General features: G+C 46.1%; 2 protein-coding genes across 2 annotated transcripts; both read right to left on the minus strand.

The window, feature by feature from the left end:
- Positions 1-877: 877 nt before the first annotated feature.
- Positions 878-61,232, minus strand: PFDN1 (prefoldin subunit 1). Its single transcript, XM_073356052.1, has 4 exons — positions 61,153-61,232; positions 60,173-60,339; positions 32,154-32,238; positions 878-1,162 (listed from the first exon to the last, which is right to left on the minus strand). The coding sequence occupies exons 1-4, from the start codon at positions 61,228-61,230 to the stop codon at positions 1,079-1,081; spliced, it is 414 nt and encodes a 137-aa protein (XP_073212153.1). The 5' UTR covers positions 61,231-61,232; the 3' UTR covers positions 878-1,078.
- A 21,367-nt stretch (positions 61,233-82,599) lies between these two features.
- HBEGF (heparin binding EGF like growth factor) lies at positions 82,600-96,563 on the minus strand. Its single transcript, XM_073356053.1, has 6 exons — positions 96,272-96,563; positions 95,603-95,776; positions 90,601-90,778; positions 85,997-86,152; positions 85,285-85,378; positions 82,600-83,874 (listed from the first exon to the last, which is right to left on the minus strand). Exons 1-5 carry the CDS (start codon positions 96,312-96,314, stop codon positions 85,306-85,308), a joined length of 624 nt encoding a protein of 207 aa, XP_073212154.1. The 5' UTR covers positions 96,315-96,563; the 3' UTR covers positions 82,600-83,874; positions 85,285-85,305.
- Between the last annotated feature and the right edge of the window lie 31,313 nt (positions 96,564-127,876).

Below are 127,876 nucleotides of genomic sequence, written 5' to 3' on the forward strand. Positions count from 1 at the left end.
CTTTTACTCCATTGATAAAGTGAAATGGGGCCCTGACTGGGGCTCTTAGACACGACTGGAATCCAAACAACTATCCCGGCAAAGATTCTTACTGACATCCCAGGCAGTGACCATTTTCCTAACAGCTACATACACAACAGAAGAGGGCAAGTGACATTACAAGCAGTGAGGTTTAGAGAGATATTAAAGTTCAAACCATGCTCCCAAATCTTTTCCTCCTCCTCCAGTTTAGGAACGGAAAAGCCACGCTGCACGTGTCTATGTATTTTTCTGCACATACTCTTGTCTCGAGCCAGCCACTTCTTCCTGCCATTTGCTTCTGTTTTAGTTTTGCCAAAGGAAACTCCAAGAGCTCTTTCAAAGCAGCATTAAAAAGAAAAACAGAAAGTCCTTTGTTGCCCTGCTCCTCCTTAGGAGACAGTGTGATGCTTTTATCACAGCAACCCACCAGCGTTCGACATAAGACATGCCTTCCCCTTGAGCACTCTGACTGTGTGCCATGTCCCACTGATGTCAGTCGCCCTATTCATGGGAGTAAGCAGTAGGCTTGGGAGTAACCATTTGCTACACTGGGCCTTAAATCAGGTCTATGGGCCAGATTTTCCAGTGAGCTCAGCATGCTGGGTGCACACTCGGTGGTGCTGAACTCTCGAACATCCAGCCCGAAGTATCAGAACAGGAACGGCTGGGTGCTAAGTGCTTTGGAAAATCGGGGCCCGATAGGGTTCTGCACTATTAAAATCTGGCCCACTCTGAGCAAAAAGGACGATACCTGAAGCAGCACATGGTTTCCTCCACTGAAAAGCCAACAGTATGAATGCAACTGGTATAAAATCCAAGCTAGTCTGCTAGACACAGGAGCTGGTTAACACAGCAGTCTTTGCAAGAAGAGTTTATTACAACATCCAGATACAGAAAGGGTGAGACACAACATCCAACGCATTCAAAACAAACTCCTCCCACCAACAGGTGGCAGCAAACAGAGCACAAGGTCATCTCGTCTAGAAAACATCTCCGTTCTAGCTAATCAGCGTGGGCACCAGTGAAATGGACCAACTTGGCTGAGGGAGCCACGCCCCTACTGTGCTCTTCGGGCCATCAACATTTCTCGGATGTTATCTTCAGCATCCTTTACACTCCGCTCCAGGTACGACTTCCTCTGCTGCAAGGTACAAAATCAGAACAGACTCAACAGCCATATCACCCCACACGATGCTCTGTTTCAGATCAGTAGCAGAATCTCTGCTTTCCTGTGGTAAGTTATAGTGCTGGGAGTGAATCCTACAGAATGGAATCAACATTCATATCACCATAGACAATGTGTGGGGGAGGGGGGAGGAGAGGAGGAGGAAGGAGGAGTCATTTGGGCTCCATGCAAATCACTAGTGAGTCATTTTTAGTGAATAAAGGTCCCAGCATATACTGGTTCATACACCAGGGCTGTTGAGGGTTATTTTTGAATAGTTTAAATCTTTACTAGATATATTTTAGGCACTGTCATATTTATAGGGAAAACGTGTATTTCATTTCTTTACAGACATCGTATTCACAATTGTCATTACATCAGTAACAAAGCATTAAGAAGAGTGACAAGCTAACTGCAATAAAGTTAAAAAGATACATAAACTTAACATTCTGAGCCTGAAACAAAGGGAAAAAAACAAGGAAAAGAAAAAGTACCTCTGTACTGTTATAAAGTAGCTCTGTATTCTATGTACTCACATCTAAAGAATCAACTGACAAAAACCCACAAGGCCCATAGAATAATCTATTCACACTCAGGTAATACTGGAACATCTATAAAATCCTCTTCCAGCCCAGTCAAGTTTTCACAAATTGGATAATAGAATCATAGATTTTAAGGTCAGAAGGGACCATTATGATCGTCTAGTCTGACCTCCTGCACAACACAGGCCACAGAATCTTACCCACACATTCCTGCGATAAACCTCTCACCTATGTCTGAGCTACTGAAGTCCTCAAATCATGGTTTAAAGACTTCAAGGAGCAGAGAATCGTCCAGCAAGTGACCCGTGCCCCACGCTGCAGAGGAAGGCAAAAAAAACCCATGGCCTCTGCCAATCTGCCCTGGAGGAAGTTTCCTTCCTGACCCCAAAAATGGCGATCAGCCGAACCCTGAGCATGTGGGCAAGACTCACCAGTCAGACACCCAGGAAAGAATTCTCTGTAGTAACTCAGATCCCACCCCATCACAGGCCATTGGGCATATCTACCGCTAATAGTCTAAGATCAATTAATTGCCAAAATTAGGCAATCCCATTATATCATCTCCTCCATAAACTTATCAAGCTTAGTCTTGAAGCCAGATATGTCTTTTTCCCCCACTGCTTCCCTTGGAAGGCTGTTCCAGAACTTCACTCCTCTGATGGTTAGAAACCTTCGTCTAATTTCAAGTCTAAACTTCCTTATGGGCAGTTTATATCCATTTGTTCTTGTGTCCACATTGGTACTGAGCTTAAATAATTCCTCTCCCACCCCTGGTATTTATCCCTCCGATATATTTATAGAGAGCAATCATATCTCCTCTCAAAAAGAAAAGGAGTACTTGTGGCTCAAATAAATTGGTTAGTCTCTAAAGTGCCACAAGTACTCCTTTTCTTTTTGCGAATACAGACTAACACGGCTGTTACTCTGAAACATATCTCCTCTCAGCGTTCTTTGGGTTAGGCTAAACAAGCCAAGCTCCTTGAGTCTGCTTTCATAAGACAGGTTTTCCATTCCTCGGATCATCCTAGTAGCCCTTCTCTGTACCTGTTCTAGTTTGAATTCATCCTTCTTAAACATGGGAGACGAGAACTGCACACAATATTCCAGATGAGATGTCACCAGTGGCTTGTATAACGGTACTAATACCTCCTTATCTCTACTGGAAATACCTCACCTGATGCATCCCAAGACCGCATTAGCTTTTTTCATGGCCATATCACATTGGCGGCTCATAGTCATCCTGTGATCAACCAATACTCCGAGGTCCTTCTCCTCCTCTGTTACTTCCAAGTGATGTGTCCCCAGTTTATAACAGAAATTCTTGTTATTAATCCCTAAATGCATGACCTTGCACTTTTCACTATTAAATTTCATCCTATTACTATTACTCCAGTTTACAAGGTCTTCCAGATCTTCCTGTATGATATCCCGGTCCTTCTCTGTATTGGCAATACCTCTCAGCTTTGTATCATCCACAACCATCTCCCCCAAATTCCTAGTTTAAAATCTCTCTTAATCAGTTGTGCCATCCTCCATCCTAGAAGTCTATTTCCCTCCTTACTCAGGTGAAGTCCATCCTGAGAGAACAGTCCGCTGTCCATGAATGCTTCCCAGTGGCCATACATCCCAAAGCTCTCCTTATAGCACCACTGCCTGAGCCATCTGTTAATGGTCATAATCTTGTCATATCTTTGTTGCCCTTCTCTAGGAAGAGACAGAATCCCACTGAAGATCACCTGAGCCTCTATTTCCTTAAGCATCTTCCCCAGCCTGGCATAGTCTCCCTTGATATGCTCCAGTGAGAATCTAGCCATATCATTTGTTCCCTCATGAAGGATAATCAATGGATTCTTTCCCGCTCCCGTTACAATCCTCTTCAACCTCAGGGCCACATCCCGTATCTTAGCACCTGGTAGACAGCACACCCTTCTGTTGTCTGGATCAGCTCTTGTTACAGGCCTGTCTGTTCTTCTCAGGAATGAGTCCCCAATCACATAGACCTGCCTTTTCCTGGCAATGGTGCGATTCTCCAGTCTATCCCCTGTTCCATCTGGCCGCAAGTCCTCTCGATTCCTATTGTCCTTTGCAATCCTCTGCAACCCATCCCGTATCCTCCTGGGGCTCATATTTGGTGTTATCTCCACTGACTCTTACCCCCTTCCTACAGGACTATCTGCTCTTCTCTTCCTTCTTGCCCTCTCACCTTCAGTGACCACCTGCTGTGCCCCTTCTTCATTTTCCAACTCCGCAAACCTGTTCCTGAGCTCTATTTCTCCTTCACTGGCCCATCTTTTCCTCTGCCTGGTTCTCTTAGTCACATGCTTCCAATGTCTACTTTTCTCACCCAGCAGTATCCCCTCAGAGTTCTTTGGTCCTGCTTCCATCTGCAAGTCTGAGCTTTTCCCTTCAGCCTCCTCATGTCTTTGCTCCATCATCCGCTCAAACCCCCTTCTAAGCTCAACCAGAGTTTCCATCTGCATCTCCAATCCTCAGATCTTCAGATCCATCAGCTCTATCAGGCGGCACTTCATGCAGACGAAATTCTTTTCAGGTACCCCCTACAGGATCATGTACATGACGCAGCTTCTACATCCAGTCCTCTTCATTGTGTCTTCCACTACTTGGGTCACTACCACTGCTGCCTCTGTGTCTGTCATAGCCTTCTCGCCTAAGTCCGGTTAGTCTGGGAAACACAAACCAAACCGAGCACCAAAACACTGCCAGACCACCACACACTCCCTTCACTAGCCTCTCTGTTCCTTTGCCTGGCTCTTATTCTTTCCCCCCAAGCCCCCTTACAAACTCCCCTGTTTACAGCTCTGTTTGCTGGCTCCTGTGCTGCTGCAGCTGTCTCTGCCACTGCCTGGCTACCCGTATAGGACACCCTAGTCAGAGAAGCCCCACCCGCAATCAGGGCTCAGATTCTCTCCCAGCACACTGCCCCTACAAGGCTCTGTACATACCACCTTTTATCCCCTTTCTTGGAGATGCGTGTTCTAGAACTCCTTAGCAATCAGAAAAGAGACTTTTTTAAAAAATCATCGTGAATTAGGCTAAACTTGGCAGGGAAATGGACAGAAACTGTAACCCAGAAATAGGAATTCAGCCAGTAGCATTTTTTCCTCCTCATCTGGGTAACCCTAGAGGACTGGAGTCACTTCTTTTGACTATTCTCTCTGAGTTTCCAAACAGCAGACACCACTGGCATATCTCCAGGGGACTCCAAAGCCACAGAAAGCATTCTTGTCGGAGTGGACTGAGATCTAAGTACTAGAGGCAGAACTCTAGATTCAAATTCTCTTCATTAACCGGTGCAAGGAAACTTCAGGGAGGCTCCCAAGGACCTTGACTTCCAGAGGAATGTAACACTTTGGTAATTGTAAATTCGGTTTTAAAACCCAAAAGTGACAGGTGTCAATAGCGGTCTTGGTCCTTGTTCAGAGCTGCCTCCCATGCTCTACCCATTCAGAATTAGGGGTTCACCTAGGTGACAGGCAAAAAAAATATTGCCTGTGAGCACCCTTCAGTTCACTATATTGCCTCCAAAACAGATTGTAAGCTCTGCAGGGCACAGGCTGCACCTACCTTTGTGTCTGTACAGAACCTAGCACACCAGGGCCCTGAGCCTGATTACGGCCTCTCAGGACTACATTAAGAACACCTATATTACAGGGGTAGCCCATGGACAGAGCTTGACTGACAAGCCAGAGACTCCGCCAAAATGGCCTGGGAAAGCTCCAATTCTAGTCAGTTTCCAAGGAAGACCTCGATACCAGCACTTCTGTGCTATATGCATTTGCATTTATTATTACATGTAAATTATAACATCCTGGACCTCACCTCAGAAATCTTTACTCAGGCAAGGAGCCTGATGAGGCCACCTGAGTAAGGGCTTGCAGGGTCAGGTCCACTAAATGCAAGTTAGGGGCCCAGTTCTGTAAGATGCCAAATCCCACTGAAGCCAATGGGAGTTGGAGCTCAGCACCTCATAGAATCAAACCCAAGGGACAACCCACAGCATTGCAAAGTTTGGGACTCCCAGCTAAAAGGAAAAGAAAACCCACTAAGCAGCAAGTCAATGGAGTGTAGTTATCCAACGTTCATCTACACTGCAATGTAAACCTGTGCATGAGCTGGAGCTCAAGCCTAGGTCCCTTTGCATCTACACTGTAATTGCGCTACCCCAGGGTTCCAGGGCTCTGCAGGGCTGGAGAGTCTGAACTCAAGTTAAGCTATGACCTTGGGTCCAAGCCCTATTGCTTTGCAGACAAGTCAAGCGGGACTGCGTCTAAGGTCCTAGGAGTCAGCCGATTGTCCCGTGGAACTGTGGGATACTACTTCCTCAGTCCTCTCTAGCCCATCAATCTGAAATCCACTCTATTGAAAACGAAAGCCGGGGCTACCCCCCTTCCCTTTTGCAAACAGCAACAGCTCATGTCAGTATTAACCCAGTCTCTTCTGATCACCAATCTGCAAGCACACTATCAGAAAGCCTCCTGGGTTTGCAACGGAAAGCCCTTCTGCAACACAAGCTGCTTCCTGGTAACTTGCAGGCAGGCAGTAAAGTTATCCCACAGTGCACCACAGTCCTAGGGCTAGAGTGGCCATATTTGGGGTGGGGGGGCGGCACCACTAGGGACTCTAGGATAAGGTTATTCTGACACAGCTCTGGACTCTGCAGTGTGGACACCAGAGCTGTAGGTTCATGCACAGATTAGAAAAGTCTTAACACAGGGTTAAAATAAAATATAGGACACTCAAGTCCAGGGTTCCCTAACACAGGTCAGCTGACTCAAATCCTACTCACCCTGGGCTTACATTGCAGTGGAGACATACCCTAAGTCCTTTCTGGAACAGGTTTAGAGGTGAACTCCCCCCAAAGGAAACACAGAGGACTCACACACACAAAGGCTGGGACAAGCCTACAAAAGGCAGGAAATTCCAGGTTAAAGCTCCAGACCGAACAGTCTCCTGTCAGGCTTTGCCAAGACACGGGGGGGGGGGGGGGGGGGAGGGAGACGCGACTGGGAGCTCTAATGCAGCAGGAAAAGTCATTAGAACATGGTACTATGATACAATCCTGCCAACATCACCTTGTGTCTGCACTCTTCCAGACAGACTCCATCCAAGGTATGTTCGACTGAAAAGCCTACCACTAACTACAGCTGGAGCTTTAGTTCAGCTAAACTGTTTAGTACAGTTACAAGTCTGTAAATTACTCAGAACAGTTAACAGTAGTCAGATGATCTGGATGGAGAAAAAGTGCCCAGTCCTCTCTCCCAAGTCAACCCCAGCAATGACATCAGGAGCATCTGGCTTTCCCTCTGCCCACAGCAGCAGCTTTTCAGTAAAATGTTTAACGAGAGAGCCCAATAAATAGCTATACTAATACTTCACACATGTGTAACATTGAGGTCTGTAGAGCACAGCACTCCATTCTCACAACCCTTCGAGGTATTTGTACGAATGTGGAAACTGAAGTGGAAGGGTTGTGTGACCAGCCCACGGTCACAGCAGCAGTGTGTGTCAGAGCTGCGATTAGAACTCCGGCATCCCCTGTCGTCATGCTGCCAAACAAAGGTGGACGTGACTGGCTTTAACACTAACACTATCCACCCATAGGAAGTTACTTTCTAATCAAATGTTTTGATAGCTGGTAGCTTATGAAATCCCTATCTGTTTGTCCTCAAGGCAAATTTCATATGACAAAATTTTGTTTTAAAAACCTGCCCTCGACAGATGCAAAGCGAGGAAACAGAGGGGTTGTATCATTTCTATTGCTGTCATTAAAGAACTCATTTAATTACAATGATACATAACTGATAGTTACCACCATCAGTCTGTCTTTATACACTCCATGGGATTCCAAACTTCCACTGGGAGGAAACCTAGCTAAAAACCCTTTAGGCCTTGCTTCCGATGAGTAAAAGTACTAGGCACACTAATCCTGCCTGACACATCACTGAAGCATTCATACTCTGGGCGTTGATGGTAAGGAACGTTTCTTCAAATAATCCTCTACGCTCCCCCCTTGGGGCCTCTTCTCCACTGGCAGAGTGTGGTCTCCTGCTAGTGTATGGCAGAGCACTGGAGGTGGAGCTGAATGCCAAAGGGGACATTGCTTGAAGAGCCACCCCTTGCTCAGATCAGATCAACTCTAAGGTCCTGGGAGCTCAGGATACAGGCGAGAGCTGCTGGGGGGATTGAACACCCTTTAGCTGTGTTCCCACCCCATTATGTGGCTCGCAGGATCCAGTCTCATAGCTTAGAGGGTCTGCCACCCATCCCTACTCAGTCCCAAGGTGCCTTGGTTCCTCCCCACCACAAGGATGTCCTAGCACAGGTCAGTCCCCTGCATGAGGTCTGTGCTCTCAGAGAGAGGGCGACACTGGGCACCCAATGGGCTCCAAGAAGCCTTCAAGTTGGCAATGCCAGCAATGGAGCAGCAGAGGCAGCCTAGGACTCAGCAAAGAAGGATCCAGGCCACATGAAGGCCTCTGCTGCAGGTAAAGGGAGAGGGAGAAGGCTGGGGGAAAAAGGAAGCCAAATATGTCCCGAAACAGCTCAACAATGTGCTATCAAGGATCTAGGTCACCCCCCCAAAGAATGGGTTCACCAGCAGAGGAAGAAGTGAAGCACTAAAAGCTCAACCCAAAGAAGGTAACCTTACAGATACCTCCACTGGTGAGCAGCCCGAAGAGCCAGGGCTACGGCTGGCTCATTACATTCTGACTAAGGGCCAAGCTCTAAGGAAGGGTGTGAAATAGACTATTGCTACATTTTCATTGCAAAGGGAAATCGAGGTGTTGTTTCCCCTCAGAACTGCAGGCTGGTTTCTGTTTAGGTAATCACTGGAGCAATATCAGGAACTTTTGTGTAAACCCCTCCTCATTCCCTAATTACTGGGGCCTAGACGGAAACTCGATGTGACTCTCTCGTCTTGTCTTCACTGGGGACAGCCACAGATGTGTTACACAAGCTGATCTGAAAAACAGTTTGCCTGGTCAGATCAGTTTTAAAAACCCACCTGATGAGTTCTGAATATAGTTTTAAGTCATGTTTAAGGCCTACTCTGCTGACATGGCCACATTTGATTGGACCTAGTTGGTAGCAATAAGTGAATCATTAACGGTTAGCGTTATCAGAAAGTCTACCGACCCCTTGCGACAATACACCCATTATTATTACGTGCTCTGCAGTGGTCCAATCGTATTTCATTTGCATGCTGATGCGCGTTTCATTGCCCTTGTTAACTGAACACCAACTGATCTTTCTGTAGGACGTACCAGAATGTGGTTGCAAGGTTTTAAAATTCATAGTAGGATTCTTCACTTGCGTTTCCTGCTATCTGCTGCCACCAGGTAAAGTGATACATTACATTTGTAAATGTTTTTCTTCACTGCTCTTTAAAAGGCAAATACAGTTAAAGAAACCTCTAATATAGAGAGTTACAGCCGTATTCCACCCTGACATGCACACACACGTACATGGAAGTCACAGTCAATTTATGTATTTGTGTCCACAAGAAAAATCAGACACTTTGCCAAAGTCTCCTCCCCAACTGAGCATGTTACTTTAGTTCTATGGTGTTTTTAAACCTCAACACACCTCTCTGGCCCTGATCCTGGAACTGACAGCATGCTCACGCAGCACCCCATTGACTTCAGAGCAATCTGGGGAAGTGCAGCAGGGCACTTATGTGGTACCAACTGCAAGACGAGGGCCTACACTTGGTAATCAAGTTCTCCGTACTGGAAATACGGCTTCTGTGTTCTACCTCAGAGATGGCTGCACAACATGGCTCAGTAACATTATCTAGCAGAGCAGCAAATGGAAAATACCCTATCCAATTGAAACTGCCAGAGCCCTTAGCATCAGCAGAATAGAATTTCTCAAACTGGAAGGACAGTAACATTGTCCCTTTTCTAAAGAGCCAAGAGGCCATGGGCTGGGATTTTCACAGAAGGCTGAGGGGGGGTGGACCCCATTCCTGCTGAATTTTGATGGCCTAACCACCTTATACTCTTTTGAAAATCCCAACCCTGATTATCAAAATTTATCAAGGCCTCAGTTTTACACTGTATGCAGAAGACAACGCATTACCAGCACCAGTTACATCAGAATCCAGGTACAAACAGTTATGGACATGTCTACACTACAGTGGCACAGTTGCAGCTATGCCACCGTAGCACCATAGCATAGATGCTTCCTACATCAATGGAAGGGGTTTTTCCATCCATCCACCTCCCTGACTAGCAGTAGCTAGGTCGACAGAAGAATTATCCTATGTACCTAGCTGCCTCTATACTGGGGGCAAGTTCAGCTTAACTAAGTTGATCTAAATTTTAAGTGTAGACCAGGGCTCAGTTGCTGCTGTGGCAAGTAGGAGGAGGGGAGAATAAGGGATTAAGTAGCATGAAAAGGTTGGGTTGCCAGCTGATATCTCGGTCTGAAACAGAGGGATGGTCCCTTTCAGAAAGGCTGCCCCCGGCCCCAGTGCAAATGACTCCTCATTTAGCATTCTATGTATATATAGATTTACCAGTCAGGACTCTGCTACCAACATAGATCTTTGTAGTTTTACTGAAGCTTATTCAGTGCAGGCTACTTCAGGTAGTTTCTTAACTACTCACTGCCAAACTGCAACACTTAGCAATACCAGTAAATAAGCTTAAATCGTTTGTCAAGTAAGTGAATCATCCAGCACTCAAAATGACCAGGGATTCCAGTGCATCTCAGTTACCAGCACTTACTGGGCTGAGTTTGCAAGGAAAGGGTTTTCAGTGGTTTCAGAAATAAGTTTGTTTTTATGGCACTGCTATTTACAGGACTTCCAAATATGGAGGAGTGACCTGATGTTACACTCCTCCGGCATGTGGTGTAGCCTGTTAATTATTGCCCAGCTGAGGAGCTAAAAGCACAAGGCTGCCTTGAAGGCAGCTGAATGCACATGTGAATAATTTAATGAGACCTGTAGTTCTAACTCTTTGGGGAAAGGCCATATTTAATGTTTGATTTAAAAAAAAATCCTTGCTGATTCAGAGAGCGGGGCCAGAAGAGATGCCTATGAGGAGCCAACCTAAATGCCGGCATTTTCAAGTATTGCTCACTATGCCACTCACACAGATCTGACCTAATCTGCTCCAAGTTTACAGAGCACGAACTTTGATAACCACCCTAGTAATCTACTCTCCTGCTCCCACTTCATCAATCCATTTCCCCTTCACTAGCATTTGGGGGGGAATCTCCCACCATGGCACTATCACCAGTGCTATTTAGGGCAGGTCTAGACCAAATGGTGGGAGAAACATCTGGTCTACACTAGAGCTCTCACCATGGCTACCACCAGTGGGAGATTCCCCAAGATGCCAATGTTCATTATTTTACCTTCAGAGACTGAATAACTACAGCACCTTCCTTCATTTATAGTGCTACCTGGAAGGTATTTATGGACCAATCACGTCAACCCGTTTGCAGACTCTCTTATTTCCCTACTACATATTGTTACAGATGGAGTTAAAACCTCTTACACTGATTAATTAGCAGACACCTTTCTTTCAGTTTAAATGTAATAAACAACTGCAGTCTCTAAGCCAAACCAAGTTCACTCAGGAATTCTAACCACTCAGAAGAGGAAGTTTTCATTGGGTATTGTCTTGGGGGTAAGGGTGTGTGGGCATGGGACAGACACAGCACAACAAGGAGAGAGACATGAAAGAGACACCCTGACAGAGCAGGAAAGAAAGCCAAGTGGACTCTATCTGGAAGCAAGGTGTGTAGCCCTGGGAGAAGCCTAGTGAGAAGTTTTTGGGACAGAGTGCTGGCTGAAAGAGTTTTGGGCTGTGAACAAGGAAGCTGTCTCCTGTTTTGGGGTCCTCCTATGTTTGGAGAAGCACAACTTTGTACATTCCTTGTAAATTAACAAGACTGCATCAAAGAAAATACCTGACTCCAATGTCAATTTCTCCTCCCCATAGCGACAGTAGGGAAATAAGGGAGTCTGCCACAGGGCCCTGAACTCTGACTTGCTGCTCCGGGTCAAAAGGGGTAACACTCCATTTTGCCCTTTAGTTGCTCCTCCAGTGCCATACCCTTCAGCCTTTGTTCTAAGTTACCTTTCTTTGCCTTTTCCCCCCCTAATTCTTATACGGTTGGTCATAACCTGAGTGGGATTTCACTAAGGCTCTGTCGAGTAGAACTGGTACCTCCCATGTGATCAGAGATGCAGCCAAAAATAGCACTGGCTGTTTACGCATCCTTGTCATACAGAGAGCTCACATTAACTTCTCTGGCATCAAGATCTGGCCCTTCTAAAGTAGACAGACCATAAACTGAATTCACACTGGACACTGAGCAGCCATCAGATGAGAAAAGCTACAATTTACCTAGGCCACATTTAAACCAGTGACATGGGGAAGAAAAGGAATTAGTCAGTCTTCCTCCATACCTTTACTTGATAGGAGGCTGTAACAGTCCTTAGTTTCAGTTACTGGGAACATGAACTTGACTCTTCCTCCTCCTTTTGAGGTTATGCAAGTCAGGCTGTGTCGCACAAACACTAACTCTCTCCTGGTACTTACTATTACAGTCCATTTAAGAGGCTGCTTTGGTGCTCTGGTTTGTGTCTTGTCAGCAGTACAATAATAAGGATGTTTTAAATACCTACGATCACACTCTAACCTGATGTGTCTACTCCTAAGAGGTGACCTTGTGTTTCAAATCCCTATTCGGGTAGCATGCTGCCACCTTGTTTTCTGATCTAACCAATCCTATTTGGTTTCATCAGCAGCTGCAGAACTGTATTCTATTTAATGCAGAAGTTGCTACAGCTGATACTGCCTCGAGAGGGAAAGAGCTGTGATTAGCACAGACTCTCTCTTTGGCAATCCAGGAAGGAGTTTCCTGCATGGTTCAGGTAAATTGGAGTTCAGTGCATTGGACATTCCTACCTTAAGTTTTTATGACATCATCTCCTAATAAGAATCATTGAACTGGTTCCATTCCGAAACAGATATGCAGCATGACACATCAAAGCCATACATTCTTAATAGGTTAAAGAGGTAGTAGCATGCAGGCATTCCACAGGGAGGAGAAAAAAAACTATGACTCAGATCCCTCACTGACTAGTTTTAGAAGACTAAAGAAATATATTTCCTACAGCCTTGTGGCTTAGATACTGGCCCTACATTGAGAGAAACTAGGATGGTTTTTGGTTGTCTTCGCATATCTATGGAGAATCCCAAATTCCGTTCTCAGGAGAGGATGTGCTACTGACGTGTCTGCTGGGCACCCAACCATTGTGGCACATATTCTTTCTTCTATTAAAAAGCCAGTATTACAAAAAAGCAGTATTATCTGCTCTCCACGATGAACCAGGCTGTGAAAGGCAGAACTCTAGATTACGCATAGGATTTAAAGACACAGTCTTATCAAATAATTGTTTATAATTTATTTTTCATCATTTTTGATGTTTGCATTGTGCTTCTTGCTCTGCTTGGACAATGAAAACCTAGAGTAGCCAGTTTCAATTTCCAGTTCTCATGCCTTAGCCCAATGCTTCAATCTGTGGGCAGCAAATACTGAAAGGGAACGTTTAAATCCAAACAAAAAGCTCTTCATAGAAATTTAAAAGACAGTCATGGAAACTTTCTGCCTAATGTTAGGCTTTGTAAACCCTTGTTCCTACAAACCCTAAATGATGGGTCTGAAGCAAGCTGGCAGCTTCCTTTCCTGAGGATGCTCTTCCCCCAGTGCCTTTTCCCAAGGATTATATCACATTCTGGAGCATCAGCCTGCCAGTTGCCAGTATTTTATTCGCACAATCAGAAGCCTTTCCTTGAGGAAGTCTCTGAAGTCTTTGGACATGACACAATGCCTCAAATAGCACCCCTGATGTAACTCATCTTGTGACATGGGCTCTATAAACTTTTTGGCCAAGAGTTTCTGTATCTCTAAAGTTAACATGTGTCATTTTTGACATTCCTCAGGGTCTGTGTGGGAACACTCTTTGAGAAAGTGATCAGATCCCAAGATATAGTTGGGTATACACACTCGTCTGGAGAAACATTTCCCCCAACCCTACAGGGCTTCAGCCAACATCAGGATGGTTAAAATTCTCCACATAGCCCAGGCTGGAGGGAAGGAGATTTTGCTGTCTTCAAAAAGATCGGTAACGAAGTCTAAAATTTTTTGTCTACGCGTGGTCTTTGAAAAGGACATAAGAATGGCCCTACTGGGTCAGACCAAAGGTCCATCTAGCTCAGTATCCTATCTTCTGACAGTGATCAATGCCAGATGCTTCAGAGGCAATGAACAGAACTGGAAATCATCAAGTGATCCATCCCCTGTCGCCCATTCCCAGCTTCTGGCAAACAGGGGCTAGGGACACCATCCCTGCACATCCTGGCTAAAAGCCATTAATGGACCTATCCTCCATGAATTTATCTAGTTCTTTTCTGAACCCTGTTGTAGTCTTGGCCTTCACAACATCCTCTGACAAGGAGTTCCACAGGCTGACTGTGCGTTGTGTGAAGAAATACTTACTTCCTTTTATTTGTTTTAAACCTGCTACCTATTAATTTTATTTGGTGACTCCTAGTTCTTGTGTTATGAGAAGTAGTAAACAACACTTCCTTATCTATTTTCTCTATACCAGTCATGATTTTATAGACCTCAATCATATCTCCCCTTAGCCATCTCTTTTCCAGATCTGAAGTGCTCTGTCATTTTGTCACTTACTTGGCCAGAGTGAAATCTAATTAGCCAAACAGATTAGCCCATCTAATGCTAGACTGGGCATTTGCTGCTACAGTTATGTCTTGGGGAAATTCAGAACATAGCAATCAGTGGGCTTTTTTCTGAGCAGCTGCATGGGCATACACCAGTTCCGGAAGTCTAATGAGCCCTGGGCCATCTCATGTTGACTAGAACCCCCATCATACAGGGATACTCTAAGATTTATACCTTATTGCAACTGATGAATAGTCTGACTTGTTTGCAATTTGTCTTCCAAAGCAGGATATTAATTTCAGGAAATTCCACTAGAGTCTGCTCAAGGCAGAACACCAGATGGAGGAGAATCCAACTGGATTTGCCCACTTTGCAGGAAAGTATCACACCCCATCCATGGCTACAGACACCAATGGAGCACTAAGCCTAGAGGGCGACTAAAGGATTCAGGTTTATGTACACCCCCAGAGCTACCACTTCTAGAAGGGAATGGCATGTACAGAACAGGGGAGCCCCAATCATTTCAAAAGGAGTCTGCTTCTTTAGAAGAGTACACACTGCCCTAGTTATAAGGATTCATTCCTATGATGCTCATCACCAGAACTTCTGAACTAGTAAGTTTGCTCCTCACCTTTGAGGTTTTTAGGTTTCTGGAATTAGTCCCTGCAATATTTCTTGCTATACCACCACTAGCTGAACACTAACACACTGGCTTGGTTCGTTAGGGCAGGAGAAGTTTGCCAGCTGCAGGAAGAAATGTTGGAGCTGTTCTACCTAAAACGTGTACTGATCCCAGTGTCCCACTTCCTCATCATGGACACAAGTAAACAATGTGTATTTTAAAATGGCTAAAGGTAAATGCATACATCAAGGAACAAAGAATGTAGGCCATACTTACAGGAGGGGGAACTCTATCCTGGGAAGCAGTGACTCTGAAAAAGACTTGGGGACCATGGTGGATAATCAGCTGAACATGTGCTCCCATTGTGACGCTGTGGCCAAAAGACCTAATGAGATCTTGGGATGCATAAACAAGGGAACCTTGAGTCAGAGTAGAGAGTTTTTTTACCTCTATTCTTGACACCGGTGTGACCGTTGCAGGAATACTGTGTCCAGTTCTGGTACCCACAATTTGGGAAGGATGTTAATAATTGGAGAGGATTCAGAGAAAAGCCACAAGAATGATTAAAGGATTGGAAAACATGGCTTATAGTGATAGACTCAAAGAGCTCAATTTATTTAGCTTTACAAAAAGAAGGTTAAGGAATTAATTGATTACAGTCTACAAGTGCCTACAAGGGGAATAAATATTTAATGATAGTCTCTTCAATCTAGCAGAGAAAGGTATAATGAGATCCAATGTCTGGAAGATAAAGCTAGATAACTTCAGACTGGAAATAAGGTGTAAATTTTTAACAGTGAGTAATTAACCACTGGAACAGAACCTTTTACCAAGGGTTCTGGTGGATTCTCCATCACTGACAATTTTTGAATCAAGATTTGATGTTTTTCTAAAAGATCTGGTCTAGGAATTATTTTGGGGAATTTCTGTAGCCTGTGTTATACAAAAGGTCAGATAAGATTATCACAATGGCCCCTTCTGGCCTTGGAATCTATGAATCTACCCAGCATTCACAGACCAGCTGACATGGTCCAGAGAGAATAAAATCAGGAGAAAGATTCTGCAGTATATGAAAACATCGGCTCTTGTTCTCTTTTTGCCCTGGATGGTATGTTTTCACAGTGCTGGCAACACAAAATACCAGTACCATAAGAGGAATTATTGTGAAACATAAATCATGCCTGTCGACAGGCACTGCCCCCATATTTGGAAACCTATTGCACACAACTGTCATTTCATTTGAACTACAAAATTTAATTAGAGGTGTTTGAGGGTGTAGATGAAGCCTTCCTCAGCTGTACGACAACTATTCCATGAACTTCTGCACCAAAACCTGATATGAACTACAACCTGAGAAAATTGACCTGTGCAGCGTCAGTGTGTGGCTGCAGAAATGTACTCTTTCTGGACTCAGCAGATCGATTACTGGTTAAACTAAACCTCTTGGCAAAACTCAACCTTTAGGCTGGGATTTTCAGAAGCTCAGCATTGACCTAGATGTGCTCCTGTTAACTACTGAGCAGAGTTAGGCCAAATGTTGAGTGCTTCTGAAAATCCCACCATGTCATCTGAATTTTTGCTTGAATATTTTCTGTGCAAAAGTCCTTTACAAAACAGAATCCTGCAAAATGTAATAAGTTCCTCAGTTCCATGCTTTGGCTCCTAATATATTACTACTGCTAAACCCAGTAATGCGGTCAGAACACTTCCTGTCAGAATGACCTTTTTAGAGAAAAACATTTTTTGCAAAGATTTGTATTACACTTTTCCTGCTTTTCAACTCTGCCCTCACATTCAGTGTCAAATGAAACCTTTTTTTATTCATTTTTTCCTAAGATTTCAAAGCCCAAATGTTTTTAAAAAAATCAGAGGCCAATAAGAAATATCCATTCTTCCTAACTCAGACCCTGCTGAACTTCTGGTTGCCTTACAGATATATGCAGAGAAGTGGCCAGACATTCACACAGTTACTTAGGGCTGATCTACCATAAAAAGTTACTTCAGCATAACTACGTCTCTCAGGGCTGTGATAAATCCATACCCCCGAAAGATGCAGTTATGCTGACCTAACCCCGGTACAGACAGTGCTAGGTCGATGGCCAGACTTCTTCCACTTAGTTACCACCTCTTGGGGAGGTGAATTAACTACAGTGACAGGAGAACCCTTCCTCTCACTGAAGTGAGTGTCTACAGTGAAGCACTGCAGCAGAACTGCTGCCGCATTTTAAGTGTAGGCTAACAATTAATTCGTAACTCCAGGCATAGTAAAGAGTGAGAGAGGGAAGACATGTGCCAAGAGGCAGTTATGGCAACCCCCTCGAATTCCTGAGAACCAAGGTGTGGTTTAACAATGCTGACTCAAGGCTCGGTCAGTTCTGGGCACAGGTAAGCGTTCTAGACAATATAAACAATTATTTCCTGTTCCCACCTGGGGCGGGGGTGGTGGGGGAGGAAACACAGATTAGCCCTGCAATAAACTGCATAGAGTAAGGGGCAATGAGGAGTGGCTGAATGGGCCACAGTGACTAAGAGGTGAGTACAGAGATAGTAGTCCCATGAGTAAGGATTTCCTATGTGAGTAATGCTATGCCAGGGAAAAAGCCCTGAGGAAGTTCTGGGCATTGCCTTGGATAGCATTTCACTATAAATTCCAAGCTGTCCTTTTAATGTGTTAATACTCTGTTTCCAAATTACAAGAACGATTCTGTAACGTAGCAACTTTGTGTAAAAGACATTTTCAATTTATTCATAAAAACAGATCCAGTCCTATCAGAGGAAATGGTAGTTGCTCCTCAGATACTACCATTTCCTCTAAGGAGATCCTGCAAAGCTAAACATCATATTTAAAAAAATGTGGCCAAAATTTTCAAACCTGGGTATCTAAATTTAGGCTCCTAACTCCGTACATAGATACCTAATTAGAAGCAGACTTTTTTGTTTCTACCTATTTCACATTCTAGTTCTCCTTCACTAGAACTGAAGACTGGTGTGCAAACAATGCAGAGATAGGTGATTCTTTTTAAAGGCTCTTTCCATTGGAATTTTTAAAAAACGATAGAAACATTTCAATTATAAAGTATATTTTTCACAAAAATCTAAATTCTGGGACAAATTTGACCAGAGACCATCCCTTCAAAAAGCTATCAGAATAATTTTAGATTAATTTATCAACACCTATGTCAATCATTTTCCTAGTTTCAAATCTACTACATGTTTATACACCTAAAAAAATAAAGACAGGAAAACCATCAAAGGTCCGAAAGACAAAAGATAACAGTGAAAATAAAAAACGGGGTGGAATTTCAAACTTCTGACTGCATGAAACTTTAGCCCCTTCTGGCCAACCTACATGTTTATACCATTTACAGCTCAACTGAAGGCTGGTTGAGTGAATTATTAAAATGATAATAATCAAGTAGCTATCTGCACAACTTGCAGGCCTTACAAAAATCACTATTATGAAGGTTTATTCCAAATGAAAGGCCTAACCCTGCAAAGACATACACACAAGTAAATGTATACATATTGGTTGTCCCACTGAATTCACAACGGCCAAAAACATGTAAATGTATAAAATAGCTGAAATTTTAGTCTAGATCTCATGACCTCCCAGGGGTAAGCCAGTGCCAGATCCTATTCGAAAGCTGGAAGTCACCTCTTTTAAATGATCTAATTCTCCTTTTTCTATCCCTGTTAGGTTTAAGGTCTAATTCCTGCCAGCCTGTTACTTGCATACCACTTACTATAAGCCATACTTCGCTGACAATTTTAAAAGCCCCCAGATACACTTTTCACCTGTGATCTGTGTTGGAGGCCAGAAGTGATCTAATGCATCAACCCCATCATAGCAGGGCATAGAAACTGACCTCCTGGCTGCATCATAATTACTATAGAGCAACTGATTCCCTTTCAGTTGCAAGGCTGTGATCATGCAGTAAGACTGCTCATCATTACATAGATCACAGGTAAAGCCACCTCTACCTCACTTGTCCTGCTCCTGCCATTACCTGGACAGAGTCAAAAACTGGAGTACATAAGCAGTAAAGAAATTAGTGCAGTATTAACTTTGTCCCATCTCTCACAGCACTAACTGGCATTAATCCAAATTTGTAAAGCAGCAACCAAATGACATAAATGCTCTTTGAGTAAAAAAAAGAATGTTTTTGCTCTTTGATTATTCTAGTTTCAGGGTACTCCATATCCTCCAGCTGGCTACAAAACTTTTTTTTTTTTTAAGCCAAGAAGGCAGCGAGGGGTAGGGGGTCTGGGGTTGTTGTGGCTGTGTTTTTTTGTTGGGCTTGGAGGTTTTTTTGGAGATGCTCCGAGTATTTTTCATTTTTAAATGGGAGACGAGAATGTGGGTTCCCTCTCCCCACTTTAAAAATCCTGATCTATGTGCTAAAATAAACTTCAGCTACTTTCTTCCTAAAAACCGGCAACTATATACAGGGTAGGTTCACACCAGCAGCTCTCCCTACATGTCCAGTGCGCTGCCCTTCCATAGAAGAACCTGCAGCAGTGGAGGCTTAGCAGGTGGCACCAGAGAGTAGTGGGTGAACAGCTGCAGGTTGTTATCACTGGGGAAAAGCTTCTTTATATAACTCCACCTATCCCCAAAGGAAGCACAGAAATGAGAGAGCAGGTTGTGGGGCTTCCACTCCCCATATGCATAGAACTGCGAATAAAGTAGGGCTGTCGATTAATCGCAGTTAACTAATGCGATTAACTCAAAAAAATTAAGTGCAATTAAACGCACTGTTAAACAACAGAATGAATACCAATTGAAATGTATTAAATATTTTGGATTTTTTCTACATTTTCAAATATATTGATTTCAATTACAACACAGAATGAAGTGTACAGTGCTCACTTTTTATTATTTTTTTTTACAAATATTTGCACTGTAAAAATGATAAAATAAATTATATTTTTCAATTTCTCATACAAGTACTGTAGTACAATCTCTATCCTGAAAGTGCAACTTACAAATGCAGGTTTTTTGTTACATAACTACACTCAAAAACAAAACAATGTAAAACAGCATGGATGCTTGTCCTCTGGAATGGTGGTTGAAGCATCAAGGGACATATGAATCTTTAGCACATCTGGCATGTAAATATCTTGCAACACCGGCTACAACAGTGCCATGCAAATGCCTGTTCGCACTTTCAGGTGACATCGTTAACAAGAAGCAAGCAGCATTAACTTCTGTAAATGTAAACAAACTTGTTTGTCTGAGCGATTGGCTGAACAAGAAGTAGTACTGATTAGACTTGAAGGCTCTAGAGTTTTATATTGTTTTGTTTTTGAATGCAGGTTTTTTTGGTACCTAATTCTACGTTTGTAAGTTCAACTTTCATGATAAAGAGATTGCACTGCAGTACTTGTATTAGGTAAACTGAAAAATACTATTACGTTTGGTTTTTACAGTGCAAATATTTGTGATCAAAAAAATAAATATAAATTGAGCACTGTACTCTTTGTATTCTGTGTTGTAACTGAAATCAATATATTTGAAAATGTAGAAAACATCCAAAAATATTTAAATAAATGGTATTCTATTATTATTTAACATTGCGATTAATTTTTTTAATCGCTTTACAGCGCTAGAATAAAGCAATTAAAGGGAAGGAGCCAGTGTAGTGCAATTCCCTTCCCATCCATGCAGCAGATGAGTGATGGGTTTTGGCTCTTCCCTCCAGTAGCTGCCACGCACAGTGTGAACAGATGTAGAGAGTAAACCCTAAAAGGGGCTGGCAGAGATTAGATAAAGACAGGGAGATCATATCTGTGCATTCGGCAATCTTTCTGTCAATGCCCAGCAGTGCCTCAGATGCACTTCAGGACACTTTCCTATGGAAGAATTTTAACAGGTCTCATGGGTGGACAGAATTCTGTTACCAATTTTTCTAATAACTTGAAAATGGAGCATCCACAGGATAGAAGCCTGCATCCATATTGGTAACAACAGCTGGGAGTTAGCAACGTGCATTGATGTAAAGAGCTCAGAGCAAGCCCAATTGCCAAAGACCAACACCAAGTTGGCTGGATGAACTCTGCAGGCACATGGAACAAGTTACACAGAGCTTTCACCAACTTCCTGAACCCTCCATGTGTTTGGCCATTCAGATACAATACAGATAACTCCAAAAGTCACATGAGGCCATTAAAGCCAAAGTAACACAGCCTTGACTGCCAAGCCTAGTACAGTTAGGAGAGGGTAGCTCCACTAAGGGCCAAACAAGTCCAGGCTTCATCAAGCCATGGAGAGGCTCAGCTGAGAATCTTAACAGCTTGGGAGGCCAGAAATTCTGTCCTGGAGCCTTCCACACCACCATCATAAATAGCAGACTTTGGGAAAGTCTGAAAACATTACAAGATTTTCCCAGAGTTCAAACAGCCAAAACTTGTATGCAGCCACTACACCAAGGCCCCCAGTGTTGCTCAAACTACAACTGAACTGGTGTTAGCAATGGTGGGAAACATTTGCAAGATGTCCATAATGCATCTCATGCCATAAGGTCAAGAGAGCGCTCAAGCAGACCAGCACTTACGGGCATACTTGGAGTAGTTTTTAAAAATGACAGCCTGCTTCTATGCTAAAAGGGAAAAACCACACAATCAAAATAAAATACATCTAGAGTAAAATACAGAGAGGCCAATTCTTGAGAGAATTCCCCTGACAGAAGAACAAACACGGACACTCATTCTCTCCCATTTATTTGAAAAAGACCACACACTCCAGACCACTGGCCTGCTCCATGAATCCACAATGGGATAAACAGCTTGTCAGTGGTAATTCATGGGATTAAGTGTGGTCCAGCTCAACACCAACATAACATTGTTACCTTCTGGTGGCTGTTTAGTGGCCTGTGAAATGAACTGAGGGTTCACAATAGTTTCTAGGCTTTCACATAATTAAACTACACTCACAATTGGCACACATGTTGACAGTCTCAGTATGGAAATCCAGGGACTGCCTAAAGCATGGAGAATGGGCTCCCTTCTCACTTCTGGAGGTGGTCCCTCAAGAGCAAAGTGGAGGCATAAATGCCTCCATTACTGCCTGGACTGTACTATTCTGGTAACAAAGAACTTCAGTCTCCAAGCCAATTTGGCACTTTTCACCAGCACTAAATTTACTATTTAATTAAAATAGCCTTATTCTCATGGAGTAGCCCTGGCAAATTGCAGAGTCTCCTTATCTGATTGATCAGTAGAAAGAAGATGCTGCTAGTATCTTACACCTGCAGTAAGGCCATCCTTTCATCCAAAGATCCTCTAACATAACGAACTCATACACCGTTTCTGTGAGGGATATATGATGCTTATTTTACAGAGGAGGAAGGTGAGGCATTGAGATATTGCTAGATTTCCAAGATCACAGACCATGTCCATGGCAAAGGCAGGAACAAAACTTCTGAGTCCTGACAGCCAGCCTCCCTAACTATTAGATCCCATTGCCACAGAACGACCCTTTCCTTTTTTTCTACCATAAAGGAGCCTTGCAAAGTTCAACTCACCCTCTTACTCAAGGAGACTATTTGATGGACAAGTAAAATATTTGTTTCTACATCATCATGGTAAAGGGTGAGCGAACAGATCTTTAGTCTGGGTTGGGACAATTTTACATGGCTTCTCAGAAGCCACATGACAAAGGTTCTGAATTAGAATGCAACCACTTGTTTATTTTCCTGTGGTTTTCCAGGATCTTAGTTTTTGCTGTTGACAGATACTGAAGATTTAGCCCTACAGGAGCAGTCAGCTTTCATCCTCTTGTACATGTGCATAGAGTATTAATGTTTGGGAAATGTGAGACACACAACAATGTTCTTGTCAGCACTTTAAAAAAAGAAATCCCATTCAACAAGAATGGAAGCGGGTTGCTTTTGCCCTTTCTATGAAGGAACTAAATTCAACAAGTGGCACAGAGTGGAGAAAGCTGCCACAGAGCAGCCTCCCCCTTATTTGTTATTTTTAGCAATTTAGTCTGACAACGCCTGACAACTAAACATGCCGAGAATAGCGGGAGGGAGGGGATTATCAGATACTACCAGTGAAAAAAACACAGCAATAATCACTTCCTCCACGCTGAAGGAAGAATCATTTTCCATGTCTTTATAACATAACAGAGTTTGGTCTTTTTAAAATGCCACATTTAAAAACAGAATCCATCTAGCCCTACAATGGAAACGGATAACATTTCCCGAAACAAAGCATTGTTCCACCCCAGCATATCATGTTTCCTTAAAAACAAGGGAAGAAAAACATTACTAGGTTTTTCTCCTAATACTGCACAAACGTTGCTGAGCTAAAAAGGGCCTGTGCTCATCCTTTTAGAATGCTTTCAAAATAGATTTCACACACACACCTAATATAGTTAAACATAACAAGAGAATTGATATCATCAAGGCTGGAAAAATCCAATTGCTACTGGTGAGTGGGAAGCTCCTCTTGCAAGTATGTGAGCACAGGGTATCAATCTCTGCAGAATTTAAGAGGTTGTGGGTTTTTTTATTGCCTTATGGTCCCTACCTTGCAAGCATATAAACACAAGCAGTCCCACTGACTTCAGTGGGACTATGTACAAGTGTAAAGTTAAGCACCTTAACTGTTTACAGGATTGGCCCCTGCAATGGCAAAGATCATTTTCAAATGTCCATTGAATGTAAAGTGCCATCTTTGAGGTTTTGCACATAGAGGTCTAGTTCCTCTGCAACTGCTCACAACTTTGCCATGCAATAGAGACACCTGAAACTCAATAGTTAAAAAGAATCACAGCAATTATATGATACTGCTACAGAGACAGCTAGGAGCAACATCAGACGAAGGCACTGGAACTATTCACGGGAAAGCAGGACCTACCATAATGAGGAGAGAGAGAAGTAGAATAGCAGAGACCTTTCTTTCTCCCACTCAATCCTCGCAGCAGTATGGAGGCTTTAGAGAGGCAAAAAAAAAAAAATCTCTTCTTTCTTTCCTGCAGGTCAAGGGGTTGGAGCGACCTTCAAGTTTAATCAGATATCTACTACCCAGGGGCAAATACTGGAGATGGATCTAGAAAACACAGTTCAAGAACAGCACCTTGGTACAAATCCCAGCTCACCCCAATTCTTGTTGTTTGTATCTAACCCTGTCTAATGGGTGTTTATGAATTTTTTGACAGCTGGGTATTATTCCACCATTTTTCAGCACCTTAAGAACTGCATAATTTTTCTTTATACAAATGAATTTCAAGAGGCTCCCTGCAGTGCCCCTAAAGGTGGCTTCCAATGCAGCTGAGTCTCAAAGCCATTTACAGGGCCAGCCTTGTTATTAATTCCATTTTGACTGAAGTTATTATAAAGGTAGGCAGTTTTATTTTTTACTCAAGACTGGCCAAAAATCCTTCAAAGTAACCTGCAATTTATTATTTTAACTGGGATTGTATCCATTGCTAATAAAAGAAAAAATAGGGCAAACAAGTCCTGAAAGAGAAAGTTGAGTTTTATATTGCAGGCTCAGTGTACAGCAGTTCACTATGGCAGTGTTGGGATTGTAAAAACATGCAGCTCAAGCCTCTGAAGAACACCAAGATAGTGATTTTCAGAAGTACTCAGCACCCAGCAGCTCCCACTGTGACACCTATGGCCAGATTTTCAAAAGAGCTCAATAACCAATGGGCACCCAACATACTGAAGACCTGGCCCGGCTTCCCAGGGCTGAACACTTAGGAAAGTTCTGCCCTACGTCAGCAGCATACATCTCATGCTGGCCTGATAACAGCTCTGCAACACTAATGTCTCACACAACAAACTCCCAACAATGCACTGGATCAGCCCCCTTGAGGGTGGGATTTCCAAAAGCACCTAGAGGAACTAGGCACCCAACTCCCAGACTGTCAATGGCAGTTGGGCACGCAGTTTCAAAAAGCACACTCAAAATGGGCACTATTTTTAGCATGCAGAGTGCTACCAAAAAGAAACACACCTCCAGGATTTTATAATTAATTATTAAGCGAGGCTAGGAGCACTGCCTATTATTAAGGTAACCCAACACTCAGTCAAGACTCTATTTTCAATTGCTTAAAAAACTTTGCAAACTTTGGACTGAAATTTTCCATGCCATGCCTCAGGCTTACTTGGGGGGGGGGGCACGCGGGGGCACACTGTAAAGCCAAATTAATTCAGCTATTTCCAATGTAATTGGAAATGGGTTGAGTTGGGTATCATTCCAAGCCCTTTCTCCCACAAACACAATGGTATCAAATATGACAAACATAGAACAACGATGTAAATATATATTTGAGAAAGTGTTAAAGTATAATTTTTAAAAAATGATTTTAAATATGCAGCTCTCACAAAGTTAAATTGTGGCCCTCAGCTGTGGGAGTGCATAGGCAGTGTCTAGGCAGCTGAGTGCAAAGACAGCATCTTTACTGAAGCACTGGAGCTGTGCCACTGTAGTGGAGATGGGGAGGCGGTAAAGAAAACAGCAGACATTGTGGAGGTAAATCCAACCTATCTACATTTAATAATCTAAAGGTGGGGATTTTTAACCTCACCATGTTTCTCTCAGTCTGATATTTTCTTTAGGATGATCTAGTGGAATCACTAAGATCACGTAAGTTTCACATTCTTTCCTCCCTGCATCACTGGTTGGTTTCAGGACCAGAGAAATTCTCTCCCAGCTACTCCTGTGATAAGTGATGTAACTTGGATTCAGGTGTTTCCCTGGAAATCCTCAGCTCACAGGAAGCATCAATGTAAGACTTCAACCTTTCTCACAAGGAATCCCATGGCACTCCTGGAACAGCCAGCTTGAAAGGTGGTTAATAGTGGATATGAATCTTCATTTTAAACAAACTGTAGAAGCTTTAGGGAACCTGGCCCCCATATCAACGGTTAAAAAGGAGAGAGCAATCCAACTGGCAGCCACTTTCCCTCTCCCACCAGTTACTGACATCAGTCACTGCTTTTGTTACAGTCAATTCAGTGCCAATAACTGTTGGCCAAAGGCAGCTGTAAGCTTCAAAGGACAAAAAACAACCATCAAGTGGACAGCTCTGAAGCTCTGCCTAAGAAGTAGAAGGTTATAATTTACGGGGAACTCCACCCATTCTGCTTAACCCAGCAATCTGAAAGTTCAGAAGGTTAAGAACCATTTCCCACCAGGAACAGATGGAGACATGCAGCTAAAGGTTATAGTTGCTGAAAACTGACCACAGTCTGGCAAGACTAGCAGCCTGGGAGCCTAACACTCAGTAAACAAAGGCCTATCAACCAGATTCCATTTGGTTTTAAACACTGGGACTGCATCTAACCAGGACGTTTACAGCTGCCTTTGCAGCTACACCTGTGCGATCAATGGTGAAATGTTTAGTGTGTGGTAAAAATGCCTGTGTCCGGTCTACACTAGAGCTTACTCATCTTAAAGCACTACTATTACCAAAGAGGTTAGTCTGAGAGCGTGTGTAATTTTGTGGGCAAGATAATAAGAGAAAGTTAAGGGAGGTGTCATTTGATTCATAGAAATCTACAGAACCATAATTTCAATGTGTCCCCCTCTGCAGCATGGAGGGAGAACTCGCTGCCCCCAGGTCCCCACTCCAGGGTCTCCAGTTGGCAGAAATGTTCATAATATGTCGTCACTGGAAATGGGTCAAGTTAGGGCTTTGGAATGTGACCTTTCTCCCACAACCCTAAAACAATGATGTAGATATACATTTGAGAAAGTGTTAAAGTATAGTTTTAAAAAATGATTTTTAAATATAGGCATGTCAAACACGCAGCCCCTACAAAGTTAAATTGTGGCCCTCAACTGACAGCACTGTGTTATCAGTTAATGCCCAGAACATATCTGATTAATTTATTTTAATGTTACAGATTACTATAATGGAAGGAGCGCTTCAAATTGATTTGTCATCATCGGCAAAAAAGAAAAGGTTCAGTGGTACTGATTATTAGCTTGGTTTATTATGACAAAAGAGTTGTAATGAGGCACTGGTTAAGACATCAGCATGCAGCCAGAAATTACTGGAATCCATCCGCAAACAGTACACAGGTAGTTATATCATTATGTAACATATATATGATGTATGTTATTACAATCCCAAAGTAATTTAATACAAAAATCCTTGTTTTTTACTTTGGTCTTGATCATTTTTAGAAGTCTATGGCGAGAAGAAAAATACCAACTAGTAGTTGAATCTTTAAGCATACCCCTGCAGAGGACCTGTTAAATACAACTGTTAGGATACAGATATTCAGGCCTGTCTGTAAAGGCCTATACTCTAAGAATTTAGGTGTATTCTTATCATCACTTGGCTAATTATAGAGGTATAAAAGAAAGAATCAAAATCACTGTCTGCTGGTGTAAGAGCCTTCTCTTACTGTGACAGTCTGAGGCCCTGTTCTTAGGCTAAGGCCTTTGGCTAAGCAGCAGAGGCAGCCATAAGCTGGGAAGCGAACAGTCACATCCTCACATTCCAAACTAGTCACATTGAAATAAGGTGCTATTGGACTGTTAGGCACTATCAGGACAGGATTGTATTCCTATCACCACCAGAGAAAGGGAAGTGCCTAGAAAATGTAAAAGGAAACTTAGTTTGATAGCATCCTGTCTGGCAAGAACTCACTTATCAATAGCTGGGATGTGAAATCCTCACTTCTGTATTGTCTTGTCATTATAGTTCCCACTTTGCTATTGTTTGTCTGTATAATCTCTGTCTGGTTCTGTGATTGTTCCTGTCTGCTGTATAATTAATTTTGCTGGGTGTAAACTAATTAAGGTGGTGGGATGTAATTGGTTACATAATCATGTTACAATATGTTAGGATTGCTTAGTTAAATTTCAGAAAAATGATTGGTTAAGGTATAGCTAAGCTGAACTCAAGTTTTACTATATAATCTGTAGTCAATGAGGAAGTGAGTGGGTGGGTGTGTGGGGGGGGTGGGAACAGGGAATAGGGGTAAGGAAACTGGAATCATGTTTTGCTAAAGGGGGACATGGGAACAGGGAATGGGAGTAAGGAAGTTGGAATCATGTTTTGCTAAGGGCAGAAATGGGAACAGGGACACAGGTGTAACGTTCTGTGGTGTCAGAGCTGGGAAGGAGGACACTAAGGAAGGAAACTGGAATCATGCTTGCTGGAAGTTCACCCCAATAAACATCGAATTGTTTGCACCTTTGGACTTCAGGTATTGTTGCTCTCTGTTCATGCGAGAAGGACCAGGGAAGTAAGTGGGTGAAGGAAAAAGCCCCCTAACAACAACCCTCAGTTGCAACTTGCATGCTATAAGAAGCGCACCCAAAAAATGAATTTGGCAAGGTTGGAGGGGAAGTACATTGAGCATTAAGAAAAAGTCAAAGATTTTGGGACAGGTGCCAACTGTGGGTGAGACTTGCCTTATACTAGTTCCCATGGCATGCATTTAGAGAACACCTGCTTCTTCTGTGGTAAGCTGGAAGCCCGAAGGCATCCATTAAGTAGAGTTTCAACACATGAAAAACTGTATGCAGCAGTCACTCTTAGTGAGAATGCTGCTCTTTCCTTGACAACCCAGAACTCTAACAAATTTCAAATGAAACATTAACTGTGCTTAGAATGACTTCCCCAGAAGTAACCAAGCACCATTTAAACTCATTAGGTGCTGTTAAATACCAAGAAGGAGCAATTTTAAAGCTACAGGTGAGCTTAATCGCACTGGCTCCCCATATCAGAGCTCATTAATATTATGACAAAAGCAGTCTTCAGTGATGAGATAGCTAAAGATGTCACTCAAATGGATACTCTGGGTCATGATTTGCATGAAGCCTCAAAACCCAAAGAATTATCCAAGGGTTATCAATCTATGGGATCTCATTAAGAAAAACTCATTAATGGTGTGCTCAAATGCAAAGAGGGAAGTCAGAGTGAAGCTGGCAGAGACTATTATAAAGCTAACTGCAGACAGGTTGTTGCTCATCAACTGGTCAAGTCCAGATCTCAGCAGGACGATCATCTATGAGAAACTTTGGGGGAAGTATGAGTTCTCCATGATCAATGTTCGTATATGATGGAACCACCCATATGTGCCAGGCAAAAAACAAACTAATGCACATCTTGCATGGTCTTCCTATGCCAGCACCTACTGACAACATGACCAGTACCTTATGCCAGCAGAGGCCTTTCAGGATAGCAACCATAGATGATATGGCTAAGGTACAAACTGTCAAGAAACTAGAAACTGTTAACACCTGCCAAGATTTGGCTGAACACTTCATTATGTGGCTACGAAGAAAATACTGGATCTATGACAGAATCCATCTCACACTTGACAAGTATGTAGGAGAATCAATTAAAAATATTACCAGAAAGAAGAGACTCCATTGTACTGCACTTGTCAAATATAAAATCACTGACTCCACGAACATCCCCAGTGCCACAGTGAAGAAGTTACTGTCTCATACTCACACAAAGGATGAGTTAACTGCATACCTTGTGGGAAAAATGCTCCAGCATGTGAAGAATTGCTCAAAGAATTTCATCGGTGTACGGTATAATGAAGCTGCTGCCTCACAGTGGTCAGTGGAGTTTCTTCATAGTTCCTATGAGGAAGCTGACTCTAAAATTATCTTGCATGCCATCAATGTCACAGAGAGAGGTGCTACTAAACTTCAGATTTTTCCACAAGACTCGGATGTTCCAGTGTTCTTTGTCAGACGCTCCCCAAGACTTCCACCAGATGCTGTTTTTGTGCCTGCTGCTGTGGTACAGCATCACGGTATATACCTCAGAGATGTGTTCCTATCACTTGAACCATTAAAAACCACACAAAGTCAGCTGGAAAGACCAAATTATCTTACTGGAAGGCATTTGATTCAGCCTCTGAAGATCCTGAACTTGCCCTGAAGGTGGTCAGAACAGCTGAGACAGTCATTGACGAACTCATAATTGCACTGGAGGTGTTCCTATGCCCAGTTTACCATTTGAAGATCAACATTACGACACTTGCAAAGGCATGCAAGCGTATGTTTTCCAAGACGCAAATGGAGAAAAATTGCCACCAACAAGGGATGCATTTTTACCTGCTATCAAGAGGACAAATTATCAAGCAATGGAATGGCTTCAGGTTCAGAAAGTGCATTCAAATCAACCCTTTAATAACTGTTGAAGCAGCACGGGGATTCGTGAACATCACTGACATTGGGTTTCATCACTGACTGTCCCAGCCATGAGGTCAACCCAAGCACCTCGGCTCAGAAACGACAGCTGTAATTTGCAAGTGCATCTTTCACGTTATTCATGGAGAGAGAATTTTCTATAAATACAGTGTTAATGTTTTTCTCCAGAGTATAGGACAGCACTGTCCAGCTACACTGCCCTGGACTTCACAACTAAATAGGCACAGTCCCAGCTTGATCAGACCTGGCAACCCACACTTGCTAACGTCCAAAATGTAGTTAAAATGTTATCTTGCCTCATACATTAGCACAGCTGCCCCCATAGGCATATCTGTTCTCTCCTTTCCGCTGAAAACTGAGACCGTTAAAAACAGATTTTCAATGGTTAGGATATCTCCCTCACGGTGGATCCTACTTTTATTAGGATACTGTGATAACAAAAACATATCCCCACATTAAAGAGTTTGTCATGATGCTGTTATGGTTGCAGGCACATCTCTGTAGTTGGAGTGTGTATTACATTTCAAGATTATAGTTAAAACACCACAAACATGAACAGCAGATACCAAGGAAATGCAAGCTTAAGGTTGTCCTATTCAAACACAACACCCAAAACTACTTTAAATCTGCCTCATCCTATCATCCGTTCTTTGAATAAAAACGCCTTTCACCACATTAAATCCTCAGTCTTTAAAATGAAAAACTCCTAAAAATGGCACATTCTTACTCTTCAGATCTGCTCCCTGTGTCTATTCAGAATCATATTGAAGTACTTTATTGAACAAAATACAAGAACCTGATTTTCAAAAGTAACAAACACATACCACTTTCGTTGTGTTTAATGGGAGTTGGGGTTGCTCAACATCTCTGAAAATCAGGCCATACGTTTAAGACTTTTTTTTTGGTACACCTTTTAGGGCTATATAAGGCAGAATAGACTAACACTTGTCATATCTCTCTCTCACTTCATCAGCAGAACTGTTAACTAAGTTCTGCATGCAGATTATTTACTGCTAGAGATGCAAAAGACAGATGCTATCTTATCTTTCTGATTCTAGGTTGCACTTTCAGGGCAAACAGAAGAAAAGCCCCTTTCTATTTACCTACTGATCTGTAGTCACTGAGTAAATATAGAACTCCACAGTGCCACTTTTCAGAGTAAAACTGCACTTTAAGCACTTCACATCGCTATTCCTTGATGCAAGCACACATGCACACACACACGCGCCTGCCCTGCTTTCCCTATTGTTAATTCCTTCTCCAAAGCCCACACTAACATATCAGACTGTTTGGTCAACTTATCATTTGCTTCCCCAAACACATTCCTAGAGGGTTATTTTGTTTTGTTTTTAAGTTCTTTGCTCAAGATACTAAGGGGCAGGGTTTCATATTATTCACATATTAGGGACATTTAAAAAAAAGACATAATGGTAACACTTTTGGTGCATTTCTATTTGTGTCCCTCTGAAGAATTAAATGTAATGAGCAAAGCAAATGAACCTGGTTTGTATCCCCTGGACATTGGTCAAGATTAAATGGATACAATGTCCCATTTCAGCAATTTGAACTTGCAAAAGGACATTAACTGAAATTACTGTGCATTTCCTATATATTTCTGTATCTCTCAACTACTCAAAGTAGGTAATATGTCTAAATCATATTCATTACTTCTAGACTAGAAAGGTATATTCCTATCAGGAGGGTCAGCAGGATATGTATTGCTAATATTACTACCATGACAGCTGCTGCATTCTACCCAAGAGATAGCAATGTTTCAGCAGTGGATAGGAGTTCTAGTGTTTTAAGATCCTTTAGTATGAAAAGCACTATATAAATATACTATATATGTAAGGGATGCAACAAAGACTATCATGTTGAGTTTTTTTTAAGGTCCTACTTTCAATATCACCTTAATTCACCTAAAACTTACCTCAAGTTCTTTAATTTTCTCTTCTGCTATTTTTTGTTTTTCTAAGAGTTGGCTGTGAATTACTCCCTTGGACTGAAGGATAAACCTACAAGTGAGAAAGAAAAGAAAAGTCAGGCACATTTACTATGGTCGCAGAGAGCTAAACTACATCAACCAAATGTTACTCACTCTCATCCTGTGCTCTGTAAGGAGAGACTGCAGAGAGATTCATTTACAGCACAATAAAAGATAATGGAATTGATTACTCAATGGGCTGAAAAAATGGAGGTGATTAGCTAGTGAAAGTGGCCCAGACTTCACTCAATTCAAGACAAACTAAACACTTAAAATGGAGTAAAGGTTGACGCCAAACTTTTCTGCCCCATGCGCTGTTACCAGCCTTCTGGATGGTCTTAACATTTAGAGAAGACACTTGTATTGCACAGCTTGCAGATGAAATACTGAAGATTTGAACCACAGAACATGTTACATAACTGTTCATGCATACAAATGGCTCATACTCTGGCACCACGCTAACCTTTAGGTTTCCATGCAAGTCCCATAATTTCGTTATCTCAGTTTAAGAGTTTGGATACAGAGATACACTAGATCTGTATTTCATGACTGTAGTAGGGTGGTTACCCGCTCCTGCCCTGTGGGGCTTGAGAGCCAGGGCTGAGGGCAAGAAAGGCTAGGCTGATTGGGGAAATGGCTGCAGCTGGGCCACATCCCAATCAGGCCACGGCTGGGCCTATAAAGGGACTGACTGCTAGGCTGAAGCTTAGCCAGTCTCTCTCTGCGTTCAGAGAGAGAGAGGGGGGCCTGGCTGCAGGGACCTGAGGGAGAACCTAGATTGGAGCAGGGCTGAGGGGGAAAGGCCAGGGGAGCTCCGGCCTGGAAACCCCCAGGCTGCGAGGTCTAGGTTAGGGCCTATTGGGTACTGGGGTTGCCAGGGGGCAGCCCACAGGTAGACAGAGGCAGCAGGTCCAAACCCCCTCGCCTGTGATGAGTGACTGATACACTGCAGTCTGCCCCGGGGAGCGGGGCTAAGCGATGACTGGCAGTAGCCAAGACTGAGGCAAGGTGGGGGTAGTGGGTGGGGGTTCCCCGGGGAGGGGAGACCCTCAGAGATTGTTGGGGTTTACTGCCAAGGGGCAGCACCCCAGTGGGAGGAGGCATCGGGTTCTGGGAGGGACTGGGGCCGGCGGTAAGGCGGATCACCAGACAGCAGAGGGCGCTCCAGAGCCTGACAAGCTAATTCCCAAGGACAACCAGCAGGCGACGCAGCTGGGCGAGTCCAGCTCTATTACAATGACGCTGGGATATTTCATGGCAGATGGAATCTTTGCTTGAAAAGGGAAAAGAGACTGTCTTCAGTAGGCTATGTATCTAATCATGAATCATTACAGGATTTCTTCCATGGATTGTTTATGCCTGGAATATGACTGACCTCTATGGTTAAGATTAGATCTGGCAAAAATTCTGGAATTTCCATTTCTGTGGGAAATTCTGCCATTTCAAAAAAGTTTTCATTCTGATTCAGAACAAAAACTTGAAATTTCAGTTTCCCACAGAAAAGAAATTCTGAAATTATTTGTTTAAAAAAAAAAAAAAATTTCAGTTCCATTTTTCTAAATGAAACAGAGCAGCTGCCGCCACCTCCCAGGCTGCCTTCCATTCCTGGGGATGCCCTGGGATTCAGGTGAGCTCCCCACCACAGAGCAAGGATCCTAAAGCCCTGAGAGCCATGGCTCCAGCCAGAGCCTGATCTCAGGGCAGTCCACATGGCAAGGTTGCTCATGAGCCATAGACCGTTGAAGCTCTGAGGTCACTGGCCTCAGGACAGTTGTCACGGAGGGGTCTTCCAGAGCCAGAGGAACCCTACCTGTGTTTTGTCAGAAGTTCACTGAACCCAACACATTTCTGATAAATATTTCAGGTTCAATGAATTGGCATTTTCCAATTAACCTTGTCCCCGATCAGCTCTAGTTAAGAGTCAGGTATTAATATTTTGGTGGTCACAGAAGACATGAACCTGCGTAATGGCTGGGATAAGGCAAATCCTGGTGGTTCTCACTATGGAGACAGATTTATGCTTGTTTGGGTGCCCTTAACTGTGCTTTAACAGTTTCCATTGTTTAGGGTTTCAGAGTAACAGCCATGTTAGTCTGTATTCGCAAAAAGAAAAGGAGTACTTGTGGCACCTTAGAGACTAACCAATTTATTTGAGCATGAGCTTTCGTGAGCTACAGCTCACTTCATCGGATGCATACCGTGGAAACTGCAGCAGACTTTATATATACACAGAGAATATGAAACAATACCTCCTCCCACCCCACTGTCCTGCTGGTAATAGCTTATCTAAAGTGATCATCAGGTGGGCCATTTCCAGCACAAATCCAGGTTTTCTCACCCTCCACCCCCACACACAAATTCACTCTCCTGCTGGTGATAGCCCATCCAAAGTGACAACTCTTTACACAATGTGCATGATAATCAAGTTGGGCTATTTCCTGCACAAATCCAGGTTTTCTCACATCCCCCCACCCCCATACACACACAAACTCACTCTCCTTTGTTTAGGGCTTGTTTATTTGTTTAAAGTGAACTTTGAATTCCAATGCTATCTAAAGTTCAGTTTTGTTGCATTCATATTTTTTTAAACTGAAGCTGCAGTAACGAGTATCTATTTCTTCTTTTTCTCCATTTACAATCAAGTTATGAAGATAAGTTTAAAGATGAAAGTAACAGCAAGCTTGTACAGCCATCATAAGAAAGCTGCCCCCAAACTGCTCAGAGCAGCGTTCTGAGTAATCACACGGCTCAAGGCTACTCTCAGAATATGACAGATAACTTGCAAAGAGGTAAAGGCTAACTGAGTTCAAGTAAATTTTAGGAACCTTACATAGCTTTCTTCATCCCCTCCTCTCACACACAAGGAATGCACAAGCAACAGATTAGCCTCTTCCCTACTTAGAAAATCACCCCAGAAGGATTAAAAGGAGCCTCCACAGCTCATACCATTGTGTTCAAGGTCTCTCCCGGGCTAACTAGTGTCTGGGACCATGTCTTCATGCCAAGTGACAAGTGATCAAGTTGAACAGCTAAAAGGAATAGCTTTAGACTGGGCAGTGCCAGACTACATGCCTCTTCTGCACAGAAGTTTGAATTCAATGTGCAGCATAATCTCCCATGACAAATGGATATTATTAACACATTTATTCAGGGCCTGGAAGATGAACAGAAATGAGGATCCTCCTGCACAGCTTGAAAAACGTACCCAACACCAGCTGCCTGAGGATTAAGCCTGGGTGAACAATACCTGGTGCCATCACAGCCCTGCAATTTATAACAACAGAAGAGTTGGGTGCTGCATTTAATTTTAACATGTTGCCAATTCATGCTCTCCTTAATGTGGTTCTCACACTTTACAGTGCTTTCCTTGATTTTGTTACACATTCTTTTCCTTCCTGGCTTCACTCTACTTTCTCTCTCTTATAATTCACATGGTAGCTCTTCTATGTAGTTTTCAATGTCTCTCCTCACTTTGTCCCTTTTCTCTCCAATCATTTTGTGCGACGCTTCTCCTTGGTATCATCTTCGCTACCCCAAAATTCCTCTTTTAATATCTTTCTCTTTTTATTTACTACATCCCCTCAATTTCTCCCTCTCTCCACCTACCAGCCTCAACCCCTCCACCACCTGTTCAGACACTGGTAACCTTTTCAGGCCTTAACACTCAATAGCCAGGTGCCTAAACTAAAAGGAAGGTTCTGTCTCTCTGGGTGCAGTGTCCCTGTGAGAAGCCACATCCACCCGTGTACCCTCAGGGAAAGGGAAGGTCACTGCATTTGCATCAGGTGCAGCCCTGGATCCTAAGGGGCACCATTTCTCATAGCCTCCAGCTATCAGGTTTTGATAAATATAAAGCTCTCTCACACATCCTTTGGACAGTTGGAAGAGAAAGGGAGCATTACCCCGGCTTCTTTCCTATGCTAAGCTCTTTGAGGCAGGGACTCTTTTTGTTCTGTGTTTGTACAGCACCTATCATAGCAAGATCTTTGTCCATGCAGCTCCTAGGCACTGCTGCAATACATATAAATCATTCCTCTCTCGCACCCGAAAGCATCATGGCTACTGTAACGGTGATGGTGGTTGTGTGTTGGGGGGAGAGGTGGCTCCACTTCCCTAATTTTTTTGGGAGGGTGGAGGGGGTGGGGTGGACCACAACTGTGAACAGCTGCAGTACCTACTCATTTGATGTACATAGCTTTCCAAAGTTGGAGTAGTTCAAACTGACCATCTTCTCTGTTCCAGTGCTGCCCACTGTGTTCTAAATATGGAACAGTGAAAACTGACAAGATTCTGGTCAATTTTCACTGCACTGCAATTTGGACAATCTCTGAGCAGCAGCACTGAAGTTGTCCATGCAGACTTATGAAGACTACACAGCATCAGTTTACACTTGGTTTACTCTGGAAGATCTTTGCAGCTGTAAGGGCTTAAGGATTGATTGTTTGTTGGTTAAACGAAAGCTTAGATTCTGCAGCTGTCAACACCATTCAACTGAGAAATATCCTCCCTGGTGCCTTTCCTCAAACAAAAGCTTAAGAATGTACACTGATAGCAGCCAAAGACCCAAATTTTCAAATTGAAATCTTAAAGCTAGAAAATTACATCTACATTTATCCACCTAAGTGGCCTGACTTTCAGAGGTACCAAACCCTCAAACAACTGGGTTACTGATGATGTAGGTGCCTAATTTGGGGCATTCAATTTCAAAAATGTTGGCCAATGTTTTCACCCAACTGAGGAAAAGTGTACCATTTATCTGAGCCACCAGAGAAAACAGGGAGGCCTACTCCATGCAGTCACATAAACAGCATTAGAGTAATTTAGCAATTAGTAAATTAGTAATTTTGGCCCAGATTTTGCCATTTCAATTAATCCAGCTAAACACTTAGCTAGAATGTTCATTGTTGAGTAGGAGAGAAATTAGGCAAGAATGTTTTTGTGCAGTACCTACAGTAGCGGGTTACACCGAATTGTATTGCTGAGAAACATATAGGTATTACATTTTGACATTTTAAGTAATGTCAAAGAAACCTAGAAAGTACACTAGATACTTTGGGGGTTGGTCCTGCTCCTGAGGTCCCTTCCAACTCTGATATTCTATGATTCTATGCTTTCTTTAGTGTGTATACAAAAGAAATTAGCTAAACATGTTAATTCAGTGCAGAGTATATGAAGAAGCTGAATAGCTGGTGACACTGCAGGGACTAGAATATTTAGAGTGTTCACTTTCACCTAGCATACAATATAATGTTTTGGGGTGTTTAAAAAGCAAGGGGCAGATTCTCAGCTGGTGTAATTTAAGTTAATGGACCTATGACAGTATATAAATGACAGGAAAAACAAAGCCAGCAGGGCCCAGTTGCCTCCTTCGGAAGTGTGAAATTGAACTTGTGAGATTAACCTAACTGATATGAGCTAGATAGGGTAAAAAGGCACTGAGCAAGCTTCCACCACACCCACCTCTAGTTTCCGCAAGTGAAGTTCCACCACTCAAGAGTTATTAATTGTAATTATGATGACTGGTATGTGCCAATGTGTGCACGTTGTTGTACAAGACAAACACCATGGCAATCCCTGCTCCAGAAAGCTTTTTACCTAGACATGGATCCATTAGGGATTGGGATAAGGCCAAACTCACTTCACATGCTTCTTTCTTCAGAAGCAAAGCTTTCTACTTCTGATTACCCATAGAACCTTCAGAGCAAAAACCAATACACTCTGCAGCCAAACAGCATGAAACCACCACCCAGAAAGTTGTGAATTTTCCCTTTTCAGCTTAATTAGCTGTTAACTTTAAAGTCTAATAACTTTCACAGCTGCTCCTCATACAAGAAATATCCATATCTCATGTAGTAGGATAGATTCCTCAAGTACTGATGTTCCATTCATTTGAAAGGACAGTCCATTTAAAATAAGGTTACAAGTTTTTAATAGAAAAACAGCTAAATGTTCTTTTGATGATTTGCATACATAAAAGACTTCCTAAGGTCCCTAAAAATGTGTAAAAATGAGAAGTAGGGAGCCAGCTAGAATATATTAGGCTCTTCTGGTGCCATGTGAGAGATTCTGTGGATTGTTCAACAAAATCTGGGATGCCAGCAGCACAAGTGGCTCTTTATTACAGTGAGTGAGTATTTCTCCGAGAGAGAGAGAATGAATGAGTCTGAGACTCCTCATGACTGCTGGCTCTAAAGACATAAAACGTATTGTAGGAACAAAAAAGTAACAGTATTACCAAGGACAAGCAGAAAGAAAAAACACCCCAGAAAATCTTTCACAAATTCCCCCACTGATTTCTATATTCCTCCCAATAACCCTCTGTTAATCCCAAAGCAGGATTTTTGTTTCTTTGAAACAGGGTGGAGGCTATATATTCCCCTTAGAAACCCAGCTGTTTGTTTCCTTCAGAGTTCCCTCCATTTCCAGATGTGAAATTTCTAGCATATGTCTTTCCATTATTTAAATCGGTACAGATAATTTTATGCCCCTCCCACTCCAACATGGTCTGCAGGATGTAGCTACTCATCAGTAATCCTATAAACTCTGTGGGCCCCTTTGTCACTCTCACATACTGGCGCAAACACCCACATACGGATGTTCACACTGAACATTTAATTCAATAACCCACAGTTTGTTTGTGCCAGGTGTGACAATGCTGCTCGTGGGAGCCAGCTGAGATCACTCAATTAGGGTGAACTGCAAACAAAACAGGGCAGACAAACCCCAAAAGCTGGTGGATATTCCAATATTTAGATTTACTAAGCCAGCACAAAACAGCTCCTGTATCACCTCACTGGTTACTCAGAAGTCCAAACAACGCAGTTCCCTTAAAGTGCTCCATCCAGATACACATGATGATGATGATGATTGAAAATCCCATCATATAAAAGAAAAGATTCTTCCAATCCCAAAGAATCAGCCACACACCCAGGTCCAATTATAACTTAGATCTTACCCAAAATACATGCTTATATATATATATATATATATATATATATATATATATATATATATATATATATATATATATATATATATATATATATATATATATATATATATATATATATATACACACATACACACACACACACACACACAAGAATATAGCCAATTCTTATTAACTAAGCTAAAATTTATTTAAAAAGAAAAGAGAGTTTTGGTTAAAAGATCAATATACATACAGACTTGAGTTCAATTCTTGAGGTTTAGATACATCATAGAGATGAGCTTGTAGTTGCCAAAAGCCCTTTTAGAAATAGTCCATAGGTTATAGTCCAATGTCCATATTCAGGGTGACTCCAGTCAGTGACTGGGGATCTCAATCCTTATGGCTTAAGATTTCCCCCTCTTGAAACCCAAAGCAGATCTGAGATGAAGAAGGATCACGGCCCAAGATTTTTATACATTTCCTGCAACCTTTTGGCCTGAGAAAACAATAGGCTTAATTTTCCTTCTTCCAAACACCATGGCAATTAGCACAGGATAATTTATCCATTAAACAGTTCAGATACAGGTTACCACAACCTTCAAAAGAGACATATAGATAATAATACTGTTTCACACAAGTGTCTTCCTAAATGTTAATATTCCTTTTTTGATCTTTGAATCAAAGCTATAGCAATAGACAAGACTTGTTTGCTTACATCACAAGACCTGAACAAACATCTACTCTTCTATCTCTAACAATGCAAACTTGCATTTCAAAGCTCTATCATTTACATATCTTCCTAACAGTCTTTAAAGTTTGGCCATGGGTCAGGTCAGTCTGAGTTAATTAATTCTTTCTAGCCCTGTCACCTTTCAATGAGATATTATATGACTGATAATGTCACACCAGGATTTACTATTTGACTTACAAAACAGTATTACATTGTAAAATATTTAAACTCTTGCTGAATGAGTTTATGGGGATACTTGTTCACTAATCAATGCAGAGTATACATTTTATGGCACACAAGTTATGCTGGACTGTGATGACACCTGTACATAAGTTTGCCTAACACTTTCCATTAGGAGCCCCTGATTTCAGTTGTTTATAATTTTGCCAATCTTTAACCATTCAGGCTGAAATTTTTCATGCCTCAGGCAGAATTTTTTTTTTTATTTTGAATTCAGTAGAAATTATTCAAGCTATTTCTGAGAATCAGATAAGGGAGGAAATAAGTAATTCTGCCAATGTTAAAAGTATTTTCTACCAGCTCTAGTGCCTCCCAGGTTTGGAGTAGGAACCTGAAAATTGATGCCAGGATAATCCATCTGCCAGAGAGATGCCTTTTGCTATCCAAATGAGAACCCATCCATATTTGGCCAAATTATAAACCTCTAAAAATTACCATTTGCACATGCTCAGTAAAACCTGTTAGAGGTTTGTGACTAGGATCTCTGAACATTCTAGCCACACTGAGCATAACTCCAGCCCTGCATAACTTCCTAAATCCCAACCACACGGAGCATGCTCCTGGGCTAGGGAAAGAACTGCAGCTGCCACCCCTTTGGCCTAGGAGAAGGCAGACGCTAAAGCAAGCGGGGGGGCATACAGCTCTGCTTCCCAGTTTGGGAAAGCTCCTCTTTCTGCTTCGATCTGCTTTAATCACAGGGGCACTGGGCACCAAGAGGAGACAAGTCCTAGTTTCACTCTTCCACTGGTGTTAATAATTCTTTACACTTCACAGCCCTTATTGTTGAGCAAAGCCTCACACCCCTACCTTAGGAGGTGAGCAGATATCACTGACCCTTACATATGGGGTAACAGCACAAAGTCACCTCTGCCAGAACTATTGGTTTCAGAGTAGCAGCCGTGTTAGTCTATTCGCAAAAAAAAAAAAAAAAAGAGTACTAGTGGCACCTTAGAGACTAACCAATTTATCTGAACATAAGCTTTCGTGAGCTACAGCTCACTTCATCGGATGCATTCAGTGGAAAATACAGTGAGGAGATTTATATACACACAGAACATGAAAAAATGGGTGTTATCATACACACTGTAAGAAGAGTTACAGTGTGTATGATAACACCCATTTTTTCATGTTCTGTGTGTATATAAATCTCCTCACTGTATTTTCCACTGAATGCATCCGATGAAGTGAGCTGTAGCTCACGAAAGCTTATGTTCAGATAAATTGGTTAGTCCCTAAGGTGCCACTAGTACTCCTTTTCTTTTTGCCAGAACTATGAATACAACCAAGAGGCTGCTCTAATTTACTGCAGCCTTACCTGGCTGCCTATGAGCTACTCCAAAACCCACAATTGCTGTAGAATTCCACAAATCAGCCACTTCCTTTTCTTTCCTAGCATGTCTCTACATCAGTGGCTATGAGAGGAAAAACATGGGGCTGAGTACACTGGAGCACGGTAAAGGGGCCATAGCAAGGACTAGAATATGGCCCCAGGTCTCTAGTATGGTAGACCTAGTTCTCATGCATTTCGGCTCACTTTCAGAATCAATGTCCCAAATTTGTATTTGGCTGTGCTGTCTAACCACTAGGTCACACGCTACTCTCCAGAGACTGGAACAGAACCCAAGATTCTCAATATTCCTTTGCTGTCGAGCAAAGTTTTGTAAGTCACTGGCAAAGTATATGTCACATGCCTGTAGTGGATTGTCCACAGACAGGACAATAGCCTAATGCTACTACTAGTTACTCCTCAGACTGAAGTAGCAAAGGTCTGTGTTATGGATCTAAGATCCTGGATTCCAACCAGATCAATGATTCAAGCAGGAAGTCAATATGGTTCCATAAAATGGGAGTTTTGGTTATTCAATTCACTTTAAAAAAAATCTAAAAAGTTACAAGTAAAAATGTTAAAAGAATGTTAAGACTGCAAAGGAAAAGTTGGGAAATGCTAGAATTAACAACTTTAATTCAGTTTCCTTGTATGTACACAACCTTAATGTTCTTTTAACATAGCTTTCTGCATATAATATATAAATATATAATGCAGTAAATATATCATGGCATGCTGTGTAAATATATGTAACGTTCTGGCTAAAATGCTGTGCCTCACACATGTAATGCTGTAGGCCAAGGCTTTTTTCCAATCAGACCAAGCAATGTGAAAAGTTAGGCTAAGCCCAGTCATGCCCTCATCTATTTAAAGATGCTTTTTAATGCTGAACTCGTGCTGCCATTCAAGCTTTGAGAGTAACCCAGTATGGGATTATTACATTTTAAGTTCTGTTCAAAGCCAATGGAATAGAGGCTTCCAAAGGAGCTGATCTTGTTCCCAAACAATCCATCTTGACTGGAACAGAAGTTGACTGCTCAAGTTCACAACCACTCAGGACAGACCCCTCTCCCTTCTCTACATATGTCCATTTAAATTCTAATAATAATTTGTCTGTGTACTTCATAACAAGGTACTAGTTATACACTTAGCAAGCTTCAGTTTTAATTACTTTATCTAATTGAGAAACACCTACTAGCCGTAAATTCCAATACAAGATTAAAAACAATATAGTAATTCATCATTGTACATGTTTTAAAAACACTATTTTATACACTCTCTCTCTTCATATCTAGATATTTCATATTTTGTCAGTCTGTTTTTTATCATCTCATTAAGCAGCTTATGTTCTTTGGCTGATGCATTTGAGTCAACTCATCTCAAGCAGATTAGATGGCAAGTTGTTCCTATGTTTGCTACTATGAGATAACAGGCAGCTAAAATCAGAAAATTCTCAACACGGTTAGACAACTCCATTTTTCTCCAATTAGCAAATATTTTGGAGCAAAAATTCATATAGTACATAAATCTCCCATTACAGGCTAACAAACTTTAGCCAAAGAAGTTTCTTAGCAATTCTCTGCATTTGTGGAGGCAAATCAAATTTTTAATTTTACTACTGTATCTGTATACAGCTAATTAGATTCTTATATGCATCAGGTTTAATGAGCCATTTGGCAGTTTTAGTTTAAGAAGTGTAGGTGCAATAACGTACACATTGTGCAGCTGTACCTCCGACATTTGACGGAAAAAAAGGATTAACTTTACTCTTATAGAGACAACAATGAAATTGCGTAGATTAACATTTGCAAGTTATATAACTATTGACCTTCAAGGACAAAGTGAGGAACAGAAAATGCCAAACTACTTACATTTTCAAAACTATGTGTGGCATGTCAAGAACAAGCACACCTGCCCCTCTGATGAGAAAATGTTATTTGTCTTACACCTGTACCATGTTTACTTTAGCTTTCCCTTTATTTTGGATCTGTCAACAGCTCCAGCATATTACATTACTTCATACAGAAATAGTATCACAGCTTCCAAACAGCAGTTTCTGCATTGCTAGACACTTAACTAGATGGTAGATTTATACCATTGTTCATACTTAGTTTCTTAAAAAAAGCAAGTAGTGGTTCACCTCTAAATTGGTGATAAACATAGTATGACCAAAAATAACGCTACAGTAGTGAGAGTCAGCTTTTTAAAGGGCACCATCCATTCTTTTCGAAGGCTAGATCAAGATTTACTGAAATTCCGACTAATTTGTGTCTTCCTGTGATAGGGTATACCAACCCCACACTGAACAGGCAAAGGTTAACGAACTGCTGTGGGCCCACTCAGCCAAATCCCACTGCACCTGCACTCACTGCCGGTAATGAAGGGGCAGTTAAAAGGAGAGAAAGAGAGTTCAATTACTGGCTGACCAGCAAGGAAAGCAGACCTTGCAGGCCCTTCGTGCCTGGAGGAAAGGACCAGCCCTGCACTCCTGCAGGGACTGTGAACTGTCAGAGCCCTTGGGAGAATGGGAGGCCTGGCACAGGACTAGTGAGTTTGTTTTGGACTATTCTTCTGTTTTTGTTTTTAAAATGTTATTGTTCCAGGCTGGGCTACCTGGCAGATACCTGAGACTGTTACAGGGGACCACTGCCCAGAAGGAGTACGGGGAAACTGCTTCAACAATCTCTTTCACCCTGTAGTTTTTCTTGAATCCTCAAGTGCATGGTCACAATTCCTTTCTGTAGTATGATGCTTGAGCAAACATTCACAAGCAACATCCAAAGATACATCCGTGTCGGAAGTGGAATGATAATTTCAAATATCATTGGCAATATTTCCCTTTCTAACAAATCATAGTCATGAATCACCCCACCCCAAGCAGTCCCCTAATCATTCTCTCTTCTAATTTCCTGTTTAACAAACAACATGAACAAACAATTTTTAGCTAGTTAAGCAGAGAAAACACAACAGACCATAGAGTCTAACAATATGCCAGCGACATACTTCAGGTAGGTGTATGCAATATGGTTTGGTACAGACTTTCAAAACTGTATGCTACGGAGGCTGGAAACATGCACTCTTCTCCATCTCCATAGGATAGATTTGACAATACTGTATAAAAAAGGAATTCACAGTGAACAGTCAGTCAGTGCTGCACCTGATTTGAACAGTGGGGGCTGGGATTACTAGCCTTCCCCACCGTCATTTTTAAGGTGCTGCTGTCATGTATCCTTTCTAACAACAGTAGGATCCATTTCATAAAATTTTGCACAATTTTCCAAAAACAGAAGTAAAACAACATCAATTTGTATAGCAGAAGAGCCTCTTGAAATTAAAAGACTATCAGCCAGGAGAAAGAAAGGTAGCAAAGACTAAGATGAATGCCCCCTCATCAGCACCTAAAGAGTTCTCTTGAACACTGTTTCCCATGAATTAATATATAATAAATAAATACTCATGTGATGGAAAGAGAGAATGAATTTGAGAGAGTAAAGTAAGTATTTCCATTCCACTGCCACATTTCCCCCTCTCCATTTAGGCAGTCCTACACCTACCCAGGCCTTCAAAAAAACCATAATGTTCCTTACACCTATAAAAACAAGTTGATGTTTCATTTGTTGTGCATCTTCTGGAGAGCTACACAGAGCTTAAACTGAAAACGTGAGGCATAAGGACAACTATGCAAAAGACCACAAGTGAATAAAAACCCTGGCTTTTTATTTGCCAATTTTGGAACGCCCTTATGTTGCATAGATTTTGCTTTTACGTACCATAGAAATTGCTTTCGTGATACAAACAGAAAATCATTGTCAGGTAAAAGCATGGGAGGAAGTAGTACTGCACAACTTATTGCAGATGTAGAGATAAATATTAAATGTTCTTTTGACTCTAGAATGCTAACCAACATAATTGATATATAAGAGGTGTTTAATTACCAGAAGAAAACTATAGAGCACTAAAACAATCACAATCTACGTACTTAGTAACTAAAAAACAAACCTAGGGCAAGAATTTGTTCATGAATATCTAAAAAACAAGACTAAGCACTTCCTCCATAGTCAACAATCAAGATATATTCCAGGGAATAATCATGCAGGTGACAACTGAGGAAGAAGAAACTGATTCATAAACAAGGATCCAGAGTAAAGAAATAGCTATTTTTGACAAGATGACATTCCTTGGGCAGCTGACAAATCTGCATCCCCCAGGAATTCTGTGATGCTCAGAAAAAAAGCCTTCAGAGCTTTGCCATTCTGTCTGGTACATGTGTGTGTTCCAACAGAAGTGATATTTTCAGCTCAGAACTAAAAATCCAGTCAGGAAGAGACATACACTGATACTGTTGCCTGTTCTCCATGTTGCCAAATGGCCAAAAATGGACAATGATGTCCAGTCACTTGACGGATTTATTTCTGGACACACCTGCCTCTTTGATCGTGTTTAATTCCTTTAATGGAGAGGTCAGCTTTGCGACCAGGAAAAGAATGAACTCAAGAACAGTTTGTATAAAAAAAAAAATTGGTGAAGTGCTCTTTATTCTCGAAAATGTGAAGGCTTCCTTGGTCTTCAGGCCTTTTGTGCAAATGACAAGGGTGGGAAATCTATTCAGTTTTTCTAAGAGAAGCTGGATAAATGTTTTTAGTTATGGTGATGGTTTAGATGCTTCGAAGCCTAAGGGGCTAAGCAAAAACCATTCCCCATGCTCCTGTTTTAAATACCCTGAGAAACCTTCTATGACATACTACAGCAAAGACAGCAAAAGACCTGGAGCAGGAACATTGCAAGGTCAGAAGTTTAGAAGAGAAGCTCACCCAATACTTCGTGTTTGTTTAACCACATATCTTAGAGACCTCTCTGTGCACGACTGCTACAGCTCACACCAGATGAGCTGCATTTGATGACAGCCTGCAGATGATGGGCATTACTGGGGACTGAGATAAGGTGAGGGATCCAATGCTATGGAACTTGCTTCCTGAAGTAGTCTACCACTGGATTGCTGACCTTCGAAGTATAAGGCAAGACATCTTTTTGTGTTCAAGCATTTACATGATAATACACTGTCATTGGACTACAGATGATCAGGCTGTTTACTGAACACAGCTTATGCCACAGTAGTAGAGTTACAGTGTGTCAATAAATTAACTTGGAGAGCTACACATGTGGTGTAAAAAGCATATCAGTTAACTTGCTGCAACTTCTCTCACTGCAAGCATGGATGGGAGAACCTGGAAGACAAGCTTTTTTGTAGGACTGGTAGAAATGCCTATTGCTAAGGTTACCTGACACTTTCTATTATAAGACCCTGATTTTAGTTACTTATAACTTTGCCAAACTAACATTTGGGCTGAAAATTTCCATCCCACATGTCTGCCTCAGGCTGAAATTTTTTTGAACTTTTAGTCAAAATGGTTCAGCCCTTTCTGCGAACAAAGGCTAGAAGAAAACACTCTGTTTTCCCCATGTTAACAAATGCTGGTGACCTTTTATTTAATGTTCTAGTGCCACCATATTTTGGATCTGGGACTCAATGTGATAGAGGGTCTATACCCATCAAAATCTGCCTAAATTTGGCCAAGTTATAAACCTTTGAAAAAATCTGTTTCCACATACTCGAGAGACTTGCTAGAGCTGAACAATTAAGACTTTGAAAAGTCCTTGGCTCCTAATGCTGACCACACTGTACATGCACCATCCCCACATAGCGACTGAGCATACCCCAGCCCACGGCTACATGAGTTTAGAAAGGCTCTCTCTGTAAAGGCTTCTCCAGAATGAGGTAGGCGGGCCATTCATCTAGTATTAAACCAGACAGTCAGACTTTTCTAGTGTTTGTCCCCCATCCAGTACTATGAAAAAACCAGACATGCTTTTGTCCTGTATCAGGTGGGGGATGCCCTTTTGAAGAGCACACCCCTTTGCCCCCACCAGCATGACCTCGCACACAAAGTCCTGGAGACAGAGTGGCACACTCTTAAAAATGACACCCCCACATCTGGTGTGACCTTGCATGCACCATGGGGGCACACTCGGGGGGGGCACACTCGGGGGGGCTCTTAAAAATGGCACCCCCACACGCAGCATAACTTCACCCACACCATGCGTCCAATATCATGCCAACACGAGCAGATCCATGCTGTTCTAGGAAGTACTGGAATGTCTGGTATTCCAGGACAAGGTGAGTGGCCACCCTAAACTGGGGTCAAGCCAGGCACTGGGAATGAGAGCAGGGAGCCTATTTCCCCTGCTGGCATCCAGGTAGTGCAGAGGAGGAAGCAGCCTCATTCTAATACAGAGGGGCAAAAAATGGACCAGGGAACGGGAAAGAAGGAGACTGGGACAAGTAGTCTGGTGAGACTGGGTTGTGAGGGTGAGAGAACCTGGGAACTGGAGTGGGGATGGGATGCTGGGACTGGTTGGGCAAGGAGACTGGGCCAAGAAGCCTGACGAGTGCAGACTGGGACTGCATAGGCAAGGAGAATGAGAGTGGGGTAGGGACAGTTTGTGGGAGATGGGCCAGGAGGGGCTCAAGCCTGGGGGAAAGGACAGAAGCGTCGGTAGACAATAGAGCCCACATCTCTCCAGAGCTTGGAATGAAACCCAGGATTCCCCAGCCTCACCATTCTTTTGCTGTCTGTAAATATCCATGGACCTTACATCCTCCTGTGGTGCTGGACCACAGAGAGGATGAATATTGCTATCAGTTACACTATTAGTTCAAGGGGCAGAGGGCTGTACAGTAAATATAAATGTTCCAACCCTCCTGATCAGCCGAAGGGGTGTCAATATGCTGCTACACAACAGAACTGTTCTTTTTTCAGTTTACTTTTTTAAAACCCTAGTAAATTACACACACACAAATCTATGTTAAAACTGCAAAGTCAAGCACTCGGAAGTTTGGACAGGCCAGAATTAAAGTTGCCTTTGCAAACTTAATTTGGCAGCTCTGTGTGAATGCTTGATAATACAATCTTTAATTACAGGATCACACACTTTTTTCCACAGGACCCAGGCCTTGTTCAGTGCACAGGATGGATGGTGCTCACTAAATGAACAGTTATTCAATAGATTGTTTTCTCCTCATTGTTTAATGTGTGGCCCTAGGATTTATTTACAGTACACTGTTCAGACCCTTCTCTGAAGACAGAATTATTAATTTCCTCAGGCTTTTCTATGGCGCTCATCACTGTGATATCCAATTGCTCCAGAAACATGAATTTATCTTCACAAAATCCCTGTGAAATGAAGGGGTGGTATTATCCCCATTTTACAAAGAGGAAGCTCAGGCACATCAAGATTCTGATAAAAAGTATCAACTAATTTTAAGCGCCAAATCTGATATTCAGGTGCTTATCATTATATAGCACACACTTCAAGCCACAGCTCCCACTGACTTCTATGCAGTTGTGAGAGCTCAGCACTTCTACAGATCAAACCCCAGGCTCTCAAGTTGGGCACCCAGAAATTGAGGAACACACAGTTAGTGACCACCGGTGAAAAGGATGGTTTAAGCAACTTGTCTATCATCATACAGGAACTTTGTGGCAGAGGAAGGAATGGATTCTATTTCCTCAAGAGGGCATTCAACCGTCTTTAACCATGAGACCCTCCTTTCTGTTCCTGCAGTCCCCTGCCTCAAACACAATACACCTTCCAACTTCTGCAACAAATGAAGCAGAGGTCTTACACACTACAGTCTGCCTTACCACACAAGCCTGATACATCCCCAGAGCAAGTCTGCCCTTTGCATGGATTGCACCAGGGTGTTATGGAAAAAATAGCACATAATCATGTTATTGAAGACTGTATCATGACACCTATGCACAAGAGGGCCCAAATTAAGGTTACACAGGCAACCTTAATTCCAACATTTCCCAGCTTTTTAGTGCCTGACTTTACAATCTTCATGTTCTTTGAATGCAAGGGTTTTTTTGTGTAGTACACCGGACCCTCGCTAGAACGTGGGATTTGGAATCCATGCCAAGTATTGCGTTATAGCGGGGACCATGTTAAAATTAAATTACTGTATACAGTAAATGTCACATCCATTAAGTATAGAAAACCTTAGAAAATAAACTACTTCAAGGAAACGAGAAAAAAATGTTGCTTTATTAGAGATTTAAAGTAGACATTACAATAAACTAGTCTAGTTTTTCTTTAAAAAGTCGGTGAGTTGCTTTTGCTTCTTGCTGCTTTGCTGCTTCCACTTAGAAAACTGCAAAAGACTACGTAGCTGCATAATTTTTATAGGCTCAATGTCTTGCATCTCAAAGCAGTCTCTAAGCCGGCTACGGTCACAGTTGACGTTGGAATTTCATCTTCCTCTTCTTCTTCCACAGTGGAGGCCAATTCTTCAGCTTCTGGAATGGTGTTTGGTTGTACTGCCTGAAGAATTTGGTCATCCGTTACACTTTCAGCAACGGGACAAAATTCTTCTACTTCATTGTCGCCTCTTATCCAGGACTCGATATTTTATGGCAGAACAGTTACCCCGAGCCTGGACAGTTGCTGGCACAGCTCCTGCATCCATTCCATGTCTGTTCTTCCAACTTCCTCCTCTGTAAATCCCTCAAAGTCAAATTCCTCATCAGACTGTGATCTGCTTTCTTCATTTTCTTCCAGGAGTGGGTGGCCAAACGACTCTCTCAGTCCCACCATCCAACAGCAGTTTATCGTTTCAGCGCATAAAATTCCAGGAATCACCGCCAATGTAAAAGTCTTTTATAGTCAACTTCTTCAGAAAATCGGTGACAGACAACTCGCTTTCCATCATTTGTCATACCAAGTTCCATCGATAGTGCTGCTTAAAAATGGTGATAACACCTTGATCAAGCAATTCTGGAAGTCCTCTATTTAGATAAGTATTCAACCCATATTTTACCATCACGGGTTCTGAGTCTTTCAGCCGGAGAATGCACTGGACAGTTGTCTAGCAAAAGAACGGCCTTTTCTTTTAAGCGTTTTGCCTGCAAATGCTTCGCACAGAAGGGACAAATTTGGTGAAGAACGATTATTCAAAAATCTCGTCATCCAGGAATTTTTGGAGTTCTTGTACGAAAACGGCATGCAATTCACATTTAAGTGATGAAAGCACCGAGGCATGCAAGACTTTCCAATGCACAATGGTTTTAATTTAAGCTTGCCTGTTGCATTCACACAAAACAATAAAGTAAGGTGATCTTTTCCCTGTTTATAGCCTTCTTTCTTACGTTCATCTGTTCTGACAGCCAGGGTTTTATCAGGCAACATTTTATAATAAATTCCTGTTTCGTCTGCATTGTAAACCTGTTCCTCCGAGTAACCCTCTGCCTGTAAAATTGCCCTCAGCTTCGCAGGGTACGATTGCGCAGCGTTGGCATCAGCAGAGTGTTTTTCTCACGAAACTGCAATCTGAGAGATTCAGTGACTTTTCTGAAATCGCCTTAAAATTCCTGAATTCACCATTAAGTTCCCGGTTGAATTTTTCCACTTGCATGGCTATAAGCGGACCAGAGATCGGAATGCCTTTCTGCTGTTCTTGCACAAACCACATGTACACTGCAGAATCAAGATGGGCACTACTCACTAAATGGGCTTGTTTTCGTTGAAGGTTATGCTCTTCATCCAGGTTATGAACTTAGTTCCGAGCTTGTCAGCATTATTTAGCCATCCAGAAAAGGTGGACTCGTTAATGCCAATATCGCGGCTAATCTTTGCCTGGGTTTCACCATTTAAGTCATTTGATAGCTTCCAATTTCTCCTGCACCGAGTAAGCCTTCCTTTTGCCCAACATTTTTGACAACTTTCTAAAGATAAATACAGTACTGTACCTGTAAATTTTTATTACATTACATTTGTATGGCATTCTAGGCCTACAGCAATCGTCTTAGGGCTTGTCTACACTACCACACGGGGTAGATTTAAGATACGCAACTTCAGCTACGTGAATAGCAGACGCTCTCCCGTCAACTGTGCTTGCACTCCTTATTCTGGTGGCGTACTAGAGTCGACAGGAGAGCACTCAGCGGTCGATTTATCGCGTCTATGCTCAAAAAAATTGTACTGTACTTAAATTTGGGATCCATGGCCACAACCGCGTTATATCCGAATTTATGTTATATAGATGCGCGTTCTAGCGAGGGTCCGGTGTATTCATAAAATCCTAGTACCTCCTGCATCAAGAGTATGAAAAACCTACTTATCAATAGCAAGCAGAAGTAGCTTGCCCTGGCAAGCACAAGTACCTTCAGCATCATTTTTTGCTGAAATAAAGCTATTTTATATATACACGCGCACATAATACATGCACACTTTGGCATTACTTGGCAAGATGCCACAAGGCTGGGATATCTTCTAAGCAACGGAAACTTACAGTATACAGCAATTCATCACCTTCTACTATGTGGCACTGACTTTCCTTGTGTGACATAAAAATAGTTATAGTAGAAGTAAATCTAGCACTACTAAGCTCCCTGTACTGAAGAGAGGTAGGGTTGCACGCTACACATAAATTGCAATGAAGAAAAGCCAGGTTTGGGAATGACAAATTGACTTTCACACTACGATGATACAGAGAAGGCACCTCAGAGAGACAATGTGCTCATGTTCAGAGAAGGGAAAAGTAAAGACCACAATACTCATTCATATAGTGCTTGTGAAGAAGTGAAAGATTAAATCAGTTGCCCCTGGGGCCGCATGTATTTCACATAGGTATAACCATATATAAATGGTTTTAAAAAGTTATGGTTGCAAAGTGACCTGACACAGGGGTATCTTCCTAACTACAATTCTCTTCCAATGCCCCTACTGCTGCTCATAGCTTATCCAAGCAGAAGAGTGAAATTAATAAGACTCAGGTCAGTTCAGAAATCCATGGGCAGAAGTGAAATTGATAAAAATCATGTCCACTACACCCTGCAGCTTGGGAAAGCTACCAACAATAGAAGCAGTAGGCACTGAAGTAGTTCCAAGAAGCTGAGGGAGTAGAGAAGAGTAGCAGACACAAAAACCTCCATGACAGCAGCCAGGAGTCTTAGGGTTAGGTAGGGTTAGGCAAATGGTAAATTGAGCCCTGCATGTCCCTCAGCTCTTTGTGAAATGAGAATATACAGGTCACCAAGAAGAGCCAGATTTTGCTACTGTTTTGTTGGCAAAAAAAGATATGATTGTTGCTGCAGGCAAAAGTGTTTCTGTATGAGACAGAGACTTGTCTTTGCAGTTGCTGAAAATAGGGATCCTGCTAATTTATGACTTTTGACTCTCACCAAGAACAGCACTGAAAGTAGCAACATGGTCAAACCTCCAGGGAAATGGACTAGATTATCTAGGTCTTTTGCACCTCTCAATTCTAACATCATTTTTCATTTGTGTGGTTAAAAAAAAAAAAACAACCCACACTTCAAAAATCATGATCAAAATCAGATTATTATTAGTTGCCATGCAGACAGAACATTTCTTGGGCATAAGCTTGAAAATAAAGTTGTATGAGGTTATTGAGTTTGTTTTATTTTTATAATCAGACTGTTCCTTGGGCATACAACTTCTAAAAAAGTGTCAGAGGAGTAAAACTGGAGACACATCCTAAATAACTAAATATCAATACATGACAAAAAACTTCAGTTTTGGCATCCCACAGCAACAAGAACTGCAGTAAACCCTATAGTGTGTCTGGTGTAAATAAATGCTTTCCCTTACAACTCTGACTGGATCTATTAATTATCTGAATGTTAGACGTATGTAAAGGGAAAGGTCTCAAATATTCAGACAGAGAATTCTGTAGTTTAAACTTTCATCCTAGTTCTTAAAGCAACATGATGATGTCAGTTCACAAATAGCTTAAGCAGCCAAACTAGAAGTTGATGGTAGTTGTATCAGGCTACATAACAAGCCTTTCAAAAGAATATGAAGTAACAAAACTAAAATGTACTTGGCAAGATGCCACGAGGCTGGGATATCTTCTAAGCAACAGAAACTTACAGTATACAGCAATTCATCACCTCCTACTATGCGGCACTGACTTTCCTTGTATTAAATCAAAAATAGCTACAGTAGAAGTAAATCTAGCACTACTAAGATCATACGCTGAAGAGAGGTGGGTTGCACGCTACACATAAATTGCAACAAAGAAACACAGGTTTGGGAATGACAAACTGGCTTTCACATTACTATGATGCAGAAAAGGCATCAAAAAGACAACGTGCTCAAGTTCAAAGCAGAGGAGAGCACTGTTCCCTCTAAGCTGTTTGCGCGCACACAGATCTTAAACCCCGCACACATGGCGAAACACCACGCACACTCCAGCTTCGGTGGCGGCGTGTTTTTGTTTGTTTTTTTGCGCGCACGCTTTGGTGGCAGCACAGAAGAAATTTTTTGCGCACACCATCTGTTAAAAATTAGAGGGAACATTGGAGGAGAGTAAAAACCATAATACTCATTCATATAGTGCTCGTGAAGAAGTGAGAGATTAAACTGATTGCCTTCTGGGGCAGCATGCATTTCACACAGGTATAACCGAGATCTAGAGTAAAATGCTTTTTAAATCTCTAAGTTATACACATACACTGGGCAAACACTGAAAGATTTTTCTAGACAAAAAGTCAAAATACTGTTCTGTGAGTGAGCTGGGTTTTGAATTTATTAAAGCTAAGCATAGGAACAGAAACAGCCTACTTCCAATAATTTGGCCATTCATACAATTAGTCACAGGTGCACTGATGACATTAAAGTCCGAAACTGACTCTGAACCCCCACCCTTTCCGGGGTATGGGAGTAAAGGGCACCCAGGACCTTGATTTAGAGATTGTCCACACCTCCTTTGATAAAAAATTATTAAAGTAACCTACCACCCACCTTAAGACATGCAATATTCTAACCAGTGCTGAAGAAACCATAATGTGAAGCTAGAGAGCTCACAAACAAATTCCTCCCAATGTCTAAACTCCTTCACTAGCTTGTTTAGAAAAGGAAGCTGGCAAAAAACAACTTCTAATGCCACCTTACATTTCCTAGATTATAAAACCAGAAGTGACTATTGTAATAATCTCTCCATCATAACACAGGCCATAGGATTTCCCTGAATTAATTCCTGTTTCAATTGAAACATATATATTAGAAAGACATCCAATCTTGATTTAAAAGTTCCTGTGATGGAGAATCCATTACAAACCAAGTAAGGTGTTCAATGTTTAATTACCCTAACTGTTAAAAATTTGCAACTCATTCCTAGACTAAATTTATCTAGCTTCAATTTCCAATTGCCAGTATCCTGCATCCCTTCCAGTCAGGCTTCAGGCCAGACACATCACTTGTTACTCTGGCATGTAACTTCATCTGTCCATAAACAACAAAAGTACACCCATATTCCTCCTGCTGAATATCTCTGTAGCGCTCCCTACAGATGTTCACCAAACATTGGTGGCTCAGCTCCAAGAGGATGCAGACGTGAAATGTAATGACCTGAAATGGCTCAAATCAAACCCAGACAACTGTAATTTGCGGGGGTGGGATAGCTCAGTGGTTTGAGCATTGGCCTGCTAAACCCAGGGTTGTGAGTTCAATCCTTGAGGGGGCCGTTTAGGAATCTGGGGCAAAACTTGGGGATTGGTCCTGCTTTGAGCAGGGGGTTGGACTAGATGACCTCCTGAGGTCCCTTCCAACCCTGATATTCTATGATTCTATGATAATGGGCAACTGTTTCTCCACGTCCAAAACCTTCATCAGTGTGTTCACGCAAGATTCAATTGTCTTCATGTTATTCCACATCTACACGAACCTGGTGAGACAATCCAGGCTGAACTGCCAACAGCATGAAGATAATATCCAGCTATGTCTAACATAACTTTTATATCTAACATAAGCAGTGCCTGAGCAAACAATGTTTGGCTAAAGCTAAAACCAAGCTAGACTCAGGTGATATTAGTAGGAAGAAGGAATCACTCAGAAAAACCTGCCTCCTCTGTAACATCCCCACCTGTGGAGGATATTTGTCCTCATCCTGAGACAGTTACGTTAGTGTACAGCTTGGAGCCTCTTTGGATCCCTCGATGCTATTGAATGTCAAACCATGTATACTTCCTAATGAAATCAGCCAGAAGATCATGCCCCTTTTGATCAGACACAGACCTGGCGACAGAATGATCCACACTCACAACCTCCAAGCTTGATTACTGCAATTCATATCCAGGAATGAAGCAGGCCAAAGCTCCAAATAGTACAGAACACAGTAGAGTAGCCATTCTAAGCTCATCTGGTTAGCAACACAGGTCACAGTCCACAACATCCCTGTACTGATAGGCGGCAGTAGGAAACCACAAATCATCATGAGGCCTCGCTCCCTCTTACATCCAACAACTACACAACTAAACAAATGGAACAAATACAACTATTTACAGTAGAAGCAGGTGCCAAGCAGACTAAAACCTCAGGTCTTGATCCCAACTCACAAGAACACAGATTTAGTCCAGAATTGGAGGCGTTCCTGACAGGTGTAACACAAGATAGATTTTTTGTTGTGGTGGTAGAGGGGGAGATTAAATCCCACTATAGCAGTCTCAGATTTTACCATTTCAGAACAGTTTTTTGTTTTTTTAAAAAATAGCTCCTCCTGGCAAAAGTAATGAGGAAAATAAAGGAATCCACCCTAAGGAGTCTGAGCATTAGAACTGCCTGGGTGTTTGGTGACAATGTTATCTAGCCTAGAGCTATTGGAAAAGGCAACCAGATCACCACTTTGCAAACCACTTCTGCTAAAGTCTTCCTCCTTCAAGTGCATGAGTGTAACGATACCCACCGTCAAGTAATCTGTAAGAACTGAACCAGGATGTCTGTATCTAAAAGCATGAGTCTCTAATGCTTGAGCTAAAGGGGCAGGCCCCACTATCTCTGAGACAGCAGCAGACTCAAACATTCATACAAGCCATTAACATGAGGATTACTAAAGTGTTAGTAGGTTACAAGAGAATGCTAGTGGTTCCTAGTGGAATGAGCTATCAATTATCATCCATCCCAAACTAAAACTACCTTCCATTTTACAAGCCACTACAATACAGTGTCAAAACTCCTATAACTAATGAAGCATAGGAGAGGTTGAGATCCTATTTAAGGATGAAGACAGGATCATAACTCTGGAAAGATTATTCTGTATAAATAAACCAAACAAATTCATTTGTGCTCTGCCCCAGAGGGCACACTAGAGCAAAAACCAACTACCGTACTTCTGATTTAAAGGGACTCCCCATCAATATTATCACCCTGAAAAATGTTTGCCTATTATTGTTACAAGTAATAGGAGAGATTATGCCATGAGAGATTAGAAGTAAAATTTCTCTTTTTTCATTGTCTTTTCTTTGTGCATTTGACAGTGCTTGTCTACGGACAGTCTGTGTTGCTATTTCCCCTGTCGCCCCCTTATTTGCATGGGTTTTTTACAAACAACGACAGTGAAGGAAAAAATATTGCGACAATATAGAAGATGCAACTGTGAAACCATAAAAACCCAAAGTGGGACTCAGGGCCAGGTGCAATACCTGCAACTATTTAACTTTTTTTCCCTTTTCTATTTAAATCTGATTAGATTTCAAGTTGATGGTATCCCTTCACATAAAACTAGGTGAGAAGGAAAGAATCATCCTCAGGACCACTTTCTCCCGTCACAGTAGGGAGGCAGTACAGAACAAAGTTGCTAGTTCCTCTACGATAAAACTCTAGTATAGCATATTCCCAGGCAAATAGAGTTCACATTATATTGCCCTTTAAAACAACAACAGACATGATTTACAAAATACTGCAGGCTCAAAATTCTGATAAATTACAATTCAGGTCCCAATGCCAACCTTAGCTGTACTCCTTATCTTCACTCACCTCTACCAAGCCCTGGTAACCACCAACTACCACAAGTCTATCCTCAATTTCAACAGCAGGCTCTTTAGTTATGAGGATATAACCCATGCCAACCTTTCCAGCCCAAACTGGGAACACACCACACATCAAGGAGCGGCCAATGTGGACTAAAGGAAGATCTTTGTGTCATTGGGGTGTAATTCTCACACTGGAAAGGGATCCAAGCTTTGTCAGCATGAAAAACAAATTTCAGAGATAGCAGGTAGTTGGCCACCAGCAACATAGCAGAACAGGTGATACTGGTTCAACTAAATTCCCTGAGGATACATGAAACTGAACTCAGGGAATTAAGGGTAGCTGGAAGCCATTTAGATTGTAAACTCTTCAGGGAAGGAACTGTCTCTTATTCTATGTTTGCACAGTGGCTTATACAGGGCCACTGATCTTGGTTGGGGTTTTTAGACACTATTATAATACAGATGGTAATAATATAAATAAGATGGCACATGCATATTCTATGGTACAAACAGAGAGTCCAGCAGGGGCCAAACACCACTCTCTTGGTCATAGGTAGAGAAGCAGAAGTAAAGCTCACAGAAAGATGGTTACTCTGGTGCCTGCTGCCCACAGGGTAATCAAGGGTGCACAGAGAGAAAGGGGTCTCTAGACTATAGGTGGAAGATGGACAAGAAAGTAAGCAGAGGAATTGATACGGATACTGGAACCTTAATTGCTTTTTACATTAAAGGGAAAAAAACAAAAGACAAACACTCCAGGTATTGTTTTAAAGGGCAATACATTTGCCATCTTATCTTTGTTTTAGTGTCTCACTGCTCTGAAGAAGAAACCCTTCTCTTGCTTACCTGCTCAGGGTCTAACTGATCATATGTGATGTCAGGAACTTGGCAGTGATCTTGGAGGTTTGCCTTCCCCTGCAGCAGGGAGTGTGGGTCACGTGACAAAATTATCTGGGTATATCTCACTTAATTACTTCACATTGTAGTGGACTCTGAGATTGCTGCATCTTGGTCCCACCTATTCTCTGCCTGTGGCCTATTAGTCTTCTGTGGCTGCAATATTGTGGTCTAATTTTGATTGTTGGGTTTAGTTTTTGGGTGTGTCGCTGGCCTGTGATAAGCAGGAGGTCAGACTAGATGATCTGCTACTCTGTTCTGGCCTTAAGCTCTATGACTTTGATCTGCCTACAGGCTGTATCATTCACTTCTCTGCCTCTTTGCAGGGGACTGAAATCAATTTCCTTTGAAGGTGCCAGTCAATAATACCCTCATGTAACACCTCAAAATTAAATTCAGCTGCATGAATAAAATACTCATTGGCAGTTTACAGAAAACAAAAAAGAGACAGTATGTACAGTATACTGGACCCCTAGAAACGAGATACAGAACATCCCTTCAAGTGGGCCCAAACAATTTGTCGGTATTACCTGACACACTACATGAAAGAAAAACCTTAGTACTCCCAAACCTTTGTCCGTCTTTTCCTTTCAGAGCATTAAGCACAACACTTATCCAGTAAGAATACACTATTAGCTTAAAGACTAGTTCATGTAGCCTTTTACAAGACAGTATCATAATTACAATAGGAAGGTATCATTAGCATTCCATCAAAATACATATTAGGTTTAGTTTAAGCCAGCGTTTCTTAGCCTGGGGTCCACGGTCATCAATTCAACTCCTGCTGATCAATTCAACTCCTACCACTCCCTCCCAGTGCCTCCTGCACACCGGGGAACAGCACTGGGAGGGAAGGGGAGAAGGGGGAGGGGCAGAAAGAGGCAGGGAAGAGATGGGGCAGGGGTGGGGCCCGGGGATCCGTGGCAAAATTTTAAATCAAAATGGGGGTCCTTGGGTTCCTAAAGTTTGAGAACTGCTGGTTTAAGCTATGTTTCTTTTGAAGACAGTTCAACGCAGAAAGGTTATATTTTCCTCCTTTCCTAGTATTGTTTTAGAATTAACATATGCCACAGTGCACCTGGACAAACAACTTTCTGGCATCCAGTTCGCTTCATTTGGTTCTCTAAAGATTCTAGGGAACATCTTTCATAGAACTTTAATTAACATGTTAATGAACAGGTCACCATTTCAGTTCCATTGGACAATGATAACCCCTGAATGAATGCATTAAACTAGGAAACATACAATTCTTAGAGTCAAATACATATTTCATCAGGCAGTTAAAGTTGAACAGGTTTGTAAGGTATACAAGCTCTGCTGGTGGAGTCTATAAACTTTCATGAAACCCCAAATGTGACTGTAATCCGCATGAGCAAAGGCAAACAAAAAATATATAAGCACTCTTTGAAATAAACTATGCCAGAAGACTGGTGAGTAGCAAACGTTGTACCTAGAAGGTTGATCCTGGGAATTACAGTGCAGTAAGTCCCTCTTACTGAAGATCCATTGAAATGATCATTAAAAATAGGATTATAAAACACCTAAACACAGTATGATACAAAAAAGCCAGAATACTTTTCATACAAATAAGTGACAATGAGAGAGCATCTGTTCTCTGCTGGAGGCCCTGTGTGCTGCTCCAGCAGCTTATAGGAGACACAAAAGCCCTGCAGACAGCCAAGGGAGAATTTCCCCTGTGTAGGCCAACACAGCTCTAACTGCCATCCTTGGACACTACATTCACACATACACACAGAATTATTATGAGGGGGAAATTAAAGTTTATGGCCCTGAAAGAAGATAAGTTTTGAAGGAGGAGAGTAGAGGAATGGCAGATCAGAGGTATGCAAAAGGCAGCTAATATTTACAAACCTGACACTTTATCATTGACTAAAAAAAGAAATGTTTCAAAAAGTAGTATAATTTACTTGCCATTACAGCAAGTTTTATTGGCAATTTGGAAGAATGTGGCCATAATCTCATCATCATAATTGGTAAAAAGTTACTCACATTCTCCCTACACCTTCATACATGCGTGTCTCATCCACCAGAGTCATAATCTCCGTATCAGTGAGGTGTGCATGCTTTTTCGTCCTGTTTAGTTGCTCAATTTGTATATCTGCCAGCTTCACCTTTTGCTGTGTGTCGATAACCTTGGCCTGCAGTTCAGTAAAAGCCTAATGAAAAAAGCAGGCAAGTTACAATTATGGAAATTTTGGCCTTGAACATCATAACTTTTGCACAGGTAATTGAAGTTTTACTGGTCCAGGAGTAATAAGTAGCACTTGTGGACATGGTCCAGCTGTTTTCATTTTGGACTCAGAAAACTCAGCAACAGCTAACTCGCGTGCAAGGGTTTAAAAGTGAACTGCCTCTTTCAGCTATAATGACACCAGGGATTCCAAACACAGACAAGCTTCTGGGGACAGACTGTCAGATCAAGGATCTGCCCTCCTGTGTGGCGCACATACACGTTTTTAAGTTGTCTAGCAAGACTTATCCCTAGTGATTTGCCTCCCTTCTAGGGCACTGGACTGCTCCTCTTCACTGTGGATGCCTGGCCTGACTCACTTCTATCTGCTCTCCAAGCCTTCCCCTGCCACCTCCCAGCGCCCACTCCCTTCCCTAACAGCTCTAGTTCCCTCCAGGTCAGGGCTAGGGAAGCTCACCCTGCCGTGCCCTGCCCAGCCCAGCAGCAATGGGAGGGGATCAGCCCTGTGGCCAGACAGAGGGCGAGCTTTGCAGGGAGCTAGGTCGAGTGTCTGTCTGGAGCCTGTGGGGGAGTCTCTCAGGTGCCCACGCTCCCACAGCTCCCCGGGCTCTCCCCGGCGCAGCAAGTCCCAGGCGGCGGGGCCTGGCTCCTGCCAACCCTGGGACACCCGGCAGGGCCCTGCTACGGCCGTCTCTCCTGCAGCCACCCAGGCTATAGGGAAGGAGGCTCCGCTCACCACCCCCCGCAGGCAGCGCTACAAACCGGGCCCGGCCGGTACCTTCTTCAGCTCCAGGTCCACGGGCGCCGCCATCTTGCCAGCCCCTGCGCGTGCGCATTCACGGCAGGGGGGACCCATTCCAGTGCGCGTGCGCAGTGAGAGGTGCGCCTCTGCGCCCCCCATCACACACACTGGACAGCGACCCACGGGGATTCCAAGACAGTCCTGGAGGGTTACCGGCAAGCCCACGTCCCTGTTGGGCTACTGACAACCAGAATTGCAGTACAGCAGGGATACCACCCAGATCCACCACCTGCTGCCATCTGAGCTAAAGGAGAATCACCCGTAGCTCTCTGCAGTATGGGGTCTCTGACACACAGTCGAGCAGTTCTTCTAACTCTATCCCTTAGAAAGTGGTGCCCATATATGCTAGCCAGGCCATTGCAGAATTGTATTTGTGGTAGACCCAAGCTTTGCTCACTGAGATGAATGGCTGAAATTGCAGATTACAAACCGTGCAAACTATCAACAGACCAAATAAAACATAAAGGATATCTCATCACACAATGTGAGTGGTCATGTGTCCTGTAGTTGTAGGTCAACCAATCAGGGACCAGAAACAATATCATGTGACTGTATGCATTGTTATTAATAAGCATTATTACACTACAGGTATGTTTGGCATTTCACCAGCTAATACAAAGATAAGGCCCTTGCCCAAGGAGCTGGGCGTACAAGGGATTATTCCTGTGAAAGTCAACAGGAGTGTTGCCACTGACGTCAGGGGGTAGGATCTGGCTTAAATAAACTGGAAAACTTCACAGGAATGACAAGAGGGGTGAAACAAAGAGAAGCCACTATTGAGAGAGTCTTATTGACAAGGAATTCAGATCAGTTCACTCGTGACTGTTGTGTGTTAATTCTCATTGGAGGTTATGATGCAGTTTTATTTGCCCATAATCTGAGCCACAAGTGAGGGAGCATACAGAACTAGAGCATACATAGTGATCAGTTGCAATCTGAGCAGTAGGATTTCATTTGAATGGTTTGTGATACTACTTCTCAGTAGTTACTTAATGTTGGTGCAGTGCTTTAAACATGGAAAGCGGTGCTTCTCAATCTTTCCAGACTACTGTACCCCTTTCAGGAGTCTGATTTGTCTTGCATACACCCAAGTTTCCCCTCACTGAAAAACTACTTGCTTATAAAATCAGACATAAAAATACAAAAGTGTCACAGCACACTGTTACTGAAAAATAGCTTACTTTCTCATTTTACCATACAATTATAAAATAATCAATTGGAATATAAATATTGTACTTACATTTCACTGTATATACAGCAGTATAAACAAGTTGTATGAAATTTTAGTTTGTACTGACTTTGTAGTGCTTTTTATGTAGCCTGTTGTAAAACTAGGCAGACATGTAGATGAGCTGATGTACCCCTTGGAAGACCTCTGGTTATCCCCAAGGGTACACATACCCCTGGTTGAGAACCACTGATGTAAAGCATCACGGGGCTAATCTTGAGATGTTCCAAAATCCTGTGACTTCCATTTATTTTAACGGAAGCATTGGCCAATGCCTGATCCATCTAGGTTCTTATACCCCAAGCAAGAGAAGATATAAACCACCCATAATGCACTTGATAATTTGTGCAATACTACACCACCCGGAGAAATTTATTCCTGACCAGGCAGTGAAACATGAGGATTGACAGCTCCTCTAATTTACTGTAATTGCAAACGTTATTCATAGAAATGGCTGTTCTTTTTACAAAGTGTCTCCCAGCCTTTTTGAAAACTTACCTAACTACATGCATCAGTTTAATAGGCCATCGTATTAAAGTGTATTTGCCTTTACCCATTTAAAATTTCACTGAAAGGATCTCTGCCTCGCTGTTGCAGGCAGCCAGCAACTTTCTTAATTTAAAGAAATAGGGAGGTCTTAATCTAGTTCCCTGTGGACAGGTGTCCACATCACAGAAACCACTGCTATGGTAGGGACAAATTGCCATTCCTATTGGTAGACTCAGCTGAGAGCCAAGAACTGAAAAAGTCACAGGGATACTACTTAAAGGAGGCCTTCCAGGTCAGGGTCAAGGCTCTTGGCATGACAGGGCTGGAGTGTTTGCCCTCTGCTGCCCACACTATTCAGGTCCTGTGCAGGGTTCTCAGCCCAGCACCTTTCACCAGCAGTATAGCTGCATACAAGTGGGATTTTAAAAAACTGAAAAGCCTCCCAAAGAAGTACAACCTCAGAACTAGTCACTGAACACTCCCCGCCTTCTATCAATGAACTACAGAATTGCTCATTGCTGGGCCAAAGCACATCTTGTCCAGCAGGGCTACTGCAATGTGTGTGGTGATTACTGGGAAACAGTGGAATACTTTTTTATAAGAGTTGCTCCCTGCCTTCTCAGGGGGGTTGACATACTGAGCTGAAGAGTCAAACGTGGGAATCATGTGGCCATGTGGAGTGACAGAGCTCTGAAGCGGACTATTGATCAATCAGTTTGAATTCCTTGAAGGTGGTGTGCAATGCAAAGAGCCCTGCAAAATAGCTCCCCTGTGCTGAGGACCAGAGCTGCTTTGTTTGAATGTTGTTAGCAACAAAATTCCTTTTTGATAATGGTGACCAGGTGAGGCCACCTCTAGAAAAATATTTAGAGCCAGGAAGGGAGTTATTACTGACAAACCCCGATGAGGCTGCTCCTAGCCAGAATGCTGGCACTGGATTTGCTTCGCTTTTTAAGTAAACCACCCTTTCACATGCCTTAGGGGGAGCATTTGCTATTGATTCAGATGATCTAAAGCTGTGTAACAGACACGGCGCAGTATGACATGTGAATGTGAGCTGTTTGTCTCATTACTCACCAGGGAGAGTGAGGGCAACCAGCCAGTCCCAGAGAGAAGATCCCTATGGCCAGAAGAATATGTGCAACTAAGGCAACAGGTCAAAAAGTAATAACTGTAGCTAAAAACAGAGGCAGACTGATGATGATTATTAATACCTTGCAGTTATACAGGGCCTCTCATCCAGACAGATACTGAAGTGCTTTACAAATGACCCCTGCTGGTGGCTGGCTGAAGCCCTGAAGCATGAGCTTTTAGGAACATAAGACATACATCAAGAAGTGAGCCCCAGAGCTTCTGAGCCCTGCCCCCCACCATCACAAGTAACCCCATCATACAATCACACTCAGAAATGTATCCAGCTCTCTCTTGGATATGAATATAGTCCAGCCATGTTAAAACATACATAAGGAAGAATACCACATCCTATAACCCCAATAGATACGGTGGCCTACAACATGGTTATGATATTTTCTTTCTGTCCACACGGTAAAGGATAAATCATAATAAGGTTGGGCCATTAGCATGTTATAATAGCCTGGTTTATACCTGGTTATTTTTGCTATGTAGACATGGCCTAATGTATGAATTCCACAGATCTTCTGTCCACACGACAGTTTGGATGGGAATCTATCACCCTTTCACTACTGTCAGTGCAGCTCCACTAGTGATAGCAATGACAAGAGCCCTAGTGTGGACATGGTGCAGGTGCTTTTACCACTGTATCAGCTACACTTGCTCAGAGCTAAATGCCAGCAGCTAGTCTCCACCAGCTCTCCCACCATTGCTATAGCACCAATACAGACCCCCAGTGCTGGCAACAGAGGGAGATTTTTGAAAACAGCTCAAGATAGACGCAGCTTTTATTTTCCAGAAGACCTTTTAAACATCAAATACCTACACACCTGTAGATGCCGAGAAGGTACTGAGCTGGTGAAATAGACAACAGGGGAAGGATTTAATACCATGGGCCAAAGAGGATGATGGTTACAGAGGTAGTAGGAAGGAAGTGGCACATGGAGCACCTCAGGAATTGGTGTACCTGGTCCTGTTTATCCAGATGATGAATGATCTGGAGAGAGACGCAGGTAACACAAGTGGGGAGATGAGCAAATGTGAAAGAAGCTCTGAGGAGGCCTGGAAAAGGTGAGAGAATGACATGCATCGTCATGTATCAAACACTGTAAGCAAGTACGTGCATTCCCTGTAAACTACAGTGATCTCTAAGCTGTCCATCCGCAACTGTCAAACCCACCTATAACCTCCCCAATAACTGCTCCAACTTTCCTAGGTGCCTATCCCTGTTTCTCTATTCCCCATCAGCATTAGCTGCCTGTCCCTCTGCTACACTGCACAGATCCTGTTGTCTCCAGCACACAGTGCTTCCTGAGGAGGAAAGGAAAACTTGAGCTGAATAGCAGGAAAAAAATTCTTGGCAGCAAATTCGATAACATTGTAGCATAGTCTCCCAAGAGAAGCAATAGAAACCCCATTGCTTGAGTCATGAGCAATTTATAACTGGACTGGACAAAAGACTGAAGAATGCACAGTGGGGAACAATTCTGCACTAGCCCCAAGGCGTGGAAAAGGTGACTTATTGGTCTTTTTCCATCTCTTATGGCTATGATCTGTGAAAAGCTCTCTGTGGCAAAGATGACTGAGGAGAGCACCAGCACCCTAGCTGGGCTGGCAGACTAAAGCCCTACAGCTGGCACACAATGGGCTGCCCAACAATAGAAATGCCAGTCATAGGTTAGAGCTTTGAAGTCCTTTTCCAGATGAGATGACTGGTGAAGGTTTACCATAGGGTTTATCATAGGATCAGTTCCTGGACCCACTCTTGAAAACAAAGGGTAGAACTCCGATTGACTTCAATGAGAGCAGGATTTAGCCCTTAATGCTAATGACCATCCACTCTATGCCCTGGTCTACACTAGGACTTTAGGTCGAATTTAGCAGCGTTAAATCGATGTAAACCTGCACCCGTCCACACAATGAAGCCCTTTATTTCGACTTAAAGGGCTCTTAAAATCGATTTCCTTACTCCACCCCTGACAAGTGGATTAGCGCTTAAATCGACGTTGCCGGCTCGAATTTGGGGTACTGTGGACACAATTCAATGGTATTGGCCTCCGGGAGCTATCCCAGAGTGCTCCATTATGACCGCTCTGGACAGCACTCTCAACTCAGATGCACTGGCCAGGTAGACAGGAAAAGAACCGCGAACTTTTGAATCTCATTTCCTGTTTGGCCAGTGTGGAAAGCTGCAGGTGACCATGCAGAGCTCATCAGCACAGGTGACCATGATGGAGTCCCAGAATCGCAAAAGAGCTCCAGCATGGACCGAACGGGAGGTACGGGATCTGATCGCTGTTTGGGGAGAGGAATCTGTGCTATCAGAACTCCGTTCCAGTTTTCGAAATGCCAAAACCTTTGTCAAAATCTCCCAGGGCATGAAGGACAGAGGCCATAACAGGGACCCGAAGCAGTGCCGCGTGAAACTGAAGGAGTTGAGGCAAGCCTACCAGAAAACCAGAGAGGCGAACAGCCACTCTGGGTCAGAGCCCCAAACATGCCGCTTCTATGATGAGCTGCATGCCATTTTAGGGGGTTCAGCCACCACTACCCCAGCCGTGTTGTTTGACTCCTTCAATGGAGATGGAGGCAATATGGAAGCATGTTTTGGGGACGAAGAAGATGAGGAGGAGGAGGAGGTTGTAGATAGCTCACAGCAAGCAAGCGGAGAAACCGGTTTTCCCGACAGCCAGGAACTGTTTCTCACCCTAGACCTGAAGCCAGTACCCCCCGAACCCACCCAAGGCTGCCTCCTGGACCCAGCAGGCGGAGAAGGGACCTCTGGTGAGTGTACCTTCTAAAATACTATACATGGTTTAAAAGCAAGCATGTGAAAGGATTACTTTGCCCTGGCATTTGCGGTTCTCCTAGATGTAGTCCTAAAGCCTTTGCAAAAGGTTTCTGGGGAGGGCAGCCTTATTGCGTCCTTCATGGTAGGACACTTTACCACTCCAGGCCAGTAACACGTACTCGGGAATCACTGTAGAACAAAGCATTGCAGTGTATGTTTGCTGGCATTCAAACAACATCCGTTCTTTATCTTTCTGTGTTATCCTCAGGAGAGTAAGATATAATTCATGGTCACCTGGTTGAAATAGAGTGCTTTTCTTCAGGGGACACTCAGAGGAGCCCATTCCTGCTGGGCTGTTTGCCTGTGGCTAAACAGAAATGTTCCCCGCTGTTAGCCACAGGGAGGGGGGAAGGTTGAGGGGGTAGTCACGCGGTGGGAGGAGACAAAATGCGACCTTGTAACGAAAGCACATGTGCTATGTATGTAATGTTAACAGCAAGGTTTACCCTGAAAGAGTGTAGCCACTGTTTTATAAAATGTGTCTTTTTAAATACCGCTGTCCCTTTTTTTTTCTCCACCAGCTGCATGTGTTTCAATGATCACAGGATCTTCTCCTTCCCAGAGGCTAGTGAAGCTTAGAAAGACAAAAAAAACGCACTCGCGATGAAATGTTCTCCGAGCTCATGCTGTCCTCCCGCACTGACAGAGCACAGACGAATGCGTGGAGGCAAATAACGTCAGAGTGCAGGAAAGCACAAAATGACCGGGAGGAGAGGTGGCGGGCTGAAGAGAGTAAGTGGCGGGCTGAAGAGAGTAAGTGGCGGGCTGAAGACAGGGCTGAAGCTCAAATGTGGCGGCAGCGTGATGAGAGGAGGCAGGATTCAATGCTGAGGCTGCTGCAGGACCAAACCAGTATGCTCCAGTGTATGGTTGAGCTGCAGCAAAGGCAGCTGGAGCACAGACTGCCACTGCAGCCCCTCTGTAACCAACTGCCATCCTCCCCAAGTTCCATAGCCTCCACACCCAGACGCCCAAGAACGCGGTGGGGGGGGGGGCCTCCGGCCAACCAGCCACTCCACCACAGAGGATTGCCCAAAAAAAAGAAGGCTGTCATTCAATAAATTGTAAAGTTGTAAACTTTTAAAGTGCTGTGCTTAAAGTGCTGTGTGGCATTTTCCTTCCCTCCTCCACCACCCCTCCTGGGCTACCTTGGTAGTCATCCCCCTATTTGTGTGATGAATGAATAAAGAATGCATGAATGTGAAGCAACAATGACTTTATTGCCTCTGCAAGCGGTGATTGAAGGGAGGAGGGGCGGGTGGTTAGCTTACAGGGAAGTAGAGTGAAACAAGGGGCGGGGGGGTTTCATCAAGGAGAAACAAAGAGAACTTTCACACCGTAGCCTGGCCAGTCATGAAACTGGTTTTCAAAGCTTCTCTGATGCGTACCGCGCCCTCCTGTGCTCTTCTAACCGCCCTGGTGTCTGGCTGCGCGTAACCAGCAGCCAGGCGATTTGCCTCAACCTCCCACCCCGCCATAAACATCTCCCCCTTACTCTCACAGATATTGTGGAGCACACAGCAAGCAGTAATAACAATGGGAATATTGGTTTCGCTGAGGTCTAAGCGAGTTAGTAAACTGCGCCAGCGTGCCTTTAAACGTCCAAATGCACATTCTACCACCATTCTGCACTTGCTCAGCCTGTAGTTGAACAGCTCCTGACTACTGTCCAGGCTGCCTGTGTACGGCTTCATGAGCCATGGCATTAAGGGGTAGGCTGGGTCCCCAAGGATAACTATAGGCATTTCAACATCCCCAACAGTTATTTTCTGGTCTGGGAATAAAGTCCCTTCCTGCAGCTTTTGAAACAGACCAGAGTTCCTGAAGATGCAAGCATCATGCACCTTTCCCGGCCGTCCCACGTTGATGTTGGTGAAACGTCCCTTGTGATCCACCAGAGCTTGCAGCACTATCGAAAAGTACCCCTTGCGGTTTATGTACTCGGCGGCTTGGTGCTCCGGTGCCAAGATAGGGATATGGGTTCCGTCTATAGCCCCACCACAGTTAGGGAATCCCATTGCAGCAAAGCCATCCACTATGACCTGCACATTTCCCAGGGTCACTACCCTTGATATCAGCAGATCTTTGATTGCGTGGGCTACTTGCATCACAGCAGCCCCCACAGTAGATTTGCCCACTCCAAATTGATTCCCAACTGACCGGTAGCTGTCTGGCGTTGCAAGCTTCCACAGGGCTATCGCCACTCGCTTCTCAACTGTGAGGGCTGCTCTCATGTTGGTATTCATGCGCCTCAGGGCAGGGGAAAGCAAGTCACAAAGTTCCATGAAAGTGCCCTTACGCATGCGAAAGTTTCGCAGCCACTGGGAATCGTCCCAGACCTGCAACACTATGCGGTCCCACCAGTCTGTGCTTGTTTCCCGAGCCCAGAATCGGCGTTCCACAGCATGAACCTGCCCCATTAGCACCATGATGCATGCATTGTCAGGGCCCATGCTTTCAGAGAAATCTGTGTCCATGTCCTGATCACTCACGTGACCGCGCTGACGTCGCCTCCTCGCCCGGTATCGCTTTGCCAGGTTCTGGTGCTGCATATACTGCTGGATAATGCGTGTGGTGTTTAATGTGCTCCTAATTGCCAAAGTGAGCTGAGCGGCCTCCATGCTTGCCTTGGTATGGCGTCCGCACAGAAAAAAGGCGCGGAACGATTGTCTGCCGTTGCTCTGACGGAGGGAGGGGCGACTGACGACATGGCTTACAGGGTTGGCTTCAGGGAGCTAAAATCAACAAAGGGGGTGTCTTTACATCTAGGAGTATTTCAGGCAGGACTTCACGGAGGGTTCCAATAAGAAATGGTGCACCTAAGTTATCGTTCTTATTGGAACAAGGAGGTTAGCCTGGCCTCTGATTGATACATGGCTAGATTTACCTCACTGCAGCTTCTCTGTGAGTGACTGCACTGTGACCTAGAGGAATGAGTCCCCTAGACAGGGGAGGAGGCAAATGAGTACAAAACAAATCTGGTCTATTTCTTGTTTTGACCCACTCCATCTATCTTTTACATCTTTGGCTGGCAGCAGACGGTGCAGAAGGATTGCATGCCATCCACATCTCATGGCTGCTCGGCAGAAGATGGTACAGTACGACTGCTAGCAGTCCGTATCGCCTGCCCGCTCACCATAAGACAGTTCAATAGGACTGACTGCAGGACTAAAGAGAATGACCTGGTCAAGTCACTCCAAATTTAGTCCCTGCGCCCATAATGTCTGATTGGAATCCCCTCTTTTCTAATGAGCATAACTTTAGTTTTCTGAACACCTCCTATAGAACTAGCCCCAAAACCCTGTATCATCCTGGTTCTCCATTTCTGTACCTCTCCTGGATCTCCCACACCTTTTCTCCCTGTGGTAGGCCAAATTGCCCTCCACTGCCAACACCCATTAAAGACCCCCACGTCCGTGAATACTGCACGTGTTTAAAGGCAGGTCTGCCTCCTGTTAACGAGGTAAACATTTTGGAACCCTCTCCAGACCGTCTCCTGCTCATTCCTGGCTTCTGCACCATGGCTTTGCATTGCCGTGGCACATTAATGCTGTATTCTGCAGCCAGCTGGCAGTTCTACTGTAGCTTGAGAAATATTCTTAAACAAGTTTCAGAGTAACAGCCGTGTTAGTCTGTATTCGCAAAAAGAAAAGGAGTACTTGTGGCACCTTAGAGACTAACCAATTTATTTGAGCATAAGCTTTCGTGAGCTACAGCATCCAATGAAGTGAGCTGTAGCTCACGAAAGCTTATGCTCAAATAAATTGGTTAGTCTCTAAGGTGCCACAAGTACTCCTTTTCTTTATTCTTAAACAAGGGGTTGTGTGAATGGATTTCTGTGGAACAGCTTTGATTGTTATTCATTGGACTATTAAATCAAAACCCTTGCAGGAGTTTTCCCCCCACTCATAGCAGGCTGCAAGATCCCATACCAACTGCCCCAAAACCAGGTGGCCTTAGGGGAGAATGTCAGCTGTATGTGCCATACAGAGAAAGAGGACAGCACTGGAGAGGCGTGGGCCTGGGTTCTAGTCCCCTTCCTTGGGGCTACTACTGCCTTTTGGCTGTTAGGAGGGAGGTGAAGGAACACATAGGAGGAAGGGACAGAGCATTCAAGGAGAGACCAGAAAGAGGGAAGGGAGCAGGGGCCTGAAGACAGCTCGTTTTACAGTCAACTTCGAGGCTGATCATGCCTCACCTAGAAGGGCTGATGTGACCCCGCAGCCTGAGGGGTCTGGCCTTGTCGGGTTGGTGAGGAATAGAGCTAATGGAAAATTTTCCAAGATAATGCTGATTTGATTAATTCTAAACATTTGCAGGAATGTATCAATTTTGTTGACATTGTCAATGGGAAAGTATCAAAATGCTTCATTTAAAAAGTATATTAATATTAATTATAATTATAATTATATTATATTATCAAAATGAAATATGTCCGAATATTTTGTTTTGCAAATAATCCCGAGATTTTGACTATTTGTCCTGATTTGGGACAAAAACAAATTTCAAAATCTCAGAAAATCACAGGACATCCATTCTGGTTTTTGTTCTTTAGTGAGAAGTAAGACTGCTGGGAAAGCACCAACTTTTGGCCCAGCTAGCAAACTCATGGACAAAAGGAACATGCCCACTGTAAACAGCTAGAACTGCCCCATTGCAAGCAGGAAGAGGCAGGCATGGAGCACAAAATGGCATCTGAAGGCAGCAAAAGTGGACCCAGAAATCAGGATTTCTTGGCCAGAGGGTCCCAGGGTGGATTTCTGGGGCAGCTGCCCCAAATGCAAACTCTGCAGCCTGCAATTGCAGAATTCGCAGGACCCTGATCAGACACATTAATTTTAATGCTCCTCCCAGCACCACTGAAATGTCCTTGTGTTGTATTAGTGAGGCTCAGGGAGGCAGGGAAGGGAGTTCAGCAGCAGAGCTGCTACTGGTGGTGTTTTGTGGCTGTGAAATGAACAGTGCAGCTGCCTTATGAGGGGGTTCAGAGCTGCCTAGACATGACCCAGCCTGGTGTGGGACTGTAGTACACTGAGTACAGAAACCCAGGGTGGGGGTGTCATTTTCTGGAGCATTGCCCTTTCATGAATCATAGAATCATAGAATATCAGGGTTGGAAGGGACCTCAGGAGGTCATCCAGTCCAACCCCCTGCTCAAAGCAGGACCAATCCCCATCTAAATCATCCCAGCCAGGGCTTTGTCAAGCCTGACCTTAAAAACTTCTAAGGAAGGAGATTCCACCACCTCGCTAGGTAACGCATTCCAGTGTTTCACCACCCTCCTAGTGAAAAAGTTTTTCCTAATATCCAACCTAAACCTCCCCCACTGCAACTTGAGACCATTACTCCTTGTTCTGTCATCAGCTACCACTGAGAACAGTCTAGATCCATCCTCTTTGGAGCCCCCTTTCAGGTAGTTGAAAGCAGCTATCAAATCTCCCCCTCATTCTTCTCTTCCACAGACTAAACAATCCCAGTTCCCTCAGCCTCTCCTCATAAGTCATGTGTTCCAGTCCCCTAATCATTTTTGTTGCCCTCCGCTGGACTCTTTCCAATTTTTCCACATCCTTCTTGTAGCATGGGGCCCAAAACTGGACACAGTACTCCAGATGAGGCCTCACCAATGTTGAATAGAGGGGAATGATCACATCCCTCGATCTGCTGGCAATGCCCCTACATATACATCCCAAAATGCCATTGGCCTTCTTGGCAACAAGGGCACACTGCTGACTCATATCCAGCTTCTCGTCCACTGTAACCCCTAGGTCCTTTTCTGCAGAACTGCTGCCGAGCCATTCGGTCCCTAGTCTGTAGCGGTGCATTGGATTCTTCCGTCCTAAGTGCAGGACTCTGCACTTGTCCTTGTTGAACCTCAACAGATTTCTTTTGACACAATCCTCTAATTTGTCTAGGGCCCTCTGTATCCTATCCCTACCCTCCAGCGTATCTACCTCTCCTCCCAGTTTAGTGTCATCTGCAAACTTGCTGAGGGTGCAGTCCACACCATCCTCCAGATCATTTATGAAGATATTGAACAAAACCGGTCCGAGGACCGACCCTTGGGGCACAACACTTGATACCGGCTGCCAGCTAGACATGGAGCCATTGATCACTACCTGTTGAGCCCGACAATCTAGCCAACTTTCTATCCACCTTATAGTCCATTCATCCAGCCCATATTTCTTTAAATTGCTGGCAAGTATACTGTGGGAGACCATGTCAAAAGCTTTGCTAAAGTCAAGGAACAACACGTCCACCGCTTTCCCCTCATCCACAGAGCCAGTTATCTCGTCATAGAAGGCAATTAGATTAGTCAGGCATGACTTGCCCTTGGTGAATCCATGCTGACTGTTCCTGATCACTTTCCTCTCCTCTAAGTGCTTCAGAATTGATTCCTTGAGGACCTGCTCCATGATTTTTCCAGGGACTGAGGTGAGGCTGACTGGCCTGTAGTTCCCAGGATCCTCCTTCTTCCCTTTTTTAAAGATGGGCACTACGTTAGCCTTTTTCCAGTCGTCCGGGACTTCCCCCGATCGCATGAGTTTTCAAAGATAATGGCCAATGGCTCTGTAATCACATCCACCAACTCCTTTAGCACTCTCGGATGCAGCGCATCCGGCCCCATGGACTTGTGCTTGTCCAGCTTTTCTAAATAGTCCCGAACCACTTCTTTCTCCACAGAGGGCTGGTCACCTCCTCCCCATGCTGTGATGCCCAGTGCAGTAGTCTGGGAGCTGACCTGGTTCGTGAAGACAGAGGCAAAAAAAGCATTGAGTACATTAGCTTTTTCCACATCCTCTGTCACTAGGTTGCCTCCCTCATTCAGTAAGGGGCCCACACTTTCCTTGACTTTCTTCTTGTTGCTAAAGAAGAAACCTGAAGGAACCCTTCTTGTTACTCTTAACATCTCTTGCTAGCTGCAACTCCAGGTGTGATTTGGCTTTCCTGATTTCACTCCTGCGTGCCCGAGCAATATTTTTATACTCTTCCCTGGTCATTTGTCCAACCTTCCACTCGACTCCTTGAGACGCTGGCTGGTGATCAGCAAACAAGGTCAGTTACCTGCAGGTGAAACTGAGGCCCAGAGAGGTGAAGGGAATTGTCCAAGGTCACACAGAGTTAGTGTCAAGGCCACTATTAAAACTCAGGCTTCCTGACTCCTAGACCCCTGCTCTAAGCTCTGCTTCCCGCCTGGCTTTTCAATTTGCCGGTTTCAACAGGAAATGTTGTGGCCGGTGACACATAGGAATTTTTGCTGTATTTCTGGCCCAAGCTGCATGTCCGGGGGGGCGAGCATGGAGCTCTGCAGCGTGGAGGTGGGGGGAGGTTGGAGTCTGCATTCCTGAAGGCCTCGGTCTGCATAGTTTCACAAAGCATATACGCTTGGCAGGCTCCCCTTATATTCAGCTCCTGTGCTGGCAGCCGGAGAGCGGGTGGGCGTCACGCAGACTGGAAAGGCTGATGAAGCGGAGGAGTTTGAACCCAGGCGAATTGGGAGCAGCCAGGCCAAGGCAATCAGGACAAACCAGGCAACTAGGCAAGACTGGCACCCGCATCGTCTCCTGTAACCCAAGAGCTATTTACTGCCTGGGTTTCTGCTGCTCTGGCTCAAGGTGCACCCTGGCACCTGTAGCTGTGCCCCCGCGGTGACCGTGCAGGCAGCTGTCCAGGTGACTCCATGCACCGGAGCCGCCTGGACATTCCAGAGCGGGGCTGGCTGCCACACAGCATGGTCTGTGAGAGGCCAGCGAGGCCTCGGTCACCATGGAAACCAGACTTCCCATGGAAAGGTCACATATTTGGTGCGGCTGTAATCCAGGCCCCTCCAGAAATGGAACGTTTACCCCATTTTGATGCCACTGGCCCGTTTCCCAAGGACGCACGGAGAAAATCTGTAACGAGGGTGGCTTCTGGGAGCCTGCCCCGCCTGAGCTGGTGTCATGAGCACGGCCACAGCTCCCTGGGCTGAGCTCCCTCCCAGAGACAATGCTGGCATAGAGCAGGCAGCCAAGATCAGGCTGTGGAGGCATCGAAATGTGCTAGCTGTCCTCTTAATCTCCCTTGCAGCAGCAGTACTCCAGCACCCTCGAGAGGGGGCACAGCAGCACTCTCTGACGGCTTTGCTATCAAACACGTAGCGAAGTCGGGCTGGCGTTGACATTATGAAGGGTTTGATCATCGACTCCCTGCAGAATGCCTGCCTTCCCCAGTTATAATACAGCCATGGCACAGTGACACTGACAGAGGGTAAGAGTCTTAGAGAAGCCTTAGGGAGTCAGGGGACTTTCAATGGGATCTCTCAGGGCATGTCTCCACTGCATCTGGGCAGCAGCCTCCCAGCCCAGAGCCACAATCTCCTGCTAGTGCTCTAAAAGGACCTGTACAGATGGTGCTTTGACACTGTGGCGTAGGCTCTGAATCCCCTCAGGATTCAGAGCCCGAGCCCCAGACCAAGCTGCTGCATCTCCACTGCTATTTTTAAAGCGCTAGCACGAGCTACACTGTCATGAGTCTGTGGGCCTGGGCTGGGAGGCTCACTCCCAGATGCATCATAGAGCCCTTAGGCTCCTTTGAAACATCCCACCCAAAACTGTTGCTGCTCCCTCGCCAGCACAGAGTCCCTCTTTTCCACCCCCTCCACCCCCTGAGACACCCAGAGCATGGGTCTGTGTCTAAGCAGTGCCTCATGCACTAAGAGCGTTCGGAGGAAGGCGCTAGAGCACAGAGGAGAGTTCAGTCGCTTACACGTGAGACGGAGCTGCTCAGTTGTGCACCCAAAACAGCACCCAGTTGAACAACGTAGCGGATGCAACTGCTCATTTGGGCCAGTACATGTGACATGAATTCCTAGGAAGTATTGGGGAGGAGGGGACTTCAATTACCCCACCTACGGCCTCAGCCTTTGAAGCTTCTTCTGCTGATGACCAATTACATGAGGTCAGTTCAAAGCCCTCCGAACTGTAGAAAGGATGGACTACACTTTTCATGGAGGTTCTTGTTTTGGGCAAAAGGGAATTATGAGCCTGAAACCCCAAGAACACCCTGAGCATGTTTTGAATGACTGCTCACCTGCCAGAGCCCATGTTGGAATTGGGGGATCTCAGGTAAACTTGTCCCGTGAGTGTAGATTCTTTTATTATTTTAAAAATATTTTTTCTGTATTGCTTTTACCTTAAAAACAAAATATGGGTGCTTAGGAAGAACTGTGTGGTAACATATATTTGGGGCAATTACACTATGTACCGTGTCTGAGAAGAAACACAAAGCAGGCCTGCTTCAGCAGATTGTCTTTTGTTGGGAAAAACATAGTGAAGGCACGGAACTGTTCATCCTGGAAATAACCAGTCAGGAGGGTGAGAGACGGGGGTCGCCACCCAAGCTCGGTGACCGGTGAGGAACCAAGAGCCTAGAGTGGAGGGAAATACAGGTGCAGTTGCCCTGCACTGCTCTCCTCATAAATAAACAGAAGAACCAGACAGATATGGACAGCAGCTAGTAAACTCAGGTGCTGAGGAAATGGTGACTGTGCCCCTGTTAACCATCTGCATCCTATGCCCACAAACACCCTTCCGTTAGCTGCTGAATATCTGAAAGGCTCCCCCCACCACATAATGCCTCTGTTTTCCATGTTAAATAACAATTTTTGGAGTGTCCTGTGGCCAGGCCCAGGACTATGGCTTCCTGCCTGCTCTGTGAGCAGCTCTTAGGCTCACGACTCTCCATCCCACCCAAATCCTCCCTCCAAGTCCACTCATGGTAGAAGGAAGAGAGAATGCACAGACTTGATTCAGCAGTTCCCCATTGTTCTCAAACCCTCAGTGACTAACTCTGGTGATAGATGCTATCTCAACAGCTTTAGGGAGTGGAGCTATGCCCCGGACAGGTAAAGCCAGGCAAGCTTTCCATCTTCTGCTCCACTGTGGACACGGCTCAACCCTCACTCTAGAACTGACAGAGTGGTACATTCATTCCCCAGCCCCAGTCACTTCCCTGCTCAGACTGGCAGTAGCACAGGGAGTTTCTGTGACCACCACCTCCATAGAATCATAGAATATCAGGGTTGGAAGGGACCCCTGAAGGTCATCTAGTCCAATCCCCTGCTCGAAGCACGACCAATTCCCAGTTAAATCATCCCAGCCAGGGCTTTGTCAAGCCTGACCTTAAAAACCTCCAAGGAAGGAGATTCTACCACCTCCCTAGGTAACGCATTCCAGTGTTTCACCACCCTCTTAGTGAAAAAGTTTTTTCTAATATCCAATCTAAACCTCCCCCACTGCAACTTGAGACCATTACTCCTCGTTCTGTCATCTGCTACCATTGAGAACAGTCTAGAGCCATCCTCTTTGGAACCCCCTTTCAGGTAGTTGAAAGCAGCTATCAAATCCCCCCTCATTCTTCTCTTCTGCAGGCTAAACAATCCCAGCTCCCTCAGCCTCTCCTCATAACTCATGTGTTCCAGACCCCTAATCATTTTTGTTGCCCTTCGCTGGACTCTCTCCAATTTATCCACATCCTTCTTGTAGTGTGGGGCCCAAAACTGGACACAGTACTCCAGATGAGGCCTCACCAATGTCGAATAGAGGGGAACGATCACGTCCCTCAATCTGCTCGCTATGCCCCTACTTATACATCCCAAAATGCCATTGGCCTTCTTGGCAACAAGGGCACACTGCTGACTCATATCCAGCTTAGAATCATAGAATCATAGAATCTCAGGGTTGGAAGGGACCCCAGAAGGTCATCTAGTCCAACCCCCTGCTCAAAGCAGGACCAATTCCCAGTTAAATCAGCTTCTCGTCCACTGTCACCCCTAGGTCCTTTTCCGCAGAACTGCTGCCTAGCCATTCGGTCCCTAGTCTGTAGCTGTGCATTGGGTTCTTCCGTCCTAAGTGCAGGACCCTGCACTTATCCTTATTGAACCTCATCAGATTTCTTTTGGCCCAATCCTCTAATTTGTCTAGGTCCTTCTGTATCCTATCCCTCCCCTCCAGCGTATCTACCACTCCTCCCAGTTTAGTATCATCCGCAAATTTGCTGAGAGTGCAATCCACACCATCCTCCAGATCATTTATGAAGATATTGAACAAAACCGGCCCCAGGACCGACCCTTGGGGCACTCCACTTGATACCGGCTGCCAACTAGACATGGAGCCATTGATCACTACCCGTTGAGCCCAACAATCTAGCCAGCTTTCTACCCACCTTATAGTGCATTCATCCAGCCCATACTTCCTTAACTTGCTGACAAGAATACTGTGGGAGACCGTGTCAAAAGCTTTGCTAAAGTCAAGAAACAATACATCCACTGCTTTCCCTTCATCCACAGAACCAGTAATCTCATCATAAAAGGCAATTAGATTAGTCAGACATGACCTTCCCTTGGTGAATCCATGCTGGCTGTTCCTGATCACTTTCCTCTCATGCAAGTGCTTCAGGATTGATTCTTTGAGGACCTGCTCCATGATTTTTCCAGGGACTGAGGTGAGGCTGACTGGCCTGTAGTTCTCAGGATCCTCCTTCTTCCCTTTTTTAAAGATTGGCACTACATTAGCCTTTTTCCAGTCGTCCGGGACTTCCCCGGTTCGCCACGAGTTTTCAAAGATAATGGCCAATGGCTCTGCAATCACAGCCGCCAATTCCTTCAGCACTCTCGGATGCAACTCGTCCGGCCCCATGGACTTGTGCATGTCCAGCTTTTCTAAATAGTCCCTAACCACCTCTATTTCCACAGAGGGCTGGCCATCTCTTCCCCATTTTGTGATGCCCAGCGCAGCAGTCTGGGAGCTGACCTTGTTAGTGAAAACAGAGGCAAAAAAAGCATTGAGTACATTAGCTTTTACCACATCCTCTGTCACTAGGTTGCCTCCTTCATTCAGTAAGGAGCCCACACTTTCCTTGGCTTTCTTCTTGTTGCCAACATACCTGAAGAAACCCTTCTTGTTACTCTTAACATCTCTGGCTAGCTGCAGCTCCAGGTGTGATTTGGCCCTCCTGATATCATTCCTACATGCCCGAGCAATATTTTTATACTCTTCCCTGGTCATATGTCCAACCTTCCACTTCTTGTAAGCTTCTTTTTTATGTTTAAGATCCGCTAGGTGGACCTCCACCTTGCATGGGATCCAGTCAACAATTGCTTCTGGCTGCCATCAACCTGGGCTGGGTTTGTCCTCTGTAGAGAAAGGCCCCATAGCCTGTTACTAATCCTTGGAGCCATTAATTATTTCTCCCCAACAGCAAACATTAACATTCCAGCTGTCTATAGAAAGAAAGACATCCTCTTGGCTACCCAAGTGGCTTCCCAGCCTGCCAAACACACTGTTCTTGGGGATGCAAAGGCATGGAGGAGGAAAAGTGAAAAGGAGGTGGCTAAACTTGGTCAGATAGGAAATCCTAGGGATGACCCTCAGGTCTGGTGCTCTGAGAGTGGATGTAAGCAGAGAGTTGGCTAACACAGTGGAAAGGAGGAGAGGCAGGAGTGGAGTGTTGGAGGGATCATTACTTCAGTAATACAGGAATGTCAGCCGGAACAAGAGAGGACAATGAGAATGAAAGAACTGGAGAGCAGCCTTCAAACTCCAGGCATTACCCAAAGGGGAACCCAAATGTTCTTCTTTCAAGGAGATATTTGGAGTAATTCCGAGTTCTGGGGAAGGCAGTAGGAGAACTTGTAACTGGCAGGCTTCCAACAGAATTTAACAAGTTACTTCTAATATGCTATTCTCCTCTTTCAGTCAAAGTGAGACTGCTCTGCTGGCCTCATTTTCAGATGTAGAGTACGAAGCTTTGGTGCTACATGGGAGTCCCCAAATCACTGCATAAGCACTTGAATGTGTTACTCATCTAAGGAGGGAATAAACACTATATTGGTCCAAAGTCTGGGACTTCACAACCAGCACCAAAATGCCCTGTTAAACTAAGGAATGTCATTAGTATCTAAGATCCGGATTTCACATGAAACATCATTAGAAAGGCACACCCAGAAAATTTGGGATCCATAGCTTTCCAATGGTATAGGGCTTTTATTTCTTCACCTGGCAAGTTGTAAGTTGTTGGGCCTTCACATTATGTCACCTTTTAGTACCGTTTTACCCTTTTCCCTCCACTTTGCTTGTGACAGGATTTTAGTGGATCTTGAGAATCACTAGAAATTGCAATTATTGCTTCATACCCTGCCAATTTTATAAATGGCATAAACACATTAGCATTTCATAAGAGATCAGCTGCGAGGATTTTGTCTTAAATGAAGCAGAAGAAGAAAAAGCAGAAAAAGCTAGATGGCAATCAGCATGTGATTTTAAGGACTGATACCTCATGCTCTGCCAGAGCTAGACTTTGGCATGATCAGTACAAATGCTTTAAAGGACTAGAAAATCTTAGAATCATAGGACTGGAAGGAACCTCAAGAGTGCTCCAGGGACCTCGAAGTCATCTCATCCAGTCCCCTGCACACATGGCAGTGCTAAGGATTATGTATACCATCTCTGACCATAGGCGCCGACTCTGTGGGTCTTCCAGGGCTGGAGCACCCACGGGGAAAAATTGGTGGGTGCTTTGCACCCAACCAGCAGCCACGCTCCCCGTCCCCCCACCTTAGCTCACCTCACCTCTGCCTCAGCCTCCTCCCCTGAGCGTGCCGCATCCCCACTTCTCCTTCCAGCACTTGCTGCTGCAAAACAGTTGTTTTGTGGTGCAACAAGCTCTGGTAGGGAGGGGGGAGGAGCGGGAACGTGGTGTGCTCAGGGGAGGAGGCGGGGCTGGGGCAAGGAGGCGGTGGAGTTGGGGCAGAGACTCTGGGGAAGGGGTTGGCATGGGAGCAGGGCAAGGGCGGGAGGGGGTGGGGCAGGGGTGGAGTCTGGGTGGGGGCAGGGGGTTGAATACCCACCAGCACTAGCAGAAGTCGGCACCTATGTCTCTGACAAGGGTTTGTGTAACCTGCTCTTAAAAATCTCCAATAACGGAGATTCCAGAACCTCTATAGGCAATTTGTTCCAGGGTTAACCACCCTGACAGTTAGGAAGTTTCTCCTAATGTCCAATCTAAACTGCCCTTGCTGCAATTTAAGCCCATTGCTTTTTGTCCTATCCTCAGAGATTAAGAACAATAATTTTTCTTCCTCCTTCTTGTAACAACCTTTTATGTACTTGAAAACAGTTATATCCTCACTCAGTCTTCTCTTCTCCAGACTAAACAAACCCAATTTTTTCAATCTTCCCTCCTGGGGACCGTTAATCATTTTTGTTGCTCTTCTCTGGACTTTCTCCAAATCTTTCCAGAAATGTGGCACCCAGAACTGGACACAATAGTCCAGCTGGGACCTAATCAGCACAGAGTAGAGTGGAAGACATACCTCTCCTGTCTTGCTTACAACACTCCTGCTAATACATTCCAGATTGTTTGCTTTTTTTGCAAGTGTTACACTGTTGACTCATATTTAGCTTGTTATCCACTAAGATCTCCAGATCCCTTTCTACAGTACTCCTTCCTAGTCAGTAATTTCCAATTTTGTGCGTGTGCCATTCCTTGTTCCTTCTTAAGTGGAGTAGTTTGCATTTGTCCTCATTGAATTTCAACCTATTTACTTCAGATCATTTCTCCAGTTTGTCCATATCATTTTGAATTTTAATCCTATCCTCCAAAGCACTTGCAACCCCTCCCAGCTTGGTTGCATCTATAAACTTTAAGTGTACTCTGCATGCCATTTTCTAAATCATTGATGAAGATATTGAACAGAACTGGACCCAGAACTGATCTCTGTAGTATCCCACTTGATATGCCCTTACTGCGTGACTGTGAACCACTGATAACAGGTTGGAAAACTGTCCCCAGAGAGTAGTTATGCACCCACCTTATAGTAGGTCCATCTAGGTTGGATTTCCCTAGTTTATGAGGTCATGCGAGACCTCAAAAGCCTTACTAAAATCAAGCTATACCACATCTACCTCTTCCCTCTATCCACAAGGCTTGTTACCCTGTCAAAGAAAGCTATTAAGTTGGTTTGACATGATTTGTTCTTGAAAAATCCATGCTGATTGTTACTTATCACCTTATTATCATCTAAGGGAATGTCTAAACTACCCACCGGATCAGCGGGCAGTGATCGATCCAGCGGGGGGTCGATTTATCGCATCTATTCTAGATGCGATAAATTGACCCCTGAGCGCTCTCCCGTCGACTCCTGTACTCCACTGGAGCGAGAGGCGCTGGCAGAGTCGACTGTGGAGCGTCAGCAGTCGACTCACCACAGTGAAGACACTGCGGTGAGTAGATCTAAGTACGTCGACTTCAGCTACGTTATTCACATAGCTGAAGTTGCATAACTTAGATCAATCCCCACCCCCACCCTGCAGTGTAGACCAGGCCTCAGTGTTTGCAAATTGATTGCTTAATTATTTGCTCCATTATCTTTAAGGTACTGACGTTAAGCTGACTGGTCTGTAATTTCCCCGGTTGTCTTTTACAGATTGGCACTATATTTGCCAGGACTAGAAAACAACGACAAATATTTCTTAGTGCCAAGATGAGCCCCCAAAATGTCGAAATGAGTGTGCGGACTTAGGCACTCCAGTCTAAAAATGAGCCCTTGTATAGTGCTAGAGAAAAGCAGATTTCCCATGGAAAAACAGCTAGCTCTCTCTGCTTTGACACTCCCTGCTCCCGTCTATACATCACCTTGCTTTCAGGAGGCTTCCCAGCATAGGACTCAATGAACAGGAGACACAAGTGAGTTTGGGTTATTTTTATTTTGATTGTAACATCTGAACCAGTTCTCAAAGCGCAGGATGTAACAACATGAGGATGCTCACTGCAGCCTCTGAAATCTGACATGCATAAGAACTCAAACTTCTTCTAATGCAGGGACTTCAGGAATCTCCATGAGGGAAGAGACCCCATAAGACTTCCTTGGGATCCTGAAGACAACGTAGAGAGTATCTTGAGATAGTTTCCCCCATGTTTGTCTCCTGCACCTTTGGTGTTTGGCCTAGGCTTTGAATTTTGAATGAATCCACCCCTTTTTTTCATTCGCAGAGGTTGGAGTAAGCGCCAGTTGAGTTTCGAATAATAGAAATGTTTGGACAGTATAGGTCAGATTCAGCGGAGCTGCACTCACCGACAGCTGGTCTGAGTTTGCCCCCATACATGTGTTTCCCTTCACCTGCTGCTTCTCAGCAAGAAGGGAGAAGGGGACATGCAGAAGTGCTGAAATCTGGTATTTGGCTCATGCTGTCCATATTTTTCCCCTTATAGTGCCACATGAAATATTCATGGACAACAGTTAGTGAGGACACATTGTTCCTTATTAAATGACCATATTAAATTATATCTGACTCCTTTTCCAGTCATCATTAAATAATATCTAAACATTTGTAACAAAGTGTTAATTATTAGACCATTATGTTACACTTTAAAAAGTGAGGGCCCGATCCTGCCATCTGAACTCATAGTAAAGCTTCCCTTGATTTCCAGACTACAGGATCAGACCCTAAATAAATACTATGTACAGTATATCTAAAATAAATATATAATTTAACATGAAAAATATCTTGTTAAATAGTTTCCCTCCCCGCCTCCATCTAATAAAGCCGCAGTCAGTCTCCGCGGAATCGAAGTCTTTCACAGTTAGTTCCTCAGCATGCGTTTGAAGGATCCAAATTCAGGTTTGGTTTTAGTTACTCTCCAGTCCCTATCAAAGCTCTAAAGCTAAGGTCCAGTTTTCCATCTTCAGCGGGAGCCCTTCAGCTGAGACTCCTCAAGGAATTCCACTGCTTATTGGAAACCATCCAGCAGGAAGTCACCTCTCCTGCCACCTTCTTCCATTCCAGCAGATCAGGTTGGCTCATTGAGATGCGTGTTTCAGTAAAGCAATTCCCTGACACAACCCCCAAAAACAGATACTCCCCTTCTACTCCCTTTGGTTTTTCAATAGGTCCAATAAACAGAGTCTTAAGTTCCTATGTCTGGCTTCTTGGTGGAGGTAGAATCGCTTCACTGCTGAATCCTGAAACACAACACAAGGCTGGGTCATTTCACATCACGGCTTGTGCTTGTGCAAGGCGACGTGCTTTAGCGGTGGGTGCAGATCCTCACAGAACACCCTGCACCGATGCCTTGATTCAGGAAAACACTTAAGCCCATACGTGAATGCTTTCCTGAATCAGAGCCAGAGTAAGTGTCCCATCCATCTGGATGTGGAGTACTCTGAGCTCCCAATGATTTCAATGCAGCCTCTTAGACCTTGAAGAATGAGGGATGCAGGTAGGTATTAACAATATGCCTCATCTTCACAGGTACTGATCACCAACAGCTCCCACTGATTCCTCTGTGAGTTGTGCCAGGATCAGACCCAACAACCTATATTTACCTTTTTGATAAAGCCTCCCCTGGAACACAACCCACTAATTAGTAAACCCTTCTATATATTAATTTACCCATCTGGGAGACATGACATTTTCCTAATTTAAAAACCTGAAAGCATGTGTGATATCAGCATTTGGACCAGCGGAGGGGCATTTCCCCTTCCCAGCACCTGCCCACCACTGAAGTGCAGCTGCCTCTGGGGTGAAACACAGCCTCTGATTTCCAGTGTAACACTGGAAGAATACCACTACACCAGTGGCTGAGGAAGGGAGTATGGAAGAATGATGCAGTAATAAGGGAAGGACACGTGGGAGCGAAAAGGTAAGGCTTTTTTAAGGCAAGATTTAAAGAAGAGAGATGACTCAGTGGGTCAGAGGAAGGGAGAGAGGCAGGGAATCCCAGAGAGACAGAGAGGAACAAGTGAATAAACAATCCTCTATTATGGAGAGGGGAAGCCATGACCAGAGGGGTGAGCAAGGGAGTTATGTGGCTCTGAGGTCAGAGAGACAGAGCAGAGGGAGTGGGCGGGTGACCCTGTGAGCAGGGGATTGGAGCAGCAGAGTGGGTTGGAAAGGGGGAAGCATAGAGGAGCATCACCCAGAGAGGGACTGGGCAGAGCAAGGCATCGTTGGTCTTTGGAAACCAGCAGGGTGATTCAGAATTGGGCTCAGCCAGGAAGCCAGAGATGGGTACAAAGCGATCCGTTCACTTTAGGCCAGTGGCAGGGCCAGGAGACCCACTGCAGAGTCACGGATTTGCTCCTCTGGGGGCTGAATCAGAGAAATGGGGTTTGTTCCCTATCGGAGCTCAGGTAATAGGCACAGGCTATTGAGCTCCCAGTCTCAATCCAAGAAGGACGCATTAGTCATTGTCAGACTGCACAAGAGAACAGAACTGGCCCAGTATGACAGACGTCTGCAGAACCCATCAAGATCCATGCCCACTAGCTGCACCTGTTGCTGCCCACAGGGCCTGGCCCAGCAGGGCCGTGTGCAGTCTTGCAGATGGAAGCTGTCCCTGCCATGCCGCAATGCCCATGCCGGAGGGTTACCTTGCAGGTCCCCCGATGCCATCAGTGGTTTCCGGTGATGCCCAACTTAATTTTCTCTTCATTTTCTACATCATAAACTCCTCTTTTGTGACATCTGCAAACACAAGCAGACAGACATTCACCAGCATGCCGCTGGTGCTCTGGTCAGGGTCACGAACCCACCCGCCGCAACAGGAGCCGCCTGGGGCCGTCACTGTTCTCATCTTGGCCATAAGATGCAGAGTCACACCTTCCATCTCAGTCCCTCCCCTGGGGAGAGACGCAAGAGGCTGGACGTCTCTGATGTCTGGAGAAAGAAAGCAACTGCTTCCCATCAGCCCACTTCTCCCCAAGCTCGTTTGACACTGCTGGATCTTCCCTTCAGAAGCCAGGGCAAAGCTGGGAACAAACCCAGCCCATGGGGAGCATCAAAAACAAACACTCAAGACAAGGAGGACAGAGAACTGGACAGCAAGGTGGTCCCAGGCTATAAATGTCATCGGCCACTGAGCCAGGAAGACCCCTGCTCCCGTACACAGAGGGCTTGATCCCCAGGGAACACCAGCAGTGGTATCAGCGGGGGCAGTTCACCCAGGTTGGGGTCAGGGCTCTGGGTTTAGGAGCAGGCAGGTGTATCCCATGCAGTGCGACCACAGGGAGCCTCCTTCCCTCCCACTCCCGAAGTTGTGGGGTAGGTCTTGTGAATAGCGTGTGGCAGCCCACTCCCCAGTACCTGAGCATGAGCAACGCAGCAATGATGACAAGACACAGAGAGGACAGCACAACCGCTACGACGGCCAATGCTGTGGTGTGGTCATAGCTGGTGGAGGGGTTTTCCACGGGGAGAGTGAGACCGTGGCACCGCTCACCATGGTACCCTGGCTGGCATCTAGTTTTGGGGAGAGGAAAGACAGTTCAAAAGACAGTAGTAACAGGGAACTCTAGGAGCAAAGTTTTGCCTTGGGCATTAATTAACATCAGAACTGTTCTCCAGCCCCTTCCACCCATGTGTCACAGAACATTTCCATTCCCCTCCTAGCTCTCAGGACACAGCATGGCCTCCTCCTCCCCGGTGAGACTCGGCCCAAGGCCCCGAAACTTCGCTCAGTGCTTCGATCCTTCAGGCCTGGCATCACCATTGCTGGCCTTAGCTGCACCCTCTCCAGGGCAGTCATCTCCCCCCAGGGACCGGGCCAGTGTCCCTGACAGGTCCCTGTATCGCCTATTGCTCTCTACTGTCCTTCCCACATCCAGTACAGCCCAGCACCCTGCCCAACCTTTTGGCATTGCTGCTGTGCACTGGGCTGGCATTTCCCAAAGTGAATCACAGTGGGTACTGGCCCAAGCATCAGGATGGGACTCTCTAGCCTGCCTGGATCCCCAGCAGGATGGATTCAAGCCTTCAGCATGAATATATTGGGCTCCATGCAGCTTGTCACATGGGGGTCTTCCCCATAAGACTTTTGAATCCAAGGGTCTGTGGAGACATTAGCAATCCCACAACATTTTCAGGGACCTTGCTCCAAAGTGCCCTGCTGACTTGCAGCGTGCTGTGATCCCTTTGGCTACCTCGCTCCTCCCCAGAGCTGGCCATATTTCATGGGTGAGTAGAACACTGAATTCATTCAGTGCTATGTGAAAAAAAAAAGCATCAGAACAGCTGCCCCGTGCATGATGGGCTCCCAGCTCCATCCAGTTCTGTTTGTCTGACCTGAACCGTCCAAGGTCACCTAAACCCTCCAGATCCTGTCACATGCCTTCCAGTGCTCAGAAGCGAGTGAGAGGTCGTGAGATTAGTGGGGAGGCAGGCTGAAGGGGTGGGACCAGGGGCATCACTCCACCCTGACCATCAGGGTCAGAGTTTTGTCATTGGGACACGCTTGAGTCATCCCAGCTCCCATTAGATACAGGCTGAGAGGAGGCCATTAAAATATGAACTCAACTAAGTATCTCCCCCTGCACAGAGATCCTTGAATTCTATTAGCACGTCAGGGACTTAGAGTTCAGCACTAGGACAAACCTCTTCAGCTCCCATTTTCAGAGCCCGGAAGTCCCATTTAAGGAAGCCAAGGACAGGTCTGACCTCGCGTTTGCTAACGGAGATGAAAGAGGTTTGAATGCCTCCTCTGGGGATATTTCTCACAGACGCACTTCTCAAACGGGAGCAAATGAACACTTGTGACACATGAGCCACCCACCTCTCCTCTGCCCAGGTAATTATTCATGTAACAGAAATAAAATCTGCATCAGAGCCAGGAGGCTAATTACCCAAACACCCCTTGCAGTGAGTCAAAGGAGAATCACGTAAACAGCCTAATATACACACACACACACCCATAGCCCCGGACCCTTGCCAAGGCCCAATCAGAGAGGGATGAGCTTCTCGTCAAACATGTGGACACATGCCAGACATCCAGATCAAGTGTCCCATGTTTAGATTGAGCGCCATTAAATCCAGCACATGCCATGTGTCAATGTCATCTTCAGCCTCCAATGCTCCCATTACACCAAGGGCAAAGAACCACAGGAGCGGAGGGGCCAGAAGATCTCCAGCAAACCCCAAGCCCTGTCCAGAACAAAGTGCTGCCAGTGCCCTCAGCTAACATCATAGTGTGCTACATCGACATGTTCTCCCAACCACCACAGCAGGCAAAGGTCGCAATGAAACTCAAAGCAGCAGCTCTGGATCTGCTGAAGATGCTAGCTGAGCAGAGCAGGGCTGGAATGCTCACAACCCCTCAGCTTTCTCAGTGGGTGGCTACTAGATACCAGCCATTGCAGCTGAGAACCTCGGACTCCTTTAGATCTTGTTAAAGGCCAGAGCAGTGGCCCCAGTGAGCCACCGCGGAGCCTCTGCTCTCGTCAGGGAGGAGGGGAACTAAGGCAGAAGAGTGCTGCTAGGGAAACTAGCTCATGGGAATGGGGCCTTCTGAACAGCGGTGTCTGCCTCCAGATGCTGAGGTCTGGATGGGTGAGCCTTAATCCAGCTCTGGCCTTGCCCTCCGAACACTTTCTTTCATTGCTGCCCCAAAGGCCTTGTCCCCACAGGAAGCAGTTCAGTCAGGTGCCTGACTGTCCGGAGAGTCCGTCCCCTCAAGCGCCTGCTGCGCTCCTGCAAGAGGTGTCATCGACCTCTGCAGCAGCCCAGATAGTGAGCTGCTTAGGACCCTGACAGCAGAGACTGCTCTGCTGGCGGCTACTGTGAGCATCATGTTTCAGGAGCCAGCTGCTCAGGCTGCTAGGAATTCCCTCAGCTGCAGCTTCAGGGCAGAAAACATTCAGAGGCTCCCAGAGCAGCACTCACTGATCTCCGCAACACCACGCTGCCCCACATTTCCAATGCCAGAAGGTTGCACACAACGAGCCAAGGCTCTGCGATCTTCAGCAAGTTCGGTGGACAGGCAGCGGTAGCTCAGGGGACAGGTTAAAGAGCACCACCAGATCAGTGTTCTGGGGAGTCTGACAAGAAATGAACTGCGAGGTTCAGGCCAGTGTCAACACTGCAACAAACTCTCACTAGCTTCAGCTTCCCCCACCTGTGCAGTGGGCATGGGTGACTGATACTTCCCTACTTCCTGAGGGTGATGGCAGAGGGAGTCCATTCATGTCTGGAAGAACTTTGAGCTCCTCAGAGGAAAGCACCCAGGAGAGGCAGAGAATGATTCATTAACAGTAGTCCAGCCCAGGGAAGCAGCTCCAACACGGGGGTAAACAGAGGAATGGCTCACAATGGAACAGTTTCAACATGTTCCTGGCAGGCTGCCATGCACGGTGCCCTCAAAGCTGTTGTCTCCAACCCTGGCTGCTTGGAGCTTAGACTATCTCTGTCCCAACACCATATTATCCTTCTGCTCGCACTACTGCACTGGTGCAACAGACAGGACTGTCACATTTGAAGAGGTGGATGAAGAGATTTACTTTCCCTTTCCAGCCCCCAAGCCCCGAACTGCTGCAGAAGAAGACCAGAGCCCTGCACTAGATGGTCTAGGACAAGAAGGCCTTGAAGGGAGCTCCTCAGAAAGAGACCTCAGTGCTGGAGAAGACCATCTACCTCATCTGCATGGTGAGACAGTGCCAGACAAGCAGAAGTGCACATAAAACTCTAATGCGGAGGGAGAACTTGCTTGCAGCACTCACAACAAATACATCAGCTTAACAAAGAGAATCCTAGAAATCAGAGATGGAAGAATCCAGTCACATCTAGCCTCAGCTCCCACTAGCCACTGTAAAAACCTTCCCTACAAGGTGTTCTCCAGGGCTTTTTTCTTCAGCTTCCACTGTTTCCCTTTGAGAAACTATTCCATGGCCTAGTGGGTCTCACTGGTACACGGTGTGTATGCCTAATGCTGAATGAAAGCATTTTTCAGTCTTTTCCTTTGAAGACATCAAGAGTAGGTTCTTGGTGTGGGAAGAATACTCAGTCACTCTGCCAATGTCAGAGTCTCCCAGGGCTAAGTGGATCCTTCCAGCTTCCCCGTTCTCCGTGACTCTTCCTCTATCCCCTCCCTACGCATCACCAGAGCTGCTACCTGCACAATACACCATGGGACACATTAATTAGATGGGCCCTTGGAAATAGGAACAGCCATGTTCAAGAGCAGCCACTGAGTTCAGGTGCCTTTGTTGCTGGGTGCCCAGCTTGAGACACCTATGGTTAGATTTTCAGGAGAGCTCAGCTCCCTGCTCCCAGGGCCTGATCTTTAGAGGAGCAGAACATCTCAGCTCCAACTGACCTGAGCTGGAGTTGGGGGGATCCAGCACTCCTGAAACACAGGCTACAGGCACCTGAGTCTGGGTTCCTAAAGTCAGCGCCCATTTCTGAAAGTGTGACTGCAAAGGGCTACCAAGTGCCCTGCAATAGACAAACACGCCACAAAAGGAAGTTGTGTCGTACTGACTTCCTGAAGGCTAAACTCCGTGCTCACTCAGGGCCCACGGAGATTCACGTGGCATCCCTGGTATCAGACACTGGGGAATTTAATGGAAGGCCGACATGTGCAATAGAGGGACACACATCTGGACCTGTGTCTTTACCAAGACCCAACGGAGTCCAGGGTTGAGCACAATGTGCTAAAGCGATGCAAAAACTCAAGCAGCATGTGACAACAGAATAGTATCCTCACAGAGTGAGAGTATGTGGAGCCCTGAAAATCCGCGGATGTATTGTTCACCATGTTTGTGGACCGCGGATTGGATGTGGATCCAAATTTTGTATCTGCACAGGGCTCTAAGAGTATGCACTAAAAATATCTCCTACACTCTTCCTGTGTGTGGTTTAGAGAATTCAAGGAACAATGACTAAGGTTTCCCTAGGACAGAGATATGCTGATAACTTACATGCAGGATGGAGCTTTCAGCTCTCTGATGTATTTGCATTCTCCATGAATACAGAAGTCCTTGTACTTTCGCAGACATGGGTCTCTCTTCTTCCCCTTGCCTTTGCCCTTCCTCCTTTTCTTCCCATTCCCTTCTTTTTTTGAAGTAACCAGACCTTCTGGCTTGGACAAGAAGGCAACTGGAAGACAATTTTAAAAGAAGAACAGAAGTCAACTCAACTGTATCCAGCACAGCATTTTTTCAGGCATCTGCCTCAGCTCTAGCATCACTGAGGAACTATCTGCCCCCAGCCAGAGGTTTCACCATTTTTGCAGATTTCAACAAATATCAGAGCATTTCTGATTCATAAAGATGCTAAAGAAAAGAAAGGAACAAGTTAGTGGAGATTCAGAGAGAAAAACAGCACAGTACATATCTCACATCTTATTATTATATACACTGGTTTCCACTGACCACAGAAGATTAGGCATTGAGTCTTTATCTACCCTTTATTTCTCTGATTAGTCTGGTCTTTTGTAAGAGACTATTCATAGTCCTAATCAGGCTGATTTTCCCATGGTTACAATGATGGCTTGCACAAAGGACACATGCAGTATTACAGGGCACTGGCAGGTCAGTTCAGGCCCCAAATTTAGGTTTTCTGAAAACAAGCTGATGTAAACAGACACAGTCCCATGAAATCTGCCGTTTTTGAATTTCAGTGGAAACAATTTTGAAAGTCAAACAATGCCTCCCCAACCTGTGCTTGCAAATTACTCTGACGACAGCTACAGCACACCAGGCCATCCTGATGCTGAGCACCATGAATTCTGAGGGACCTCAGTGGGAGCATACAGCGTGCCTCATTGACTTAGGAACAAAAGCAGGAATGAAGGGATGGGAACCTTGTAAGAGTTCTTCAGGTTTCCCTCTCTATGGTGGTGTCAGTGACATAGCTAAGGAATCATCACCTTGTGCCATTACCACTCTGCATCCAAACATCACACTGCAAAATGATGTCAACTTTCAAGCCTTGAAAGCGGATATGTCATAAGCTACTGTGTCTCTTTTCCCCCCCACCCGCACAAGGCCTGGAGGAAGTGGTATTCCTCACCGAAACTGGGACAGCCCCAGACAACATCACACATGTGGCAACCATGAGTCAACAGTGTGATGCAGTCACAAAAAAGACTAACATCATTTTGGAATGTATTAACAGGTATGTTGTATGTAAGAAAAGGGAGGGAACTGTCCCCCTCTACACAGTACTGGTGAGGCCTCAGCTGGAGTACCGTGTCCAGTTCTGGACATCACACTTTAGGAGAGATGTGGACAAATTGGAGAGAGTTCAGAGGACAGCAACAAAAATGAGACAAGGTTTAGAAAACCTGACCCGTGAGGAAAGGTTAAAGAAACTGGGCCTGTTTAGTGTTGAGAAAAGAAGACTAAGGGGGGCCCTGATAATAGTCTTCAGATATGTTCAGGGCTGCTCTAAAGAAGACTGGGATCAATGGTTCTCCATGTTCACTGAAGATAGGACAAGTAGTAATGGGCTTAATCTGCAGCAAGGGAGATTCAGGTTAGATATTAGGAAAAGTTTTCTAATTCTAAGGATAGTGACGCTTTGGAACAGGTTACCAAGAGACGTTGTGGAATCCCCATTGCTGGAGATTTTTAAGAAGAGACTGGGCAAACACTGGTCAGGATGGTCTAGGTTTTCTTGGTCCTGACTCAGCACAAGGGTTGGGCTAGATGACCTCCCGAGGTCCCCACCAGCCCCACATTTCTATGATTAAGGGCTATGTTCCAACACCCTCCCTCACTTGGAGTAAGGCCTGAATTCTTCAGCACCCCTTGGTGGGCAGCAGAATCTGACCTCCAAGTACTACACAGTGTGGGGGGCCTGGCAGTACCGGCAGGTTCAGACTCCACCAGGGCCAGAGAAATAGAAGAAGGAGCCACCTGGGGTACTGTAGGAGCTTTGCAAGTTCTCATTTCACGAAGAACCACAGAGACCACAAAACTCACAGGAACTGTGTGTGTCCGATGGGAGCCCTGCTGGTTTATCTCCCTGCCACAGGCGCTGTGACCCGCAGGGCAGAGGGTTGCTATCACAGGGAAAGGGGAAGGACACTCAAAACTGCACCGTGGTGCTTTCACTTCTCCCTGCTTGCCTCCCAGGCCCTTATGCCTCTATCCCCTTCTCAGCAGATCAGAGATCAAGAAAATTCTGCAGGTGCAGGACAGAATCATTTGAGGGAAGCCATCTCACAAGCCTGTCGTTCCACTCTGGCCAGCAGCTGGCTGTCAGGCACAAGAAGTAGGAAGGGTGTGGGGTAAGCCGAGAGCAGAAAATGATGGCACAGACCCCTGCATGCAGAGAGCATGTTCCAGACTGATCAGTGCCTCAAGATAGCTCAGGAACATCTCCCTTCCACTGGGTACAGCTGACACAGCAGCTAGAGGCATCAGGACAGATGGGGTTTGAAGGAGGGGCTCCCAGGCCAGAGAAGAACTGATGACCACCTTGAGCAGTGTGTCTCAACCCATCCACACTGGCCACCCTCATCAAATATTTTCACAATCCACTTACTTTGCTATAAAGCAAGGGTGGCAATGATCAACCTATGTGATTCATTTGTGTGTGTACTTTGAGAGGCTGACAGAGAACACTTATCGCAGAGGGCAAGGGTGTGAGGGGGAGCCAGATCTTCTCTGCTTTAGACTTTAATAAAATTTCACCTTTGCAATCACTCTGACTGCTCTCCATGACCCTCCCCCCAAAGGGTGCAACCCCCCTGAATGAGAAATGCTGCCCTAGAGAGTGTGGGGGAGGTGAGAACTGGTGACTACCACTCCCTGAAGTACTAGGGTCACATCCAAATATCCCACTCCCAACTGATCCTCTTCTCAGAGCTGAGACATTGGAGGCCTATCAGCTCACCCACACTAGTGCGAGACACCTCTCTTCCTTCCAAATGCTCACTGCTTGCATTCAGAAAGAAGAAATGCGCACACCCCAAGAGGAGCAGAGAGATGTGGAGAAATGGACAGGAGAGGGCAGCCCAGGAAGTGTGGGTGTGAGGTGGGGAGAACTGTGACAGCTAGTGACGGGCAGAGACAGGAAAGGAGGAAAGTTTATGGTGAGAACAGACAGGGAGAGAGGATGAGTCTCCGCAGACTCCACCCCTGTGGTGCAATAGATCAGCCTGGTTTTGCAAAGCTGATGGGCACACATCACAGATGGAGAGGAACCAGCCTGGAGAGGGAACAAAAAAAGAGGAAAAGCCACAGAGCGTAACAGGCAGACGGTGTGCGTGCGTGCAATCTGAGTGATGTCAGTGGAGTTGCACTGGTAACGCCAGGTCTGAATTTGTCCCTGTGTCAAATCCTGGTCACGACCAAGCTAACGCCCCCACTCCTGCGGTATACAATGGGACCAGCACTTCACCTAAAGAACGTCAGAGAAACCAAACATAAATGGACAGGCACAGCAGGGTGAAGGTGGACTCAGATGCCTGCAGCTCAGTGACTAACCCCTGGTTGGTATGAGGAGTATCAGTGTGTGGGCAGTGGGGTGTGACTCATGGGTGGTGACCACTCCAGACAGGGATGGCATGCAATCTCAACTGGATGGATCCACACGGGAGTGTCCCAGATGATATAATACAGAGAGCTCAACCTTTCTGTAGGCTTTTGGGAACCATCCTATAGAAGCGAATAGGGAATCCCATATATTTTATAGATTTCTACATGGGGTGCAAAACACCCATGGAACAGATCTCCTTCTCTATTGAATGACATGAGGTTTTAAAGCCATTTCCACAGAGCCCTCTCAGTGCCCTCACTAATCTAGACTGGATATTTTCCTAAAAGGCCTGTGGCTGATTGTAATGGCCCCTTCTGGCCTAGGAATCTATGAATCTGTTCCGTTCTATAGGACTTTCCCACCAGAGAGAGAACATTACTTCAACAACTGAACAGTTACAGGACCCCTTAGCTACCAAGTCTCCCTCTCCTCCTGCTCTGGAGAGGGCTGTGCATTAAACATGCCGTCAATGACTGCACATGGCAAAGAACTGAGTGCTGGATCTGGGAAGAGTCCCCAGGGATTAGGGGTAATGGGGATGCAGCACTGGGTATTTGAGTGTTACAGGGAATGCAGCACCGGGTCTTGGCAGGGGCACTAAGGACTCCAGGGTAACAGAGAAGGCAAAGAGCATAGACAAGGAACTACTAAAAACAACTGAACGGACACAAAGCAAATAAGGCAGGAATTTCCGTGGGAACATTCTGGCCTGGCTTCCCCTCCCCCGTTGGATTCCTGCTGTCAGGGCTTTGCACACATCAGTCAACGACAGAACTGCCCCCTCAGCTCTGGGGCTTACCCCACTCCTGGCCTCTCCCACGGACACTCCTTGCCTTTCAGCGCCCAAGAGGAACTCTCCCCAGAGTCAACCCCACTCTAGCTACAAAAGTTTCTCCCTATCCACCCGGCCTAGGCAATCACACCATGCTCCTCACCCCACAAGCAGCCCCAGGGACAACCTCCCAAGCCAGGCCAACATGTAAGCACCCCCTTAATGCCATGCCAGCTCAGCAAAGCAGGTGGTTAGCTTTAAGCGTGTTCCTTGGAAGCCAATGGGACATGCCTAAAGTTAAGCACCTGCTTATGTATTTTGCTGCATTTGACTCACTCCCTCTCCTTCCCCCTCTAGCCATGGTATCACACAGAAAATGCGACCTGTGACATTCCCCTGAGCAGGAAAAAGGTCCCCTGGCACCAGGTCACTTCCTCCCTTACCCAGGAAATCCCAGCGCTGCCAGAGCTAAATCGATTTCCCTTCAGCAGCCCGCTGTGCTTGTTCCTGAGCTGGGCTCCCAGCTTCTCACCGTGGATCCCAGCACCCAGCCACTGGGCAGCCCCGGATCGGGACCCGCGGGCTGCCCGCCCCCGCTTCCCACCACTGCAGGGGAGGCCACCTGGCGCTGCCCGCGGCCGGCGAGCCCCGCACACACGCACCTCTCGGGAGCTCCAGGAAATAATCCCCAGACGAGAACCCGCCGCCGTCCGGATCGCGCTCCTCCTCCAGCCCGCTCCCGAGCAGCCGCGCGACGGACCGGCCGCCGCTCGCCTCGTGGAAGCCCGGGCCCCGCAGCACTTCCAGCCCGGCTCCGGGCGCCGCCGCTGAACACCCTGCGGGACAGAGAGTGGCGTTCCTGAGGGGACAGCGCCGGACACCGCACCGCACCGCACCTGCCCGGCGCTCGCCATAGGCAGCCCCGGGGCTGGGTACTGTATTTATAGTCACAGCCCCGGGCCAGGCCGGCCCCCGGGTGACCGAAGGTGCCACGCCCGCGGCAGAGTCCGCACCCCGGCAGGGCACCGGCCGCAGCGCCAGGCCGGGGGCTGGGAACGGCGCGCTCGGGACGGGCTCCTGTAGGGAGGCCAAGGCGAGGGGCTCCCCCGCCAGAGGGAGCCCGGCCCCGGCCCGTTATGCAAGCGCGGCCTCCAGCACCTGGACACTGGGCGCGTGGACAGGGGGGTCCGGGCTGCCCGGCGGGCTCGGCCGCGGCGCCAGCGCACGGGCCATTCGGGAGAGGGGCCCGGGCAAGGAACAAACTTTGCCCGCAGCCGCCGCTCGGGCTCCCGTGCCGGACGGCGCCGGGCGCCGCTCTCCCCGCTCCTCACCTGCAGCCAGAAGGACGCTGACAGCCACGAGCAGCCGCTTCATGTCTCTCCCTGCCCGGCGCGTGGCTCCCCCACTGGCTGCTCCCACCCGCTGGCCGTGCCCGCGGCGCTCCGGGCTCGGCTCTGCGATCGCCCCGCTACCTCCCACGGCACCCGCCTCGCTGCGCCGCCTCGCGTTAGACACCGCTGGGCTCCCTCAGTCCTGCCAGACGGCTTGCTCTGCCCGACCTTCCCGGCTCACATGTGCCCAGCTCGCAGCAGGAGCCCTCTCTCTCCAGCCCCAGTCTGTCCCAGCACCAGGGATAGAGGGTGGGGCCATGCTGTTGTGTACGCCACGCCCGCTGAGGGCGGGGGATGGCGTGATTGTTCCGGGGACTGAGTGGGAGGGGGATTCCCTCTGTCAAATTGGTGCTGGGTGACTCAGGTCCCCTTACTTTGGGGGTGAGACCGCCAGGTTTCTTGGGGGTGGGGCAATCTGCAAGTCAATTGTAAAAGTTTAATTAGGCAGGCCAAAAAAGAATTTGTAGCGCAACTAGTAAAAGACTCAAAAACTCACCCAAAAAAAAAAACTTTTTAAGTGTGGCAGAAGCAAGAAGCCTGCCAAGCAATCAGTGGGCCACTGGAGATCTGGGTGCTAAAGGAACACTCAAGAAAATGTAATTGCAGAGAAACTAAATTAATTCTTTGCATGGGTCTTCACTGCAGAGGATGTGAGGGAGCTTCTCACAGCTGAGCCATTCTTTTTTGGTGACAAATCTGAGGAATGGTCCCAGACTGAGGTGACAATAGAGGAGAGTTTGGAACAAATTGATGAATAGCGATTGGTTAACAGGACCAGCTGCTATTCTGAAAGAACTCAAATATAAAATTGCTGAAATACTAACTGTGGTAATGTACCAGATGACTGAAGGATATCTAATGTGACACCAAAGTTTTAAAAAGGCATCAGAAGCAATCCTAGCAATTACAGGCTGGTAAACCTAACTTCAGAACCAGGCAAATTGGTTGAAACTATAGTAAAGAACAGAATTATCAGACACATAGATGAACACTCTACATTGGGGAAGAGTCGACTCAGTTTTTGTAAAGAGAAATCATGCCTCACCAAGCTATTAGAATTTTTTGAGTGGCCCAACAAACATGTGGACAAGGATGAGCCAATGGATATAGTGTACATGGACTTTCAGATAGCCTTTGACAAGATTCCCCATAATAGGCTCTTAAGCAGAGTAAGCATTCATGGGATAAGAGGGACGGTCTTCTCATGGATCAGTAACTGGTTAAACGTCAGGAAACAAAGGTTTGGAATAAATCGTCAGTTTTCATAATGGGAGAGAGGTAAATAGTGGTGTCCACCAGTGATCTATACAGGGACTGGTGCTGTTCAACTTAGTCATACATGATTTTGAAAAAAGGGTAAACAATGAGGTGGCAAAATTTGCAGACAATACAAAATTACGGAGGATAGTTAGGTACAAAGCAGAGTGCAAAGAGCTAAAAGCGAATCTCACAAAACTGGATGACAGGGCAACAAAATGGCAGATGAAATAGTGTTGATAAATGCAAAGTAATGCACATTGGGAAACATAATCCCAACTATACATACAAAATGATGGGATCTAAATTAGCTGTTACCACTCAAGAAAGAGATCTTGGAGTCATTGTGGATAGTTCTCTGAAAGCATCCGCTCAATGTGTAGCAGCTGTCTAAAAAGCTAATCGAATGTTAGGAACCATTAGGAAAGGGATAGATAATAAGACAGAAAATAGCATAAAAGCACTCTATAAATCCATAGTACACCCACACCTTGAATACTGCATGCAGTTCTGGTTGCCCCATTTCCAAAAAATATATTGGAATTGGAAAAGATACAGAGAAGGGCAACAAAAGTGATGGGAGTATGAAACAGCTTCCATATGAGGAGAGATTAAAAAGACTGGCACTATTCAGCCTAGAAAAGAGATGACTAGAGGGGATATGATAGAAGTCTATAAAATCATGACTGGTTGGAGAAAGTGAATAAGGAAGTGTCATTTACTCCTTCACATAACACAAGAACTAGGGGGCACCCAATGAAATTAATAGGCGGTAGGATTAAAACAAACATAAGGAAATACTTCACACAACGCACAGTCAATCTGTTAGTCTTTAAAGTGCCACCGGCCTCCTTGTTGTTTTTGTGGATACAGACTAACACGGCTATCCCTTGATACAGTCAATCTGTGGAACTTGTTGCCAGGGGATGTTGTGAAGGCCAAAAGTAAAACTGGGTTCAGAAACGAATTGGGTAAGTTCATGGGGAATACATCCATCAGTGGCTATTAGCCAAGATGATCACTGATGCCACCCAATGCTCTAGGTGCCACTAAACCTCTGACTGCTGGGACTGGACATTGGCCAGTATCAGAAGACAGGATACTGGGCTAGATGGACCATTGGTCTGACCCAGTATGGCCTTTCTTATGTGTGCTGATGGCAGCCACTCCTTCCACCTTTCCTCCCCAGTGTGGGGAACCCAGCTGCTCTCTCTTCCCCTTGGGGTTTGCACTTCCTGTGAGGAGCAGGGCCTCCCACACTGTTGTCTTCTCAGGGACTGGGGGAGGTTACAGAAGAGCTCAGGGTCCACCCCGCTGGGTGCTTTTCTCCACATTCCGAGTGCTTTTCTCCACATTCCTCATCTGCTCTTTGGAGCTGGCGCTGTGCCAGAGATCCATGCTTCACCAAGCCAAGCGGGCCCAGCTGCAGTCAGTGCCAGCGCCATGGGTGTGGCTAGGACAGCATTTGCATGCTGCGGGTTGGAGGATGAGGGAAGGACAGTGCCACTGGATCTGAGCTCTGACTCAGGGCCGAGTCTCCCAGACAGCTACCAGAGGTAGGTAGGTTGTTATCTGAGACACACCAAGAGGCACTAAATCTAGGGTGTCCTCTAAGAAGAGGTTTAGACCCAGCCAAGGAGGGGAATGTCCATAGCAACATGTGCTGATCTGGTGATCACAAAAATTACTACCCTACTCTGGCACTTAGCATCTAGGACGGTGCTCAGATTCTCAGGTAATGGGCATAGTATAAAAACATAAACAGATGCCTTCGCTCCTTTCTGGAGAGCAGTGGCATTAACTCCGCCAGGCTGGCCAAATTCCAGCTCAGTTATTGAGACATTCTGCTGACCTAAAATTCTCCCTGAAGTTTCAGTTAATGCTGAGCCTGACTATCCACTGCCCTGGGCTAGGTGCAGTCATTACATTGGTGCAAAGAGCTACCAAATCAGAGTGGATTTTGTACCCTCTTTGCCCTCGCTTTCCACCAATGCAAATGACTCCATAAGGGGCAGGGCAATGGAACATCAGGATCTCCGTGTTCTTCATTTCCCTGTTGCGTATTATTTCTGTGTGCTGTTAGACAGCTGCAGTGCTCTACCCAAGAGGGAGCTGCATTTCAGTGGTGGGGAAAGTAAATTAATGCATTAATTAAATCAATCCCTTAGCTTTCTCAAAAGACTGTTATGAAGCTTAAATTGTTAGTCCCAGTAAAGTACTCTAAGATCTTTGCATGAAAAGATGCTAGAGAAGTACAAAATATTGTTAATGGCAATTCAGAGTCATTTTGTTGATAATCATAATACTTCCTCCAATAGAGCAGAAGGATGTCTAATTCTGCATATGCACAGGCTTTATGGGTAGCTGCTTCAGCAACGGGACCTGGGTACCATTGTAGACAGCTCAGTGAGACCTCTCTGTTCACTGGGCAGCAGCAGTCCAAAAAACAAAGACATTAGGTTGCAGAAAGAATGGGATGGAGAATGATGGAAAATATTATGTCTCTATGTAAATCAATGGTGCAGCCTCATCTAGATACTGTGTGCAGTTCTGATCACCCCAGCTCAAAAAGACGTTGCAGAATTAGAGGGGTTCAGAAAATAGCAATGAATATGATTAGAGGCCTGGAAAAACTCTTCTATGAGGAGTTTGAAAAGATTGGGATTGTTACCTTAGAGGGTATTCAAATAAGAGAGGTTGTAATAAAAGTATATAAAATACTGAATGGTCTAGAAAAGGTAAATGAGGAGCTTTTGTTCCCCCATCGCAAAGGGACATTTAAAAAAGCTCAAGGTAGCGAATTTGAAGCTGATAAAAGGAGACACCTCTCATTTGGTGCATAATCAGAACATAGAACTCAAAGCCAGAGGGCGATGACAAGACAAAGAGGCCAGGAACCTAGCAAGATTGAAAGAGGGATTGGATGTGTCTGTGGATAACATTGGCCGAACCAGACAGACTCTACGCAAAAGAATAAATGGACACAAATTATACATCAAGAATTATAACATTCAAAAACCAGTCGGAGAACACTTCAACCTCCCTGGACACTCAATTACAGACCTAAAAGTTGCAATTATTCAACAAAAAAGCTTCAAAAACAGACTCCAATGAGAAACTGCAGAACTGGAATTAATTTGCAAACTGGACACCATTAAATTAGACTTGAATAAAGACTGGGAGTGGATGAGTCATTACACAAACTAAAAACTATTTCCCCATGCTCATTTTCCCCCTACTGTTACTCACACCTTCTTGTCAACTGTTTGAAATGGGCCATCCTGATTATCACTACAAAAGTTTTTTTTTCTCCTCCTGATAATAGCCCACCTTAATCGATTAGTCTCATTAGAGTTGGTATGGCAACCTCCATTTTTTCATGTTCTGTATATCTATCTATCTATCTATCTATCTTCCTACTGTATTTTCCACTGCATGCATCTGATGAAGTGGGCTTTAGCCCATGAAAGCTTATGCTCATATAAATTTGTTAGTCTCTAAGGTGCCACAAGTACTCCTCGTTTTTAAGACTACCCAGAGTTACACCAGTGAATGCTAAGAGAAGAGCATTGCATGGAAGATAAAATCTCGTGCTTCAGGCAATCACTGACTATGAAACCTAATCTGGGTGTCAGATCATTACGCATCTGCTAGGTGTTTTCACCTTCTGCTGAGGCATCTCACACCAGCCATTGCCAGAGACAGGCTATAGACTAGCTGGACCATGAATCTGATCAAGACTGGCCGTTCCTATCTTCCCCTGAACATTTTGACATATGTGTTTGTCTTGTAATTTTAAAAGTAATGTTCATAAACTCAGAGAGGCAGATTTTTTGCCGAGCCTCCCAAGAGGCACAGTCAGAAAGCATGGCCTGGGTGCAGGGCAAAGCTGGTTTTACACCACCTGTGCACTGCCCAGAATCGGAGCTGCTGTGGAGGCCCAACTAGCCCCAGAGGTTGCTCTAATTTAGGGCAGCCTATCAGGAACTGGCTGCAGAATCCCTAAAGCACTGAATGCTACAGATACGTCCACTTACACCTTCAGCCACACCCCGTACACTGGGGCCCGCAAGGAGGCACAACATAGGGCCCCATATGTTGGCTCTATGGTGCTCCTGCAGCAGAGAGTTCTTCCCTGGGCCCTGGGTCTTCCCCGGCCTCAGGGTCTCGCTGCAGTTTATATGAAGTATGCAGTTGGCACTTTGCTCACGTAAAGTCACCGAGTCACTTGTTACGCTGCTTGAAAACAAGGGACAGGACTCTAACGAGCATTTGTCTCTGAGGTCTCATGTCCATGATGCTAAGGGGTATGTCTTCCCCAGAGTCATGTGATCTGACCTGAGGAATAGGATTGCTGCATCTAAAGCCTCACTCTGTGGCATGAACTCAGCACATCAGGACATCGGGATGTTTGTATCAGTCCTGAAAATATTTCAGGTCCTAAAAATTGGGGCAAGTGGCAAGTCCAGGAGTGAGAGAAGCAACTGGCACCATATGGAGAAATGGTGGCCATTCTTCTTGCCAAGGGATCAAACACCTGTACCCAGCTCAATACCTAGATGAAGAGCCCCTTACACAGGGCTATCCACATCATCACCAATGCCTCATGTTTATCAGCCTGAGTCCAGCTGGCTTCTTTCCTTCCCAGGCCCGCCCTTTTCACTGGTTCCACTCTGCCACACACACACATTCAGGTTCACTGTGTTTCTGTGGATGACCCCTAGCTCTGTCTGGCACTGCCATGGATGCTGGTACTTTGGCTCAACCTGTATTTGGCCTAGATCCCATCCTAGGTGACTTGTTATTAAACACTGCTGAGGCTAAGCATTGGGAAAGCAGAGTGGCTTTGCATTGTTCTGAGTCATCACTGGCCCCCTTGGATTGTTCTTCCTGCTGAGTGGAATTCCCAGGCCCCAGAATCTAGGTGTCAGTTTCGGTGCAGAGAGGTCCATTAACAGTGTGACTACAAACCCCTTGGTTGCTGTCGTTGTCTCTAAGGCATACAGCCAGATTTGGCAACTCCTTTTCACACCCAGTTTCTTGCTCAGACATGACCGTTGTAATTGTTTGTTTGTTGAGGGCTGTTCCTTCCGGTTCCTCCAACCCTCATTAGTGCTTACAGACTTTGGCAGCCAGGAGTTAATGCACAGACAAAATGATTTTATCATAACACTCCAATTCTCACAGCTCCGCATTGGCTTCCCATTCAACAGGGCTTGCCCAGAAGAGGCTGCACTGTTTATTTCCCATGTTATGTAAGTGCTTCTGCAGAAGATCCTTTTCCCCAGCAGTTTGCTGCCATGTTCCACTGACATCCCAGTGGAACGTGTGACATATTTGACAGGTGGGGCTGTGTGGGAGGCGTGTTTGGGCTGCCTTACCTAGTACATGACATAGCGAGGGAGAGAGTTAAGGCACATGGGAAGCTGGCCATTCAATTGGCTGGGAGTGTTTTGCCTGCTCTGCTCCCCAGAACCTATGAAAATCCTGGTCTCTGTGTGAGAACTACTGGCTCCACTCCTCATATATGTTTAGGCACTGGTTTGCTATGGTCACCGAGTAAAGAAAGCATTGTATTCTGGGGCATGGAGTCTCTGTGGGTCACACACCAGGCAGGTCAAGGATAAAATAACTGAGATGGTGCCATATTCTCCTTCTTTATAAAGTATAAGGAAGTCCAGTAAGGTTTAAAGTTGGTGGTTCTTTTATTTTTTTTTAAATCTTAGAAATATCAGGAATGGTAAGTCTTATCTTCTCTGGTGTTGGTGCTGGGCTCATTAGTGGGCTCAGAGGTGGACTGTGAGATTTGGGGGGCTGAATCTTTAACAAAGACATCTTTCCTCCCAAGTGTTCCATGGGTGTTTGAATTAACAGAACCCAACAGCAAACCGAGAGTTTTAAAGCCAGAGCAGAAATCACACCCGCACTCCAGTAATCAGCTTTTAGCTCCCTGGTATCTCTGCTGTCATCATCGTTCCCAGCTCAACTCAGTGTTGGTCTCTGCTGGAGGCAGTCACCAGGAGTTATTTCCAGATGTGCCCCAAAGCTCGGGTTGGCTGTTTTTTCCACTTCCCTGCCTCCTGGGAAAGAACAGCCAATTGGAGCTACTCCGGGCAGCAGAGTGCTCTCTGCCCCTCCCCTCAGGAGCCGAGAGAAATGTTTGGGTAGGGGATGGACGAGAGGGAGCAGCTGCCACCATTTTCACAGTGCGGGAGGGTGGAGCAGAAAAAGCCCAGCACCTCAGGGTGGCTCGTGCCGCAAAGCCCATCAGTTCTCCTTGTAACCCAGAGGCAGAACTGAGGTGCTGTGTTTCCTGGGCAGGCAGTCTCTGGGCAGGAGCCCAGGGAAGAGAGCTCTTGTCCCAGCTGCTGCCAGGATTTTGCCTCTGGTGTCCAGTACTGCCCCAGGGTGGCAGCGTGGAATGCCTTCGTCAGTGGCAATGTCCTCACCTGTTCAAAAGGAGCGGGGTCAATCAGCTCTGGGTGCCTCCTCACACTGGGCAACTGTGGCCACCTGCCAAAGGTGCCATATAGCCCAGAGGGTCCCCGTCCAGTGCCCCGGGCCGGAGCAGGTCTGATGCTCCCTGAAAGCCTGGTGCTGTCACCAGGGTAACAAGCCCCAGGAACTGTGGTTCCTGTTAGATTGCAGCCTCTTTCTGCTGCTCCATCACTCACCTCATGAGCCCATGCATTTCCCCCTGGTGTGTGCACGGGGGTGGGGGCAGATTGGTACTGGGGGATGGGGAGAATAGGGGCTCAAACAGTCCATGGCAGGAGGGGGATGGGAGAAAGCCCAGAGGTAATGGAGAGCAGACAAAGCCTTTGCCATGGGGGCAAGGGGAGGGGACAAGGGATGCCAAAAAGGGTGGAGGTGGTCATGGGGGGGAGATTGGATGACCTGGTATGGGGGGGAGGAAGGAATGGGGGAGGAGGGAATAGGGGCACACAACCCTGGCATGGGAAGAATGGGGGAATCCAGGAATCCTGGTATGGGAGGAGGGGGAATGGGGCACACGCAGACCCTCTGGCCTGGGATATTGGGTGGAGTTGCAGAAAGTTCCTGCATTAGAGGGGATGAGAGGTTGGTGCACAGGGAGCTTGTGGGGGGACAGAGGGATGTAGGGAGCCCCTGGGGTGTACAATGACCTTGGCCTGTACAAGGTACCAAGTGAACGACTCTCTCATGCAGATGGGCTCCATCAGCCCCCTCCAGCTCCTGAGGCCTCATCAGAGCAGGTGCTTCCCCAGCTGGCTCTGAAGCAAACTCCACCCAGTACAAAAGTCACCCCCTTCCTGGGCTTTGGGTTTCTTAGCACAGACCTTAACAATCCATGATAGCTGCTCCAGCTCTAGCCTCCTGACTCAGGACTTCTCATCCCCAACACTAGACCCTCTCCTTCACAGCCACTCCCCCTCCGTCTGTCTCCCCTTAACCCTTTCCCAGCAGGATCTGTTACAGAAGTGCTGTATCAAAGAGCCATTTCTGTACACAGATGTATATGGAAAGAACAGGTTCAATAAAGCTGTTATGTGCTGCAGATGGCTTTCTGAGGCTGGCTCAGAACTGGATCCACACCTGCTAACCGGGTGTTTCAGAGTGATAAAAATGGGTTCCCTGAATCCCTATGACAATTACTGTGCTTTTGCACATGCGTTTTTTCTGTATTTTGAACTGTTTCCCTCAGGTTACTTTGTGAAAGACCCTACACAAACAACCGGGGAAACTGTCTAACTAACAGATCCTGCAAGGAAACCTGTGAAACTGAGCATACACAATGTGCTGTCACATGCACTTAAGTAAATTGTAAAGACAGCAAGTTAAAGATCCAGCCAGTCTGGCAGCTGGCCTCCCTTGATCTCTGCCTCCTTGTGTGTATGTGTTACAATACCATCATTAATTCCCTGATGCCATAGTACTTCTACACAGGCCCCCTGCCTCATTCAGTGCACAGAGTGGACTGAGCACAGTGAACAAAGCAGCTGTTTAATATTTATACTTATCCTCATACACACTTTTACAAGTCATTTAGAATGAGGTAGGGCTCCTTCAGGGAGAGATTTGTCCCATTCAACCCTCCGCCCCACCCCCATCATATTCTGCATGCACCTACACGTTAAAAATGAAATTCCGTTCAGTTTTCTTATGCAACCCTATGCAGGGCTGAAAGAATGAATACTGACTGAGAAACTCCACACAACTCACAGCACATACCAATACATGGGCAGTGCCAATAGCCCACTAGAAGCACACTCCTTAGTAAAGCCATTTTATCAGAGAGCAAACACAAGCATGGAGTATGACTGTGGTTTGCAAAGACATCAAGGAGATTTGGATGCCCACTTCCCCATAGTTGAGGCAGCAGAAAGTAAATGCAAACTCCCCCTTTCAGATGTTTGTTACTGGTGCAGCGCTAGGAGGAGCTGGACAGGGAGGTCCAGGGAATGTGCTGATTGAAGGGAAAGAAGGATGAGGTGTAAAACAGGAGAGCAATATGTGAACATGATTGGATGGGTTTATAGTGTAAAATCTCCCCAAACCAGTCTGAGGAGCAGATACATGAGGAACTGCCAAGTGACAGCCAGGCCAGAGATCAAATTCCATAATGTACTGCACACCCAGAGGAAGATTCCCCCCAATTCCTAGTAGCCTGGGGTGTAGGGGGCTGTGTGGATCAGAATGCACTATTCCCAGAAAGCACTATTCCATAATCGATCAACCCTACTGATGGACCCAGGGGAGGTCGTGGGCAGGCCAGAGGCTGCTGGGGTGGGGTGCGGTTAGGGAGGAGGGGAGATGGCCCATGACAGGTCCCCTCTCTTACTGAGCAGTCCTCAGACTGAAAAGGCCTGAGCCATTGCAATGCAAAGCATCTGTTCCTTTGGGACACAGGCATAAAAGGAGTTCCTTTGTGTGCAGTGTTGTGGAGAGGCTCTCTCCTGTGGCAAGATGGAGAATTACAGTCTGGCTACAGCTGTAGCGATCTGCCTGTCACAGCTCTCTGTCACTGACACTGGCAAGTAAAGTCCAGCGCAGCCCTGTCACTTGCCAGTCCTGCTGTCTCGTGGCTTGTGCCAGCCTCAGATCACCTGTGTCACCTTTCTTATGTGCGCTGTCCCCACCGCTGTCTCCCATCTCTGCAGCGCTGGGAGCCAAGGAGGAGAGGTCGCATTTGGGCCATTTGTCTAACCCAGCTGCCGAGTCACATCCCTGGAAAGGCCCAGCGAGCAAAGCGGCACGGTAACAGCAGCACTAGGAGCAACAGGTAAGCGCCGCTGGGACACAAACCTGCAGTGTGATATGCTGGGGGAAGCCACAAAGCACCAGCGAGGCCTGGGACTGCAGAGCCAGAACCACCCTGTCCTGGAGCAGGGCAGGGCTGGGCACCAGAGAGCCCAGTGGTGGGATACCAAGAGCAGCTGTGAGCATTGCAGCACCACAAAGGGACAGACAAACTGGTGGCACTTAAGAGACAAGCCCCAAAACAACACAGAGCCCCGGTCCATGCCTGGGGCTCACAGGCGCTCCCATGACACTCATAACAAATCAGAATAAAGGAGAAGATGGAAATAAAGAACCATGAGTGTGGGGGTAGGACAGCTCCTGGCAGAGTGCAGGCCCTAGCCCAGGGGTTCTCAAACTGGGGGTTGGGACCCCTTAAGGGGTCACAAGGCCATTATATGGGGGGTCGTGAGCTGTCAGCCTCCGCTCCAAACCCTGCTTTGCCTCCAGCATTTATAATGGAGTTAAATATATAAAAACGTGTTTTTAATTTATTGGGGGGGGGCTCACACTCAGAGGCTTGCTATGTGAAAGGGGTCACCAGTAAAAAAAGTTTGAGAACCACTGCCCTAGGGAGAGGCACTGCCCATGGTAGACAGAGGGGCTCTAGGTAGAGGTGTGAGAGGAGGCAGTATGGTCTAGCTGAGCAGGCCCTGGCATGGGATTCAGGAAACCAGGCTTCTAATCCTGGCTCTGCCTGTGACGTGCTGTGTGGCCTTGTGCTAGTCACTGGCCCTTTGCCCTTCCCACTTTGACTGTTTTCAGCATAAGCCAGGGACTGTCTCTCACTGCAGGTTTGTGCAGTGCCTGTCGCAATGGGGCCCTGATCTCAACCATGATCTCTACGTGCTGCTGTCACACAAATAAGAAAAAGCGTAGGACGAAGGACGAGCCAAAGAAATGGGGAAAATGGGAGATAGTGACAGGGATTGGATGTGGCCTCAGGGGTGTAGTTACAGAGGCAATGGGATCTAGTTATGTGGTAATGAGAGAGCTGAGGGGCTTTGCAGCAATGCGATGAAATTAAGAAAAGGGAAGCATAGGCTGAATAACAGGAAAATCTTCCTAACAGTGAGATTAGACGATAGATAATGCTAAGTTTTTGTCACAGGTATTTTTAGTAAAAGTCAGGGACAGTTACCTAGAGAGGTGGTGGAATCTCCTTCCTTAGAGGTTTTTAAGGCCTGGCTTGACAAAGCCCTGGCTGGGGTGATTTAGCTGGGGATTGGTCCTGCTTTGAGCAGGGGGTTGGACTAGATGATCTTCTGAGGTCCCTTCCAGCCCTGAGATTCTATGATTCTATGACAGGTCACGGGCAATAAACAAAAATTCACGGAAACCTCTGACCTGTCCCTGACTTTCACTAAAAATGTCCCTGACTAAAGGGGTAGGCAGGTTCAGCACTCACTGCTGCTGGGGCTCTCATGTCCCCCATCACTGCGGTGCATGGGAGCTCTGGGGTCCCCCTGCCTGTGGGGCTGGGCTGATACGGGGTCCCCTCTGGGGCAGCTGAGAGCTGCAGAGTCCCCCAGCCACTGGCCAGGGCTGGGCAGCTGCAGAGTCTCCTGGGGAGTCCTCACTGCCTGCCAGCTGGGCAGCTGCAAGGGGGTCCCCCCCACCCGCCATGGCTGGGCAGCTGTGAGATCTGCCAGCTGGCCGCCACGGCTGGGCAGTTGCAGGGTGGTCCCCCACACCCACTGCAGCTGGGAAGCTGCTTAGAATCCCCCGCTCCTTGTGCTCCTCCAGCTGCCCAGCCGGCAGGCAACAGGGACTCTCCACAGCTGCAGGGTCCACCAGGCCCCTGCCATGGCTGGGCAGCTGCAGGGTCCCCCCACCAGGGAGAGGGCTGGGAACTGCGGGGGTGGGGCTGGCTGGGAGCTCCAGCCCCAGGGCAGAAAATCTCATGGAGGTCAATGGAAGTCACGGATTCCGTGACTTCCGTGACCTCCATGACATAATCATTGCCTTAACTATGGACCATTCCCTCATTGGAGTGGCTGGAAGCCCTGCTCCAGGGGTCATTTACAAGTAGGGATGTGTCTTCACTGGGAGGGGGGCGATGGGTAAATTCCAGCTTGGGCTGACATACAACAGCTAGCTCTGATTTTTACAAGAAGTGCATCACTGCAGCATCACAAGCAGCAGGATGGGTCAGCTGCTGAGGTCATACCTAGTGTCTCAGACGGGACTGCCCTGAGGGAGTATATCTACATTGCAGTGTAAGCCTAGGGGCACTAGGATATGAATCAGCCCACCCTGGGTTAGAGAATCCAAGGCTTACACTGATTGTCAACCCCAGGTTAAACATTTTCTAACTTGGGCTCTGGCATCCACACTTTATATGTCTACACTACAGTGCTTTTACTCAGGTACAAGTCTAACCCTCCTCCCGTCTCCTTCCAGGCACTCAGGGTGTGGTTTACCCCAAGGTGGTGGGCATCAAACGTATTCCTGAAGGAATTGCTGGCTTCACATAAGAATGGCCATACTGGGTCAGAGCAATGGTACATCTAGCCCAGCATCCACTCTTCAGAGAGTGGCCAGTGCCAGATGCTTTAGAGGGAATGAACAGAAGAGGACAGTGATCCATCCCCTGTCATCCATTCCCAGCATCTGGCAGCCAGAGGCTTAGGGACACCCAGAGCATGATGCTTCATCCCTGACCATCTTGGCTAATAGCATTGATGGACTTTATCCTCCATGAACTTATCTAATCCTTTTTTAAACCCAGCTTTACATTTGGCCTTCACAACATCCCTTGGTATCAGTTATCCTTCTTTTTCTCTACACCATTCCTAATTTTATAGACCTCTATCATATTCCCCTTTAGTTGTCTCTTTTCCAAGCTGAAAAGTCCCCGTCTTTTTAATCTCTCCTGGTATGGAAGCTGTTCCATACCCTTAGTCATTTTTGTTGCCCATCTCTGTATCTTTTCCATTTTTCATGTATCTTTTTTGAGATGGGGCAACAAGATCTTCATACGGCATTCAAGGTTTAACTTGTATTATGGATTTATATAGTAACATTATGATATTTTCTGTCTTATTCTCTATCCCTTTACTAATGGTTCCTAACATTGTTAGGTCTTTTGCCTGCTGCTGCACAATGAGCAGATGTTTTCAGAGAACTATCCACAGTGACTCCAAGATCTCTCTATTGAGTGGTAACCATGAATTTAGATCCCATCGCTTTATATGTATATTTAGAATTATGTTTTCCAATGTTCATTGATTTGCATTTATCAACACTGAATTTCATCTGCCATTTTGTTGCTCAGTCACCCAGTTTTGTGAGATTCCCTTTGCAACTCCTCATAGTCTGCTTTGGACCTAACTATCCTCTGTAATTTTGCATTATCTGAAAATTTTGCCACCTCACTGTTTACCCCTTTTCCCAGAATATTTATGAATGTGTTGAATAGCATTGATCCCAGTAGAGATCACTGGTGGACACCACTATTTACCTCTCTCCATTGTGAAAACTGACCATTTATTCCTACCCTTTTTTCCTGTCTTTTAACCAGTAACTGATCCATGAGAGAACCTTCCCTCTTATCCCATGACAGCTTACTTTGCTTAAGAGCCTGTAGTGAGGGACCTTGTTGGAGGCTTTGTGAAAGTCCAAGTACACTACTATATCAGCTGGATCTCCCTTGTCCACATGTTTGTTGACCACCTCAAAGAATTCTAATAGCTTGGTGAGGCATGATTTCCTTTTATAAAAGCTGTGTTGACTCTTTCCCTACAAATCATGTTCATCTATGTGTCTGATAATTCTGTTCTTTACTAATGTTCCAACCAATTTGTCTGTTACTGAAGTTAGGTTTATTGGCCTGTAATTGCCAGGATCGCCTCTGAAGCCTTTTTAAAAAAATTGGTGTCACATTAGCTATCCTCCAGTCATGTGGTACAGAGGCTGATTTGAGTGACAGGTTACATACCACAGTTAGTTGTTCTGCAATTTCGTATCTGAGTTCCTTCAGAACTCGTGAGTGAATACTATCTGCTCCTGGAGACTTATTACTGTTTCATTGTTTAATTTATCAATTTGTTTTTTGAGAGAATGAGGATTCCAAACTGCACCGAGTCTATTGCTGGGACTCCTGTGTCCATAGTTTGCCCTCCTCAAGGAGCTTGAGTCCGTAAACCACAAAAGACACTACTCCATTGCTATGCAGGCCCACATGTAGCATAGAGGGTGATTTATGAATGTCAACATGGGCTACACTGTGAAAGTTCATGTTGTCGTGGTTTTCCACGGGTCAGAAGTCTACATTCGTGGGCAGGTTGGACCACTAGTCCCACCAAATGACATTGTCCTAAATGGAGTTACTATTCCCACTGTAATTCTGGGGACCCTGCATGCCCCCATTTACCTTGGCTTGTGAAACTGTACCCTGATCTTAAAGGCCCTGGCAAAAGACGGTGTAGTTAAACTCTCAGCAGGTGTAGAATGGTCGCTGAATGTACTTTTGGCAGATTGAAATCCCGTTGGCGATGTTTACAGACCCATTTGGATGCCAGTGTCATCCCAATACTGTCCGCATCACTGTGGCTTGCTGTGCTCTTCACAATCTTTGTGAAGCCAGGGCTGAACCATTTGCCCCTGAATGGGCCTATGACAGCGAGGGGCAACTGAATCAGAACACTCAGCCAGAAAATGCCCCAACCACAGCTGGACCCGGGGAACAGAAGTCAGGAATGCTCTGTGCTCCCACACTATGGACTTGCCTGGCCCAATGGAAGAGGGAGAATAGTACCTTTATGGATGTGCTTGTGTGGGTGGGGGGGCTGATTGCTTGGGGGGGTGTTCAGGGCTTGGGGATTGCCATGCAATGTACTATGAATGACCTGACTGATTATCAAGTGGGGCACAGGGGCGGTTGATTCACAGCATGGATTGATGCAAGGCAGTGATGGAAGTGATTGCTATAGATGACCGAACCAAGGAATCGTGTTTGCATACTAATTCCCAGTTGTCCCTGTCACCTTTCTTATTTGAAATACACAGTATGTGATGTCATGCAGGGACAGCAATAAACTTTCCTGACACAATAAAAAGTTTTATTTATAAACATGTATTAGAAAAGTACACCATTAAATCACTGTCCACCAGCTGGCCGTCATTACCACTGCAAACCAGCCGGAACAACAGAAACTCAAAAAAAAAAAAAAAATGAAAGAAGTACATGAACACGTGCAAGCAGCAAGACCATCTGCCTGGCCCCCTGTTCTCCTTTCCCTTCCATCCACGTTTGCAGCACCCTTGGTGCCAGGGGAGGGGTCAATAGGGAGGACTGCATGGGCCACAGTTGCCCTGCCCAGCCACAGAGGTGTCCACGCTATTGCCAGATGGCAGCTCAGAGGTACTGCAACCATGGTGCCGGTGCAGGAGGAGCTGGTACTCTCATGGCCAGTTCTGACAGCAGCCACGCAAACAGCTCTGTTTTCCTCCCTCAGCGACTGCTCCTGTTCCAAGAACTGTGAAACAAACACCTGCTCCCACATATCCCCAAGCTATGCAGCCAGCCTGAGTCTTTCCTCTTATCTGGGATGTCCCAGGTCTTGTATCCTGGCCTGGGAGGCCCCAGACAACTGCCACATCCTGGCCTCCATCCAATGTCTGCTGAAACTGTGTAGGTTGAGAAGCTAGGAGGACTATAGCCTCAGCCAAGGCCCTGCCCACAGGAGCCCTGATTGGAGGATCACCCAGTTCCACCTATTGGACCAACTACGCTATTTAAGCCAGAAGGAGGCCGACGTTGTTTGAGCAATAAGGTGATTGCCAGTTGTGGCTGTATTGGATCCTGCTTGTGCCCACCTCCTGCACCCAACCCGGTTCCTGGTCCACTCCTGGCTCCTGCCTATGCGCCTGCTCCATGGTTCATCCTTGCCTCTCCTCCAGTTCCTGCCCTTATGCCTCACCTCCAATCACTAGTGACCAGTCCTGGCTCCGACCCCAGCCTCTGACTCTCGGCATGCCATTCCTCTAGCTGTAAGTCCCTCTGTCTTTGGCACTGGACCTGCTTGTTGGCCTGTCCAGAACTTCAACCATAAGTTCATCATGGAAACATTTCCTCTTGGAATGGTCCCTGAAGGTCCATAGGGCCAGGCTTCTGCTGCCATGTGGGCGAGCTGTGGAGATGTAGCAGCCTGTCGAGGCTGAGGGGCCTGGAACAGGACAAGACACAGAGGGTTATTGTCTCCAATAGCTCAGTGCAGGAGCATAGAAAAAATCCATGTGGAATTTCAAGGGCACAAAATGATACTTTTCCAAACTGAACATCAGTATCTTGTGAGAGGGATGCTCAGAGCACAGAAGCTCCCTGGACACAGCCAGGTTAATTGCAGCGAAAGAAGCACAGAGACAATGATACGTTACAAAAATCAAAGCTGCTCTTTATTTTTCCCCTAAAATTGCAGAACCACTTGGGGTTGCGGGGAGGGTGCCATCAGTACCGGTGCTACAAAACCACTGTCTGTCATTTCAGGCCTTCAACATTTTGGAGGACATAACAATTCTAGTGGTGCCCAATTGGCAAAGTGAGATGTTATTCCAAGAGGCAGGTGGGAAACCCATAGGGTATGCAACCGAAGTATTCAAACGTATAGTGACTGAACAGCACATCTGTGAGTGGAAGGGGCTGGTCAGCTACTGAGTTGGCCCTGGAAAATACACCCTTCCCCAAAATGTGACTGCCCCTCTAGAGTTCCTGTTACAGGAGAAGTTTGCAACTACCAGCACCTGGGATCAGGTCAGAATTCATAAGGGAATCATCAGGCTGCTGTGGTAACTTCCACAGGGCTTACCCTGTTATGGCTGCATGTGAACACACAGGACTCCCCAGCCATCCTATCCCACCCTGCCGGGCACATGGTTGGACACAATTTCAAACGTCAGTTGTGTGTTGTAACCCATGGACTGTGTGGACTACACGTCACTGAAATGGACTAGATTTGTAAATGGAGCACATTTCCATCACTGTTCTTTGTTTCCCGGTGGCTTATCACCCCAGTGAGTGGTTACCCAGCAGCATACTGACAGGCATGGCAATGTAAGGTGGTTATTTTTAGGAAACAGAAATGGCTGTAGCAGAAATCTGCACCTTTCCAGTAAAATATGTCATTTCAAGACATTTTTTACTGTTTGCATTTCCTGGTCGCCATTTTGAATTCCACATGGTGAGGGGGGAAGGACACCAAGACACTGGCGCACAATCTGCCAGTAGCAGATACATGCTGCTACCTGGGGCTTGCAACTTTTGCATTGGTTTCCAGAGTGGAAATCCCTCCCATTCCTGTAGTAATAAACACAAACATAGAGCCAGAAACTTACCAGGCTTCTGTGTCTGCAGCTGGTTCCTTGGCTGGCTGTTCCTTGGCGGGGGAGGGTGTCCCTTAAACAGCTCCTCTGAGTATGGCCCCAGATTGTGCTGCTGGGCAAAGCCTCCTCTGGGACCCGTTTCAGGAACAATCACTTTGCTGAGCTCTCTCTGCACCTGCTGCTAGCTCCCATCAGTCTCATGCTGGATTCTGGGGCTATCAGGGCATCATCTGGGCTGGCCAGGTCATCATGCACCACCACTGGCTCCAGGCTGGACACAGTGCCAAGCACCCTGTTTTCTGCGATGATGTTAGTGAGTTACTCGAGGTGCGGTTCTGGTCCGTGGTTTGCCAATATTTGCTCTTAATCCGCTCCCTGCACTGGTCACCCGGTCCAGTAAATTTCCAGCACTGCCAGCTTCTCCGCTATTTGCTGATATGCATGGTCATTCCTAGTGCTCTTACTAAAGTCCATTGTGCTGCTGGTCTCGCACCAGAGATCTAACAAAATCTCTCTGTGCTCCCGTGACCACAAAGCCGGGCCCTCTGCAAAGGGCTTCTGCTTGGTCTTCACGGCGAGCACAGAAGGTTCTTGGAGGCATGTTCACAGCTCAGAGGTCAGAAACCAATGGAAGGGTTAAGTGCTGACCAGTCGAGCTACAACAAGAGGGGTTTCAGAGTAACAGCCGTGTTAGTCTGTATTCGCAAAAAGAAAAGGAGTACTTGTCTTCTGCAGTTTCCACAGTATGCATCCGATGAAGTGAGCTGTAGCTCACGAAAGCTTATGCTCAAATAAATTGGTTAGTCTCTAAGGTGCCACAAGTACTTCTTTTCTTTTAACAAGAGGGATTGCATCTGTTTCCCTGGAGTTGATTGGTGCCTCTGGCGACAGAGAGGACAAAGGAAGCCGACCCATGGGAGCGTGGGATGCTTTTGGTGGACATGGGAGGCTGCGTCTACGCTGTAAAGCAATAGGGCTTGAGCCCTGGGGCCCAACTTGACTTGAGTTCAAAGCCTCCTTCCCTGCAGGGTCCTAGGCCCCTAGGTCGGAGCCTGAGTGACTTGAGCGTAGATAGAAGGGGGCTGAGCCTGGGCTTACATTGCAGTGTAGACGTACGTGGGTGACTAGCACCTCCTGCTGCTTTTGCGGGCATGGCTACACTCTTTTTAGCATGCTTGCTCACTCAGAGCTAGTGCAGCATGTCAGCCCAACCTGGACACTACGCCTGTGTACAGGTGCAGTGGTACAAAGTGGGTAAGCTTCATAGTCTCCTAGGGAGAAGTGGTTAAATTCCATTTACCATGTTCACCCTTGTCTAGACTACTGACCTATATAGATACAGTTCCAGGGCAGACATGCCCTTCGTTGGCCAAAAACTAGAAGAACAGGTTGAATTTACGCAGCAAGCCTGCCTGGCCTGGGAGGTGCATGGGTGGGTGAGATGGGAAGTCGCTCTAGTGAGACTTCCACTGGGAACTTGCTTTTGATTGATTGCTTTTGATTTGGAGTGGTAGATACGCTGGAGGGGAGGGATAGGATACAGAAGGACCTAGACAAATTGGAGGATTGGGCCAAAAGAAATCTGATGAGGTTCAATAAGGATAAGTGCAGGGTCCTGCACTTAGGACGGAAGAACCCAATGCACAGCTACAGACTAGGGACCGAATGGCTAGGCAGCAGTTCTGCGGAAAAGGACCTAGGGGTGACAGTGGACGAGAAGCTGGATATGAGTCAGCGGTGTGCCCTTGTTGCCAAGAAGGCCAATGGCATTTTGGGATGTATAAGTAGGGGCATAGCGAGCAGATCGAGGGACGTGATCGTTCCCCTCTATTCGACGTTGGTGAGGCCTCATCTGGAGTACTGTGTCCAGTTTTGGGCCCCACACTTCAAGAAGGATGTGGATAAATTGGAGAGAGTCCAGCGAAGGGCAACAAAAATGATTAGGGGACTGGAACACATGAGTTATGAGGAGAGGCTGAGGGAGCTGGGATTGTTTAGCCTGCAGAAGAGAAGAATGAGGGGGGATTTGATAGCTGCTTTCAACTACCTGAAAGGGGGTTCCAAAGAGGATGGCTCTAGACTGTTCTCAATGGTAGCAGATGACAGAACGAGGAGTAATGGTCTCAAGTTGCAGTGGGGGAGGTTTAGATTGGATATTAGGAAAAACTTGTTCACTAAGAGGGTGGTGAAACACTGGAATGCGTTACCTAGGGAGGTGGTAGAATCTCCTTCCTTAGAGGTTTTTAAGGTCAGGCTTGACAAAGCCCTGGCTGGGATGATTCACTTGGGGATCGGTCCCGCTTTGAGCAGGGGGTTGGACTAGATGACCTTCTGGGGTCCCTTCCAACCCTGATATTCTATGATTCTATGATTAGTTTGCAGCTGCCCAGCTGCTGAGCAAAGTGCTGATCCTTAACCTGGGATCTCTCGCCATTGTACTGAATGAACAGCTCATTGTGAGGATCAAAAAATTTGCTCTAGTCCCTTCCCACTGTGGTAGAACCAGGGAACAAGTGCTTTACACTGGGACAGGTGCTTGCACAGCCCTGGCCTCATCTCCCCGCTTATTTCCAGCTGAGTGACAGCTGTCATGTCCCCCAGATTTCTTTCAAGCAAAGTTTTGGGCTTTGCCAAGAGGTGCTGGTATAGCAATTCTGCTGCTCTGGAGTTACAAAAAGAAAAGGAGGACTTGTGGCACCTTAGAGACTAACCAATTTATTAGAGCATAAGCTTTCGTGAGCTACAGCTCACTTCTTCAGATGCATATCGTGGAAACTGGCAGGGTGCCTCCAGCCTGGCTGATAACTCGGTCAAGTGGAGCTCCAGCTGCCAGGGACTGCCAGGGTGGTGGGACCCAGCAGGCAGAGAAAGCCCTGAGTACTTTCCCCATCTCCTCTCTCTCTTTCCCTTTCTCACTCAACCAGTTTCCCTCTGTCGGGGGAGAAATGAGGTTTTACAAGGAAAGCCTGGTGGTCCCTTCTGGCCTATGACTCCAGGACATCAAAGAGCACAGGCAGGGCAATCCTGAGAGCCAGGAGAGAGTGATCTCGCTAGCTGGAGGTCATAGGCCCAGTAAGATGCCTGGTGTTCTGCATTTCTCATGGACAGCCCATAGCCAAAGCCTGCTGCAGTTTCCACGATATGCATCTGAAGAAGTGAGCTGTAGCTCACGAAAGCTTATGCTCTAATAAATTGGTTAGTCTCTAAGGTGCCACAAGTCCTCCTTTTCTTTTTGCGAATACAGACTAACACGGCTGTTACTCTGAAATCTGGAGTTACAGTATCCTATACCCCCACCCCTTGTTCCCCAAATGAAACATGACACCCCACATGATCTTCCAGGACGTTGGCTGCACCCTGCCCATCTAGGCCGGCTGGTTACAGTACAAACAGCCTGTGTTTACTCATGTGTTGGGGGTGTGTTGCAGTATTTGCACTGTATACAAAGAGGTGGCTTGTTATCTTGGAGAAAACTGTAACAAAATGCCCAGGGAAGCTTTTTATGTCTGAGTGAGTGAGTGTGTTGTAACAACACGGCCATCTCCTCCAAAGCTGGCCTCATCTCCTGAGCACCAGCGTTGTGCTGTGCACAGCTACCATGCTAGTGACTGTTCCTCAACAGTCTAGGGTTACCATACGTCTGTATTTTCCCAGACATGTCCGGCTTTTTGGTTCTTAAATTGCCGCCTGGGAGGAATTTCTAAATATCTAAAAACGTCCGGGATTTTGCCATTATTATTTTTCCCCAAAGAAGAGTTGATCATTCAAGAAAGAAAGTGAATGTTGATCACTCGAGAGAGTGCCCACTTTCCCCCCCTAGCTCCCACTGCTTGTGCCGCAAAACAGCTGTTTCGCATGGCTGGGAGGGAGAGGGGAGGAGGGGGAAACGCATCGCACTCAGGGGAGGAGGCGGGGCTGGGCCGGGGATTTGGGGAAGGGGTCTAATGGGACAGGGATGGGGCAGAGTTGGGGCGGGGACTTTGGGGAAGGGGTTGGAATGGGGGCAGGGAAGGGGTGGAGTTGGGGTGGGGCCGGGGGTGGGGGGCATGAGCAAATCCTCCCCCCTCCTCGTGGAGTGTCCTCTTTTCTGAATGTTCAAATATGGTAACCCTACTCAACACCCTGCTGCTCTCCAGGGCCTCTCCACATCCCCCTGAAGGGGGACACATGAGCCTGCGTGTAACATTCATGCCAGCTCCAGCCAGTACAACTGTGTGGGCTGCTGCTTTCCCTCACCCAGGAGCCCGGCCGGTGGGGGAGCCTGCAGCTCTTTGCATTCCTGCCACGGGAGAGCCACTGGCAAGATGGTGAATTATGATGCAGCTTGGCAGGGTGCCTCCAGCCTGGCTGATAACTCGGTCAAGTGGAGCTCCAGCTGCCAGGGACTGCCAGGGTGGTGGGACCCAGCAGGCAGAGAAAGCCCTGAGTACTTTCCCCATCTCCTCTCTCTCTTTCCCTTTCTCACTCAACCAGTTTCCCTCTGTCGGGGGAGAAATGAGGTTTTACAAGGAAAGCCTGGTGGTCCCTTCTGGCCTATGACTCCAGGACATCAAAGAGCACAGGCAGGGCAATCCTGAGAGCCAGGAGAGAGTGATCTCGCTAGCTGGAGGTCATAGGCCCAGTAAGATGCCTGGTGTTCTGCATTTCTCATGGACAGCCCATAGCCATGGGACAGACCTGACCCATACCTAAGCTCTGGGGTCTCTGTGCAGATATTCATGTGAGTTTAGTGCTGCTGCGGTGTCTTGGATCAACAGCCCTGAAGAACGGACAGGGCTGGGCCAACATTGGCAGTGACAGCTGCAGCTTCCTCCACATGGCCCTGGCCGTAGAGCTGCTCCCTGATCTGTCTGGACCAACATTAGACATGAGAAGGTGTTTCATTGTCTGTGACCCGCTCAGGCTCTGGCATCTCAGCTCAACAAGGAGGCCAGTTGGTGCCAGTTGTGATGGTGGTGGTTGTAATATGGGCATCTAGATACAGGCTCTGTGGATTTACCACAGTGTTCCAGGCCAGTGGGGAAGGGATCGCCGATTGGTGGCTGTGAAGGGTGAGAATGAGGAAGATGGGGCGTTGGCAGGGAGAGGTGGGAAAGGGTTGCCCTCTGGAATTGATCAAATAGATGTTAGCTCAAAACACACTTAAGGGGGCATGTTTCCTGGGAGAAGAAGCTGCCTCATTTCGCCAGCTCCCCTTGGGGATTTCAGCCTCATGGGCCACAGACCGAGAGGGGAGCAGCCACGTCTCTCAGGCTTGTTTCCACAAACAAGGATATGGCAGCTACCCAGTGTTTACACACAACCAAAAGAGCGGGGACAATGAGTTGGTGATGACTAAAGCTCTCGAGCTGGCAGGAGTCTTGCTGCAACAGGGAGCCCAAAGCAAGCGTTTACCTGCTTCTCAGTGACCAGGACTGGGGGAAATGTAACTTACTCCCCCAGGACAAAGTGCAAGGATCATTCCCTCACCATGCTGGGAGCACATATGCAATTTGTACATGCCTTGCATTAAGCCAGGGGTCACTGATCTGTGCAGTATCCCGCCATGATCCTTGTACGTTTGCCAGTAGGGATCCTAAAGGTCTTGGCCCAGCTTTTCCTTAGTGGGGGCTTAAAGTTGACCACCTAAATCGCCATGGAGGGACTGAAATATGGGGTCTGGATCTCAGAGATGCTGAGCACTTTGCATCTCCCATTGCCAGCTTGGGAGCAGTGAGCACTCAGCAGACTTTACAGAGGTGCTGTATGTCTTTGCCTGACGTTAGCCTACATCTTGCCCAAAGTGTTTAGCTCTATCAAACCTTTGGTGCCTCGTTGCATAGTGAGTTTCTGGGCCTGTTTGCAGGCGTATTGACCACATGTGGGGGCACAAATGTGGTGGGGCTGAGAAGGGGGGGTCCATGTACACATAGGCACCTACACTGCCAGTTATCTTCCCAGATCCCTTCATTGCTGAACATCCCAGAGGTAAAGCCAGGCTTATGTGGCATGCTACATGTCTAAGGTCTACACTAGGACTTTAGGTCGAATTTAGCAGCGTTAAATCGATGTAAACCTGCACCCGTCCACACGATGAAGCTCTTTATTTCGACTTAAAGGGCTCTTAAAATCGATTTCCTTACTCCACCCCTGACAAGTGGATTAGCGCTTAAATCGGCCTTGCCGGCTTGAATTTGGGGTACTGTGGACACAATTTGATGGTATTGGCCTCCGGGAGCTATCCCAGAGTGCTCCATTGTGACCGCTCTGGGCAGCACTCTCAACTCAGATGCACTGGCCAGGTAGACAGGAAAAGAACCGCGAACTTTTGAATCTCATTTCCTGTTTGGCTAGCGTGGCAAGCTGCAGGTGACCATGCAGAGCTCATCAGCAGAGGTGACCATGATGGAGTCCCAGAATCGCAAAAGAGCTCCAGCATGGACCAAACGGGAGGTACAGGATCTGATCGCTGTTTGGGGAGAGGAATCCGTGCTATCAGAACTCCGTTCCAGTTTTTGAAACGCCAAAACCTTTGTCAAAATCTCCCAGGGTATGAAGGACAGAGGCCATAACAGGAACCTGAAGCAGTGCCGCGTGAAACTTAAGGAGCTGAGGCAAGCCTACCAGAAAACCAGAGAGGCGAACGGCTGCTCCGGGTCAGAGCCCCAAACATGCCGCTTCTATGATGAGCTGCATGCCATTTTAGGGGGTTCAGCCACCACTACCCCAGCCGTGTTGTTTGACTCCTTCAATGGAGATGGAGGCAACACGGAAGCAGGTTTTGGGGACGAAGAAGATGATGATGATGATGAGGTTGTAGATAGCTCACAGCAAGGAAGCAGAGAAACCGGTTTTCCCGACAGCCAGGAACTGTTTCTCACCCTGGACCTGGAGCCAGTACCCCCTGAACCCACCCAAGGCTGCTTCCTGGACCCGGCAGGTGGAGAAGGGACCTCCGGTGAGTGTACCTTTTAAAATACTATACATGGTTTAAAAGCAAGCATGTGAAAGGATTACTTTGCCCTGGCATTCGCGGCTCTCCTGGATGTACTCCCAAAGCCTTTGCAAAAGGTTTCTGGGGAGGGCAGCCTTATTGTGTCCTTCATGGTAGGACACTTTACCACTCCAGGCCAGTAACACGTACTTGGGAATCATTGTACAACAAAGCATTGCAGTGTATGTTTGCTGGTGTTCAAACAACATCCGTTCTTTATCTCTCTGTGTTATCCTCAGGAGAGTGAGATATAATTCATGGTCACCTGGTTGAAATAGAGTGCTTTTCTTCAGGGGACACTCAGAGGAGCCCATTCCTGCTGGGCTGTTTGCCTGTGGCTAAACAGAAATGTTCCCCGCTGTTAGCCACGGGGAGGGGGGAGGGTTGAGGGGGTAGCCACGCAGTGGGGGGAGGCAAAATGCGACCTTGTAATGAAAGCACATGTGCTATGTATGTAATGTTAACAGCAAGGTTTACCCTGAAAGAGTGTAGCCACTGTTTTATAAAATGTGTCTTTTTAAATACCGCTGTCCCTTTTTTTTTCTCCACCAGCTGCATGTGTTTCAATGATCACAGGATCTTCGCCTTCCCAGAGGCTAGTGAAGCTTAGAAAGAAAAAAAAACGCACTCGAGATTAAATGTTCTCCGAGCTCATGCTGTCCTCCCACACTGACAGAGCACAGACGAATGCATGGAGGCAAATAATGTCAGAGTGCAGGAAAGCACAAAATGACAGGGAGGAGAGGTGGCGGGCTGAAGAGAGTAAGTGGCGAGCTGAAGAGAGTAAGTGGCGGGCTGAAGAGAGTAAGTGGCGGGCTGAAGACAAAGCTAAAGCTCAAATGTGGCGGCAGCGTGATGAGAGGAGGCAGAATTCAATGCTGAGGCTGCTGGAGGACCAAACCAGTATGCTCCAGTGTATGGCTGAGCTGCAGCAAAGGCAGCTGGAGCACAGACTGCCACTGCAGCCCCTCTGTAACCAACCGCCCTCCTCCCCAAGTTCCATAGCCTCCACACCCAGACGCCCAAGAACACGGTGGGGGGGGCCACCGGCCAACCAGCCACTCCGCCACAGAGGATTGCCCAAAAAAAAGAAGGCTGTCATTCAATAAATTTTAAAGTTGTAAACTTTTAAAGTGCTGTGCTTAAAGTGCTGTGTGGCATTTTCCTTCCCTCCTCCACCACCCCTCCTGGGCTACCTTGGTAGTCATCCCCCTATTTGTGTGATGAATGAATAAAGAATGCATGAATGTGAAGCAACAATGACTTTATTGCCTCCGCAAGCAATGATCGAAGGGAGGAGGAGAGGGTGGTTAGCTTACAGGGAAGTAGAGTGAACCAAGGGGCGGGGGGTTTCATCAAGGAGAAACAAACAGAACTTTCACACCGTAGCCTGGCCAGTCATGAAACTGGTTTTCAAAGCTTCTCTGATGCGTACCGCGCCCTCCTGTGCTCTTCTAACCGCCCTGGTGTCTGGCTGTGTGTAACCAGCAGCCAGGAGATTTGCCTCAATCTCCCACCCCACCATAAACGTCTCCCCCTTACTCTCACAGATATTGTGGAGCACACAGCAAGCAGTAATAACAGTGGGAATATTGATTTCGCTGAGGTCTAAGCAAGTCAGTAAACTGCGCCAGCGCGCCTTTAAACGTCCAAATGCACATTCTACCACCGTTCTGCACTTGCTCAGCCTGTAGTTGAACAGCTCCTGACTACTGTCCAGGCTGCCTGTGTACGGCTTCATGAGCCATGGCATTAAGGGGTAGGCTGGGTCCCCAAGGATACATATAGGCATTTCAACATCCCCAACAGTTATTTTCTGGTCTGGGAATAAAGTCCCTTCCTGCAGCTTTTGAAACAGACCAGAGTTCCTGAAGATGCGAGCGTCATGTACCTTTCCTGGCCCTCCCACGTTGATGTTGGTGAAACGTCCCTTGTGATCCACCAGAGCTTGCAGCACTATCGAAAAGTACCCCTTGCGGTTTATGTACTCGGTGGCTTGGTGCTCCGGTGCCAAGATAGGGATATGGGTTCCGTCTATGGCCCCACCACAGTTAGGGAATCCCATTGCAGCAAAGCCATCCACTATGACCTGCACATTTCCCAGGGTCACTACCCTTGATATCAGCAGATCTTTGATTGCTTGGGCTACTTGCATCACAGCAGCCCCCACAGTAGATTTGCCCACTCCAAATTGATTCCCAACTGGCCGGTAGCTGTCTGGCGTTGCAAGCTTCCACAGGGCTATCGCCACTCGCTTCTCAACTGTGAGGGCTGCTCTCATGTTGGTATTCATGCGTCTCAGGGCAGGGGAAAGCAAGTCACAAAGTTCCATGAAAGTGCCCTTACGCATGCGAAAGTTTCGCAGCCACTGGGAATCGTCCCAGACCTGCAACATTATGCGGTCCCACCAGTCTGTGCTTGTTTCCCGAGCCCAGAATCGGCGTTCCACAGCATGAACCTGCCCCATTAACACCATGATGCATGCATTGGCAGGGCCCATGCTTTCAGAGAAATCTGTGTCCATGTCCTGATCACTCACGTGACCATGCTGACGTCGCCTCCTCACCCGGTATCGCGTTGCCAGGTTCTGGTGCTGCGCATACTGCTGGATAATGCGTATGGTGTTTAATGTGCTCCTAATTGCCAAAGTGAGCTGAGCGGCCTCCATGCTTGCCTTGGTATGGCGTCCGCACAGAAAAAAGGCGCGGAACGATTGTCTGCCGTTGCTCTGACGGAGGGAGGGGCGACTGACGACATGGCTTACAGGGTTGGCTTCAGGGAGCTAAAATCAACAAAGGGGGTGGCTTTACATCAAGGAGTATTTCAGGCAGGACTTCACGGAGGGTTCCAATAAGAAATGGTGCACCTAAGTTATTGTTCTTATTGGAACAAGGAGGTTAGTCTGGCCTCTGATTGATATATGGCTAGATTTACCTTGCTGCACCTTCCCTGTGAGTGACTGCAGTGTGACCTAGAGGAATGAGTCCCCTAGATGGGGGAGGAGGCAAATGAGTACAAAACAATAGACCAATAGAAACTGGTCTATTTCTTGTTTTGATCCACTCCATCTATCTTTTACATCTTTGGCTGGCAGCAGACGGTGCAGAAGGACTGCATGCCATCCACATCTCATGGCTGCTCAGCAGAAGATGGTACAGTACGACTGCTAGCCATCCTCATCTCTTGCCTGCCCGGCAGAAGATGGTACAGTACGACTGCTAGCAATCCGTATCGCCTGCCTGCTCACCATAAAACTGTTCAATAGGACTGACTGCAGGACTAAAGAGAATGACCTGGTCAAGTCACTCCAAATTTAGTCCCTGCGCCCATATCTGCCCAGGCGCTCCCAGCCGACGTGGCCAGGAGCACCTCGGACATGACGATGACGGCTACCAGTCGTATTGCACCGTCTGCTCCCACAAGGCAATGGGTTGCTGCTACTGTGTAGCAATGCCGTACCGTGTCTGCCAGCACCCAGGAGACATACGGTGACGGTTACCTTAGCGGGCTCCATGCTTGCCGTGGTATGGCGTCTGCACAGGTAACTCAGGAAAAAAGGCGCGAAACGATTGTCTGCCCTTGCTTTCACGGAGGGAGGGAAGGAACGGGGGCCTGACGATATGTACCCAGAACCACCCGCGACAATGTTTTAGCCCCATCAGGCATTAGGATCTCAACCCAGAATTCCAATGGGCAGCGGAGACTGCGGGAACTGTGGGACAGCTATCCACAGTGCAATGCTCCAGAAGTCGACTCTAGCCTCGGTACTGTGGAAGCACTCCACCGAGTTAATGCACTTACTGCACTTAGAGCATTTTCTGTGGGGACACACACACTCGAATATATAAAACCGATTTCTAAAAAACCGACTTCTATAAATTCGACCTTATTCCGTAGTGTAAACATACCCAGAAGCTCAGCCCTGTGGTGTAACATTAATACAGAGGTTGCACTGGCCCCTGGCATGTTGCCGCCCAAAGCTGGTTGATGTCATTGTTTCTATTGCGAAATTCTCCCAGCACCCCATCCCCTCTGAAAGCCACTCTGAGTAAGCTCTGCACATCCCATCTCATAGCCCAGCTCCTGGGGTGGGCCCGAGCAGCACTTGGTGCTGTTTTACAAGGCTGGGGCTCTCTGCCCAGCTCCAGGCATAAACACAGAGCAGCCTCGGGGTTGTTCAACTTTGCACCAAGTGCTCAGGGCTGCTAAGGGCCATTCCAGCAGCCAGGAATTGCTAGAGCACTGGGCCCTGACTTCTTCCCCGTAGACATGCCCCTGCAGACATGCTGTGATCCATGAGGGACGTAGTACAGGATCCAGTACAGCAGCCCTGTGCCACCCACGGAGCTTCCCAGACCAGAGGAACCCTTACAGCTGTCTCCAGAGTGGCACCAAGCAGCCAGCCCAGGGGCCAGGATCTGTCTCTGCCAGCTGTTCACTGTTCTCCAGTTCACCTGAACTCTAAGTATCACTATTATTAGCTTCACTGTAGCAACTCCCAGATCTAGGCACCTTGCAAACACAGCAGTCAGAACAGTCCTTGCCCTGACGAGCTTACAATCTGACCCCCCAACCCAGCTGAAGGGCGGTGGGGTGGAAAGCGCTGCAGCAGACAGGCAAAGGGATCAGGGTGGAGGTAGGAACTCAGCTCACTAGTTTCACAAGTGTTTTGAAGATTAAATTAGATGTGAGCATGGAGAAGCCTGTTTCTGATCTCAGCCTTGGGGTCCCTCTCTCCGAGACGGACAAGGCTGCTAGATCACAGATTCCTGAGCTCTTTGGGTAACTGGGCCAGATGCCCAGACTGAGTCCTGGCTTGTACCAGCCTCCCATTCAATTGTGCCTCTAACCCACCGTGGAATGTGGACAGTGCTTAATTTGTGCCAGGGCTTGGCAGAATGGCAGTTGGGTAGGAGCAGTCTTCCAGGCAGGAGTTCACAATGCTAGGCACAGATCTATGGAGTATCAGCACCGATGTGCATGCCAGGTGTAGGGACCCATCGCTATTTCACAATGCCCTGAAAGCCATTCTCCTGCTTTGTCATAATAGCAGAGGCCAACATGCCCCAAGTTGCACTGGCAGGATCTAGTGCATGCCTGCCTCCTGGTGTTTACTGTGTGCAGCCCTGCTCACGTGCTTGGCATCGCCACCTGAGCTTTGGTAACTGCTGTAGCATGTTGTAATGCTGCTCAGGGGTTTGCATCAGCATTCACTAGCAAACAGCAAGGAGGGGTTCAGCCATGCTGACAGCTCTCCATCCTGGCAAGTCTCTGGCTTCCTCCATGGTTTTGTTTTCTTTTGCTCCAGTTAGTGCTTCTGCCCTGAGCAGTCCCTGGAAATCAGGCATCTTCTCTGGGTGCTTCTGGGAAGCTGCTGGGCTTAATCAGTGTGAAATGTGATCCTGGAATGGCCACTTTGACGTTGTAAGCAGTGCTTAATTTGTGCCAGGGCTTGCCAAGGCTGAGCCCCGGCACCTCTGGGCTTGTCAGGTCAGTTATGAAAATAAAAAAATTGCTTGAGCCCCGGCCACTGTTTCATTACAAATTAAGCACCAATCAGCAGTAAATCCTTGATGGACTAGGATTAAAGTCTGTGCAACGCAGGTAGCTTTGGAACTGTTGTCATTTTGTTTTCTCTGCATTGTACCTTTAAATGTCAAGAGTTCGCACACATGTAGCATGTATTTGGGGAGGTCTCTAGGTGTGGTTTACAGCTACGCCAGATAAAAAGGGGGAGGGGGAAACCGAAGCACTGCAGGGAACACCAGTACCCCATGGGAGGTCCCGATCATCCCCCTCACACACACCATATGGTCCACTGGCCCGGATTCCCTCTGTCTGAGAAGTGAATCGCCCTGGCTGCTCTGTGGCCTCTGGCTGGAGTCTGAAGATAGGGGGCGGAGCAGGGTGGCTTCTGTGGGGAGCTGCACTTTGGCCTCTCCTGGGGGGTTAAAAAGCCAGCTGTGGGGTCACAAAGGCAGGGTCTGTGTGTGTTGACTGGGGAGCATAGGAAGAGGGAGGAGACAGTAAAGCTGCCGCTTAGTGCCTGTGTCTCCAGCGTGTGACGCCGGCAATAGGTTTTGGATGGTGAACTCCCTGCCACGGGCACCGAACATTAGAGGAGTACAATAGACAGAGGAACAGCAATGCCAGTAGACAGCCAGGCACCGGCCAGTGGCATTGCTGCCCAAAGGTCATAGTTTTGGCTCCACAGGGTGGCAGGAAATGGATTTCAAACAGGTCCCTGATACTGGGGCTGTGGCAGGCTGCCTGTCCTCTGCTGTGACCTTTCCTCCAGCTGGGGGCTAGCCGCTCAGAGAGTGCCAGCCCTGCCCTGAGGAGAGTACCAGCCCTGCACCCGGTGGGTGATGAGGACTGGCAAAGGGACTGGAAGGAAGGGGAAGAGGTAAGAAAAGGGAGACAAAAGAAGTTGGGGGTCTATATTAGGAGTTTCGTTCCCAACAGGGTTCGGTTCAGGAGGTTCTGGGTAATTGGAGACATCTGCTGAGCCTGACTCCTTCAGGTTCCTAACCTCTCCCCCGATGGGAAAGGCTCCCCCCTGTCAGGCTGTCAACGCCGTGACCCCAAGGCTCAGGCTGCAGCACATCCGGAGCAGGCTGAGGTTTCCGGTACGGTACGATGGTAAACAAGCGTTTTGCAGGCTCAGCCCTGAAAGCTGCCAGGCCGCCCCTGTGACGGGGCAGGCAGCATGG

The sequence above is a fragment of the Lepidochelys kempii genome, chromosome 8 (genome assembly GCF_965140285.1).
Source record: "Lepidochelys kempii isolate rLepKem1 chromosome 8, rLepKem1.hap1, whole genome shotgun sequence".
In the NCBI taxonomy this organism is placed as follows: domain Eukaryota; kingdom Metazoa; phylum Chordata; order Testudines; family Cheloniidae; genus Lepidochelys; species Lepidochelys kempii.

What these genes read in the sequence shown, in the direction of transcription:
- PFDN1 (XM_073356052.1), bottom strand. Translation starts at nt 61,230, where the DNA reads ATGGGTCCCCCCTGCCGTGAATGCGCACGCGCAGGGGCTGGCAAGATG. An exon ending in TGGACCTGGAGCTGAAGAAG is followed by an intron (nt 60,340 to 61,152) that starts GTACCGGCCGGG and finishes TTTTTTCATTAG; the next exon opens with GCTTTTACTGAACTGCAGGC. An exon ending in AGAAAATTAAAGAACTTGAG is followed by an intron (nt 1,163 to 32,153) that starts GTAAGTTTTAGG and finishes TGTACCTTGCAG; the next exon opens with CAGAGGAAGTCGTACCTGGA.
- HBEGF (XM_073356053.1), bottom strand. Translation starts at nt 96,314, where the DNA reads ATGAAGCGGCTGCTCGTGGCTGTCAGCGTCCTTCTGGCTGCAG. An exon ending in TTTCCTGGAGCTCCCGAGAG is followed by an intron (nt 90,779 to 95,602) that starts GTGCGTGTGTGC and finishes ATTGTCTTCCAG; the next exon opens with TTGCCTTCTTGTCCAAGCCA. An exon ending in CTGAAAGCTCCATCCTGCAT is followed by an intron (nt 86,153 to 90,600) that starts GTAAGTTATCAG and finishes CCCCAAAACTAG; the next exon opens with ATGCCAGCCAGGGTACCATG.